Below are 121,076 nucleotides of genomic sequence, written 5' to 3'. Positions count from 1 at the left end.
TAACGTACAACTTTTCATGTGGGCTTTTTCTTTTGGCGGTACTGAGTTTGAATTCAGGACTTCATGCTTGCTAGGCAGGTGATCTACCACTTGAACAAATTTGCCAGCCTTTTACTCTGGTTATTTTGGAGATAAGGGGTCTTGCCTTTTGCCCAGGCTGGCCTGGACTTCTATCCTCTTATTTTAAGCTTTCCACTGCTGCTGGGATGACAGGTGCATGCTACCATGCCCTGCTTTTTCTCCATTGAGATGGGGTCTCACAGACTTTTTTTGACTGGGCTAGCCTGGAACTGTGTATCCCTAATGTCAGTCTCCCAAGTAGCTAGGATTGTAGTCAAGAGCCACCACACCTGGCTAGACTTTTTTGTTTTTTGTTTTTTTTTGTACTGGTTTTTGAACTCAGGCCTCGTGCTTGCTAGGCAGGCACCCTCCCACTTGAGCCACACTGCCAGTCCATTTAAGCTTTTAGTTATTTTTCATGTAGGGTCTCACATTTTTGCTCATGGTAGCTGGAATCACAGGCACATGCTACCACACTCAGATTATTGGTTGAGAAGTAGTCTCACTAAGTTCCTGCCCTGGCTGCCCTTGAATCGAGATCCTCCAGAGCTCTGCCTCTTGAGTAGCTGGAATTACAGGCATGAGCACCACACCCGGCTTGGACGTATGTTTTTAATGCTCTCAGGCACACGCAGGGGAGTGGAGATGCTGAGGTATAGGGTACCTCTATTTTAATATTTTGCAGAACTGTCAAAATGTTGTCCAAAGTAACTGCATCATTTTGTATTCCTTCCATACCGTATGAAGGTTCCGACCTCTCCACATCTCTGCCAACACTCACCTGTCGTCATGTTATCGTAGCAATTCTAGTAGGTATAAATGGTTGCACACAAATATTTACAGAAGCTTTATTTGTAATCTCCCCAAACTGGAAATAGCCCCAATGGACACTGGCTAGATAAATTATGGTACAATTAGTCAGTGAAATAATTTTCAACAATTAACAGGACTCCCACACAGACAAGCTTGGGTGAATCTCAGTCACTGTACTAAGTGAAAAAACCAGACATGAAGGCTGAGAGTGATTTCCACTTGGATGATGTTCAAAAAAGCCAAAGACACAGAGGTGGAGAACAAATAGATCCCTGGTTGCTAGAAGATGGGGCCCAGGGAGACAGGGAGGGATTTAGCACAAGTGGCAATGAGGGAATGTTTGTAAAGATTGTTTACTGGGCCAGGTATTGTAGTGCACACCTGTGATCCCAGCCACTTGGGAGGCAAGGTAGGAGGACTGTGCTCCAAGACTGGCCCAGACAAAGTTAACTCCAGACCCTACCTGAGGAACAAAAGGGCTGCAGGCGTGGCTCATGTGGGAGAGCGCCTTGCCTGACAAGTGTGAGGCTCTGAGTTCAGACCCCAGTACTGAGAAACAGACAAAATTGTTTAATTTAGAATATTTTACATTTACAGAAAAACTGCAGAGTTCAGAGTTTCCCTAGGCCACTCCCAGATCCCCCTGCTAATACCGGACGTCAGTGTGCTCCAGTGGCCCCAGCCGGCTGCCAGTACCTGTTTCAGCTTTCTCTCGGGTCCCACCAGGAACCCTGATGCTGGGCCACTTCGGCTCCTGAGGTGGCTCTCAGCTCGCCAGCGTTCCGACTTTGGTTGATTTTGACACGATGGCAGTGGAAGGAGCTGGTTGGCCTCTGTAGAAATGTCCTTTTTTGAGCTTCGTCTGCTGTTTTTCTCAGGCTTTGATGGGGTGACTGATGTCAGTGGGGAGACCCCAGAGGTGAAGTGGTGCCATCAGCCTGGGCAGATAGTCTGTGAGACCCTCACTTAAAAATACCTAACACAAAAAGGGCTGGTGGGGTGGCTCAAGTGGTAGAGCGTCTGCCTGACAAGTGTGAAGCCCTGAGTTCAAATCTCAGTATTGCCAAAAATTAAAAAAAAAAGTGAATTTAATTGTGTGCAAATTTACTTCAATAAACCAGCCTTTTAAAAATGGTAGAACAGGGAGAATCCACCATCGGCACGGGTTTAATTATTGATAGCGAGGCTGGAAAGTGAGGACTGGAAGAACACGCACATCTAATGGGCCATAATGGAGCCCTGCATCCCACAGCGTCTCCTCGCACGTTCAGGCCATTTGTAGAAATCGATTGTACGCTGGCTTAGAAAGCAGCTCCAAAAATCTCCAATACACAGGACTTCTGTCATCACAAGGCTGTGGAGTTAGAGGGAAACAACACCATCTCATCTTTGTGGTCCCATATACTTGGAAATTTGTCACAGCGTTAGGCAGATTGACTGAAGATCAGAAGAGCAAGATCAAAAGAAGATGGAGCCATTTGTGGCATTCTGATGTGGACAATGGAGGCATCAGGTCAGCAGGCAGGTGGGAGCGGTCCACACGCTGAGTGGGTAAAATTGGTTCTGTGTGTGGGGAAGATCACACCTTATAGCACACTCAAGAGTCAGTTCTAGACGGAGAAAGTACTTTGGTGTCAAAAGGATACTTTTGCTGGGCAAAGGTGATGCACAGTTGTAATTCCAGCAATTGGGAAGCTAAGGCAGGAGGTAGCCCTTGTCTCAAAAAAAAAAAAAATATATATATATATATATATACACACACACCTTAAACTCTGAAGAGAATATAGTTTAGTGTCCTTCTGACTGCAGATTAGGCAAACAATTCTTAAACAAAAAATGTGTTCACCACGATGAAAAGACTGATACGGTAAAAAAATAATTTCTGTTTCACAGGACACCCTAAAGCAAAAGAAAAGACAGCTTAGCTACTCAAGAGGCAGAGATCAGGAGGGTCGTGGTTCAAAGCCAGATGGGAGAAATAGTTCATGGTATGCTCTCTCAACCCAACACAAAAAAGGGCTAACATGCATGCCCAGCAAGCATGAGCCCTGAGTTCAAATCCCAGTACTGCCAAAAAAGACAAGCCAAATCCTGATTATACACATTGCATTACTATGTTCTTATACTATGATGAAGTCTCCAAGGCTGGGTAGCTTACAAAGAAGACAGATTTGTTTAGCTCTCAGTTTTGGAGGCATGGTGCTGACCTGAAAGTTGCAAGTTGTTCTGACCCTGCCACTGCCACAGTTCAGATCTCCAATGTCATTCTCACATCAACCACCAGGGGGCAGGACTGGCCACTTCTGCCTTCCTCCTGGTCTCAGCACCTAGTGATGGCTTGCAGACGTCAGTCAGGTGGGCATTTCCCCAAGGTCCTGGCTTGACCTCCCCTCTTCTGTCAAAGAAGAAAAGGGACCAGTGTGTCCATTTGCTTGCTGGGCTGTGTGTTCTTCTGACATCCACTGACTCCTTTGTCCCTTCACTCATCTGTCCATCAGTCATTCTTTTGTCTGTTCACCCATCTGTTATTCATTATCTTCCATCTGTTCATCTGCCCATCCATCCATCCTCCATCCACCCATGTATCCATTCGTGCATGCATCCGTACACTCATGCATTCATTCACCCATCCACCAATCCACCCAACCATCCATCCATGCTGCTTTCATCCCTCCATCTGTTTGTCTATCTGTCCATCCCAAAGTCTTCCCATCCATCTTTCTGTCATTATTTTAGTCACCTGTCCATCCATCCATCCATCCATCCATCCAAACACCTGTCCATCTTCTCTGTCTATCGCTCATGCAGTGAGCGTCTACATTGAGCTGGGCCTTTTCAGTCACAGGGAGCCTCACGAGGGAGGGGAGGAGACCCCGGAGTCCGAGGGACAAGAGGGTCAGATCGCAGAGCTCAGTACTAGGGAGATCATGACGGTCTTGACCCAGGGGCACTTCTGGTCCAAGTGCTGTTTCGAGAAGGTCCTTCTGGCAATGGGTGGGGACAGGTTGGAAGCGGTGCAGAGAGAAGCAGCTGCCCTTGCTTGACTCTGAGTGGAGGGAAGATGGTGGTGTGCCATCCCACCCAGGGTCCTGCTGATGGCAGGCGTGAGAGACAGCAGGTGGGAGTCATCGAGACCAATGCCTTGTGTCTCTGGGAGGGAGGTGACTCACCTGAAACTGAGAGGGGAGCCCAAGAGGGCAAGGTGAGCTGGTGAAATGAGTGGGTGGGTTTTATTTAACTCTTTACTTTTAAACATTAAAAAACCATGTTAGAGAATATACACAATAGTTTAAATGGATGGAATTGGAGAACATCATTCTGAGTGAGGTTAGCCTGGCTCAAAAGACCAAAAATCGTATGTTCTTCCTCATATGTGGACATTAGATCAAGGGCAAACACAACAAGGGGATTGGACTATGAGCACATGATAAAAGCGAGAGCACACAAGGGAGGGGTGAGGATAGGTAAGACACCTAAAAAACTAGCTAGCATTTGTTGCCCTTAACGCAGAGAAACTAAAGCAGATACCTTAAAGCAACTGAGGCCAATAGGAAAAGGGGACCAGGAACTAGAGAAAAGGTTAGATTAAAAAGAATTAACCTAGAAGGTAACACCCACGCACAGGAAATCAATGTGAGTCAATGCCCTGTATAGCTATCCTTATCTCAACCAGCAAAACCCCTTGTTCCTTCCTATTATTGCTTATACTCTCTCTACAACAAAATTAGAGATAAGGGCAAAATAGTTTCTGCTGGGTATTGAGGGGGGGAGCGGGAGGGGGTGGAGTGGGTGGTAAGGGAGGGGGTGGGGGCAGGGGGGAGAAATAAACCAAGCCTTGTATGCACATATGAATAATAAAAGAAAAATGAAAAAAAAAAAGGATCAAACAAATCCACGTTACCACCACCGAGGTGAAGACATTGCCACACCCAGCAGGCCCTGCCCTTCTTCCATCACATCCCCACCCTAGTGGACAGAGGGGAGAGGGAGTGTTACCCCAATCTTAGAAAAATCTTCCTCATTTTCAGTTATGTTTTTCCACCTGTGTCTGCATCCATAAACAATACAGTTTCAGTGTTGCCTGTTTGGGAAGTTTTCTGTGAACGAAATTCACATTCCCTCACTTAACATGATGCTTGTAAATTTCACCTGTTGTGTGTACAAGTAGTTAATTCATGTTCGTTGCTGTATGCTACTCCAGTAGCTGAGTATGCTGTGGTTTATTGATCCATTCTCTTTCTGATGGATGTTTGGTATGTGTGCTGGTTGGAGCTATAAGCGCTGGGGATTGAACCCAGGGCTTTGTGCTTGCTAGGCAAGTGTTCTGCTGAGCCACACCCCCAGCTCTACTCTGACAGTCTTATGTGAGGAGTGGTCACAGTGGTTTGCATTTCTCCAGGCTGTGTATTTGGGAGTGGTATTTCTGGGTCACAGGTCACGGAGGATGCCAGTTTCCTGAAGTGGCTGAATAAATTCACAGCCCCATCTGCCGTGGATGAGAGTTTTTTTTGCCCCACAGAGCCACGCTGGGTACTGCGGGGCCTTGGCAATCTGGTGATGCATGGTGGCACCTCCTTATTTTAGGCTGCGTTTCCATGGCATGCGTGTGTGGCCGGGTGGGTCTCCGAGTTGTTGAAGGGCCTGCTTGGCCCCTTTGCCTGCTTTCCAGGGGGAGTTTGTAGCAGACGCCACTGATGCCAGTGTCACTCTGCTTTCAGTCGTGGTGCAGTGGGCACACTTCCCAGCACTGGAGAGTCAGTCCTTCACGCGGTACCCAGAGTCCTCCACCATGAGGAGGAGCCTAGCATGGCGAGATGGCGGCAGGTGCAGAAGTGCCCTCCTGACTTCATGGAAACAGCCATGCGGCTCTCTGAGGTCTTGGGTGTCCTCGAGGAACCCAGCCCATTGCCTACCGCAGTGACCTTGCCCGTGCCCTTGTGGTGTGGTTTCCTGTGTCAGTCCCCTCCCCTGACTCCTGCTCCTGGTGGCACCTTCTGGATGCACTATCTGTGCCCAACACCTTGCTTTTCATGTTTTTCTTTCTGAGCTCTGCCTCCTGAGTAGATGGGATTACAGGCATGGACCATCATGCCTGGCTCCCACATTTTCTTTGGATGAACAGAAGTTCTTCAGTTTAATACATTCTGATTGGTTCAACTTTTATGTTACAATTAGTGCTTTTTGTGTTTGTTGAAGCAATCCTTCCCTGTTTCAAAATCTACATTACAGGAACTCGAGAGCTTTTTCAGACTTCACTTCTTAATTGACTTTGGTGACTGCTGTATGCTAGGATCAAATTCCATTTTTCCATAGGGATACCTGACTGTCCCTCCTCCATTTATTGAAAGATCAACTCTTTCGTGTTATTCATAAGTGCCACTCTGTCCCAAGCCAAGTGGCACATAAGTGGCCACTTGGAGAGTGCTCTGGAGAGTGCTCTGTCTGCTGTACTTCTGCATGTCTCACACTGCCTGTCCATTAAGTCTGAGAATTTTATCTGAATTTTTCATTTTTGTTAGACCTATTTCTGGTACTTGGTATATTTTGAAGTATTATAAACAGAGGTTTAGCTACTGGTGTCTAACAAATACCCCAAAACTCAGTGGCTCCAATAATATTGATTGTCTTCCAGTTCTGGGGAGTTGCCCTGGCTCAAGGTCTCTTAGAGGTTTCAGAGAAGTCCACAGCCTGGGCTGTGGTCTCATCTGAAGGCTGGACTTGTAGAGCTGCTGCACAGAGTTGCCTCGTGACATGCAGCTGGCTTCCCTCAAAGGAGTGATCCAAGAGCGAAAGAGAGAGAGCACCTAAGACGGAGGCTGCAGTCCTCATAACCTAACGTCACAAGTCACACTCCCAGCTCTCTGTCACACTCTATTAAATCCAGCTTGTATCTGGGGACAAAATTACACAAAAGCAGGGACACCAGGAGGTGGGGGCCCTTGGAGGCTGCCTTAGCAGCTGGTTGTTATAGTGATTCATTTTTAAAAATTTTCTACTTGTTATGGCTACTAGATAGCATTGCATAATGATGGGTTATTTACTTATTTATTTTTGAGGCAGGGTCTTGCCTCAGTCTCCCAAGTGCTGTGATTACAGGTATGCATCACCATGTCTGACTAATGACGCTGTTATTTTTTTCCCCATAGTGGGACTGGGGTTTGAACTCAGGGCTTCTCACTTGCAAACCAGGTGTCTACCACTTGAGCCACACCTCCAATCTATTTGTTCTGGTAATTTTGTAGATGGGGTCTCAAGAACTATTGAGCAAGTAGGTTAGGTGGTTAGCTAAAATTAGATAGTATAGCTAGGACAGAAGGGCCCCTGGAAAACGCCCTGTGACCTTAAAGGGCAGAAAGAAGGAAATGGAGGATGGACCAGAATGAGGACACCACAAGGACTAGTAGGAACTTCAAACCCCCTCTGTTTAAAGAGCATGACCGATCAGAGCATTGCGGGCACAGCCAACCAGAACGCTGCTCTCTGCACACCTAGTTAGCATGGCGCCTGAGCAACACTCAGGAACGGATAAACCAATTCGGGATCCCTCCCTGTCTCATGTGGGAACTTTGAGCTATGTCTTTTCTCTCTCTCTCTTTTTTTCTCTTCTTTTTTTTGTGGTACTGGGACTTGAACTCAGGGCCTACACCTTGAGCCACTCCACCAGCCCTTTTTTTGTGATTTTTTTTTCCAGATAGGGTCTCTAGAAGTATTTGGCCAGGCTGGCTTAGAACTGTGATCCTCCTGATCTCTGCCTTCTGAGTAGCTAGGATTACAGGCGTGAGCCACCAGCGCCCAGTTTGTCTTTTCTCTTAATAAACTTCTTGTCCAGTGTCAGAGGGCTGCATTCTTCACATTCATGAGACAAAGAATTTGGCCCAAATTGGGAACTCTCTGTCACTGAGCTAAAAGAGCTGTGACCTTGCCAGTGCAGCAGACCCTGATCTCACAAGAGGATTCTGGCTTCACTCTTTGCCTGAGCTGGCCTCGAACCATAGTCCTCCCGATCTCAGCCTCCCAGGTAGCTAGGATTACAGCATGAGCCACCAGCACCAAGCTAATAATGATATTTTCCTACTGATTTTGGAATCCAGCAGCCTTGGCAACCTCTCAGTGATGATAGTTTGCGTGTGGACGCTTCTGAACGTTTAAATGTGCTCGTCGCACTGTAAATGAATGATGAAGTGTATTTTACCTTTCCAGTCTTTGTGTGTTTTCTTCGTCTTCCTTTCCTTACTGACTGGCAAGGCCTACAGAACAATGTCTTAATAGCTGTGGTAATAGTGGGCTTCCTTATCTTGCTACTGATCTCAAAGGGAAAATTTTTGACAGTTTCACCTGAAACTGTAGGGCTTTGTTTTTTAATCAGATTTAGGAAGTTCCTTTCTATTTCTAGTTTGCTGAAGGTTTTTAAAAAATGTTTGAATGGGCTGAGTGTTGTAGTTCACATCTATAATCTCAACATTCTCAGGCAGCCTGGGCTATGGAGCAAGGTCCTGTCTCAAAAAATAACATCACGAATGGCTGTCGAACTTGAACAAGAATCTCTTTTGGATATATCTGATGATTATTAGAAGTTTCTACTTTTATCTCTTAGTGTTATGACTTACATTAATCTTTTCTTTCTTTTTTTTTTGGCAGTACTGGGATTTGAACTTGTGCTTTTCAGGAAAGCACTGTACCACTTGAGCCACACTCCCAGTTCTTTTTGCTTTTGTTACTTTTCAAATAGGGCTTTGCATTGATGCTCAGGCTGAGATCCTCCTGTTCATGCTTCACTCATAGCTGGGTTGACAGGCATACACCACCACACCCAATTTATTGATTGAGATGGGGTGTCTCAAACTTTTTTGGCCCAGTCTGGCCTCAAATCTTAATCCTCCGAATATTGACCTCCTGAGTGACTAGGGTTGCAACATGCATGGCCTCATTAATCTTTTTCTAGTGTTAAATCTTTCTTGCACTGGAGAAATTTAGCTGCTCACAACATTATCTTTTTGCATGTTACTGGATCTAATTTCTAGTATTTTATTTAGAATTTTTGTATCTGGGATTCTTTTTTTTTGTGGTGGTACTGGAGTTTGAACTCACAGCCTCACATTTACTAGGCAGGCACCCTACCACTTGGGCTACTTCACCAACCCTTTATTGTGAAGAAGTTTTTTTTGGGATAGGGTCTTCAGAACTCTTTGCTGGGGCTGGGTTTGAACTGTGATCCTCCTAATTGCTGCCTCCTGAGTAGCAAGAATTACAGGTGTGAGCCACTGGTGCCGGCTTGTATATGTGTTCTTGAGAGAGAGTAACCTACAATTTTTCTTGTTTCTTGCTGGGTTTTGATGTCAAGATGATGCCTCATCAAAGGAGTTGAGTCTTCTTAAGAGTTTGAGCTGACTTGGAATTATTATTTCTTCCCAGAAGGCCTATTAGAATTTGCCAAGTGAAGATACATGGTCTTGAGATTTCACCGTGGGAAGATTTCTGACTGCAGATGCAAGTTCTTTCAAGTACAGGTCTTTTCGGCATTTCAACTTAAGCCAGTTTAGGTAAGCAGGGCTTTTCTAGGAGTTTTATAAAATTTAAGCTTTGGCATAGAGTTATTCATCATACAATCTTTCCACTTGATTACCAGTTCTCTTTTCTAACTTGCGTGATGTTTTTCTACAGGTTTTGGTGTATACTGTGACTATTGTTTACTTCAAAATACTTTTACTTTTTAATTATGCCTTCTTTGACCCATCTGTTATAATCGCTCCAAATTCATGGTGACATCCAAGTCACTTATTTTTATTTATTTCTAGCTTGATTCCACGGTGCCAGAGGAACAGCACATGAATGATCTACCTCCCCTCAAATCTATTGAAGCTGGACATCGTGTGCACACCTGTAACCCCAGCATTGAGGCAAGAGTATTGTGAGTTCGAGGCCAGCCCAGGCTACACAGAGAGACCCTGACTCAAAACACCAAAAATGTTTCATTGAAATTTATTTTATGGAATATTTCTAAATGTTGTGGGAATGCTTAACTGCTTAACATCTGTTTTTTAAAATTATGTGCAGTGTTTACACATGCTTATTAAGTTAATTTGTTGACTTCTTCAGATCTTTTCTAGTATTTTCTCTCCTTTTTCTATGAACTTTAAAAAGGTGTCTTAAGATCTATTACATATATTGACATTCCAAGTAGTCTTATTAAGTTTTATGGATTGATTGATCTAGAATCACTGGGGGTTGAATGCAGGACTTTGGAGCTTGCTAGGCAGGCGCTCTACTGACTTGTTTCTCTTTTTAGTTTGTTTTTCAGATAGGGTCTCACTAACTTTGCCTGGGGCCTCAGACTGAGATCCTTCTACTCCCGCCTCCCCCATAGCTGGGATCACTAGCTTGTGCCACCATGCCTGGTTTGTTGGGTGAGATAAGATTTCACTAATTTTTTGCCCAGGCTGTCCTCAAACCAGGATCCTCCAACCTTTGCCTCCTGAATAGCTGGGATTACAGGGACATGGCACCACACCCGACCCTGTTTTATTTATTTTAAGCTTATATAATAGGTACACATTTAATATTATTATGTCTTCCTAATAAAATTAACTTTTATTATTGCCTTCACCTCTGGTAATTTTTCTCCTCAATGTCTGCAGTGTCTCTTAAGAATATAAATAATTGTATCTGCTTTCTTTTTTGCTGGTCCTTTTATCTTCTAATTTTAAACTTTTCTCTATCTTACTGTTTTAGATACATCTCTTTTTATAATCACAATGTCTTTGTAATTTTGCATTTTTTCCCATCCAATCTAAAATATTGTATCTTTTAACTGAAGAATTTAGTCCATTTATATTTAGTGTAAATGTGATCTTTACTTAATGCAAATATTTGGAATCAAATCTATTATTTTATTCTGTGTTACTTACTTTACTCATACTATTCTTTTTCTTTCCCTAGTTTAAAAAAAATTATCTCATGCATCTTGTCATTTGACTTTATTCCTTACTTGTTTGGAATGATATGCTCTGGGTTTCTCTATCGGAACCTTCTTCTCTAAGGGTCAGGTAATAACTATTTCAGCCTTTGTGGGCCTCAGTCTGTTACACATGTCTACTTGATTATTTGTGTTTATCTGAAAATGTAGTAAGACCTTGCTATGTAGACCATGCTAAACCAAAGCAATCTGGATTGGCCCCCTGGGCTGTGGTGTGTGGACCCCTCCAGACCTGATAGCATGTATGCGTAACTGAACAACACCTGCAACTAGCATGAATTGGCAAGCTTGATCTTGATGATGCTTTGGTATTGGACCAGATTGGTAGTACATACTTCTCACCCCAATTCATACATGTTGTATGGTATTTTCATTTTATTTTAAATATCACTAGACATTACTGCTTCACTTAATTTTTTTTGGAAGTACTAGGATTTGAATCCATGGCCTTTTGTTTGCTAGGCAGGCGTGCTACCACTTGAGCCAGGCCTCCAGCCCAGCACTGTGCTGTTTTATGCAGTCGGCGTGTGCCTTTGCCCATATGGTACCACCCTTTCTGCTCCCCATGCTTTTCTGATGCTTGGATCTTCCATCTAGACCATTCTCCTCCGTCTAGATCATTCTCCTCCTGCCCTGATGCTTCCTCTAAAAGTTCTGTTAGGAGCATTTGCTAATGATGAACTCTCTCAGTTTTTATTTGCCAGAAAGCATCTTTATTTTGTCTTTATTCTTGAAAGATAGTTTAGCTGACTCTAGAGTCTAGGTTTTAGCAGTTACCTGGTTTCCCCACATCAGAGGTGCTATCCTGCTGTCCTCTGGCTTCCGTCATTCCTGCTGGGAGTGATCTGCAAGTAAATTGTCCATTCTTCCTGGATGGTTTTAATGTTTCTCGTTCTTTTATCTTTCTGTTACACATCGATTTCTTTTTGTTTGTTCTACTTGGGACTTTTCAGGACAATTGAGCAAAAGGATATCTTACACCAATTGTGGAAAATATTCAAAATATTCCACTGTTGTCTGTTCAGTATTTCCTCTGACTCTCCCCCGCGTTTTTTGTTCTCTCTGGAGATTTCTGATTAAATAGATGTTACATTGCTCACTGACTGCCCATGCAATTGTTCCTGGGGTGGCAGTGGGCTGGGGGTGGGTGTTTGTGGCCACCACTTGTCAGCACTGGCTTCTTCCTCACCCCTGACATTCCAGGCCTGGCTCAGTGCTGGTTCACCCTTTCCCCGAGGGCATTCTGTCTGCACAGCAAGGGCTTGCCTTAGGACTCCCCTCCCTTGTCTGGTGTCTGACCTTGACTTCTGTCCTGCTCACCCTCCAAGCTCCCAGACCTAAGCCCATATGTGTGTATCCGCAGGTGGTTTCAGCGTTTGCTGACCTCTCGGGGGTCATGTTTTCTCCTCCAACAGCCTCTGCTTCTCCGTGCTCTGAGCAGCTCTTCAATACTAAAACACATTTCTGCGTTCAGTAGGAAAAGGAAGTCGGCCGTCACTGTGAAAGGAAGTCTTGGGACCAGTTTTAGATTCCCGGAGCTGGAGGCTCCAAGGGGACACTGGCGTCCAGTGACTACTTTGTATTGTGTTCCTTAAAGGAAAGGAGTCTCCTTATAGCACTGGTCTCCACCCATGTCCAGTCTTCAACTTGATGTCACTTCCCTGTCCCGTGGAGGATGGTGTGTCCTCTGGGATGGTGAGTGCACGAGTGAGCATGGACGTGGAAAGCCAGGGAAGGTGAGATGCCTTCCCTTCCTGGGGAGGCAGGCAGGTGGAGCCCGTCTCTCAGTGACCCCTCTGTGCCACCTCCTCCATGGCTTGTGCAATGAGGGGCAGGGTGAAGAACTTGATCTCAGAAGCCAGGCAGGTTGGGCAGGAATGGCAGCTGTCCTGCTTACTGGGACAGCTGTCCTGTGTGACCTGGGACTGCTCCACAGCTTAGGGTCTAGATCTGTGACATGGAGACGATTATAGTAGGAACTGGCTTAAAGAGCTGATGGGAGAACACGTGCGTTGTTGGCAGTATGTCTTTGAGAAAGTACGGGTTCTTAAACCTGTTTGTGAAAGAAAGTATGGGGGGCGGCGGCATGGTAGAGTTGTCTAGTAAGTGCAAGGTCCTGAGTTCAAACTCCTGTATCACCAGAAAAAAAAAACCCAGGTGATAAATATTGTCGCATACCCCTCTCACATCAGCTGGAACCATGAGCACAGTAGCACCACTGTCTTTGATGTTTTCAGCTACTGAGATCCCTTCATTTTATAGAACAGAAACCAAGACTCATGGGGCTGGTGGAGTGGCTTAAGTGGAGATGCCTCCCTAGCAGGTGTGAGGCCCTGAGTTCAAACCCCAGTATCAACAACAACAAAAAGAACAGAAACCAATACTCAGAGAGTGCAGGATTCAGCCCCTGGCTCCCTGACTGGGCAGCAGGATTCCAGGGTTCTAGTTCCACGATTCTGTCACCACGGAAGACATGTGTCCGTCACCTAGTCCGAATCAAGAAGAAAGACTGGCCTCTAGCTCCTCCTGACCCTTGGGGGGTTGAGTGTCGTGACCGAGCTCCAAGTCTGTGCTGGGAGACTGAGGTCATGGTTGCCGAAGAGGCCCAAGAACCTCGAAGGGCTGGGGTACTTGCAGTGGGCTGACAGGGAAACCCACAAAATCAAGGACCGGCAGCCTTAGCCTCTTCTGCGCCCATAGCACTTAGGTAGGTGTTACTTGGCATCTGGCTTGGATTGGTGATTTCTCACGGGGGGGGGGGTGGGAATTGACAAGTTCTGCTGAGACTGGTGAGAAATTGCTGCCCTGCTTGGGCTAAGTAGCCTCAGGCTGGTCGTCCAGGTCTCATCCATCCTGCGCCTCTAAACTGAGGCGGGATGCTAGGAGCTGTCCTCTAATTCCGGGCCTCATGCCTGGCCCTGCCCCTCTCTGGGCTCAGTCTCCTGCTCTGAAATGGAATGGGGGCAGAGCAGGCAAGTCACAAGGGTCCCACCTGCCCTGTCTGTTTGGTGAAGGTGTGATGGTTCCTCCCTGTGCATGGTGTCTGCTTGTTGTCACCCCAGGGGTGCGGGGCATAGGAGGTAGGAGTGGCAGCACTAAGTGTGAACTGTGAGACCAGAAGCCCAGTCACCTTGCTGCCTGACCCCTGTGGGACTGGAGAGAGCAGTGGTAGCCACCAGGCAGGGCTGACTCCATACCTGGAGGTCACCCACCCACAGGACTGGCACAGGCTCAGTGCTCTGCAATGTGAAAGTAACTCTCAGCCCACCAGCGCTCCCTTCCTGCCTCTGCCAGACTCCGGCTAGAACCGGTTCTCAGGCCTTTGAGGGCCTTGGTCTCCAGAGGAAGCCCCTATGGGGCCTGGGCTTCCACACACCCAGATCCTGCCCTGCTCCTAGGCCAACTTCTAAATTAATTATTTGATTAGGGCTCAGCCTACAGGCAGTGACTTTGCTCTCAGTAGCAAAACAAAGGCGTTAAGAGCAATTTCTAAATAAAACAGGTGACTGTCAGAGCTCCTTCTTTCAGTGGGGACTGACTTTATTAATCACTTGGTCATCAGGAAAAGGTTGAGTCTGTGGGTTTGCATCCTTCAGAATCCTAGGGACAATGAAAGGGAAATGGCTCTGACCCAGGAAGCGTGCACCCAGAACCTATCAGCTAAGGGACCATTTCCTGACACACACCCCCTTGCAAGAAGGCAAGGTGGACTCAGGTCTGCTCCCAAAGCTTTATGGGTGAAGCCTGCAGGCCTGCAGCCCCAGAGAGGCTGGCTCACCCCTGCAGCCCCTTTTCTGTCCCTCTGCCACCAGTTACAGATCCTTCTTCTGCTGCCCACTTCCCTTTGCCAGGTCTGTGGCTCCTCCCTGAGGCAACAGTGGCATGATTTTAGGTGGCACAGAAGGTTAATTTTGTGCTGGAATTGGAACCCAAGGTCTTGCACGTGGGTAGGTGCACTATCACTGAGCTCAGGAGGTTAATTTTTAATTTTAGTATTACAAATAGTCCCTCATTAATTATGACACCTGTACCGGGTCATTTAATGCAGGGAGATTGTGTTTTCTTTTATTTAGTTATTTACTTTTACATTTGGTGTTTTGAGTTCAGGGCCTTGCATTCTACCACTTAAGCCATGCCCCCCACCCCTTTTGCTGAACTTTTTGCTTTAGCTTATTCTTCAAATACAATCTCGAGCTTTTTTTTGCCTGAGGCTGGCATCAGACAGTCATCGTCTGTCTCCCACATAGCTGGGATTACAGGCATGAACCACCATACCCGGCTTGTTTTTATAACTTTGTTTTTGGCAGTACTGGCGTTTGAACTCAGGGCCTTGTGCTTACAAGACAGGTGCTCGACTGCTTGAGCCACGCCTCCAGCCCTCTTTGCTCCCGTTACTTTGGAGATAGGATCTTGCTTTTTTCCCAGGTTGGCCTGGACCACATGACCCTCCTATTTTAAACTTCCCACCATCACTGGGATTGACAGGCATGCACCACAATGCCCAGCTTCTCTTCTGTTGGGATGGGGTCTCATAAACTTTTTTGCCTAGGCTGTCCTGGAACTGTGACCTCCTGCTCTCAGCCTCCCAAGTGGCTAGGATTATAGGTGTGAGCCTCCTGAGCCCAGGTACCTCGCTTGTTTTTTGAGATAGGATCTTGCTAACTTTTTGCCCAAGTTGGCCTCAAACTAAAATCTCAAATATCCACCTCCTGTGTAGTTGGGATTATAGACTTGTGTTTTCTTTTAAAAGCAGTCATTTTAGGGGGAAAGGGCAATCATTTTGAATTAAATGTAAAAAGATCAATCAATTTAGAAGACAATACTAGGTTAATATTTGGCAGATTTGATTTCTGGACTTGAAAAATTTGCCTGCCTGAAGTTGGGGAGATGAGGGCTGGGGTCTCCCTGGGCCCAGAGTGGTGCCTGTGAGCCTCGGAAGACAATCACCTTCCTGAGGGAAAGTTGCCCTTCCTCCTCAGCCCCAGGCTCAAGCTGCAGCTACGTTATTTATTTCTCTGGAAAGTTGTTAGTGCTACCTACACATGGTTTAAAATAGAGTTGCTTGGGCTGAAGGGGAGGTGACACTGACTGCAGAGGGGCACAAAGGAACTTTCTGGAAAGATGGAAATGTACTATATCTTCATTGGGGTGTTTGTTACAGAAGTGTACACATTTGCCAAATTATCAACCTGGAAACCTGAACACAATGTGGACATTTTCTGATAGGCAAATACAGGGTGATTTGTAAATAAAATCAAATTCAGAGCCACAAATCTGTGTCTGTAGTTCTGAGTTCTTGCCCCTGTGCCCTGCCAGCTCTCATTTGGCTGTAATTTCAGCTGTTCCCAAAGCCAGTGTCTGCAGAGTTCTGTCACATGCCAGTCACAACCAAAGTGCATAATGGGCCACCCCAAGTCAGGGAGGAAAGGCGAGCTAGACAACAGATGGTGTTGGGACACTTGGTTCTCCATTTAGAAGCAAATGAAATTAAATCCCTACCTCACACCATGGACACATACACAGACCTTCCAGATGGATGGATTCAATGTTAAATAAAAACTATAAAATTATTGAAAGAAAATTTAAAAATAAATTCCAGTCATAAAAAGCCTTTTAAAGTAAGACATGAAAGCCAGAAGTCATAAGAGAATATTATATTTGATATGTATTAATATGAAACTCTTCTATGACCAATGACACACCAAGAATTTACCTAAATGTTATGCATTGAATGTGGGAAATGTTTGCTTCAGATCTATTAAAGAATGAAGATTTCTAATATGCAAATAAGTCCTATAAGTTGGGAAAATTATCAAAAGCACAACAAAATGGGCAAAGATATAAGTATTTGTGTCATAGGAGAAGAAATTAAAATGGAAGGTGAAGTTAGGAAAAACTGTTCATTTACAGTCATCATTCAAGACAGGAGATTAAAACAAAGACTCATCCGAGGCAAGAGTTAAAGAGTGCCTGGGTACAGGCAGTGGGACTTTCACACAGGACAGGCAGTACACCAGTAGAATCACTTTTCCTTTAAAAAGGACCCTGTTTTTGAGACAGGGTCTTGCTATGTAGCCCAAGTTAGCCTCAAACTCAAAATCCTCTGGTCTTCGGCTCCAGGGTGCTAGGATTACCAGTGTGCAACACCGCACCCAACATTATATATGTGTATATGTAGTGCTGGCGTTTGAACTCAGGGCTTCACCCTGGTGAGGCAGGTGTTCTACCGCTTAAGCCACACCTACAACCCTTGCTGCTCTGGTTATTTTGTAGATGGGGGTCTTGGCTTTTTGCCCAGGCTGGCCTGGAAACTCAATCCTCCTGATCTCAGCCTCCAAAGTATCTAGGATTATAGGGGTGAGCCACCAGCACCTGGTTAAAAATTTTAATTGCACAAAATCTGTGACCTAGCCATCTCTTTTAGGATCCCACCCATCAGAAATAGCCATATGTGCACCCAAAATGTATGTTAATTATTGCAAAATAATTGTACCAAAAACACAAGCTGTGTAACTTTCCTAAATAATTTTATATCCTGTGCAAAGCAACTCTTGCACCGATGAAAAGGAATGAAATAGCACTGTATGCACTGGCCTGGAGGGATTTCCATCACAGCTTAGCAAGAGAAAGGACGGCCAGATGCAAAAACTATGTGTAGCATACCAATTTTGTTTTGTAAAACAACTGTGTGTGAGTCACGGGATATATGATAACAAGGTCTCACAGTTACTGAGAGTTGCTGTACAGACCAGGAGCACGGAATCATTATTATTCCTATTCTACGGATGAGGAAGATGAGGCACAGAGTGGTTAAGTAATTTGCTCAAGGTGACACAGCTGGTAAATCACAGAGCAGGGATTTGACCCCTAATCACCTGGCCCCACAATCTGAGCATCTAACCTTTATGCAGCTTGGTAGATCCCAAAGATGTCTGTTCTCAGTGGTGACCTCTCAAATCAACACTGGAGAGCCAAATCACTTTTAAATAACTAAATTCTACACGCAGACATGTGAACACTCAGCTAGTAAACTAGGACTTAGGACAAAAGTTTTCCCCAGCGTCCCTCCTGCAGCAGCACCTCAGATAGTGTTCGTTCTTGTGGTGTTGACTTCCTCAGCAAAATAGATCACACGTTGCTCTGCTGTTTCTTGATTTATTAACTTTGAACGTTATCTATTGACTTTTGTAAGCTCTCAAAAAAAAAAAAAAGGAAAGTCGGTTTATCTTTCTCTCCTTCTTCCTGTTATGGGGTTCTTAATCAGAAGCTGTTGTGGTTCCGGCTCCAGCCTGGACTCTGGGCCCTGGCACCTTTGCAACCTTGTTGCCAAGACTATGGGTGCTGAGGTCCAAGCTCAAGGACTTGGTCCCTGATGGAGTCAGTCTGGAGGGAGGGTCCTGTCTGCATGCTCCAAGACCAGGCTCCGTCTGTGACCAGAACATACAGACGGTGTCTCGCCAATGATTCCAGGGCCCACCTGGGCGTGACCAGGGTCACCCCCAGCCCACGAGGAGCCCTCTCAGTTCAGCAGAGGCTCAGCATGCAGGGCGGGGCATGGCTGGCTGCCCACGCTGGGCTGAGGCCTCCTGCCGCTCAGAGGCAGGCCACAGTGTTTGCAGAGCAGCAGGCGTAGCCTCCTGGTTGGTATTGGGCCAGCCAAGGATTTTTATTCTCTACCTTGGGACAGGCCTAGACTTTGACCTTCAGGGCCCTCTGTACAACTGGCCTTCCTGATCACTACCTCTTAGCCTCCATGCCTCTAGGAGAAAGGCTGAGCTGTGGAGGCTGGCACCTGACACCTGACCCTTGTGAAGGAAGCCCCACCCTTCATTGCCAGCCCTTGGGTCACCTGCAGCGGCAGGGGGATGAGGGGGGGCACTTTAAATAAAGTAATCAGCCCCAGGCACCATCCTAACCAATTAAATCAGAGACTGTGGTAGAAGGCCTTGGTCTTGAAGGTGAGGAGTTCAGAGAGGACAGTGACTTGCCACACGTCACACAGCCCCTGGGGATGAGGACACAGTGATGTCTTGGTCTCTTCAGCCTGGAGAGAGGTAGTCTGGGGGCATGGGGAGGCAGACAGAAAAAAGAAAAAAGAAAAGAAAAATGCAAGATTGGGTTCAAACCTGGGGCCTATTGGGGTCACTGGCAGGGAAGGGATTTCATGTCCCTGTGAGGATCTAGATGGTATGATCCCCAACCCTGTAGCCCCATTTCCCTCAGATAGTGGGGTCCTCACACTTTGTTTTTGGTAGGAGGGGCCTGCTTGTGCTATGTCTGCACTCAGAGATGCGTTGACTTATGAAGTCACACATTCTTTGCCTCTCTGAACCTCAGTCTCCCCACCTGTAAAATGGGTATATGGACAGAAGGGGTGGGAGTGGGGCTTAAGGTTTTAAAAGGATAAACTATGGCTGTCTCAGTGCTAGAGCAGTTGCCTAGCATGCACAAGGCCCTGGGTTCTATCCCCAGGACCACAATAATAAGCAAATAATAAATAATAAACAATGAACCCCAAGGAAGAGTCCGGAAGGAGGCCTTGCTAGGTGGGCCATTATGTTGCTGTAACAAAGAATAATAATAACAGCAATAAACAAGAAGACATGGACTCCCCTCCAATGAAATGGTCCAGGTTGTTTGGGGGCTGGGGGCAGTGGCCACCACAGGTCATCAAGCATGAAGGCCCCATCCTCCTTCGTTCCTCCACTGCCAGAATGAGACCCTCATCCTGATCCATGGCCACCAGCACTGAGTCCTTGTTCTAATCAGAGGGGGTGGGGACAGGAAGAGGCGAACAATCCTCTCCCTTTTTTTTCCCTTTTGCAGTCCTGGGGTTTGAACTCAGGGCCTCACATTTGCTAGGCGGGCACTCTACCACTTGAGTCACGCCCAGCCCAGGAGCCGCTTTTGCTCAGGGTGCAACACTGTGGTTCAGAAGTTGCAGGCTTTGCTTCCAGCGGCTGCCTGTTGTCCAGAGCTCTGTGGTGTGGCCATCCCAGCTGCAAAGGGAGGAGCAAAAGATGCTTCCATTTTAGGGGGGCCATAGACAGCCAAAAATCAGAGGCTCGATTCCTATAAGGAGCAAGTAGATGTTGGGGAGCAGACCCTGCATCCGACCCTCTAGGGGAACAGTGGAGGCACTGGATGGGATCTGGCTTTGTTTGACCTCCAATGGGCTTCCAATCCTTGAACTCTTAACTTCTAACAATTAGGATTTTTTTCACATAAATATCACATTTCTAGCTTCTCTTGAGAAACTGAAGGATTGTGCCATACTGGGCCTCTATTCTGTACGTGACAGTCCGTGAGCCAAGCAGTGCCCTGCCATGGGGGGGCTGTGTCTCCAGTTTGTCCCAGGTGCTCCACTCCCTACTGCCTCCTCCCCACCCCTCCCCGCTGCTTTCACTAACTTTGCCACTGGCTCTGTGGGCACTGCAGACAAGGAAATTGAAGTCAGAGGAAAGGAGGGACTGGCCAAGGGCCAAGGTTGCCTAGAGGGCCTGGACAGAGGCGGGCTCAGTTTCCCTGCAAACACAGCTACAGCCATCTTCCACCACGCAGGTCACTGGGGATCAGCAAGGTGGTACCCGCTCAGCAGTAGGGATGGGGTGGGGGTGGGGGAACCAGTAAGCGCTGCAGTCTGGTGGACCTGGGTTCCAGTCCGCACTCTGCCACTGTCCAGGGCAAGGTGACATCAACTCTTTGAGCCTCTTTTTAATTTAAATTTAATTTAAATTTTTAATTTAAGTTTTTGGTGATCACACGGAACAACAGGGTCTGCCTCCCAGTCACATAAGGGTCCTCTGCACCTGACAGCAAGCACTGGACTGGACTTGAATTCTATGTCCTGGGCACCCTGGGTGCCTCACCGTGCACCAGAGGCACCATTGCTGGGACAGGATCGCGGGGGCAAGCGAGGAAGCGGAGGGCTTTTTTCCCACGCGATTAGGTAGGGCTGTGGCCACTCTTTCCGTGTAATGGGGCAGAGTTTCTTCCCCCTGGGGCTGTGGCAGCCCTGAGGTGCTAAGGCAGCTGTGAAGAGTATCTGTGTCAGGCTCCGAGGTGGGGCCCGAGCTGGGCCGTGCTGGGCTGCTCTGCAAACACAGAACTGTCTCTGACTGACTTAGGAATGGTGCTCACCTGCCTCCTACTTCCCCAGCCTTCAGCGGGGGTTTCCGTTCTGACATGGGATGACATACCAACCTCTCTGGCCAGCTGTTTAAGGATGCATCTCCCAGACTGGTATGTTTTGGACCCGTTGTGCAACCAGGCACAAGCCTGTTCTCACCTCCACCACAGCCCACATTTGGCTTAGGCTCTATTTATATAATCACTGTACCTAGAAACTTGTGGTTTTTGCTTTGTTTTGAGTTCATTAGAATAGCCACAGGGGAAATAATTCTAAAGTGGGAGGAAAGCGCCCACAGTCCTAGCCATTGGCTCTGTCTCCTGACCGCATTTGTCTAAGAGCTTGTGACAAGCTGGGCACAAATTTTCCACGGGGTGGAGGGGTCTCATCAAAGCTGTGCAACCGGCCCTTGGGGAAAGAAGAGGTGACTTGCCTCCTCACGTTCTCATGGTCAGTGTGGGGCAGAGCTGGGGCTTCAGTGCAGCTCTGGGGTCATGCCCTCCCTGTGTCTTGGGGTCCCCTCTCCTTGACCCCTACCTCATTACTTTCTGTGTGGAGCCTTGCTACGTAGCCAGTGGGTACCAGCTCTGTCTTTTCAGTGGGACACAGAACCCTGAGACAGTGAAGATGACACCTTGTGTCCTGCTTATTGTCACTGAATTTAGTATTAAAAACATTTTTTTTCTTTTTGCTTTTGGTACTAAGGATTGAACTCAGGGCCTAACACTTGCTAGGCAAATGCTCTATCACTTGAATCACACCCCCAGTCCTTTGGCATTTAGTTTGTTTTTCAGGTAAGGTCTCTGACTTTTGCCTGTCCCGGCACTCTGACTATGATCTTCCTACCTCTGCCTTCTGAGTAGCTGGGATTATAGGCATGTACTGCCATGCTTGACCCCCAGAATTTTCTTCTTGTCATAACTAAAAGATTATGAGATGGGGGTGACCAGCAGTCCCAGTTTGTCCAGGACTGAGAGGCTTCCTTAAGTGCAGAACTTTCCATGTTAAAGCATGGACACTCACAGGCAAAATGAAATGGTTGGTTACCCTAGAGGGACAGAGCTGGACTGTGGAGACTTCCTGACCTGTCCCCAGTCTAAGTCTGTGGGAAGTAGGCTGGGGACCCAGGACAGAGCTGAGAGGCAGCCAGGGCCAGGGGTGTGTTAGTCTGTTTGTACTGGCTCACAAGAACTGTTCATTAAGTGCTTAGCCCTTTTGTGAATCGGTTGTTAAATACAGCCACTCCTAAGCATTAAGTTACACACAAAAATTATATTTTACAAGGCAATAGTTACTCCAGATGAACCACTTGCTAGCTACCACATTGAACTATAATCTGTGGTCATGGATTGAATTGTACCCCAGCCCCTTGCCGCAGATCATATGTTCAAGTCCTACCCTTAAGTATCTGCGGAATGTGACCCATGCGGAGACGGTCTTTAACAGAGGTAACTGAGTTAATAGGAGGTTTGTGGAGTGAAGGGGCCTGAATCCAACATGACTGGTGTTCTTACAAAACAGCCAGACGTGTGCACAGACATGCACACAGGGAGACTGTCATGGGAAGACGAAGGCAGAGATCCAGTCAACGCTTCTACATGCCAAGGAATGCGGACCGCGGCAGCCACCTGCCAGAAGCTGGGAAGGGGGCCTGGGACGGGTTCTTTCTCACAGCGCTCAGAAGATCCAGCTCTGCTGCACCTTCACCTGAACTTCTGGCCTCCAGAATGATAAGCTAATACATTTCTACTGTTTAAGCCCCAGCCTGTGGTGCTCTGGTACAGCCTGTGGTGCTTTTTGTTGCAGCAGCCCTAGCTGACCAGTACACCTGTGTTCTGGAGGTGACTGACACTGACTGCATGGGTGCAGGAGAAATATGATCCAATGCCGAGCCACTGGGCGTCAATCCCCAGCTCTGCATTCAATGCAGTGGGAATATTTACACCACGTGAAATCTGCAAGTAAGAGTAATGAGGCTTTAATTTATTATTTTGTTGGTCATCTGGAGAGATCTGAGGAAGAGGGGAGAGCATGTTAATAAGGCATCTGATGCATGGGTCGTGTCTACAGTCAGCGCATCACGAATGGCAGCCCTGGGAAGAATGGTCTGACTCAGCCATGTAGGCCGGAGTGTCGCGTTCATCTTCACGTGCACGGAAACACCGGGATTCATACAGGAACAACACTCACAGGCCTGTGGTAACCCGAGGGGCAGAGGTGGCCAGCTCTGACCTGCTCAGAACGAAAGGGTCCAAGGCTTCAGAGGCTACTGATGGGTGCTCGCCTTCTAGCTGCTCTGTGCTCTGGGCCCCAGGCTGTTCGTCTGCACTCTCCCTTGGAATCCCCTCCATAGGATCATCATGAGGATTAAATGCACCACAGCGTGCGGTGTTAGGAGAGGGCCTGGCAGCCAGAGAAGTGCTCCAGAGAGTTGGATTTTCATTTTCTTTTTTAAACTCTGGTTTGAACTCAGAGCCCTGTGGTCAGGCATGTTACCACTTGAGCCACATTGCCACCTCTTTTTTGATTATTTTTTAGATAGGGTCTTGTGCTTTTTGCCCAGCTGGGCTCAGACCTCAACCCTCCTACTTCTGCCTCCCAACTAACTGGGATTACAGGCATGAGCCACCATACCCAGCTAGATGTGAGTATTCTTATAGTTAACGTGATGCAGGAACTTTGGGGGCTCTGAGACTCAGAGGCTGACTTCCACAGGGGAGGAGGGGATAACTTCGAGGGGGCATTGGAACTAAGCCATTGAGTGGGGCAGGTGGCATTTGTCTGGGCATAAGTGGGGGAAGGCGGTCAGGAGGGAGGAGAGACCCCTGGACTCTGTAGGAGCTCTGTGGGCTCAATGTGTGAAGCGAGGCCCCTTGGGGTTCTCCCAGATGTCTGGAACCAGAGTTCAGCCCCGTGCGAGATGCCCTGTTCTGGGCCCACAGCCTTGACATTTCGTTGTCACCTGCTTCCTGTGTTTAGGTGGCACACAGTGGGTGCTGCCTCCTGAAACTGCCCCAGCAGCCATGACTCAGGTACCTCGACCCTGACCCCACAGGATGCAGTCAACTCGAGACATGGGGCGGCCTGGGAGAGCCCCCCAGGCTGAAGAGCATCACGGAGCACTGAGGATGTGGCCTGGTGCCAGTGACTCACAGAGGCACAGGCACATTGCTTTTGGTTGCCCTTCATGTCCCTATCTGTAGAATGGGGACCCACACTGCTCAGAGCTGCTGAGATAGTCAAGTGAGCCTGGGGCCGGCGCAGTGTATTTCCTAGTGGTTCCTGTCCCCACCCCAAGTCTCCTCCTAAGATTCACTTGAAAACATTACAGGATGGACATTTCACAGATGAGGAAGGGCGAGACTCAGGGAAGGGCCCTGACTGCTTGACACCATGCTGCTGATGAGTGGCAGACCCAGGACAGGAACCAGGTCTCCTGACCCCAGAAGGTTGGACTTGAACATGACCAAGGTACAGAGTAGAGAATGACTCACCATGAACTTTTCAAGGACAGGCACTGCCATTGGCTGTCCCTCCATCTCCTTCTGCAAAGCACAGTAAGGCTGCTGGGGCTGTCCCCAGAGTGGTGGGCTGGCACATCCACAACCACCTTGGAGATCCCCATGCCAGAGTCATTGAAAGGGAGGAGAGAATTTCTGTTGCCCTGTTGGGAGGAGCTGAGGCCACCCTCATCTTACAGAAGGGTCACATGAGCACTGGAGGAGCTTCCTAAGACCTCTCTGCATTTGGTGGCAAACGTTCACTGGTTCCCAGTGAATCCTCACAATAACATGGATGGATGCTGCTAACATCCCAGGTTTATCACCGGAGGTAACAGGGCAGCAGATGGAGCTGGGGTCCCCAGGAAGTCTGTTCTGGGACCCCATACCTCTGCCACTTGGCACCAGTAGTTACTGGGCAAATATTAATTCAGTGGATGGATACAGGAGCTAGTGGAAACTTCCAAGTCAATGAACCTGTGAATACAAAGCCACTTCAGAGGTCATTTAGTCCCCCACAGGTGAGCACGTCCTTGGCTTCCCTCAGAGATGGGGAGATCTCAAGCCTAGGTTCTGTGGAAGTATGGGATGCAGAGTGGGAGGCCTTCTTGCCTTCCACACCCCCTATGCCCAGCCAGGGAAGGGGTCTGTGTGGGTTGAGCAGACCCTGGCCTAACCCAAGGTCCTGGGGACAGTGATGGAGTCCCAGGTGTGACTCATCCCACTCGTCTGTAAACCCACAGAGCCATTTCACTTAAGCCTCCATCCCAGGGGATGGCCTGGGGGGTCCCAAAGACCAAGACCCCAAATGCTCTGCTAGGTGTGCTGAAGAAATGTTCTGACTTGCTCTGCCTTCTGACGCCCAGCAGGGCAGCAACGGGTGTCCTCCTTTGCTAGAGCTCCTGAGGCTCAGAGACGTGAGGTGACTTCCCCAACCATACCCCATCTGTACTCACAGTGACAGAGGCCCCAGCCCCTGCTGCTCAAGTGACAGAGCTTGGGGTTACATTACATGCCAAGACCCTGAGGACAGATGGGGTGGGTGTGAGCGTGGGGGTCAACGCATTTCTGGGACTGTGGGGAACCCCAGGATTGGGAAGCCATATGTCTTCCTGCAGGTCTTTCTCTGACACTTGTCTCCTCCTGGTGCCACATCTCTGTTCAGCAGGGGATGCACACAGCTTCCAGCTGGGCAGAACAGGTGTGCATGTCCACAGTGCAGCACCCATGGAGTCCACAGCTGGGAACTTCCACGGGGAAGGTGGTGATCTGGAGAGCAGAAACCTCAGTGGAGCCTGGCAGAGCTGTGACTGGCAGACAGACTCCTCCCTCACCTTCTCAAGGATTGGAGCCCCCCGACTCCACTCCCCTAACACTTCAGCAGACCTGGATCTCCCTAGCTCTCACACTCACACTGTCCATCCATCCTTCCTTCTTTCAGGTCTCCTTTCTACCTTGGCTCCTTCAGCCACACAGCCTAGTAGCCTCCTTGTTCCTTAAACCCACCAACCACTCATCTACCTCAGGCCCTTTGCATATGCGGTTCCCCCAACTTGGAATGCTCTCACCCCAGGGATCCCAGAGAAAATCTAAACTGCCCCATGATCACTCTCACCTTTCTTTGCTTTATTTTGCCCCGCAGTTTTTATCATAGTTCTGGATAGATTTCATGTTTATTTGCTTAGTAATTTATTATGTTACCCTGTAGCTCTGATTAGAGATTTTTGTGTTTTGGGTTTTCAGCTGTCTCCCCTGTGCCTAGCACAGTGCCTGGCTCACAGTTGGCCATCAACAAACACATGGCTGTATCATCTGCTCATCCATCCTTCCATCCTCCATCGTATTACTTCTTCACCTGCCAGTCACCCAGCATTTCTCTGGCCCAGGCCCTGTGCTGAAGCTTGGGTTTTGTGATCTGGCAGGAAACACAGGTGAGGAGAGAAAGAATCCCAACACTAAGGGACAGGTCCTTGGTGGCTGTGGGAGACAGTGCGGTGCAAGAGGCAAGGGGACGTTCCCCACTTGCACCTGTGTACACAGCACCTTCACCGCCTCCTCAGGACCTGGCTGATACTCCACCCCTCGGCTGTGGGGTGGAGTCTGCCTGAACCTCCTCCTCTCCCCCTTGGCACCCAACCAGGATACCTGGGCCAGCTGCCGCCTGCCTCTCCAGGAAGCAGCTCCCACCTGGACCCCACCCTTTGCCTGCCCCATTTCCCCTTTGTGTCCTGCAGGAGGCTGGACATTGGAAGGACATTGGAAGTGACATATCTGGGCCTGCAGCTGGCTGTTAGCTGTGGCTGGTTTTTATTGCTGGCAGGCGGGTTTGGCCCAGGCTACAGGTGGGGTTCCAGCTCAGGGAGGAGCCAAGAGGAAGGGCCAGCAGATTGCAGGTGGGGGCTGTGCTCTCCCAACAGCACAGGAGGCCTGGGGCTCAGAGACAGACACAGGCGGGGCCTCACCTGGGCTGTTGCTTGCCTGTCCCAGCACGCAAGCTCACCAGGAGGAGGAGGAGGAAGGGAGGAGGCAGCACTGCTGGCCCCAGTCTGCAGAGGGGCCTGCCCAGACCTGGAGGTAAGAAACGGCTGTTGACTGCGGGACACAGGGGCAAGAAAGGGCAGTGGATGTGGCCAGCGTGGCCTACTTGACTTTGGCCGCCCCTCTGGCTCCATGCCTTGAGAATGTCTGTAGGCGTGCCTGGCCCTCGGTCTGTTCAGGATTCTGGGTGTCTCCAAGGGCAGGGGCTGAATTTGAGGTCCTGGATGCTTCCAGGGTGGGCTGCGCCTGCTCACTTGGTGGGCTTCCTGGCACTGGGACACTGGCAGGGTGTGAGGGGTGTCCCCTGTGCTCACAGGTGGAGGCTACAGACCATGGGCCAAGGATGAGCCTGGGCCCTGGCTCCTGGATAGCGAAGCTGGCAGCACACCCCTCCACCCTACAGCGCCCCAGGCCTGTTTCCTCCTGGCGTTATGTGGAGAACCATGGGGAACCGGTTTGGGAGCAGGTTAGCCCTGGATATTTGACTTTTGACAAGGAAGAGAAAGACGACAGAGAGCAGAGCCTGGGCCTGGGCGGAGAGGGGACCCTGCTTTTCCCCTGCTGTCATCCATGGTGGCTGAGGACACACCTGGATAGGCAGAAGGCCAAGTCTGCCTCAGCCTCTAGAGGGACCCACTTGTCCTTCTCTCTGGGCATGTGAGTGGGGGGACAGGGGCAGGTGTCTGAAAACACACCCTGCTATGCTAGAGCCATGACCCACCCCCTCAACCGCGTCTCCTTCCCCACACCCAACCGGATGGAGGTGGGTGGCCTCAGTTGGAGGGGCTGGCGCTGACACCTCTACCATCTTGGCCCCCTGGGGCATGTGGGCAGCAAAATAGACCCCCCACGTTCTCTCGTGAATGAGGCAGACCCCGCTAATAAGTGGCCGACATTGCTCCATTATGCGTCCCGAGCCATCTGCGCCCCTGCACTTAGGGGAGACCCCGGGGGGCCCCCAGCAGCTGGGCAGAGTCAATGTGGAAGGTGGGAGGCATTGGGGGTCTCCTGGGGTGGGGGTTAGTTACAGATTCAGCTTTTTACCAAAGCAGAAGAGGTGGCAGCCAGGTTTCTAGGCGAGGAAACTAAGGTGCTCTTGTCACTTCCCAGGTGAGTCTCCCTCAGCTACACCTGCACACATCTGTGCTGGACACCGGTCCAGCTGTGTGTGGAGGGATAGGGGTAGAGGCAGGTTCTTGGGGAGATCAAAGCTGAGATTCTAGACCCTGGAGACTCTGTGGCAGTGAGTGAGATGCATTTTGTTCCCCTCAAAATGGAATAAGTCCTGCCATCTGTGCGCACTGCTGTGCCACCTTGTGGGTAGTCACTAAACCTCTCTGGGCCTCATTTGCTTCTCTTGGCACAGATGTGACAGTGCCTCACTGCTTGATCAGAGGCAGCTGGCCCGAGTCTGGTGTCTGAGCAGCTGCCACCCAAACCTCACAGGCCAGCACCCAGGGAGGGGCACAACAGGAGAACACAACTGTGGTGACCTCAGTGGCAGCTGGGATGGCCTTGAGTGGGGGGATGCTCGTGACTCCAGGCCAGGTTTGGGCCCTGGAGCTAAAGAGGAGAGGCTCCTCAGAGAAGGACCTTTCTCCTGCTCCTTGGCCCTGAGGACAGCTGTGTATTAAAGAGAACTCAGTGAGAGGAGTATGCTAGAATCAAAGACAGGAGAGCAACAGGGGCTACTGTTGACCTTCTCAGAGAGCCTGAACAAAGGTTATTCTCCCCATTTTACATGTGGGAACACTGAGGTACAGAAAAGTTAAACCAGGACAGTTTGATGCAGGATCCATGGCCAGTGAGTGGTTGGGGGACTTTGGGGCAATGCTGGGAGGGACCCACATGGTTCTCCCATGGGCCAGACTGCGTCTGAGCAGGGCTCAGCACAGGGGTCCTTGGGAGCCATACTCGAGGAAGAGCTGCACTGTTGGCTCCAGAGGCAACAGTGACACCCTGACTGGGTGGAGTCACAGAAGAAACTCAGGCTTCTGGACACCCAACCCTGCACACTGAGACCCCAGGCTAGCTGGCATGTGACTGGGATGACAGGACTAGTCAGTGGCTGTCTTTGCCCTGGCCTCAGACTTCTGAAGGCTGAGAGGCAGGGGTGGGGCCAGAATAACCTTCCAGGCTTGTTCTGGCTGGATCCAGCCCTCCTGCCAAGTGCCCTTCGGGGGCTGTACGGGGGCTCAGACATTCCGTCATGCCATGATTACCTCTGTCTCAGGCAGTTGGGCACTCAGGCGTACCCACCTCCTGGGGAGGTCAGTAGAGTGGCCCTCAGAGGCCAGCCAGCCTGAACTTCTGGAAGGAATTGCTTTCTGGAACAGATCTCTTCTGACAAAGGGGAACAAGGTGACCATGGGGAGGAAGGTCTCTCTGCCCTCTGTCTACACCTGCCCAAGTCTACTTCCTGTTGGCATTGGAACTGGGAACAGGATGCTGAGGGGGGGAGGGACAGGCCTTAAAAGCAGATCCTGGCTCTAATCCTGTGTGACACTGGGCTGGTCTCCCTCCCTTTCTGAGCCCCAGTCTCCTCAGAGAAGAGCAAAGCCTTCTTAGCAGGGCTGTAGGAGAAAACAGATGTCCCTTGCCTGGTTCAGGACCAAGTGTGCACCACAGGGGGTTTAGCTCAGGGGTAGAGCATTTGACTGCAGAACCAAGTGTGCACTTAGGGGAGCGATTCTGGGGAAGAGGTGGACAGAGACAGTGCTGCAGCCAGGTGTGGAAACAGGGGCCCTGCTGGCATCAGAAGCGCCACTTTCCTGACCTCAACAGCCCCAGTGCTTGTGAAACCCGATACAGGTAGACATGGGAGGGACACCTGCCTGCCCCCAGGAGCCAAGCAAGGGAGACTGGCCATGAGCTCCAAATACGGTCTCAGGAAACACTTAGACCTGGGCGGGCTCCCCAGGCTGTTTGCCCGGGTATTCACTCCACCACCAGCGTCGGACCCCAAGCCCAGGCACGAAGCCCCACTAGACTCAGCCCCTGTTAACGGCTGAGAGCAACTCTCGCCTCTCCAGACGTGTCAGGCTCCCTGTGCATCCCCAGCTGGGTGGGGGAGGTGGGTCTGGGACACTGGGCACACAGCTGCCTTTGTGAGGGTGGCTGAGTCACATGGCACTGCCATCCCTGCTGGGCCCTGGGGGAACATGACCGGAGATGGTGTTATCATGGGGCTGCAGCACCGCCCCCCACGCCTGTGGCCAGGAGGCTTTCCCACGGGAATGAGCAGGAACGTGGCAGGAGCAGGGGACGCGGAGCATAGGTCTGGGTCTGAGGCTTTGGGAAAGTTGGCTCTTAGGCCTTAGTTTCCATCTCTGTCAAGTGGGTCTGCTCATCCCTGCTTTGGAGAGGAAACACCGGGTGGGACAATGTGGAGGCTGGGCCTTTGGCCCTTGTGTTGGCTTTACGATGATAATGGCATTGGCTGACATTGTGTCTAGGCATGGTGCTCAAGGATTTACAAGGCTGCAAGAGGAGAAGCTTGGCCTTGAACTCTTCTTGTCTGATAAAAACTCACCCTGGGCAGGTGATGGTTGCTCAGACCCCTTCACACAGTCGGGCATGGCTCTTCAGTGTCCTCCAGGCTGGCTCATGCCCGCTGTGCTTCGGTGGGTGTGTTACAGAGGGAATGAGGGCCTTTGGTCCCCTGCAGTCCCCCTCATGTCCTCCTGTGTACCCAGGCCGCACTCTCAGTAGTCAGTAAGGGTCACCCCTGACCCTTATCTCTGTCCTGAGGTCCACATGTTCCTGAAGATCTCCATCTCCTGGCAGCCCTACCTCTGTGGCCTTTGCAGGTGTCTCTGAACAGCCAGGTCCCGGCAAGGCCATCAGAGTGCTCGTTCTGTGCCCAGCCTGGGCTGTGAGCTTCACGCACGTGGCGTCCTTTATTAGCCCAGTAAGTGAGGATATGTTTGTTCTTGCTTGGCAGGGAGGCGTGTGAAGAGAGACACTTGTCCAGGTTGAATTAGGGTGGCAGCCTGTGGGCCTGGGCTCTCAGTAGCAGCGCTGTCCCCTGTCCTCTGTCCTTAAAATGAAGGGTCGCCTTTAGTTCTCTGCACTCCCCACTTCACCTCTGGCTCTGTCACCATCAGTAATGCCCATAACCTTTTCTGGGCCTGTGGACCGTCAGCCTCTCACTACTGAGCCAGAGCAAGGTGTTTTCAGTGGCCAGGGAGGCACTTCCAGTGGAAGCAGGGGGGACACAGGCCCCCACCCCCATATGGCATGCTGCCATGCTTCAGGGATGTCTCTCACATCTTCTCCCCTCCTGTCCCTACTTCCTAGGTGGGGTGGGGTCCTGGTTCTACTTGTGGTCTTTTGAACCAGAGCCTCTTCCCCTGCCCTCCCTCTGTCTCCACCTTCAAGGCCCCAGCAGGACCCCAGCCGCCTGTCCATACCCCACTCCACCCCACAGCACCAGGGTAATTCAAATCCCATGAGTCAAGCCTGGGGCGTCCCATGCTTTGCCAGAAATTGGAACTACCTGGGTATCTTGTTAAACTCCAGGTTCTGGTTCAGCAGGTCTGGGGCACACCTGAGCTCCAGGATTCCTATAAGTTCTTAGACTATACTGCAATCTGTGAGTGATCATCAGACTCCTCTCTTACCCAAACACCTTCTGTGGCTCCCCAGTGCCTTTGATTAGCCCCCCAGACTGCATGGATCTGCCCCTCTGTCTCTTAGCACATCCTACTTCCAAAAGTAGCTCCTTTGCTACCTCTTCACCCCTGTCAATGCTGTCCCCTCTACCTGGAGTGGTCATTGTTTATCGAGGTCCTGATTCCTTCCTTCAAGACCCAGCTCTGGGGCTGATACTCTTGGTTCAGGCCCTGGCTCCTGTTGCTGAAGGGCCTGGGCGACCTCCTCACCCTCTCTGTGCCTCAGGCCCCTTTTATAAAGTGAGGATGCTGGAGGCCCAGCCGTGTGTCCCGGGTGTGTGGCCTTGGCCGTGTGGCCGTGTGGTGCCTCAGACCATCTCGTCTCACTTAGTGGAGGCACCCGCCTAGCAGGGTTGCTACAGCGACACGCAAATGCTGCACAACGGGCATGGCCCCTTGCATGGCAACCTCCCGACACAGCAGATCACACCTCCTTTGTCATTCCATGGATCATTGGAGGGGTCCTGTGCGATGACAGCCGGCCCCAAGGTACCATAGGTGAGAGCCAAGCTCACCTCCCCAGCCAGATTCCAAACTGGGGCCTGTCCCCAGAGCCCGGTCCTGCCCAGCACATAACAGATCTCTGAAAAGCTGGATGGTGTCAAGCAGTAGGGCCTGACAAGTCCACTCCTGCCCTACATAGAGCAGTACCTGGCGTCAGGCTTTGGTGGCACCGTGCTCTCTCCATCTGGCCCCTGCTTTGCACTTGGTGGTAGTGGTAGTACGGGGAAGGCAGCTGCCCTGCCAGCCTGGCTCTTTGGGAATGGCAGCTACCAGTGAAGGACCAACATCATGGACACTGAGGTGGCAGCTTGTCTGAGGACATGGCATGTCAGGAACTCACCATCCTTTTCTGGATAACTGACTTCTATACCCTTACTCGCTGGCCCCTCTTGCCCTGGCAACAAGGCGGTGTCCACTACAACCCTGGGTAGGAACAGTAAGGCCCGACTTGGGCCAAATGCCCACAGCCTGGGCATCCGGATTGTTAGTGTGTACACAGCAGGGCTTTCTGGAAGCTCTAGCATCATGGACCCCTGCTCCTCATGGATGGCTTTATCACCTTCATCCCCCCTGAAGCTTTGATTTCTTTTGGGGGGCAGGTGAGGGACGCAGCTCACCTCTAGCAGCCCTACCATCCTGGCACTGCTCGCACATGGTACGGGCAGTTTTCTTATCCCTGTCTTCTAGTAAAATGTAGACCCCCGCCAGAGAGAGGGGGACCTAAATTTCCCCGAGCATCCTCCAGAGCCAGGCTGCACGCTGGAGGCCTGGGGAGGCCGGATTGATGAGTGGTTAGGAGCCAGGCCCCTGGGCTCCTGCACTAACCCCCACTGCCAGTGGTGTGACCTTGGCCAAGTTCACTTTCCTCTGTGAGCTTCGTTTCTCTTCATCACCACGGTCTTGGAGAATATTTATTGACGTCACTATGTCAGGTGGGCAACATGAGACGGTAGGAGGGAAGGGTCAGGATGTGCTAAATGGAATTGTCATTATTCTCATTACTGTTGGCACTGTTGTTGTCACTTGCCCTGGTTGTGAAATTCTCACAGCACATGTGACTTGGCTATATGGGTGAGGGGAGCCAGGAGTGTGCACTCCACAGGGCTCTGAAGCCCCCGCAACAGGCTGTACGTGGGCGGTGAACCCAGCAGTGGGAGGGAGTGACCAACAGAGTGACCAGAAGGGGGATGGTGGCATTGACCCATTTCCAAATTGCCATTTCTTGGGTTTTTAGAGCCTCAGTTCACCAGAGCCTCAGTGTCCCGTTTGACTCAGCAGAGAGGCTAAGGGAGGTCACTTCTAGAAGCCTGTGGGGTTCAGGATCTGGGACTTGAGTCTTGGAGTGTTGAAGCTGTGACGTGTGGGGGACCTCACTGTGCCTCCCTTGCCGGGAAGACCAAGGCTCAAGAGGATTTGAGGTCGGTTGTGCATGGCCCGGTGCCAGGCTGCCTGACACCCCCTTCCTCTTGGCCGCCTTCCGCTCTGCCGGTCAGCACCGGCTCCTGACTGCTGCCAAGGAGACTGGACTCTCCTTCAGGAAGGGGCAGTTGTCTTCTGGGCCATGGCGGAGGGAATGGGGGGGGCAGCATCCGAGTGGCCTGTTGCCATGGCAACTCTAGCCCCTGTGGGAACTTCGGGGAGAATGGCCCCCAGGGAATACACAGGTAGAGGGTGAGGCGGCAGCTACTCCAGCACGTGTTCATCCCTGAAGCCTGGCACCTGTATGCCAGGATGGTGGGGGTGAAGCTGAGGTCCCCCCCCTTGTCTGGCCTGAGTCATGGGCATCCCCAGGGTCACTGCTCACTGCCTCTGCTCCATCAGCCCTGCCTCCTCCCAGCCTCCCTCTGAGAAATCCATGACTCACATCTTCAGAGTTCGTTCACTGGGGAGGAGCCCAGCTGGGGCAGGAGGGGTGCTCCCCGCCACAAACACAGCCGGTCCCTCCCCCAGCTCCTCACTGGCTGCCGCCCTGCTCTGCGGCAGGAGAGGGGCTGCCGGGAGCCTCCCACGCGCTCTCCCCAGCCCACAAGTGGCTTGGCAGCTGGCAGGGACCAGCGCAGGCAGGTTAAGCCTCTGACACAGATCCTGAAAGGTGGTCCAGCTGCCTGGTCCTTCACAGGACCCTCTACCTGGCACCAGGTACTCCACAGCAAGTGGGAGGAGGGTTAGGGTGTGTGTGGGGGGGAGGCTGTTGAGCAGGGGTGGGGGCGTGGTGTAAGGGAGAATTGGAGGGGGTTCTTGGATCTTGCTAGGTTCTGGCTCAGATAAGCGTGGCTGTGGGGTGTCACTGGAATTGGGTGTGTATGAACAGGAGGTGCCTAGGAAGAGGAGTGGAATCTTTGAGTGCCACTGGTCACTTGGCAGCTGGGGAAACAGGCTCAGGGTGGTACAGTCTCTGGAGTCTGCTCTCTGGGCCTTGAGAGCACAGCTTCCGTTGCACAGGTTGGAGAATTGAGGCTCCAAGGGGGCAGGTGGCTTGCCCAAGGTCACATAGCAAGTTCAGGGACTGAGGGCCAGGCTCAGAGAGGAGAAAGATCTGTAAAGGGCTGGGCAAGTGCCCCAGAGGCAGCTTCCCTTGCCCCTGTCCTGGGAGCCAGGCTTGGGCCTATGTGACCAGGGGCAAGCCAGCTCTTTGTTGCCCAGGTGAGAGGGCATGGCCCCTGGCAGGGTCTGAGCAGGTGGTACCTGGGATAGGAGTCCTGGGAACCAGGCAGATAGTTGGGGAAGCCAGGCAGAGGGCTGCATAATTCCCATTGGTTGCCCACCAGACGTCAGGGGCCAGCTGCTTGGGACTGATAGGACTTTCTTCCCCTGTCCCTTGGGGTAGGAAGCATGGGTTCCTGTCCTCTTCACTCCCCAGTAGTAGGGGAGTAGTTCTGGGTCAGAGTCTCCACAGGGTTCATTTCACTGTGTGGGGCAGGGATAAGTTGAGGCACAGTCCCTTCTCATCGCCTTCCTACATGGAACAGCTGTGGCCTGGGGTATGTGGGATTGGCAGGAATTGCCCTGTGCCTCCTGCAGAAGGCAAGGAAGTTATTTATATGAACATTTATTGAGCACCTACTGTATGCTTGGTGCATGGCAGGAAGTGAGACAAATAAGATCTGTTGGAAGTTGTGGGTGGTTCAGCCCCCATCCTTCCCTGTGGGTCTCCTGGTGTCTGGAGCAGCTATAGTCAGTGGGCGTCACGGGCAGCTGACAGTTCCCCAGAGCCCAGGCCAGCACACCTTGCTGGGGTCTTCCCTACCCTGTCCAGAGAAGGCACTTGTTCTTGGAGCCAAACTTGACCACTCTTTGCTGCAGAGACTCCAGGGAGCTGAGATATAGCCCCACTTGGTCCTGGAATCACCAGTCACCTGGCCTGGCCTTTTCTCTGGGCCTCGGTTGCCCCTGGTGCTAAAATGTGTGTGTATTGGAGGGTAAGAGAGTTGTGCTTCTAGCTGCACTGCCTCTGTGGGCCTGGGGCTTGGTTCTAAGAGTGCTAGATGGGAGAACCTGGCTCCAGGCATGGTCTGTGCAAGGCAGCCAGGGCTGGGGTGCCCTGGGCTGGGGTATTGGCCCCGTGTGACCCCCCTATCCTGTCAGGTTCACAAAGAAGTCAGGGTGAGAAGGAAGCTAGCGAGCCAATGGAGGCCAGGAGGGGCAGGGAGGCTCTGGGGGCAGGCAAGAGGGGAGGAGGCCTTGGTGTATGAGGGGCATGGACAATGTTCCTGGAAGAGGAAGGGCATGAGTAGGTGACAACACTGGAAGCCTGGCATGGATCACTTGCGGAGACTTGGTGCTGTGATGAGGTGACTTGGGGCAGGGTAGCCAGCAGCCAGGCCAGGTGGGTGCCCAGATGCCACCAGCAGGATGGAGAGAGCAGGGAGCTTGTGCCATGGGCCTTGCTAGGCTGCCCAGCGCCCGGCTGCTGGGATAAGGCTCGGGCTTGGGAGAACTTCTGGCTGGGGGGAACAGGCAGAGGTAGCAGCCCAGCCTTGGAGAAGAGTGGGAGGGATCAGGGGAGAGAGGTGGCCAAGCTGGCAGGGGAGGGGGGCGTGTGTGCTGTAAGGATGGCCTTCCTACTGGACCCAGCATGACCAAGGCAAGAGGAGGGTGGGCAGGGACAGCCAGTGGACGTCACTTCTCCTGGGAAGCACCGTGTGTGGGTAGTGGGCACTTTGTGGTTTTAGGGATGGGGAGCCCTGAGTGGGATGTCAGAGGTAGAAGTGGGGAGGACAAGGAAATGTGACAACATAGCCCCCAACCCCAGTGCTGTCTCCTTTCCAACCTGAGCCAGGCTCCACACCCCCATCCTGTCCTCAGGGTGGCCCTCTGGACCCCGCCTTCTGACTCACAGCAGATGGGGGCATCATGTGAGCACAGCTAGCAGCCGAGGGTGACCAGCCTCCAGGGACCAGGCAGATGGCACGTGGGGGGCGGGGCAGGGCTGGCACAAAGGGGCCTCTCTCTCAGCGGGATGGGCGGGCCTCGGCTCCCAGCCTGCTTCTCCATCCCTTCGTGGGTAGCTCACTCCTGTTCTGGACTCTGGTCTTCCTTCACCACTTGGAGCTTCTAGGGCCCCGTGGGGAGCCCTGTAGGTTCTGGGGCAGTTGGGCAAAGGGTCACAAGTAGGGGAAGAGCTTGGGACACACATTCTGCCCCTTGACCACTACTGTCCGGCCTGGCATGAGGTGGGCTGAGATACCTTCCCAGACCATTCGTGCCCCACACACTCCAGGGTTCTCTTGATGGCTCAGCCTAGGCTAGAATAATCCTAGACCTTCTGCAGCCCCAGACTCTGCCAGATGCCAGGTTCATGCTTGGGCATGCTGTGCCCACTTTAGAGACCAGGACACTGTGGCAAGGTGGCTTCCTCAGTGAGAAACTCCCATCTTTGGGGATCCAGAGTTCTCATGGGCCGTACTCTGCTGACTCTTTCAAGGACCAGGTACTGAGCAAGGTGCCAGAGGGCGTGAGCCCTTGTCCTGACTCCCTTCTTGCCACTGCCAAGCCTCTGTTTCTCTAGAGTGACAGGACCTAGAGAGACAGCCAGGCAGCCTGCCCAGGGAAAACCTTGGCCCTGCTTCTCTCTGGTTGCATACACTTGGGTACAGTTTCCTCATCTGTAAGCTGTGACTACTATTCATATCTTCCACAGGAGTGAATGAGCATTAGGGAGACAACAAATGAAAGTGTTTGGGACAGTGCCTGGCCTGTGCAAATGTCAGCCTTTGGCAGTCTTTCTTTCCCACTGGGTAGATGGGCACATGGAGGCCAGACATAACTTGTAATAATGCAGAAACTTCTCTTCCTATCCTTGCCACCCTTGAGAGAGCTGGACAGCAGTGGGCCAGCTTCTGCCCACTGGCCTATGCTTCGGCAGGGAAGCCAGAGTGGCAGGCAGCAGGCTCCTGGGCTGGTGCCAGCTTAGGTAGCTGGTGGTACACTTGCCTGGCAGTTGCAGGCAGGCAGAGATAAGAGCTGAGCCTGGGGAGTTGGCAGAGTTTCTGGCAGCAACCAGGCCTTGCTGCATTAGTGGGAAAGATGGACTGTGGATGAAGGGCTCACTGTCTGGGAACCAGTCAGCGGTTTGTCCCCAGAAGGGTCAGTGATTCTGTGGCTGATGGCTCCAGCCTGGCTCCCTCCCCAGGCCCTGCCCATCTTCTCCCAGCAGCCGCTGGCGCTTGGACTCTCAGAGCCCATGGCGGAAAGTAGCTGCACGTGGGAGACTTTCATCCCACTGCCAAAGGCCCAGATTCCTGGAGCCTCAGTTTCCTCACCTGTAAATGGAGCTAATAAGGCCACCTGCTTGCAGCATTACAGCTGGAACTTAGGGTCACACATGGCGAATGTGCACTTAGTGAGATGGGTGGCCTCAAGTGTCTTCTCTAAGCCTTGCTCAGAGTTTTATCTGCAGGGTCATGGGTGGTTGAATTAGAACTAGGTTCAAGTCCTTGGCAAGTGACCTTGAGCAAGTGGCTTACTTTCTCAAAGCCTCTTTATATGTTGTGAAATAGGGATAAAGATGCTTAAATCCCTAATGTCTAAATGAGACCCTGGGAGGATTCACAAGACAGTCACCTGGATGAGAAGTCAACCCCATCCCCAGCTGTCCTGAACTTTGCTTCTCCATCTCCCAGCTCAACAGCCCCGTGGGACAGGCAGCACTGGTTGGGCTCTGTCCCAACTGGATGAACTTGGACAGGTATGTTAATTTCTTGCTGCCTCATTTTCATAATATTTTAAGTGAGGGTGAGGCCAGGCATGGTTGTGAACATCTGTAATCCCAGCACTTGGGAGGTAGAAGCAGGAGGATGGAGAGTTCAAGGCCAGCCAGAGCTACAAAGAGAAACCCTGCCTCAAAAAGCCAAAATAAAATAAGATGAGGATGGTACTAGCACCTTGAGAGATTAAGGGAGCCACTCAATTTTCAGTGCTGAGTACTGTGCAGGCCACACCATAAGTACTGATGTTATTGTCACTGTTCTGTGCTACCTAGACCTTATTCCAGCAACAACAAACCTAGGATGTCACTGGGAAAGGCTCCGATCTCCAAAGACTCCACCCATCTAAGGGGACTGGACCTGCCAGTCTGAGAAGGTGTCCAGCCTGTGGTTCCCTCCTGTTCCCCAAGATCTAAGGTCTTATTACTGGACCCAGGTCTGTTGCTTGCTGGAAGCTGCTACTCAGGAGACAGAACTGGTGGAAAGAAAATCACAGTTTTACTCAAAGACTGACACCCTGAGAATGGAGGGGCTGTCATCCTCAAAACTCCAGCTAGGGACCTCAGGCACAGGAAGGGCTTTTATAAGGAGATGTGTGGAGCAGGATCTTCATAAGCCAGGGTGTGTCGCCTTTTTTTTTTTTTGTGGTTGGAACTTGGCAATTGACCTTGACCTCCAAAGCTAGCTCCTGCAGTTCTTGAGACAGACATGACTTTCTATAAGTGAGATCTCATGGCAGGTCACACGTTATGTGTTAGTTGACGCACAGAACTGAAGAATAACAGGAGTGTGGCACATTCCGATGTTATCTGAAGGTAACCAGATGTTCAGGGTTCTGCAAATCTAAAGAAAGACTGTTTTCCAATTCTCTTCTTAATTATTTATGTGAGCTTCTCATTAGGATTTAGGAAGCTGGGCAAAGGGAGAGGATGTCACCTTGCAAAGGACAACTCCCAGAGAAGCGAGCCTGACCTGTTTGGCCACTGTCCCGTGCCTAAGCTGGGCTGGTGTACTGGTGTGGTCACTCACGCTGACATTTCTGTGTCTCTGGCTAAGTCTGGTCTTCAGGGTGTGACCCTGTGGTGGGGGACAACTGCCCAGACCCACCTGCCTCGATGGTGACAGATGCCAGGGGTGAACTTCAGAGGCCGACGTGGGCAGCTGAGTCATGCTGGGCCCTGTGCCCTGCCGACTGGCCCTCTATTGTGTCACTGTCTGGGCCAAATGGGCAGGAGGGTAACTCATTTCCCCATCTCCCCCGACCCTGTGCCTCCACTTCGCTGCCTGCAGAGACCATGGTTCACTGACTGTCCAAGGTCCCTGAGCAGTCAGGGCCCTGGAGACCTGAACCCCGGTTTCTGCCTCTGGGTGACATGCCCCTGGTACCATACCTGGCTGCTCCACTGCCCCAGGGTGTTGTGAGGAGACCTACGGAGGGGACATAGGAACCGTGAGGCTCTTCTTCAGCTCCTTCCAGCCCTTGGCTTGTCCAGTCCCCGTGTCCCCCATAGTCTTTCTAGCAGCATGGAGTGTTGTGGGTACCTCCACCCCGAGGCACTGTCCACAGTCTTGTGGGTCACCTCATGAGCATCCCTATAAATTCCACCCAACTCCAGCCTTGGGAGAGTCTATCAGCGTGAGTCACAAGTCGCTAGAGAGCTGGGCTCAGTGGCAGAGGACAGCTTGACAAGGGGGGCCTGATGTGTACAGGAAGGGGTGGGACACCCGTGGGACACCCACCCACAGTCACAGAGCCTCTTGCTCTCCCTTATCCGACAGGCCCGTGGTACTTCTCCTCCCCCACGCCTGCTGTGATGCCACCTCGCTGTGGGCAGTGGGCGGGCTGGAAAGAGCTACTCATCCCCTGGCCTGTGGCTTCCACTGCCACACCCTCCATGGGTTCTTCTGCCTTCTGTGCACACGGGACCGATGGCAGCTCCTTGTCTGCCTGGGCCCTGGTCCCTGAACTGGGGGCAGGGAGTTTTGCATGGCAGGGAAGAACAACCAGTGCCTCCCTGGGGAGACTCTGCAGCAGGTTTTAACCACAAACAGGTGTCCGCGTCTGTCCCCCTGCTTGGGTTTGGGGAATGGGAGTCGGCAGCTGCAGTAACTGTGGCTGGGAGGATGGCAGAGAGGATGGCAGGAAGGTGGTGTGGAACCTGCACCTTGGCTGTGAGACCTTAGGACCATGCGGCAACCTCTCTGGGTCTCCACAGCCATCGCTGCAGAGTGGAAGTGTGGCTGACTCTCTGTGCCATGGAGCTGCTTGGGCAGGAGTGGGTGGCACACGGGAAAGGGAGGTGGCACAGGTGAAGAAAGTGCAAGGCTGGAATAGGATCCAGTTTTACAAGCTCTGTGTACCTGGGCAAGCAGCCTCTCCTCTTCTTCCTGAGCCTCAGTGTCCTGAGCTGCAAGGTAGCAGAGACCTCCCCCCAGGTGGCTGTAGAGTGGCATGCCTGCCCTGCCCTCTCCCCTTCTCCAGTCCCCCAGGATGGTTCTCAGGATACCCGTGGCCCAAGTTCCTAGAACCCAGGGCTCTCAGGACCCCCAGCTTTTGCCCCTGTGTGGAGAGAGAACCTGGGCTTTGGTGCTCAATGCAGCTGGGATGGCTGCATTCCATCTGCATCTAACCCAGACACCTTCCAAGTGTGTCTGTGGCCCCATGGATGAGGAAAAGCTGGCTGTTGCAGGACTTCTCAGAACCTTCATCGGATGGACGTGTGTGGAAGGGGAGTGAGTCTGCAGCCTCTGGTCCCCTCCCGGCTCTCAGGCTGGGCACAGTCTTGGGAGCCTGTCTTTGGTAGCATCCGGCAGAGGCTGGGGGTGATACTTCTAGTATCCTGTGGGAAGATCCTTCGGAACCTGCCTGACCTGGCATAGAGCCCCAGCTCTGTCAAGTTCACCCACTCGTTCTACTAGCAGCACTGGGCAGCACCTGTGGACCAGGCTCTGTGCCAATACTGAAGTCAGAGGTGGTGAGCAAGACAGACAGCAAACACTGAGAAATAAGTAGCAAGGAAATGAAACCCAGATCCCTGGGTTTCTGTCTTATTATTAAACATAATAAGACAGGTGACAGAAAGGTTATAGAGGGTAATTTTGAAGTCATTGAAGGTGACTCAGAGGAGAAGACATTTAAGTTAAGGCCTGAGAAGGGGCCAGTTGGAGGAGAGCACATGCAAAGGTCCTGAGGTATGTCAGGGAAGAGGCGGCTGGAGGTGGTGAATGCAAGGAAGGATGGATGGCAGAAGTGGAGCAGTGTGGGACACTGGTTGTAGACAGTCACCTGCTCTCTGAGTCTCGGGTGTGAGAAAACATAAGCAGCTCTATTTCCATGTCCCTTCCCTCTGGTGAGGAGCATTCCGGAAGCTAAGTGAGAAAGTGGATGGTCCAGCTCTGGCTTAACAGTTAGGGAATTTTCATTATTACAAGTGTGAGGGAAGGTGGGGACTGTGGGGGAGACTGGGAGCGCTGTGCCCGTGATTCTCTGGGCGTAACCGAGTAAGTGAATGCCAAGTGTGTGCCCTCCCCATGTACCCAGAACCACAGTCCCTGCCAGCAACTTTGAGGTGCAGGCTCCTTTGATCCAACAGTGGCTGCTTTCCCGGCCCAATGGGCCCTGGAACCCTTTCTGGCGGCGGGCAGAGTCCCCGAGGACAGTGGCTCCCTTCTTTGCTTTCTCTTCCTCTTCCTCCAGGCTGAAAATAGGGTCTGAATGGCCCCGGCTCTGGCGGCAGCGAGACAATAGCAGCCTCCTGGCCCCGGTCCATTGGCTGGCGGGGAGGCAGAGCCCAAGTGTCCAGGCCTGAGCCCCCCAGCTGCTTTCCCATGGCCTGCGCCAGTGCCTCCCCCAGCCACGTGAGCCCCAGTGGGCTCCCACTCGAGCTCTGGGAAGGGGCTCCCTGCTCCTGGCTGAAGCCTGGGGTCCTCCTCACCCCTGGGCAGCCCCACCATTGCCTGATCTGCTGTGAGCTGGAACCCTTGAGGGACCCCCACCCCAGTTTTCCTCTGTGTCCTGAATGGAATGCATGTGTTTGGTGTCTTGTCCCTTGACACGATGCAGGTGAAGGGACTTCTTAGAGCTGAAAGGGCCATACCCTCTTGGGAGGAAGTGAGTCCCCATCTGGAGGTGATGGATACAGTGTGGATTGCACTGTGGAGGGGAGTCAAGGTCAAGATCAGATGGAGGTTTGGGCTGATGTTTCCTGTCTCATAGGAGTCTTCTGTCTGAATGCTGCATCCTGCCCTTCTGGGCACTAGGTGGCCTTGAGCAAGTTGCATCACCATCCCTGAGCCTCAGTTTCCCCATCACAGATGGGTCAACAGGGCTTACCTCACAGAGCAGTGAAGATGGGCCTCCAAATTGCCCAGTGTAGTACCAGACACAAAGTGAAGTTTTCAGAAGCCAGGACTCTGTCCTACTCCCTTCCCAGACTGGAAAAGAGGGTACGAACTTCCTGATTCCCAGGGAGCTCTGCAAGAAAACCAGGAGGAGCCCCCAGCCTGGGCTAGCTCAGAAACGGGATTCTTGGTTAAACCATGGCAACCTAGGAAGGCTTCCTGGAGGCAGCAGACTCCAAGAAGTTTTGGGGAGAGCATAGGGTACATTCTGTGTTCATGACTGCCCAAGGCAGTGATTGCAGGGTGTCCAGACCAGCTTGAGGTCACAGTCACAGGCTGGCAGCCTCCAGGACCAACCCCAGCTTCTAATAGGCATAGTTTTGTCCCAGTAATACTCCCCTGCCCACTGCATTCTAATAAAGATTTGGTTTTATTTATTTTTGGCAGTACTGGGATTTTAACTCAGGGTTCGCACTCTCCAAGAAGATGCTCTGCCATTTGAGCCATGTCCGTAGCCCTTTTCTTTTGGTTTTAGTTATTTTTCAGCTAGTGTCTCAAGTTTTTGCCAGGGACCAGCATCAGATGGAGATTCTACATAGTTGGAGGATGCTCTACCACAGCTGATGTGTTTGTTGAGATGGGGTCTCCATAACTTTTCACCCATTCTGACCTCCAACTGCAATCCTCCTGTCTCTTCCTCTTGAGTAGCTGGGATTATAGATACAGCTACTGTAGCCAGCAAAAGATTTATTTATTTATTTTTTGGTTTTTAGGCCAAACCTCCAGCTGATTTTGCTCTGGTTATTTTGGAAATGGGGATCTTCTGAACTATTTGCTGGCCTCAAACTGCAATCCTCTCGATCCCAGCCTCCTAAGTAGCTAGGATTGCAGTCATGAGCACGGGCACCTGGCCAAAGATTTGGTTTTAAAGTCAGTGTTGACACACTGGATGATTTCATATGAAAATCTGGAGCTCTGTTTCTTCTGAAAACGTGGACGCTCTGGCTCTCTGAAGTCACCTCAAGACAGCAGGTGTCCCCATAACCTGCTGGCATAAGCCCGATCTTCCTCATTGTCCTCCTTCAATTCCTGCCCGCCCTTGCCATGTCTGCATGGAAGGACCTGGGCACGGGACAAATTAGGGAGCCGTTGCTCCGTTGGGTTGGAGCCCAGCAGTGACGTAGTAGCTTCCGCAGCTGCCAACGGTTGCCAGGGGAACGGTTGCCAGGGGCTGCTGTCACCTGCGCCCCTTCCCCCTTCCCTCTCAGGCGCTGGGGCCCCCGGGCTTCTCAGCCCATCTTCCCGAGCTGCCCCCTTTGTTTGAGGCTGCTCTGAGCGGGCTGCTGTGGGGTTCCAGATTCCATGTGCCCTCTGCCCCAAGAACTTGTGGGTCACGTCCCCTATCCGTCCTCTATCCTGCCAGCAGCCTGCTAGCAAGGAGAGGCTCAGTCCCTGGGCTCCTTGTGTTCTGTGGCCGTGGAGGAGGGTTCCAGGTAGGCTTCTCTCCTGTCCCCTGCCCCCTCCCCTCTGCTTTTCCTCGTTCTCTTTCTCCCCCTCCTTCCCCTTCCCCTCCGGCCCCCTTCCTTCCTCTTCAACCCCCTTCCCTCTTTCTTCATTCTCTCTCATCCTCTCTCCCCTCACCCCATCCCCCTTCTCCCCAGCACTGACAATGTAGCTAATGTGTGTGTGTGGGGGGTGAGGTGGCGACAGGGACCCTGGGGGAGTCATAGCTGGTCCTGTAAGGGGACTTGGTCAATCAAACAGCAGCAGCCCCCATAACTACAAGGAAGTGGTTGGGGGCTCCATGCACTCCCTCCGCCAAACCCCGGCTGGAGAGCATTTCTGGTCCCCGGAGCTGCAGCCTGTGGTCAGAGATAAGCCTGCAAGAAGGGGAGGCGGAGGTGTCCAGAGCCCAGGGGGACTGGAAGGGCCTGGGCCAGCGGGAAGAGTCAGAAAGTGCGGCTGTGAGTTCCCACAGCCGCCTGGCCTGGGCCCTTGTGGGAGGCGTCCAGCTTAGCCCCAGGAAGCATCTTTTACTGTGACTTGTACAGAGAAGCCCTCTCTAACGGGTAAGTTCTCAGAAACAGCCTTCAAAGTCAGAACGTGGGTTCTGGAGACAGCCCTGGACAGGCAGCTTGACCTCTGGGGGCCTCATTGTCATTTGTTTAGTGGGCATAATGAACCTTGTCTCATAGGTTTTTAAAGAGGATTAAGGCCAGGCATGGTGGCTCATGCCTGTAATTCTAGCTACTCAGGAGTGGAAATTAGGAAGATCGAGGTTCTAGATGGAGACCAGCTTGGACAAAAAGTTAGTGATACCCCATCTCTGCCAATAAGCCACTGTGATGGCTTGTGCCTGTCATCTAGCTACTTAGAAGGCTGAAGGTAAGATCATGGTATGGGATCCGTCCTGGGCAGAAATGTGAGATCCTGCCTGAAAAATAACTAAAGCAAAAAAAAAAAAAAAAAAAAAAAATGGGGCATGGCTCCAGTGGTAGAGCACCTGCCAGGCCCTGAGTTCAAACCCAGTACCACCAAAAAAAATAAGAATTGAAAAATAAAGAAACAAAGAGGATTGACTGTGTTAATAAAGATGGTGGCACATGCCTGTATGTAGCACTTGGGAAGTTGAGGAGGGTGACTGAGAGTTCAATGCCAGCCCGGGCTACATAGGGAGACCCTGTCTCAAAAACCAAGCAAACAGACAAAGTGTCACTATCTGTAAGGAGCTTGGAATCCTGTCCTGTGTTTTCAAGGCACTGCATCGATGCTCACTGAATTATTGCAGGTGCAGCGTGACTGGGGACTGGGGATGCTGATCCGTGCCTCCACCTCCCTTCCCTTGGGCACAGCCTTAGTGGGGAGGGTGCCTGGCTTTGTGTCCTGTTTGCCTAGAGCCAGGCCTCTGAGACGTGGAGGAGGAGAAGAGAAAGGGAGGCTTGGTGGCTGACCTTGGGAACACCATAGATAAGCACTTTGCCCAGCCTGGGGGAGATAAGCTGAGCTGCAGCCCCCAGAAAACCAGCAGGGAGGCAGCTGGGCTGGCCTTGTGGACCCGGCCTTGGGCAGCACGGGAACACAGATGGCAAAGGAGGAACTTCAGCCAGATGGCAGAGGTCCTACTGCAGTTGGAGGGGGAGGAACGTCTGGCCGAGACAGTGGAGGCCCAACAGCCAGCTTAGAGGTAAACTCTACCCTCATCCAGAGGCACCTGAAGCCTGTCTGTCGCCCCAGAGGCCCTGAGGGGACAGAGAAGGCAGACAGGGGATAGGAATCATAGTGTCCCCTTGACAGAGAAGGAAACTGAAGCCCAGAGAGAGGCAGGCTGGCTTAAAGGTTCCAGGCCAGGTGGCCGCAGAGCTTGTCTGGGCCTTGTGCTAGTGACTGCTCTGGGAGGGGGCTCTTCCTGGGCAGCTGTGAGCCTGGTATCCAGGAGGCCAGCCACAACAGCTCCTTGGATGGGACAAAGGCCCGGAGACTTGGTCATGTGCCTTTGCCTGGCTTAGGGTGCCCAGGAGCACATAGAGGACCAGGGCTGGCACCAGAGTTGCAGGGGTGCCTGTGAAAACCCCAGTGCCTGAGTTCCGCCTCAGAGTGGGTTAATTCTGGGGTGGCCAGGTCTGGGGCCTCTGGGCTGGGTGTCTCCATCCTTCCCCTTTCTTCCTCCCATTCTGAGCCTCCCCAGTCACCTCCCAAATTCCAAGAGGCCTTGAGCCTCTGCTCCTCAAAGCACTGTGTCCTTGTGTCTTCAAGTCTTAGCTGCCGCAGGCTAGGCCACGGGCCTGTGGCCATGGCTGACTTTAATGAATAGCCCACCTGAGGACAGGACAGACAGTGATGTTTCCCAGAGCTGGTGTTGTACTGAAGGGAGGTGGGATGGGCCTAAAGGTACCAAGCTCACAGGGGACCTCTTGTCTGCAAGTGTCAGAGATGGTGATGAGTGACCCTGGGGAGAACTGCAGTCTTAATAAGTCCTATAGCCCATCTTGAGCTGGCTAATGGCCTTGGGGACAGCTTAGAGAGGAGGGGAGGAGGGCTGGCAGCCCTTTATCCATGCAGAGTCAAGATATCTGAGAACTTTTCTCGTGTTGATGATAGGCATCCATGCTGAAAAGGCCCCAATGTCCATCACATTGGGCTGGGAAAGGGTGCAACCAAACTTTGTGTGACTCCTTCTTGCAGGACTTATCAGAGCCTTTGCTGTGCTAAGCACAAGAGAAAGTAGATCCAGAAGTATTTCTTTAATTGGGGGATTAGTGGTAATTTCCCTCCAGTAAAGATGGGGAGACTAAGTCCCAGCAGAGGGAAGGGACCTAGTAGATCACAGTGGCTGAACCTGTAAGGTCTGAGGTAAGGTGGACTTGGTTGAGCATGGCTTGGCCACTTCTTGCTGTGTGATTGTGGGCATGGCATAGTCTTTCTGCACTTCCACTTCCTTATCTTGCTTCAGACATCACGAGGAGGACATAACTGACGGGTTATCATGGGGATTGAACCAGCCGTGCATGGACAGTACTCTGCAGGGTGCTGGCGAGTGCTTTCTGAGGAAGCCCTGAGCACCCCCCGCCTTGGATTCTGTTGTCTTTTCCACTGTGCTGGGTTTTAGCTCCCTTTGAGCCCCATCTGCTACCCGCTGGCCACAATGGGTTCTCCCAGGATGCACAAGCCTGCGGTCCAGGACACTGGGATCCCCACAGTGTGTCCCAGGCTGGCATCACAAGGAGGAAGTGATGGTTCCAAGAGCTTAGAGTGGGGACAGCCAGGCCAGGCCTGTCCCTGGTTGATGACTGACCACTGGCCTCTATAGGGCTTTCTAGGTGCCCCACTTCTCCCCTTCCTTGGGCATGTAGCGGCAGTCATGGGCCAGGGGTGTAGCTGGGCCAGAAGGTGCAGGCAGGTGAGACTCGTGCTGGCTGGGTGCCCTGCAGCGGGCTGGCACAAGGATGGGGGTGAGGCCTGGGCCCCTGCCAGTCTCCTGGAGGAGGGTGCTAGCTTAATTTTTATTCGTTAGTGCAGAGACATTCCTGAAGCCTGAACTCATGTGCTCCCAGTGACCCCGAAACACCATTCTTGGTTGGGGGGCAGGCTTGCGGGGGCCACCCAGTTGTGGTTGGAGGCAGAGGGAGGAGAGAGGGCTTCGGCACTTGAAGCTGTGTGCCCAGGGTCCAGCGCTCTGCTGAGCACTTGGCTGGGCGAGGTGCTGCCCTGGTCCCGCCTGGTGGGCCTGTTGGAATGGTGGCATTTCTGAGTACCGTTTACTCTGATAACCAAGTCTGGAAACCACTGGAGGGAGAGGGGAGGGTCCGTCCAGACCTCCACCCCAAGAAGCACCTGCTGGAGCCTGCTCCACACTGGCCCACCCTACCCTGGCCCTCTGAAGAGCTGGCCTGCCCCTACCCCGGCCCTTCCCGCTCCCGCACCTGCAGAGTGCATGGGTGTGCACACACTCCTGCATGCTTACACTGTGGGGGTCCCGTCCCTCTGCCCTCCCCCGCCACCACCCCGCCACATCCTCCTTCCGGAGGCCCTCTGCCTGGCACTCCTGCTGTGTAGTCAGTAGCAGGAGAAGCTGCTCACTGAGCTGGGACCTCCTCTGCCTCCCCAGCGAGGCTCTTTGGAGGGGGAGGCCCTGGTGGCGAGACCAGGCTCATGCCCAGAGGCCAGCTCCGGGGTTCCCTGATGCCTCCCTTCTCAGCTCTTGCAGGCCATCCTGTAGGACACCCTTCAGTGGCTAGCACCCTGCTAAATGCTTCAGGAACCACATGCTCTTGCTCTTGCCCTTGCTGTGGGGCGGGAACAGGCACACTGGAAGGTAGGCCGCCAGGTCCCTCCCTGACCCCATCTAAGGCCACTGGTTTCTCTCCCCAGCTGGCGAACACTGGTTCCCAACTGCGGCCTGTCAGCCAATGGTGTGTTGGCTAAAGCCAGACTCAGGTCCTGAGCACACCCCTAGACTACGCCAGAATTTAGGCATTGGGCATGTTCCCTGGGGCGGGGTCCTGACCCATGGGGACACCTAGTGACAGAGGGGCCCGTGGTGTTGAGTGTGGCATGGGGCTGAAGCTCAGGCATCGTGGAAGGAGCTCAGGCTCTGGAGTGGTGCACACTTTTAGGGGTGGCCCGGGACCACAGTGGGCATCGAGGGATGGAGCAGGAAGGAGCAGGAACCGGTCCTGCTGGACCTGTGAGCGGCACCGCCCGCCCGGGAAGGGTTAACCAGAGCCGGCCAAATCCCCTCCACGTCCACCTCCATCCTGGAGGAAATGCGTTTTGCAGGCGCTGGCTGAGCCAGCCATGACTTGGTGACTCTCATCTCCACACAGGATGGCAGAGGAAGTGACTCAGGCCATGGGGGAGAAAGTGAGCCCTGGGTCCCCTGCCCATGGTGCAGTCCCTTCCCTGGGCACCAGCCTAGGGTGGGAATGGGTCTCTCTGCCCAGACAAGCCCTGGCCACCCTTCACCCTGTGCCTTACTGGGCCCTTGGGGACCTCTAGTGGGGTCCCCATTGTGTCAGGCAGGATCAGCTTGTTCTGTTCTTTGTGTGTTTACGGAAGGCTGAGGTCAGGGGCAGCCGCTCCTCCGGAAGGGGAGCTGGGGGGGACATCCTGGGGGGCTCGGCCCAGCCCCCTTTCCAGCCTGGAATTTTCTGTGTGCCTGTGGTCTCTGCTGCTCCCCATTTGTCTCTCTTCTTTGAGGCTGATCCCCCAAAACAGGGCGTGTTTCCCTCAGGAACCTTTACCAAGGTCAGCCAGGCCCGGACGGGAGACACTGTCACATGTAACCTTGAAACAGACAGTCTTTCCTGCCTCAGTTTCCCCCCCTGTGAGATGGTGAAGCCTAGGGCCATTGTAGGCTGCTGCTGTAATTGTTGGGGTGCTCTTCACCCCCTTCTCAGCAACTCCCCAGGCTCCAGCCCAGTGCTGTGGCCTTGTGCTTGGTTCTAAGATGCGTGATGGCGGATGCAGGCCAGTTCTGCTGTTCCTCACTGCCAGAGGTGGGTCCCCTCCCCGTGGAGCTCACATTGGGCTTCTGGTTCTGGGGTTCATTCTTCTGATTACAGGCCCCCCTCCGGCTAGCCAGGGGGACTCAGCCTTAGAAGGCCCTGGGAGGTGCTGGGGGCCCGTCAGGAACACTGCCCTACCCCTCGGGGTCTGCAGACACTCAGGGTGCCCGCAAAGAGGGAAATTTTCTGGGTGGAGGCCCCGCCTTCCTGCCAGGCCTCCGGAAGGGAGGCTCATTCTCCAGGAATTTCCCCTTGAGGTTCTCTGGAGGCTGAGCTGGCCACCTGCAGAGGACAGGGAGGCATGGAATGAGAAGATGGTTGGGGGGGGGGTAGAGCCTGTGACAGGCCAGGGGCTGGGGAGGGTCAGAAAGCACTCAGAGCCTGTCTGACCTTGGTAGCACCCGCCATTCGCAGGCCTTGCTTGACTCCCACAGTGACCCTTGAGATGGGCTTGCTTTTCATTCCTCTCTATAGGTGAAGAAAATGACGCCCAGAGACGGTGAGTTACTAGCCCAAGGACACACAGCTACTAAGTGTGGGAGCTGGGATTTGAACCCGGGCAGCCTGGCTCCAGAGTCCATGCCACTAAGAGTGGGTTAATTCTGCTGACAGGCAGAGCTGTCTCCTTGAGTGCCAGGGTGTGGCAGGGGTGGTGGGCGCTGGGTTTGTGTTTGAGTGCCTCCTCTGGCACCCCATGGTGGCCCAGCTTTGCTCCTGCCCTCCCACGATGAGGTGCTCACACCCAGCTCTGCCTCTCTTGCTCTCAAAGGCTGACCCTGGACGGTTGGTGTAAGGCAGAGGCTGTCTTGTCTTTTCTGGCTCAGTGAAGGTCAGGGTGTCTGAGTTATAGCCAGCTTCACTTCTGCTTTCTGTGTGGCTTCATGAAGTCACTGACCCTCTCTGGGCTTTGCATCCAAATATAAAATGGGGAATTTGGACCAGATTTTCCAAGTCATCTGTGACAGGTGGAGAGTAAAGGACTCAGGAAGGGGCTGCCTGGAAGAAGTGACATTGGATTGAGGGTTAGAAGTGGGTAGCGACGGGGACTGGCAGAAAGGAAAAGGAAAGAGGGGCCTATGACTTCCTGCCGCTGGCCTGAGGTGCTGGGAGGCAGTTCAACTCCAATGCCTGCGGAGGTCGCAGAGTGAAACCTTAATCACACTGTAGGAAACAGCAGCTCTTCCCCAAAACGCTTTCACATCCTCCGCAATAGGCCAGGCAGGATGAAGAGCCTGTCCACCAGTGATAAGACCACGAGGCCTGAGAAGTTGGAACTTGGTTCCCTGTGTTGGGACCTAGGGGACTTGCTCAGAGGGGCCAAGGTGGCTGGAGGGAGGCCTGGGCCAGAAAGCAGACAGTGAGATCCTGCCTGGGTCCCCTCTGCCTTCAATGCTGCCGTCAAAGATCAGTTCAAAAGGCACCTCTTCCTGGATGCCCACCTTGATTTCTTCCAAACTTGGGTTCCTTGCTTGTCCTGGGGTTTCCAGGCTACCCTTTGCCTTGTTTGTGGCAGATGACTGCAACTATCACCACGATGAGACATAGCTCCCCACAGGATGAGGTTGGCTGTCCTGGTTTGGTCACTGGACCAGCCCATAGTTACGAGGGCCAAACCACCTAGCATCTCTCTGTGGCACCAGGCATGACAGTCCTGCTCAGGCAGGGGAAACATCTGGGTTTGGGAGCACTGTCCTGCAAGACATTTAACCCTTGGGCCTCGACTTCCCAGTCTGTGAAATAGACTGACAGTGGTACCCTCCTCCAAGGGATAGAGTGAGAGTTCATGCAGGTGTGACGTGGAGAGGGCAGGTAGACAGCAGGTGCTCAGCTAGAAGCAGCGAGGTCAGAAGTGCCACTCAGCCAGGGTGAGAGTGGACAGAGCTGGGCCTCCATCACAGCCACGCCCCTCTGTTCCTCAACTGCCCAGGGCCCTGGTGACTGGCTCCCCTTGGTGGTCATGATGGGGATTGCACTTCCCTCTGGCTCCTGTAGAGGGCGCTGTCCCCAGAGGTGACCAGGAGATCCTGGGCTGACCAGAGGGAGGTCTACAGAGAGAAGAGCAGTGGGGACCAAAGGCGTCCACACCAACCCTGAAGGAGGAGGTGTCCTCGGACTGGGTTGCAGGGATGACTGGGAGAGCCCCATTTTCCTATGTGTCTGCCAGAACTGGCAAGGGCAAGGCAGTAGATTCTAGACAAGGTCTCCCATCACTTTGGGGCAGAGGGGCTAAGGCTGTCACTCAGCCTAGCTCTGGATGGCCTTGGCTGTCTGTGCTCAGCCTCTGGCCTCTATGGGAGGCCCGTGAGCATCTGCACGCTGCCTCCTGCCTCACAGCCATCTGCAAGCTGCCCCAGCCACCCCATGGTCCAGGCTCTAACTAACCCACATGGTCTCTTCCAGGTGGTGACGTCTCTGGGTGACTTCTGGGGACTACGATGGCTGTCTGGGTGCTGCTGCAGACAGCGCTGTTCCTACTGACTCTGCTCTTCCGGACTCAAGGTAGCCTTTCCAGGGTGCCCTGGGGCTGTCGTGACTTTTGTTAAATGTCCCCATGTCTGGGGCAGATATGGGTCTGCACAGCTTAGCTGGTGAAGGACACCTTGGAGAAAAGAAAAAAGCACCTCTTCCTCCTCGCAGAGGACAGCACAAAATAGGTTTCAGCCCAGCTCATCTGTACGGTGAGCATTCTCGGACAGTGCACAGCCTATGCAACAGTCTATGGCAGTCCTGGCCTTGTTAAATACTTTATTGCTATAAAAATATTTCTCTTTGAAGTCATTTTGTCTCCCTATTTTGAAACCAATAATTTTTGAGCAGTACAGACACACGTTTTTGTAGATCCTTTGAAGTGTAGGTCCTTAGAACATGTGTGAGTCCCAGGCTCTGAGTGCATGACTTCTCAGCCAAGGTCACGCTCCCTCCCATGTCCCTGGCTGATCTGCAACCTCTGCCTCCCCAGGTGCCCACAGTGGTGGCTCCAGGGAAGACTTCCGCTTCTGCGGCCAGCGGAATCAGACACAGAGGAGCTTCCTCCACTACGAGCAGACACCTGAGCTGCACATCTCCATCAGGAACTCCGAGGAGGCCCTCACGATCCATGCCCCCTTCCAAGCAGCCCCCGAGGCCTCCCGGTCGTTTCCTGAGCCCAGGGGCCTCTACCACTTCTGCCTCTACTGGAACCGCCATGCCAGGAAGTTCCATCTGCGCTATGGCAAGAACGACTTCCTGCTGAGTGGCCAGGCGGATGGCCTCCTCTGCTTCCGGCACCAGGAGGAGAGCCAGGCTCAGGGACCCCCACTGCTCGCCACCTCTGTCAGCTCCTGGTGGAACCCCCAGAACACCAGCCTGCCTAGGGCTGCTGGCTTCACCTTCTCCTTCCACAGTAAGGAGCTTCCAGGGGGCAGAGGAGTGGTGCAGAGGGAGGATGCAGCAGTCCCGAACCTGGGCTCTGCTCATGGGCAGTAGGGAGCCATTGAAGGTATTGCAGAAGGGGAGGAGTGGGAGCCAGTTTCCGGAAGCACTGTGGGAAGGCAGAGGACCCATGTAGAGGCTGCAAGTTCAGGCGGAGGCAGGTCCAGGTGGAGGCTGGACAGGTGAGCAGGGAGATTGGAGCTGGGGAGGAACACCCGTGCAGGTGGTTCAGCCTGTTAGAACCTGGGGTCTTCCAGATGGAAAGCACCTCCATGATCAGGACAGAGATGGCCTGCCTGGGGCCTGGGGGTGTCACACACACACACGCACGCATGCACGCATGCACGCACGCAGAGGTCAGGGATGCAGAGGGGATCGAGGGGCTGTGGCCACTACCTTTACCTGGCTCGGGCCATTAGCCACGTGGACTCCCCAGTGCCGTGTTTGTTGTTGGGTTAAAGGCAGAGGCATAGAGTCCTGACAGCCATGTTTCTGTCAGTCCATGTGACGTGGGGGTCGGGAATGACCAAGTGGGCTGTTTTTGGCCATCCCATGAGGTGGGTATCTCTGTGGCCACACTGAGGACCTGGGGAGGGAAGGCCAGCGCTGGGCACTGTGTCAAGAATGACTGAGCACCGAGGGCCTGTGGTCCCAGCTGCTGGGGAGGCAGAGGTAGGAGGACTGAAGTCCGAGGACGGCTCCAGGCAAAAACACAAGACTCTAGCAAAAACAAACTAAAGCAAAAAGGGCTGGGGGTGTGGTTCAAATGGTACAGCGCCTGCCTAGCAAGCACCAGGCCCCGAGTTCAAACTCTAATACCACGAAAAAAGTTTTTTAAAAAAAGACAAGAAATTGACCAAGCCCTGCTCCTGGTATGAGAAGGTCCAGCGTCTATTGAAAATGGAGGTGGAGGCAACATAAATTCTAGGAATTCAGTACTACTCCCATGTGACCAGAGGGGAAACTGAGGTACAAAGAGGCTACTCACACTGGGGGAGACAGGGTTCGAATCCAGCAGTTGAGAGGTGGGGCAGGGGATGAAGGGGGTAGTGGGAGAGCTAGCAGGTCAAAGATCAGGAAGGTGGGGGTGGGGGAGCTGATACTGGGGTCTGGGGGTCTCTAGAGGCTGTGTCCTGTGCCTGGAGTGATGTACGAGGTGGCTGCTGTGTCCCATTAGTGCAGAATTGGGTGGGGAGGAGGGGCCAGAGGCTGAGGCTTTCTGGGGTCTCACATTCCGGCAGCTCTTCCCTGAGGTGGGGGTTTCCGAGAGCCCTTGATGACGTCAGTAGGTCCCAGCCCATGGGATGGGGGGGAGGGACTGGAAGGTTGAGGTGGACTTGGGCCTCAGGGCAGAAGCTTGGTTTGTTCTGTGAGGAGTTTTTAAAAATACGAGCCAGGGTGTTCATTCCATCTAAAAACCTCCTGCTACTCAGGAGGCCAAGATCAGGAGGATCGTGGTTTGAAGCCAGCCTGGACAAAATAGTTTGCAAGACCTTATCTTGAAAAACCCCATCACAAAAATAGGGCTGGAGGAGTGGCTCAAGGTGAAGGCCCTGAGTTCAAACCATAGTACTGCAAAAACAAACAAACAAACAAAAAACCTAAAAGCCTTCCCCATCTGATCCCCCACCCAGCTCCCATCCAGTTCCCAGAGACACCATAGACTGCCCAGGCAGAAGGGTCTGGAGTCAGGGAGTCTGGTGGGCATATGGTCCCCATAGTACAGCCAGAGGCTACGGGCAGGGTGCTGGGCAGGACTGCCCACCCGCCTAGCAGGGTGACGCTGTGGGAGGACCCATGAGACAGAGCTGGCCGATGGCCTGGGGTCTGCCTCAGTCTGACCTTGGATTCTCAGCTCCTCTTCTGTAAAGTGGGCTACAAGCATGAAGTCTTATAAGGATCTCCTTCAGTGTGTGCTGGAGGTGGCCCATTGGTCTTGGCCTCAGGTGGTTTGTCACCCCTCTGCAGACCCCTCACAGGCCTCCCACAATGCCTCCGCCTCAGTGGACATGTGTGAGCTGAAGAAGACCTTGCAGCACCTCAGCCAGCTCCTACAGCAGCCCGGCAAGACCTCCCGGCGGCCCTCGACCACCCTGGTCAGCCAGTGAGTGTGGGCCTGGGGGTGGGGGTCTGGGGTGGGTGTCTCAGAGCAGATTGCCTCAGGCAGGGCAGGGAGCTACAGCTGGAGGCCATGAGCCATTTTCCCTGGGCATCAGAGACAGACACCAACCTCTCCTGGTGGCCACCAGCCTCCTCTCCACTAAGAAAAAGTAGTGGTGTCCAGGCTGAGTCTCAGGACATTCCACCCCAGCCACATTGTCCCTCCCCACTTTGTCCCCTGCCCCTTCTCCCTTTGTCCCTGCCTCTTTCTTGGGCACCTGCCTGAGGCCCTCCTTCCTGCCTCGTCTCCTACAGTCACCCACTGCCTTCTCTCTGCCAGGCAGCTGCAGAGTCTTGAGTCGAAACTGGCCTCTGTGAGCTTCCCAGGGGACATGGCGTCATTTGAGGAGGACAGGGTCAATGCCACTGTGTGGAAACTGCGGCCCACAGCTGCTCTCCAGGACCTGCACATCCACTCCCGGCAGGAGGTGGAGTCGCTAAGGCCAGGCTGGGGCGGGAAGTAGATGTGGGCTGGGCTGGGTGGGAGGTGGAGACCATCCCTGGGGTCTCCCAGGAAGGTCCTGGGCCCAGGGACAGCCTTTAATCAGTGGCCACCTCATAGCCCATAGGCAGAGCTGGCAGTTGGAGTCCCAGGCCACAGGACACCATAGGGGGGTGGTCTCTTGGGCCAGTTTGTCCTGGGCCCTAGGTGACAACCACTAGCCTCCCCAGCCATGGCTGGTGCCTAGGAAGGGAAGGTGAGGACAGAAGGACTGGCATGAGTCAGGCCTCCTGGAGAGGGGGCTCAGAGTGGCAACCTGCAGGAAGGGTGTGGTGCAGGGCGGATTTGGGGTCTGTGCTGCCCCGGGCCTTAAAGGGACCCTGGTGTGCAGGAGGCGCAGAGCGAGGTCCAGGAATATTCGGTGCTGCTGCCTCGCGCCCTCTTCCAGCAGACCAAAGGCCGGCGTGGTGAGGCTGCGAAGAGACTCCTCATGGTGGACTTCAGCAGCCAAGCCCTGTTCCAGGTACGGGGCCCTCACTCCCCTCGTGTTTCCATCCTCTCGCTCCCAGCCTGTCCTCGTAATGTCAGAAATTGGACTGCTGTATGCAGTCTCCTGGGAGAAGGCTAAGTGGTGGATGCTCTCACTACAGTGTGAACGACTACATGCACGAGCATTGGTTACAGAGAGAGAATTGGGCTCTCAGTGCAATATGCTAGGAGAGGCAGTAGTCTAGAGAGACTACGGGATTTTCTGGACCTTTCTTCTCAGCCTCTTCCCCAACCCTATACATCTAGGACAGGAATTCCAGCCAGGTCTTGGGCGAGAAGGTCTTGGGGATCGTTGTGCAGAACACCAAAGTCACCAACCTGCCAGAGCCAGTGGTGCTCACCTTCCAGCACCAGCCCCAGCCGGTGAGTGTGAGCGGTGAACTGGGGGGGGTGGGGCCCTGCTGGACCAGGTCCTTGTCCCCACTAGCTCACCCTCAGTCCATCTCGCCTGTCCTTAATGAAAAAGTTGTTGGGCTGAAGGCCCCAGCCAGGCAGGTCTGGGTTGGAACCGGGACTCATGCTCCTCCTCTCCGGCCCCCACAGAAGAACGTGACCCTCCAGTGCGTATTCTGGGTTGAAGACCCGACATGTGAGTGAGGAGGGGCTTCTGGGTGGGCGAGTGTCTGGAGAAGTGGAGTTCTGGGGGGCAGGGGGCATGGGGCATCCTGGGGCGGCTTCCTGGAGACACTGGCTTGGAAGAGGGAGGGACTAGGGATCTCCGGGTGGAGAAAAGGCTGGCAAGAATGACCCCGTTGTGCACTGGGGGGTCCAGCAGGGTCCTGGGGGATAGGGCTGATGAGAATCCATGCTGTCCCTCTCAGTGAGAACCCCAGGGAGCTGGAGCAGCGCTGGGTGTGAGACCCTCCGGAGAGAAACGCAGACGTCCTGCCTCTGTAGCCACCTGACCTATTTTGCAGTTCTGATGGTGGGTGTCCTCCTCCCTGTAGCCACACACAGACTGAGTTTGTCGTGTGCCAGGCGGTTGCTTATCAACTCACTCATTAACTCACTTACTAAAACCCTCAAGGTAGCTCCTGTTGTCCCATGTTAAAGATCAGGAAACTGAGGCTCAGTGAGGCCAAGCAAGGTACCAAAGTCACACAGCTAGTTCAGGAAGGAGCTGCTCTGTAACAAACACTCTTGCTCCTTATTTCCAAATTTCTGCATGAGATAAAAATGCAGATTCCTGATCCTAACCTCTGGGAAGGCCCAGAGACGGTTTCTAATGCCTCCCTTACTGGAGGCAGAAGTCCGGCATGGAGGCCCCTATCGTGGGCTCCAGTATCTCCTAGAACTCTGAGGCTTCCTGTTCCAAATGCATGCTCCCAGAATCCCCTGGGCATAGGAAGCTCACTCTGTCCTGGGAAACCTGTCCCCATGTGGAATGTCATAGAAACATACAGATACTCATGATGGGGTCATAAGGTGAACATAAGTCAAAACTGCACTGAGCTGGGTGTGGTGGCTCAAGCCTGCAGTCCCAGCACTTGGGAGGCTGAGGCAGGTGGATTGCAAGATCCAGGCCAACCTGGGCTACACAGTGAGACCCTGTCTCAAAACAACAACAAAAAAGCCCAGGGTGTCAGTGGAGGCCCCTGGGGGAGTGGAACAGAGCTGAGGCTTGCTGTTGAGCATTGTGTGGTAGTCAGTGGCCAGGAAAAGACCCAAGTTCAAATGCCAAGTGCAGCTTCTACTGTGTGTGTGCCTGTGGCTGTTGCATGATTGTAAAGTGGGAAAATCCTAAGAAAAGCCAGTGTCAGGGGGACCCCCGTGTAATTCAGGCTGCACCAGAGCTGGGGTTCTCTGTGCCTCATGCACATGGTGGTGTAAGGACATCACAGACCCCTCCAGAAAAATGTGCTCAGTGGGATGGCTTCTGGGCCCTGAGCCCAACAGGGCACACAGGTCTCTCTCCAGGGACACCCCTGTGTGGAGGTGACACACTGAAGCTACCTTGCTCCCGCCCAGGTGTCCTCTGCAGAGGTGAGCATGGAGCACAAGCACTATCTCACCCTCCTGACCTATGTGGGCTGTGTCATTTCTGCCCTCGCCTGCATCTCCACCATCACCGCCTACCTCTGCTCCAGGTAGGCTGGGCTGATTTGGGCCATTCCACCCTGCAGGCTGGGATCCCACAGGTGGATGTGGAGGCCTGCCTGATCCTGAAATGTGGGTGCAGTTGAGGGAGAGTGGGGGTGCTATCTGTTGACCCTGGGGCCCCATTTCATCCTCACATTTACAAACGTGAGTTAACTGGACCGTTGGCATAGCAATCAGTATTTCTGCAGACAGGAAATGCAGATGGAAGAGCACCAGGTGTGCGTGATAGTGTAATGGCACGGTGGGGGTGTAGCAATGGGCGTGGCAATAGGTACCTGTCCCCTGTGCCATGTTCCACTCTAAGTGCTTTACCCCACAACCACCCCATGAAGTCAGCTCAGAGAGGGTAGCTGACTTGCCTGAGGCCACACAGCAAGGAAGTGGCAAAGGTTGTCAGATGGTCAGTGGCCTAGATTGTAGTCCACATGCAGTCAGGCCCGGGGTCCGTGTGGGTAAAGGAGAGACACCCTGGTTCTAGGGATCCCCTGGGTGTTCCCTGTGGCCTAGACTAGAAGCAGGGCAGGGTAGAGCTGGGGACAAGTGTGTGCATGCCATGTGTGCTTGCAGCTGTGCGTGTGGTGGTGGTGACGAGGACGGACAGGTGATGGGCTTGGTGGGCGGGACATGTAACTGATTACAGAGGCACCCAATGACACTGCACAGGGGGTGTTAGGAAGTGACCTTCACCTGGCCCTGGGAGGGGCACCAGCCTCCCACTTCACAAGGACAGAACCAGCCCAAGGTGGTGGCATGAGTTGCGGGCAGGGCAGACTTGGGCCTGTGTTTTGCACCCTCTAGCGCCCCTTAGAATCTTGGCGGGGGTTGGGGGAACACGCTGACCTACAAACCTCTGCAGACAGACAGCTGCACCCACACTCACGGCCACGCAGCAGAAGCAGACATAGAGCGTGGGTGGTGTGGTTTCTCAGATGGCAAACTCCAGCCCCTCCTCCCCAGCTTGGGGACTCTGTCATAGTGGCCCATCTGTCTTCCTCTCTCTGGCTAAGGCTGTTGCTGGATGTGCCTGTGTGGCCTGAGCTGGGGTGGGGAGGCTGGGCACATGACAGGTGCACATGACATGAGGGTGGCCTGGCCGCAGCCACAGGAGTGGGATATTGAGTGTGCAGTGTGTGTGTGTGTGTGTGGCCTAGGAAGACTTCCTGGAGGAGGCGAGAGAGGAGAGTGGAGGATAGAGAAGGAGGAGGGAGGGGAAGAGAGGGGGAGTTGTTGCCACTGCTGCTGGCTCCTCTCTGCCTCCCTGCACTGGCTCACAGTGCCCGCCTGCCTGTGGTCAGCAGGAGGAAGCCCCGGGACTACACCATCAAAGTGCACATCAACCTGCTGGTGGCCGTCTTCCTGCTGGATATGAGCTTCATCCTCAGTGAGCCGGTGGCACTGATGGGCTCGGAAGCCGCCTGCCGTGCCAGCGCCATCTTCCTCCACTTCTCCCTGCTCGCCTGCCTGTCCTGGATGGGCCTCGAGGGCTACAACCTGTACCGCCTTGTCGTTGAGGTCTTCGGCACCTATGTGCCTGGCTACCTGCTCAAGCTGAGCATTGTGGGCTGGGGTGAGTGGGTGGGGAGAGGGGACCCCAGAGCCACTTCTCTCCCTCAGCTTCTGAAAGACCACACCTCTCCCTGACTTCCCTCACTGCTTCCTCCATCCACGTATCCTCAGGGATCCTTCACCTGGGCTGGGTCACTGTCCACTCTGGGAAGATAAAGGGGCGAGCCCGCCCCCAAGGCCCACTTTCAAATGCTCCTTGTGCTCCGAGAGGATTCTGCAGGCAGGCAGGGGTGCCACGCAGGCTGTGCAGGTTGTGTCCTCCTTAAGGACACTCAGCATGGAAAAGAGTAAGGTCGGAGTCAATCCTGTCCACTCTCCTAACCCACCTAGGCCACTGTGGCCCTGCCTGGGGATCCCTCTGGCAGGGTCTCTGTGACTTTGACATTTTGTTCCTAGCCAATGACAGCTCACCTCACCTGTGGCCCAGACCAGTCATGTCAGAGCTGCGCCCAGGGGCTCACGCCATGAGCTATTTTGGACATTGCACAGACCCTAGCCTCTAAGTCCCCCCAACCCTAGCTCACTGCTCTTCCTGTGACCCTCACTGGTCCTCCTCTTCGTGGACCCCCCCCAGTACCTTGAGCTGGCTGTGTCAGGCCCCCCGTGGGAGGTGGGGCCCCTCCAGGGAGCCTTCAGTCTCCACATGATGGACAAGGTCAAGGCCAGTGCAGACATCCTCTTGGCCAGAACTTACTGTCCCCTTGAACTCCCTCCCCACCATGTCTTCTCTGCATGTCCATCTGCTGTGATGTCCAGCCCCTCCACAGGGATCTTCAGGTCCCCAGGATAGCGAGGGGCCAGGGCAGGGCTGTGGGAGATCCTCTTTCTATGAGAAGGAGTGGAGAAGGGGTGGGTCAAGCTGGGTGGGGGGGTCTTCCCCTGGTGGAGCTAGGTAGACTCTGGGAGCCTTGGCCTGAGAGGGGGTCTTCCTGTCTGAGGGTGGCCACACAGGCTAGGCCATGGAGGGTGGAGACAAAGCACCTGTGTCCCTGTCCTCAGGCTTTCCCATCTTCCTGGTGACTCTGGTGGCACTGGTGGATGTGAACAACTATGGCCCCATCATCCTAGCGGTCCACAGGACTCCAGAGCGTGTCATCTACCCTTCCATGTGAGTGGCTGTGAGGTGGGGGCAGGAGTGTGGACCTCAGGGTGCTGGGACAGGGAGCTAGGTGCCCAGGCCAGGCCCTCAGCTGCTTGGCCAGAGCTAAGGGACATGGCAAAAAAAGACCTGAATCTGCCCCTCACTTGGTAGGTCCCTGTGCACAGGTCCTGGCTTTCTTTGAGACTGTTTCCCCATTTGTGGAGATGCATGGGTTGCAGTAGATCAGAGGCCAAGGCCCACAGTGTGGCCAATGCCAACTTACCCTGGCCTGTGGAGTCCAACAGCCAGGTTTTCTTGAGCTCCAGGCTGGGGAGGGATGTTTCCATTGGCTCAATGGTTTTGAAAATTTCAGCCCTTTGCATCAAACCTGGTTATTTTTGCCTCACCCTGGCACTATTGATATCATTATTGACCTCATGTTTTTCTTTAAATCATCTGACTGGTTAACTTAAGTGTGTTTTTAAAAAACTAATATCAACACCAGAAATGGAAAACAAGCAGCGCTTACCACAGACAGTGAGCAATCATGAAAACAAACGTGGTGACAGCAGGGGACATGCTGCTGCAACCTGGCCACACCTGAGCCCTCACACCCTCCCCCAGGTGCTGGATCCGTGACTCCCTGGTCAGCTACATCACCAACCTTGGCCTCTTCAGCCTGGTGTTTCTGTTCAACCTGGCCATGCTGGGTACCATGGTGGTGCAGGTCCTGCGGCTGCGCCCACATAACCAGAAGTGGCCCCACGTGCTGACCCTGCTGGGCCTCAGCCTGGTGCTGGGCCTGCCCTGGGCCTTGGTCTTCTTCTCCTTTGCTTCTGGCACCTTCCAGCTCGTTGTCCTCTACCTCTTCAGCATCATCACATCCTTCCAAGGTAGGCATGGAAAAGAGCCCATGCCTGGCCGGCCAGGTTTCCCTTCTTGTGGGGAGTGGATTATGAGAAGCCTGTGAGAACCTGACATAAGCACAGTTGTGCTCAATAGCACAACTATAATAGCAGGTTGAGTTTGGCTCAGCCCCAGCTGCAGAAGGGGGCAAAGGCAAACTGTAGCACAGCTGCTTTTCCTAAGTTGTTTACGTTCAGAGAAGTAGGAGTGCAGGTTTCCCTTGTTACAATGTCACACCCTTCCCTGAGAACTGTTGTTCCACCTCCTTGTTTAACACTGGACATAAAAGACTCCCTGAAGGAGGACATGGGGGTTTTTTGATGGGGGTTGATTGATTGGTGGGCTGCTGCATTATGCTAGAGATTAGAGGAAACATGGGACAATGCAAGTCTGAGGGCCAAGACTCTGAGAGATTATGCTAAAGAAAAGCTAAAGAAAACATAGGATGGTGCGAGTCTAAGGAAAGAGACTAAGGAACAGAAAAGAAGAAAGGCTTCAGAAGCAAGGTTTTAAAGAATGAGAAAAGAAGCAAAGTAAAAGAGGAGTTATAGAGAAAAGAGGCAATGAGGCTGCTGTGTGTCTCCATCCGAGTGCCCAGCACACCTGGCCCCAACTTTCTGTGTGTCTGTCTTCTATTGTTTGTCCTTTCTGCCTCTCCAGTTGCCCCCAGTTATGTCAGGAGAACAAGAGCTTGTGGGAAAGCTCTCCAGGCTTTCTCTGAGCCTCAGTCTTCCCATTTCAAAAAATGGGGATATCCAGGCCAAGGTCGACAAGTCTTTATTGATCACATCCTCTGTGCAGGCTCCGTGCTGAGCCCTGGGGCTGCATTTTGAGCCACTAGTTCAGTCTTCATGGTGGCAAGTGAGCATGCTGTCATCCAAGATGATCTCAGAGAGTAGGGACATCTGAGTAGTCATTGTCACATACAGTGCCTGGGCTGGGGGGATTCTTTAGGAAGGATGCCCTGGGGCCTCTCTGTACAGGAGGTATTTGAGGGCAGCAGGTAGATACAGCTATGAGAAGATCTAGTCTGTGTGGTGCATGGACCAGCAATATCAGTGCGTTAGGGACCTGCTGGAGCACAGAACGTGGTCCGCTCGGAGGTGCTGATCTGATCTGTATCTTAACAAGACGCCCAGGGCATGCAGATCACAGATGAAGGAGCCCTGGTCTAGGAAAGGAGCTTCAGGCAGAGGGAGAGGCAAGAGCAAAGGCCCTGAGGTTGGAACCACTTGTATGTCAGGAGGGTGGTGAGGAGGAGCATGGTTAACGGGTAGACTTTAGAGGTAGAGGGGAGGATCACTGGGGGACCTGATCTGAGGCCAATAGGGTCCTACCTGCATCCCCACACCCAGGGCCCCGACTCAGACATGCATGTGCATGTGAGCGCACACACCTCCATTCTGAGCCATGATAACTAGAGGCATGTCCAGACTGGAAATCACACAGGGTTGCGAGGCCAGCTTCCCACACGGGGTCATGGTGGGATGGGAGTTGGAGCCAGGGGAGAAGCTACCAAATTCCACTTGCTCAGAGTCTTCTCACCTGTGAGAGGAAGGGGGCTCTGAGGATTACGAGTGATGCCCACATATTCACATGCACGCTTACTGACACTTAATAAGTCCCACTACTGCGTATTGGCCGCTTAAAGTGGCGGCTTCAGGATCTGAGCATGGTTGGGCTCCTGGTGGGCAGAGCTGAGGCAGGTGACTGGGAGGGGAGGGGGGCCTGGTAGCCTGCCTGCCTGCTTGCCCCATGCCCTGCTCACCTATGCACCTCACCTTGCTGCTTGCAGGGTTCCTCATCTTCCTCTGGTACTGGTCCATGCGGCTGCAGGCCCAGGGCGGCCCTTGCCCTCTGAAGAACAGTTCGGACAGCGCCAGGCTCCCCATCAGCTCCGGCAGCACCTCGTCCAGTCGTGCCTAGGCTGCTGGCACAGCCTCGCTGTGTGAGGGCGCAGAGACGCCACCCTCCTTCACCACCTGTGCCCACCCCGCCACTGGGCCCAGCTCTTGCTGGGCAGTAGCAGACTTGATGGATGGGGCTGTTACCATGGTAGCCAGATACCAGCCTAGCCTCGAGGACCACTTGGTTCCCAGGTCCAGCTCCCAAGGGCTCAGGAGTACACTGCCATGCTGGCTTGTGGGGCTGTCCCCACAGCTCTCCCAGCCTGGGGATGAGGCCTTGTCTTTCCTGACCACCCCGAGCCCAGTCTTTGTTGCTGGGCATTGGGACCCTCAGGCCCTTGGACCTTGGTGGCCTGGCATATCCTTAGCCCTGTGCCCAGGACCTAGCTGCCCAGGATATAACTGCTCTGTCCCTGTGGTCACCATGGAGTGCTCTGCAGCCCCTGTTCTTTTACCTGAGGCTGGCAGCACAGGCAGATGGGGCTGGGCAGTGCCAGAGCCAGAGGCCTGCAGGAGGTGAGGACCCAGAGCACAGCAGCTCACCTACCTCCAAGCCCAGCAAACCTGCTGCCCCCAGACATCCCTTCCCTGCTCCTGTTCGAGTTGTCCCTGCGCTCCACCCACAGCAGGCCCCAGTTCCAATGCTGTCATTGTGGTAGTGGTTCCCAGTAGCTTCCTGGTGCTTGGCTGTAAACTTTCATCCATTGCACAGGTCTTGGCCTATCCCTGCCACGGGCGTAGTGCAGAAGCCTGGGCTGGACCAGGTCCAGCTGTCCATCTGGGCCTCTCTCTGAGCTGTCTTGTCCTTGTTCACATGTTGGAGGGGTCTTCTGTGACCAGAACTGTGGGATGTGGCAGTCTGTCCTTATTTCATCCCAGCACTGAAAAACAGAAACTTCCTCCTCTGCCGAAACTGGAGCCAACATTTGCCTAAGGGGCCGTTTCAAATGCCTACAGATAGCCCTGGGGACACTTAGCTAGTGAACTCTGTCCAGAAAACACAGATCATTTGCCAGCCTGTGCAGTGGTGGTGACACAGATGATCAGACCTTCTAGTTCTCCCCATGAACTCTCAGACAAGCTCTTAGGACTATAGGCACAGGGTCGGAGAGCCTGGCTGGGAATCTAGGAAGCTTTCCTGCAGGAGGCAGCATTTGATCTTGATCTCAGCCTTCAAGATGGGGAGGATGTTTCTTTTTAAGCAACAATTAATTCTTTTTTTGTTTGTTTGTTTTGAGACAGGGTCTCACCACGCAGCCTAGGCTGAGCTTGAACTCTTGATCTTCCCGCCTCAGCCTCCCGAGTGCTGGGATTGCAGGCATGCACCACCATCCCTACCATCCTTTTGTCTTTTGATATTAAAAGTACATGTTTGTTGTAGAGGATCTGGAAACTGTAGAAGATTGTCAAGGAGAAAAATAAAAATTGGCTGTTGTCACCTAACAAACCAGTGCAAACATATTGGAGTGTTTCCTTCTGACTTTTCCTGTGTATCTATTTAAACGCACCCTGGGTGCCTCAGGGCCAATCAGAAAATGGGGAAGAAATGGGAAAAAATAAACTTCTGGAACCCTTATCAACCAGGCAAACAGGAGGAGGAATGACAAGCTGCTGTTGTGTGTGAGGTGTGATCTGTGGTTGAATGCTGAGGGGGGCAGCTGCTAGTCAGCTCCAGCTGGGTACAGCTTACAGGAAGAAATCCAGATTGGGGTGTAAAATTCACTGATTTAAAAATTTTGGAAAATCTCCAAATTTCTCTGGCTAAAGAAATCACAATTGAGGTCTGAATTCAGCCCTGCCTGGTCACGTGGTGACCTGTTTGAAGCAGGTAAGCTGCAAGAATGAAATGACTGGATTTTTCTCCCAGCTCTGCCTTTAGCCTTGTTCCACCAAATCTCTCATCACTATCCTGTGACACAGGTTAGGCAGCTTTTTTAGGTTCTGTCCCCTCACCCATACTCAGATCATACTTGATCATTGCTGTTTGTATTCAGGTATTAAAATTCCACTGCAGAGCAAGCATGATAGTGCATGGCTATAATCCCAGTACTTGGGAGGTAGAGGCAGGAAAATCATGAGTTGTCAAACAACAAAAAACTTAATCAAATTCAGTGGAATTTTGTAGTCAGAGCCCAGGCCCAGGTCCACCTGACACTTTCTTCCCTCTGCTCTCTTCTTCCTGGTTGCCCCCGGGGAGCCTGGCAGGGAAAGGGGACAGGGGTTCGGGGTGAGGGGAAGCCCGCCTTGGCACCCCTGGGGTTGACTGGCAATGCCCACAGCAGGGCACAAATATGGGATCTTTGAGGACCTGCAGGGGCTCAGCATGTGAAAGCCCCTGTGCCCTGCCACTCTCCCAAGCCCTGCTCCTTCTGGCAGCCTCTACTCCTACCTTTCTCCAGATGTGGGGTTCTTATGCTCCTACTCCGAGGACAGAGCTAAACTTTCCTATCCCTCCCCTCCACCCCACAGTGTCCTGAGTAGGGAAGCAGGCTCAGAGCCAGCCTGTCCTTCCAGGCCTCTCCTCTCAGGGTCTCAGAGCCCCAATGCCGGGTGAAGCACCCCTTCCCCATCCTCAGCCCTCTACCCCAGGCAGAATCCCTTCACACAAATTCTCTCTCTAAACATCCCTCTCTTAAACATCTGCTGACTCAGGCAGTGGGAAATAGTCTTGGGTTGGGTCCATCTTCCTAATAGGCCTTGCATAGGTACCTGACAGCTGGGTGGGCTCCTTTGACTTGGGGTTCTTCCTGGACTGCCGGGCAATAGGTGACAAGGGCAGCACAGGGTGAGGGGTGTTTCTGGAAACATTCCCTGGCAGGGAATGATTGGGGTAGCCAGGGGTGATTGCTTTCCGCATCTGACTAGAGGGTTTGAAGTCTTGCCCGCCTAGAGCCACTGGGACAAGCTGGGGGTAGAAGGTAGCAGAAGGGGAAACTGAAATTCTGTAGGCCCTGGGATTTAGGAGTTGTGGTCTCGAGGTCTTCCAGAGAAGGGCTGTAGGTGAGGTGGCCTTCCTGGCCTTGTCCGACCCTCTCCTGCCACCCCCCAGGTGTAGATGGGAAGACCTTCTTCACAGGCTGGCATCCATGAGCCTCCTGATGCCAGGGCAGGGCTCCAGGGTGGGTCTAGCACGTCAACACCCACCATCTCACCTCATCCTTGTCCTTGTTCTCATTCTGCCCCCGGCTGGGAGGGCGGCCTGTAGATTGACCAGGGGAGGGCTGGCTGGAGGAAGGTCAGGCCCAATGGTTCCCATCAGAGGAAGTCTTGGGGCTCAGGAACTCCTGGGTTCTGACCTGTTGCTCCGTGCCTCCCATAGCCCGTGAGTGACATTCCTGGCTCGCCTCCCTCAGACCCAGAGGGCCCAGTAGGGGACCATGGAGGGGAAGGGCAAATAGAGGCCATCTCGGGCTTGATGGACCCCAAGGTAGAGCAGGACTAATTTAGGCCCTGTAGGCTTGACGGAGGATGATGGTGACAGACCAGGCACCTTCTGGCAGGATGCTCATTGTCTTTCGATCTCCAAGTGGCCGTGGGCCCACACCAAGGGCCTGGCCTCATCCATGGCCGCCCACCCCTTCCCTCATACCAAAGCCTGTGTGTGTCTGTTGCCCCCACTTCCTGCCTGGGCCAGTAGTGACTAGCTGGAGGATGGTGACAACAGTTTCACAGTACTGATTAACAACAAATGATAGTGGAAACAATGCCCCTCCCCTACCAGGCAACCCCACACACAGCATCTCATGAGTCTGTCCCACGCCTCATGAGAGGCCACAAGCGACAGACAGTTCACCCAGGGTCACCCAGCCAGGAAGTGACCAAGACGGATAGCAACCCAGGCCTGACCACTTCCCAGGCCTGTGCTCCTGTCCCCACACCATCTGTCTCCCTGTCTTTCCTGTTATCCATCTGTTGGGGTGGGTGGGTGCCTTGCAGTCCAGGGGTCAGCTCCTTTCTCTTCCCAGGCCCCTAGGCAGGCTTGCCTTCTAGCCTTGTTCAAACTAAGGGCACCACCCATGGCTTTGACCTCATTCCTATGGCCAGGCTCTGGGCCTGGCTACTTCAGGTCTCATCAAATCCTCACACAGCCCAGGGAAGGGGCCAGGCTGTTGGTGCTTACACAAGCTTGGAAGAGGAGGTGTTGACTGGGTGTGCCTCCTCCAAAGCCTAGGCTAGCCACTAGTCCCCAGGGCTGCTCTGAGGCAGAGGCCCTGTGGACACCAAGTCCCAGCCCTCCAGTGCCCACCCAGCAGGACAGAGCTATGGGAGCTCATCCCCCGGTGGGTAGGCAAGGCTCAGTGCACCGCCCAGTTCCCCATACCTGCCTTTCACAACCCAACCGATGGCGCCATTAAGCAGGAAGGATGAGAAAGAGGCCACAGGAAGCAGTGGTGGGGCGTGCAGACAGAAGACAGAGCAACTGGACAGAACCTGGGACCAGGGGACCAGATAGCCACAGGGCTCCACAGGCCACAGATGGCGATGCCCAGGGGGCTGGGGACCCTGTTCCTTCTGCTGCTGGCCTCAGGTGAGTGTTGGCTCCTCACCCCTCCTGCTGAGCCTGGGAGACCCTGTGCTGCAGAGGGACCTGGGCAGGGTGGGTTGAGAGCCAGGGATGGGGACAGGGGCAGGAGATCAGGAGTTGGGATGTCTGGAATGTGTTCTCTAAGGAGTCCAGCATGGCGCCTCAGCACCCCGTCTAGCCTTGATCTTCTGGGCCACTCCAGGTTTCCTTTTTCTCTCCATTGTGCCCATAGCTGGGGAAGCCAGGGGCGGCTCCCGCACATCCTGATTGTGGCTACCCGTGGGGTGGGTGGGTTGGGTGAGCTATTCAGCTGGCCTCTGGGCTCTGGGGAAGGGGTTGGGGGCCTCTGGAAGCTGAGGCCAGGCCAGGTTTGCACTTGGTCCACCCGTACACCCCACCCCTCGTGGGGTCCCTGTCCCTGTCTCAGGGATGGCCCCTTCGTCCACAGTGACAGGAGCCAGGCCTGGACTACTCCTGCCTTCTACCCTCTGGTCTCACATACAGGCCTAACCTTGCCCTTGCCACCCTCTGTCCCAGAACAGATGGCCACCACCCCTGGCCTACCTGGCCAGCTCTGTGCCTTTCTTGGCTGCTGGGTGGTGGTTCTGTGGTCCCCTCAGGATGGGCAAGGTGCTCCTATATCCGTGCCTATGGCTCCTCCTGTCTGCTGTACTGTCAGTGAGGGGCCTGCGTCCATCTCCCTGCATCTGTCTATATATGGTAACAGGACTTTGGCTACATGGATCAACCTCTGTGGGCTTCCAAGAGCACTCTTCTCTTCAGATGTTGGGCAGAGTTCAGTGTCTGGCTCAAAATGGTGAAAAATGGCAATGCTGTCCTCATGGTTTGGGGAGACCATGAGGGTGGAGCTGGCCGTCACCTATCAGACAGCCCTCATGGATTGATGGACTTAGTGATGGAGACTGACCATTACGGATCTCAGTGGGCACCTTCAGGACTCTGAGACTTCACAACAGTTGTCACTTGCTAGTTGGGCCTTCAAGGCTCCTCCGTTGGTGAGGTGGATGCTCTGGGTTGGGTGAAGCACCAGTCGTTTGATGGATGTAGGGAGCTTGGCAGGTTTCTATTGGGAGGTGACACCGCCCTGTGGACATGTATGGGGTTGTTGCCATTTGTCCATTTGCCATTCTTCACTCATAACACACTGTGGGCCAGGCCCTGTGCTGGTGCCTTATGGCCCCTGACCCCCAAAGGCTCAGTCTACAGAGTGACAGGAGTATTGCATGCTGGGGGCAAGGTGGGGGCTATGTATTTATGATTGATCAGGGCGCAGATGCACAGAGGTGCTAAGATGCAGGCAGCTCCGTACCAGGACCTCTCCAGGCCACAAGGACAGCACTGCCAGACATTGAACCCTGCCCCTCACTTAGTCAGCTCTCAGGACACTGAACCTTGGCTGCAGGAGAGAAGGGGGCCCCTGGTGAGAGGAAGGGAAGGGCTGAGGAGCAGAGGAGAGGGGGTAAAGGGGCAGATATCCACTCTGCCCTGCTCAGCCCCTGACCTCCAGCCCACGCCTCACCTGCTACACCCTCCCCGATGTACCGGAGGAGACAGCTGGGGACACAGATGTGGACTAGGTCAGGGTTATCTCACAGGCTGGGGGTCTCCTTGTCTGGGCCAAATGCTTCCAACATCTTAAAAAATAATCAGGAGAAAGATGTGTAACCATCTTTGTGCTGGGTCCTTACCAAGAGCCGTACATGGGTGATCCGTAGCTCACAGCAGGACAGGATGGGAGCTCTTCCTCACCACCCTGGTGCCACCTGTCCCTACCTCTAGGGCAGACAGCCAAGCAACAAGGAGACTGGCACCTCCTCTCCAGCTCATAATTTCCACCTGGCCCCTCCCTCTTCCCTCTGTCTTTTTTTTTTTTCTTCCTCCTCCTTCAATCATTTATCTAAAATGATGTGAACATGGACCTGCTCATCTAGCACCCGCGTTTTCTTATCATACCATGCGTCATAAACAAGCTAATGGAAATTCAAGGCTCCTTTATAGGCTTACTTCAACATCATTGTCATGTACAGATCTGATTATTATAAAATCCACTCTGATAGCTTATTTTCTTAGCCTCTGTCTGCACTAACTTTGTTCTGCCATTACCTCTGCTGTGATTTTCTCTTATTTGATTTTCTCAGCAGTACTGGAGGTTGAGTTCTGCTATGCAGGTGCTCTGCACTTCAGCCTCTCTGCCAGTCCTGTGCATTTTACTTTTTGTCCTAATGATTAAAAATGAGCTATTTTCTTTGAATTGAAAGCACTGTTATGCCTGATTTAAAAAAAATCAAACACCGGAGAAGGGAATTAAAAGTAGAAAGCAAATCCCCCTTGCCCGCCTGGCTCCCAGGGTGCTACCCACCCCCAGAGTGGCTCTGTTCGCAGTGACTGGTGGGCCAGCCTGAACGGTGGACGTGCAGTGTCCAGTCCCTTCCCACCCCTGAGAGCGTGAAGGGTATGAAGGAGCAGTTCTTAGGAAAAGATGTCAAAGTGTCCAGCAAAGACACTCAGAGACATTCCTTACATCAAATGTGACTCCATTTGGCTTTCAGACTGACAAAAATGTGAAGTGTGGCACTTCACCCGCTTGTAAGCACGCGGGTTCACGGTCACTCTCGCTGCTTTCGGTGCGGTGTATATAGGCACACGTTTGATTTTTTCTTGGCAGTACTAGAAGTTGAATGCAGAGCCCCGAGCTTGCAGGGCAGGCACTCTACCACTTGAGGCATGCCCCAGACCTTTTGCTTTACTTTGTTTTTCAGATCGGGTCTTACGCTTTTGCCCAGGCTGGCCTCAGACTGTAATCTTACCGTCTCCTCTTCCTGAGTAGCTAGGACTACAGGAGTACACCAATGTGCCCCACCGGGTATACCTTTTTTGAAAGGAAATTCAATAATGCTTAGCAATGCTTATTTATGTATTTATTTTTGGTGTTAAGGATGGAACCCAGGGACTCACACCTGCTATATATGCTCTCTATCTTTTTCTTTTTTGTAGTGCTGATGATCCACTCAGGGTCTTACACATGCTAGGCAAATGCTCTGCCAGTAAGCTATACTGCCGAATATACCCGGCAACTTAAAATATATATACACACATTAGCTCTAATTTGCTAATGAGAAGGTTGAGCCTCAGAGAGTTGAAGCAGCCTGCCTAAGGACACACAGCTAGGACCCAAAGCTTCCACTCCATGCCCTGTGTCCCTGTGCAAGGGACCTGAACTTGAGTGACAAAAGCTGTTGTCTAGCACGGGGGCAGCTTCCAGCTAACTGGTGCCCTTGCTTGAGTCATTACAGACCATGGTTTGCTGCCTTCTATACCTACCTCAGAAGGTAACTGCGACAGTTGCATTGTGGCTGTGGATGCTGACGCAAAACAGGACAGAATTCATGCAAGAGTTACACTGTCAGGCTGCAGTCACAAGGGCTTTGGAGAGTTTGATATGGAACAGCTGCAGAAAGCCAGGCGGACTCCCTGGAAGGAGGTGGAAAAGGAATAATAGCATTAAAATAAGAAACCTTTTGCTGAGCACTGACATAACCTACAGAATCATGTGCCATGCTTTCCCTAAGTCACGCCACCAGCTCTGTGAGGAGGGGTGCCTCCTTTCACCCAGGAAACCGAGGCTCAGGGAGGATGGATTCCCGCTCACGTGTGGATGGAGGCAACTGGGATCCAGGTCCCCTCCCCCCATACTTGCTGTTCCTCCCACTCTGCCCATTCACACCCTGCATCCTGCCTTAGGTGAGGGGAAATCCCTCGAAATGCCCAGAGATGTCTGCCTGCTCTCCGGCGGGTACCAGTATGACGACCCCTACTACGTGACAGACATTGCAAACTGCTTCGCCAAGTGCAGGCAGCAGGGAAACCACTCCTGCAACGTCGGACGCTTGCAGAGGTGAGGGGTCCTCTGGAAAGGGGAGGGAATCTGGGGCTCCCACATGGGGTGAGATTATTAGGAAGAGAGGGAGCCATCTGCCCATGGCCCCAGAAAATGCTCTTGCTCTCTTCCCCTTCCACCTTATTTCACTCCCCGCCTCCCCCGCCCCCCCCAACACACACACGCACACACACACACACACGTTCTCCTGACCCAAAGCCGTACCCCTGGCAATCAGGGGCCTTTCTGGCCTAAGGGACACAGGTGAGCCTACTATCTCTGCCCTTGGAGAGACAGTCATGGACCCAAACAATGATTACTGCAGAGTGTGATTGGACAGAAGGGTGACAAAGTGCCAGGTTAGTCCACAGGAAAGAATTCTGCCAAGGCTTCACCAAGGAGGCAACCCATGGAAGGGCTTTGACGAATACATAGGAGTTTTCCAGTTGGATGCAGGCAATGGAGGGTGATAGAGCCTCAGAACTTCAGCGTGTGGGAGGAGAATTATAATGCTTGGAACTGTGAGAGGACAAATTCCTGGGACGGAGGTAACAATGACAAGTGGAGACAGATGGGGGACAGGGCTAGAAATATAAGCAGGTACTAAGGGAAGGGCGGTATACATTGACCAATGGAAGGGGAAGCAGGGAAATTACGTATTTGAAGGCCAGGAGGAATGTAATCAACTTTGCACTTTAGAAAGATTGCTCTGGCATTCGGGAGGGACACGGGTGGCGATGAGGAGGACCGGTCATGGGGTGGGACAAAATAGCCAATGCTATTGAGAGCAGCTGAACTGACACCAGCAGCCATAGTCAGCTCTGGACAGACGGATGGACGGGGGAGCTAGGATCAAGAGGCTGATCTGATGTCAGGGGAGAGGAGGACTCAGGATAGGGCATCTTCAAGTCTGCCCCAAATATCTGCCTTTCACCCCCACCCTTGCTCCTGATCAAAGCGGCCCCGTACTCCTGGGATGCTCACACCATTGATACGCAGTAAGTATTTGCTGAAGGAGTGAATGACAACCCTGTGCGCCCGGCATTGCTGTTAGGACAGAGATCTGATTGAACTGCGTTCTTTGGGTGGCCTGAAAATGCTCTGGCCCCACCTGTGGTGGCTCCAGGCTCCTTAGCACCTGAAGCTGCACCGGGGCTTCTCTGCGTGCCTTACAGTGGGGACTAGTGTCCTGGGACCAGAAGACACGGGTTCTGTTCCCAGCTCTGTCCCTTCCCAGCATGTCGGGTGCCTGGACTTTTTTTTTTTTTCAGTACTGGGACTTGAGCTCAGGGCCTGTGATTTGATCCATTCCACCAGCCCTTTTTTTTGTGAAGGGTTTTGTTGAGATAGGGTCTCACAAACTATTTGCCCCGGGCTGGCTTTCAACCACAATCCTCCTGATCAGCTAAGATTACAGGCGTGAGCCATCGGCACCTGCCTTTATCCTTTTTATCTGGCTAACAACCCTATGAGGTAGGTCCTATTGTTAGCCATTTTCAGATGAGAGAAGTAAGGCTTCCCAAGATTAAATAACCTGCCCAGATTTACACACTGGTGAGTAGCGAAATCCAACACAAGCCAAGCCTAGAAGGGGAGACACATATATAATCCAAACTGGACTAGACTGCCAGGGCTCAAGAGCTGTGTCCGGCTTTGGACAGGTTCTCTTTCAATTTGCCCATCTGTAAAATGGGACCAAAGTCAGTCACACTCAGCCATACAATGAGGGTAAGAGTTAAGTACGTAATTCAGACCTCTGCCTGTTACCACCGCCCGTCATCAGCACTGTCATTTTGTTTCTACTCGAGAGCCCTTGCTCTTGACCTCTGTCAGTGCTTCCTTTTAGGGTTGCTGTAGAGGGAATGAGATAAAACACATATGAGTCCTTAGTAGGGCTGGGGTGTATCTCAGTGGTAGAGTGCTTGCCAAGCATGTGCAAGGCCCTGGGTTTGATCCCCAGCACCTCAATAAATAAATAAATAAATAAATAAGTCATTAGTAAGTAGTAGTAGTTTGACAACTTCCAGTTATAAAAGTCATACAAATTGACCATAAAATACTTGGAACATAGCTATGGAAAGAAAAATGAAAAAATTTTCTTGCTCTCACCATCAACAGACAGCTTCATTTTAGTGGCTTCTTTTTAGCCTCTATGTCACATATAACTCAACTCTTTATCCACTCAGTGTTGTTGATGGCTTGTACAAACAGTGTTGCTCTCATTTTCTTTTCTTTCTTTTTTTTTTTTAAGCAGTACTGGGTTCTGGGTTTTGAACTCAGGGCCTCATGCTTGTTAGGCAAGCACTCTAGCACCTGGTCACTCCACCAGTCCTTTTGTTTATTTTTCAGATAGGGTCTCCCACTTTTGCTTGGGTTAGCCTTGAACCATCCATGATTCTCCCAGTCTCTTCCTCTTTTGGATTACAAGCGTGAGCCACTGTGCCTGGTCTGCTGTGAATACTGTGAATATTCTCATCACGTATTTGGTGCATACTTTTGGTGGGGGGGCAGTATTGCGTTTTGGACTCCAGGCTTCGTGCTTGCCAGGGAGGCACTTCTACCGCTTGAGCCACGCTGCCAGCCCCACATACATATTCTGCAAGGCCTGTTCCTAGGCGTGGAATTGGTGAGCCTTAGGACAGACAGTCCATGATTGACCTCAGTAGAAACTGCCCAGCGTTTTGCCAAAGTGGTTGGATCAAGTTTCACTCTCATGAGCAGGTTATAATGAGGTATTTCCAATTGCCTCACAGCCTCTGTCAGCACTCAGTATTGTCTGCTTTCCCCTTTAGTCATTCTGGCAGGTTTGTAGAGTTTCTCACAATGATTTTAATTACATAGTCCTCATGACTCTGAAGTTTCACACCTTTCATATGTTTATTTGTCATCTTGATATTCTCTGTGAAATGCCCTCTTAACCCTTTTGCTCATTGTTCTATGAAATTGTTTGAATTTTTATTAGTGATTTCTGGGGGCTCTTTATATGCTCCGGATATGTGTCTTTGCAAATAGATACATTGTGAATATATTCTTCCTCACCATGGGTTTCCTGTTCATTTCTTGTGCTGTCTTTTGACTAAGGATGAAAGTTCTTAATTTTGGTGTAGACCATTGATCAGGTTTTTGTTTTTATCTTTGATAGTACTAAGGTTTGAATGGAAGGCTTCATGCTTGCTAGCCAGGTGCTGAATCACTTGAGCCACACCACCAGTCCTTTCTTGCATTGGTATTTTTGAGATAGGGTCTCGCTGTATGCCCAAGCTGGCCTGGACCTGATCCTCCTATTTGTGCTTCCCCATGTACGTGGGATGGCAGGCACTTGCCACTGTGCCCAGTCATTGATTGACATAGAGTCTCCGACTTTTTGCTTGGGTGGACCTCAAGCTGCAGTCCTCCCGACCTCCGCCTCCCAAGTAGCTCAGAGTACAGGTGTGACCCACCATGCCTGGCCTTGATCAGATTTTTGCTGTGTGTTGTTTGAGAGTATTTTTCCTACCCCAAGGATGTGAAGATGTTCTTCTGTTTCCTTCTGAAAGCTTTCTTGCTTTCTCTCTCACTTTTATATCCACGTCCCCTAAAAGAAAGCAACAGACTGTGGTGCCTCTACTCTGCTTCTCAGAGGCTGTCAGTTTAGCTCATTGCTCTCACACCATGTGTTTTCAGAATTCTAAAATTGTACAGAGGAGAAATTGGCTGTGTACTTAAGGCCCTTCAAGTGCCTGATTCTGTTTCTTCTCCCCCACCCCCAACAACCACAGAGACCACAGATGCCCTGCTGGGGCTTTGCAGATGTCCTGCATCTGTCTGAGGCCAACACCTCCTCATCCCCAGCCACAGGGAACCACCAATCTGCTTTCTATGCTATCAAGTTGTCTGTTCTGGCCATTTTATGGAATGGCCTTTTGAGTCTGGCTTCCTTCACTTAGCCTGTTGTTGAGGCTCATTCATGCTGTGACAAGCAGGCTACTTTTTGTGATCAGAAGTGACTTTCATCCAGGCGAAACAAATCCTTCATCTTTCCGCAAATGTCCCCAGGAAAAAAGTGACTGCAGATTTCCATCTCTCACTCTGCAGAATGGCAGTCCCTAGTCCTCCCTGTCCTTACAACCCTCTGATATCTGTAAGCAAATTATTTTTGTACGATATCTAGCTTCACTAGAAAGATCAAATAGAAATATTGATCTATCACAAATGACTTATCCCTACCTGGAAGTAGCAGTCCAAAGTCTTAATTTTTACCAAAAAAAAAAAAAAAAAGTGCGGCCTGATGAAATTTATATACACACCCTTTAATCACTACCCACATAATGCTAAAAAATATTTCTAGCCTCACAGACAGCCCCTCTTGCTCCTTTCCAAAAATAACACCCCATCATGCTGACCCTGGCGTGATGGTTAATCTAGACTATCAACCAGGCTGGATTGAGAGACACCCAGGAGATCAGTAAAGCACACCTCTGGGGGGGTCTGTGCAGGCGTTTCCAGTGAGGATTAGAGCAGGAGGGCTCTGACTTAATTGGTGGATTAATCCCTTGGTGGATTCCAATTCTGAATAGGCAATTGAAGTGGTGGAATGTGGAAAGTGGGCCTGGTTAGAAGAAGTGGGTCACCAGAGGGCGTGTCCTTTGAAAGGACACCTTTTGTCCCTGGTCCCTTCCTGTTACTAGGCTTCCTGCTTCCTGGCTGCCACGAGGTGATCATTCTCCACCACTGTGCTCACCACCGTGAAGTGCTATGTAACGACGGCCCAGAAATAATGGAGCTGCCAACCAGGGACTGAAACCTCTGAAACCATGAGTCAAAACAAACCTTTCCTCCTTTTAAATGGTTTCTCTCAGATATTTGTCACAGTGACCAAAAAATCTGACTAACATACATGGTGACTACAGTCTCCTCATGGTAACCACTATTTTACCAATCAAATATTTAATTAGTTTTACCTGTTCTTGAGCCACACATGAATTAGTGCATACTCTTGTGTCTGTCTCTTCCTCTCATCAATATGCTCGTGATATTCATCTTTTTTTGTCTGTAGCAACAGTTTGTAATTGTGATAGCTGTATAGTATTCCACAACATGAATATATCACTATTTACCATCTCCTGTACTGTGGGTGGGATTTTCAGTTTTCTCTGGGCTATGCTAATTATGAATAAAGCTGCCATGAACACTTCTGCATGTATTTTCATGGACCTATACACTCATTTCTCTTGAGTCAATACCTAGGAGTGGAATTTCTCTCACAGATAGGTATATAATTTGATTTAGGTAAGTACCACCGAATTTTCCATGGTGGGAATATCAATTCATACTCCATACATTCTCATACATGAGAATTCCAGCTTCCCACTTCCTTGTGATACTTGGTATTATCAGTCTTGAAATTTTGGCCCCTGGTAAGTTTATAGTTGTATTTCACTTATTTTTGCTAATTTTGATATCCTTATTGGGGTACAACTTATATATCAACCAATCTATGCATTGCTTGAATACAGTTCGGTAGTTTTTAATATGCTTACGCAGTGTGTGAAGCCATTCTTACAATCATTGTAGAGCACATCCACCCTTCTCAAAGTAACCACAGGTCTGTTTGCATCAATTCCTGCTCCCACACTCAGCCACAACCAACCACTGGCCAGCTTCTTCCTCCACAGGTCTGCCTTTTCCAAACCCTTTCCATAAAGAGAGCCATACAACGTGAGTATTTGAGTCTAGTGTCCTTCATCTAATGGGTTTCATTCCCATTTTAGCAGGTAACATTCCATTGTACATACTACATGATGTTTATTCATGACCAGTTGGTGGACATCTGAATTGGGTCAGGTACTTGGTTATTGCAAGCAATGCTATGAACATTTGAATCAAGTCCCTGTGGACATGTGTTTTCATTTCTTTGGGGTAGATATGTGGGAATGAAATGCTGGGCTATCTCCTAGGTCTATGTCTGGCTTCATGAAAGCCTGTCAGATGATATTTCAGAATGGCTGGATCATTTAATTGCTCATCAAGAATGTAAGAAGGCTCTAGTCTCAACACAGCCTTGCAATATTGTCAGTCTTTTTAGTTACAGCCATTCTGGTGAGTATGTAGGGATATGGCTCTGTGATTTTAATTTGCATTTCATGAATAAGTAATGAAGCTGGGCATCTTTGCACATGCTTATTAGCCATTCATAGATTTTCTGCAGGGAAATGACTATTTTTAATCTTTCCCTCTTTTTTTTTTGGTGGCACTGGGGCTTGAACTCAGGGCCTCATGCTTGCAAAACAGATGCTGTACTGCTTGAGCCATGCCTCCAGTCCTTCGTTCTTCTTATTCAGAATTTTTCTTATGGAGTATTGAGTCCTCTGTCAGATGTATGATTTGCAAGTATTTTCTACTAGTGTATGTCTTATTTTTCATATTCTTCATGATGTCTTTTGTAGATAAAAAGCACTTAATTTTGATAAAGTCCAATTTAAATTAGTGTGTGTATTTAATATCATGTCAAAGAAATGTTTACCTAGGTCAAGTTTACATAGATTTTTTTCTCCTAAAATTTCCTCTACAAGTGTATTATTTTAGCTCTTATACATAATTAGGTTATCTGCCAAGAATTAATTTTTGTTCACAGTATGAGGCAAATATCTACTTTTATATTATTGTTACTGTCACTATTTTGCATTTGGATATCCTGTTGTTTCATGTTTGTTGAAAGGACTATCCTTTGTCTGTTAAATTGCCTTGGGGGGAAGTGGGGGAGGAGACCAAAAGGAAACTCCCTAACAAGACAGTAAACCAGGAACAAAACCTCATCCCTGGGGGGAACTGCAGGGATTGAAGCCACAAGAAAGACTTGAAAGGACAGGTGATATCACTCTGTTTATCACACTTGGATGACAGAGCGCTTACAGAATGAACATGATAACGAAGTTAATCCAGGCTCAGTTCAGTGCAGATGGACAGGTCTCTCCGCAAACTAACACGGTCTCTGGCAAGGGGTGAGCAGGGCTAGTGCTTTTCCTCCATTCCAATTTTCAAGTAAACAGTTCACTTTTATCTGATAGAGTCAACAATATCCTGCCACAGTGTTTCCTTGGGACTTTAATTAATTCTTTTCCCTCTGTCCAAATACAGTTCACAGAAATCTTATTCATCCTGACATTCTACAAAGCATCCCTCTAGCCCACTCTAGTCACAACACCATGCTGATTGGATCCAGTGAGTAGAAAATAGCAAATACTTAAGACGCTTTAGGAAGACATGTGAGACAGGTGTGGTGTCGCACACCAGTCATCCCAGCACTGGCAGAGGATCAGATCACAAGTTCAAGGACAGCCTGGGCTACATAGTAAAAGCCTGTCTCAAAAAAATAAAAAAAAAAAAAGGTGGGTGCCAAGGCAACAAAAATTATAAGAATTCACTGTGCCTGAGGATCAGATCAAGATCTTTTTTCAGGAAAGTAAATTGGGTTGTTTTACAAAGCCAAGGAATTTTTGTTTTTGTTTTTGTTTTAGAGACAGGGTCTCATTTTGTAGCCCAGTCTGAACTGGCTATGTATCCTAGGCTGTTGCAGAGGCCACCTGCCTCTGCCTCCCAAGTGCTGGGATTATAGGCACAATTCACCATGCCAAGTGGGATTATTTTAAAAGTGCATGCAGTGGGAAAAAAATATGCATTTAATTTACTATTTATTATCTTATTTGGCAAAATAAGAATCACAATACTTCTTCATCTAAAAGCTAAGGTGGATTGGTGTAGCTCAGTCAATGGATTTTGACAATCCCTTCCCCCCCATTTCTGGCTGGGTGGGGTGGTTTTCTTATTCTTTGTCTACCTGAGAGCATATTTGCATATATTTGCATGGCTTTCTCTTTCTATTGTACAATATATTTTCTGTAGTCTCTTTAGGGATTTCTTTTTTTTTCCTTGATAACTGTGACTGTTCGAATATGGCAAGTGGGGATGATTTGTAGCTCAGTGAGAGAGCACTTGCTTAGCACGCACAAGGCCCTGGGTTCCATCATCAGCATAGCAGAAAGAGAAAAAAAAGATGGCAAAATAAAAGGCTTCCTTTTGTCTCCTTTCCAGTGGTGTTGGTCTGGGTATATCTCCTTTCTCTCTCACCACTACTGCAACCCTCACCTGTTCAAAATTGCTTGGAAAGTTTGGGCAGTTCTTAGGACCCCAGGCCTAGGGAAAGAAACCCAGGGGTGCAGTAAAGTTTCAGCACCACGGAGAGCGCCACCAGTTCTCCTCAGCCACCCAGGAGGAAGGATGGCAATGATGAATGTATCTCTGACACTCTCTCTGTTCCCAAACAGCTCAGTTTTTAAAAGCTATATTCCTAGTATCCAGTTAGCACTCAACAAATACTCTGATGCATTCTGAGAGATATCTTCAAATAAGATATGCAAAGCCAACATGCACACGTAAAGATGAATGCAAATCGAAACACAATGCAGTACCGCTCCACCCATAAGGATGGCTACAATAAAAACAAAACAAATCATTTGTCTGCAGGACGGGGAGGGAGCTGCACTCACACACTGCTGGGGTTGATGGGAAATGGTGCAGCGGTTATGGAAACAGCTTGTCAGCTCATCAAGAAGTTAAACACCCAACTACCTGACCACCTAGCAATTCTCTTCCTAGGTGTATTCCCAAAAGAATTTAAAACAAGTCTTCAAGCCTGGATGTGAATTTTCATAGCAGCAGTATCCGCAATAGCCAAAAAAGAAAAAGGGCTGAATGCCCATCAAGGGAGGAATGCATAACCAAAATGCGGTATGCCCATCTAATGAAATAGCGTTCATCCATAAAAGGAATGGAATAATGATCCGTGCTTCATAGATAAACCTTGAAAACATTGTGCTAAGTGAAAGAAGTCAGACACAAAGGAATCATATGATTCCATGTGTATGAAATATTCAGAAAAGGCAAATTTATACAGATATAAAGCAGATTGCCGGTTTCCAGTGGCTGGAAGAGGGCGTTGGTGCTTAATAAGTATGGGGTTGTCTTTGAGATCTTGAAAATGTTCTGTAACTAGATAGTGGTGATGGCAGCACAGCATCCTGAATGCTCTTAATGCTACTAAGTGTGACATTTTTAAATGGTTAAAAGGTACATTGTTAGTTACATGTATTTACTATAGAGAGGATGAACACATAAAATGCTCAGAGGGACCACTAGCTGCAATTCCTCAGAACCAGCTGGTTGTTCCCAATTCACCCTTGTTCTTCCACAGTGGCCCCAGGGTCTTTGATATTCTGGGTCAGCTGTCCCCCCAAGAGCTGAGGAGTGGGTAACTCACCCTGATACCTGGGCCCCTTGCAGGTACTGGCTAGCCTATGAGCGCTACCTGGCAGAGAGGAATTCCTCAGACAGTGTAGATTTGCCTTATGTGAAGGTTTTGGTTCAGAACGTCAGCCCCAACATCACAGAAGACCTGCTCTTCTCTCTGCAGCCCCCTCAGGTGAGGACTCCTCCCATGCCTCTTGTCTAGTTCATACCTATCATCCTTGGAAAGTCAGGTCCTGAGAAAGTCATCCAAGCTTTACCCTCTGGTCCCATTCAACAGAGCTCTGCTCTAGTTAACAGTGCCAGTGAGTTGCTGGGTGAGTGCTCTCTGGTTTTCCAGGGTGCTGGGAGAAGTGTGGGAGGTCACTGAATTGGGAGTCAGAAGACCTGTTCTTTGGTCCTGTCCTGTCCAGTAGATGTCCTCCAGGAATTTCCTCCCCCTCTCTGGACCCAAAGATGTAACAGGCACTCTCGGGCACCTCCAAATCTAAAATACCCACAAGTTCTTCTCCCAGGAAATGCATCTGAAGCCAGGGACAGGCACATATGACAATGGAGAGTCTGAGTGACAGGGCTCTGATTTACACTGGCCCAGATTCAAACCCAGCTCTGCCCCTGACCAGCCATTTTGGTCATGAGCAAGTTATTTTTTTGTTGGTGCTAGAGTTTGAACTCAGGCCCTCACACTTTCTAAGTAGGCACTCTTCCACTCAAGCCACACCCCCAGCCCTTTTTTGTTTTCAGTTAGTTTCAGATGGGATTTCATGCTTTTTGTCCAGCTGGGCCTCAGACCTATACCTCTCTCAGAGCTGGAATCACAGACACGCAGAACCATGCCTGGCTCATTTGTTGAGATGGGGTCTAGATAACTTTTTTCCCAGGTTAGCCTCGGAGATCAGAGTCCTCCTGATCTCTGTCTCTTGAGTATCTGGGATTACAGGCATGAGCCACTGCACCTAGGAGCAAATTACTTTTATGAGCCTCAGTCTCAGTTTCCCCATCTATAAAGTGATGAAGGTATTGTCTACTTTTAAGATGATCAAGAGCAGCAAGTGAGGTAACACTCAGGGAATTCTTGACATAATGATGGCTCAGAGACAGTCCCCAGGGGTGGAGGGGCAAGCGACCAGGCAGCCAGGGGAGCTGCTTATCATTGGGGAAGTTGTCCCATGTCTGGAGAGGGGGAAATGCAAGTCAGAGAGGGCATTCCTTGACCCTGTATTATACCACCCAAGCAGCTAAGCCCCCTGCATAGGGTACACCATGGCCCCAGAAACCACCATGTGTCCTTTCGCTAAGGAGGATTAGGGCCTTCAGCTTTGGTTCTCAGCGCACTGTTTCAGTGTGTGTGGGATGCTTCTGAGTCCAGGACCAGTCAGGAGCAGACTACAACCCCAGGGGCACCAGGGAGCTCTGAGAATGAACAAAACATGCTTATAAACACCACTAAAATGTATTGGAAAATTTTGAATATTTTTAGGTTTTTTTTTTTTTAATTGTTTTGGGCAGAAAGGATTTCGCAGTCAGTGTGAATTCATGTGTCTGTCATCTCTGCCCTTATTGTCCCCTTCCTGAACGTCCTTTCTGATGACCTCATTCTTTCTATTTACTTCCATATCAGATGCTAGACACATCATTGTCAAGCTCTGTGTAAACACAGGGCCTTCAGACTCTGGCCCAAAGCCCACCACAGTGACCTCCCCACACTTGCAAATGGAGCTTGCCTGGGTGGCCCCACAGTGACTCCACGTGGTTAGTTAGCACTGTTCTCTATAATGGGAAAACTAGGACTCCCCAGGGGGCAGATACTTGTTTAGGGGCTCATAGCCTGGGAGGAGCAGAGCCTGGCCTGAGCCTCAGTGTCCTGACTCTCTGAGTTGACGATTCTCAGATGCTGCCCCTCACCCAGTGTGCCTCAATTTCCCTCCCACCTGGGGTGGTGGCAGGAGTCACTTTGGAATCCTCTGGGTGAGATGACAGTCATGGGGTCTGTGGTTGCAGATTTCAAGCCAGGTGGGGAAGGATAAGGACAAGCCTCCCGTCAGAGTCCGACTTCCCAAGAGCCTTTTCGCGGCCCAGCCACACAACAGGTCTGAAGTCCGGTTAGTCTTAACTGTTCTGGACATCAGTGCGGGGAATGTCTTCAAGGTGAGAGGCCTCCTGGGGACACAGGGAAGCAGCCAACTTCAGTGCTGGGTCTTCCAGGGTTGCAAGTCCCAGTCTGTCCTCACTGGAAACTTTGGGATCCGTGGGAAGGGGGAAGAGCGAGCCCCTGAGAGAATCTCTAATGCAGACAAGTCATCCCAGAACCATGGTCATCCCAGTCCACATCTCTAGAGTGAGTGGAGTGCAGACTCACTCTAGCACCCCCACTCCAGTGCCCCTCACTTGTATACAGGGCCCAAGTGAGTTTGTGTGGCCTTGTACGTGTACAAACATGCATACTGTTTTTCATTCCTGGGCACACATAATTGCAGGTGCTCAGGTGTGGTCATGTACACATAAGCAAGTATCTTTACTTCAGCAAATGTGTACCAGGTGTGTGCACCAGGAGATACCTATCCACTTGAATGCAGGTATGTGCACCCCTGGGTATGTGTGCACTCACACACCTGGAGACACCCACAGCCCCCATTTCTTGGCTGATCTCAGCCTGTGACCTCCACTTAAGAGAGCAGAAGAGCTCTGGAGGCCAGCCCTGGAGAGCTGTCAGGTGCATGACTTGTACTCAGGTGGCCTGAAGCATAGAGCCCAGCCCAGTCCAAGCAGGAGATGACGGGGAGCAGCATGAAGGTTTCCCGCATCCCCCTGGTCTCCTGGCCTTGGACTCTGCCCTCCAGGCAATGGCCAAAGGTCCTGGAGCTTCCAGGAAAGCCAGCTAGGGTGGGCTGGGACAGCACCTCCTGCAGCCTGGCCTCCCCTAATCTCCCCTCACAGGGCCCCCGGCTCCTCCTGAACGATGACAGCAGCATAGTGAACAACCACGTGGTGGGCTTGAGTGTGGGCCAAACACCCATCACTGGGCTGTCAGAGCCTCTGGAGATCTCCTTCTCCCACCAGCGTCAGCCCCCTGTGAGTCCCCCACCCAGGTCTGGCAGTCATTGTGGGGCATAGGGACTCTGAGCAGACATGCATGGGACCCTGTACTCCTTTCCCTTCCATTCACCCAGGAGAAGCCATTAGGGCCATGCACACACTGGGCCCAGATACACATGTGCACAAGCGTTCCCCAGCCCCCCAAACTCCAACATATGCTCGCAGGGGTGCACTGGAGGACCTGGCACACCCACCTGCATGCACACAACAGTCCACAGTCCATGCCTGCTCATTTAATGCTCCCTGAAGACACATGAGCAGACATGCAAACCTTCCTGCCCACAGCCCCGCGCCATCTCTGCACGCCTTGCATGCTGGTCCAGGCAAATCAAAGGATGTGGTCAGTTTTCCATGCAAACCACCTAATGCGCACATGGGCTACGCCCTCAGGAGCATGCTGTCCTTGCCTCCCGCCCACTTCCTCTCTTGACCCCTACTCTCTGGTTTCAGAACATGATCCTCACCTGTGTATTCTGGGATGTGACTAAAGGTAGGGCCTGGAGGACCCTCTCTGGGGGGTGAGTAGAAGGGTGGGTATGGACTCCTGTAGGGGCAGGGCTGGCTCTGCCTGCAGGACCCCTTCCTCTGTGTTCTCCTCCTCTCTCCACTCCTCTCCTCAATGACTGACAGGAGACTGGGCTTCTGAGGGCTGCTCCACCAAGCTCTGGACCAAGGGGACCATCTGCCACTGTGACCACCTGACCTTCTTTGCCCTGCTGCTGGTAATAACCCACTTCACCCTGGTCTTAGTGATCCTGTTGTGGGGAGCAGTTGCTGGGTGGGGTCAGGGCCTTTGGGGTGCACGGATCTAGCCTCCCATTGACGTGGTCCCTGTTTGGGGTCATTCACAGAGGCCAGTCTTGGACCTGGCTACTGTGCAGGTCCTCACGCACATCTCCCAGGCGGGTTGTGGAGTCTCCATGATCTTCCTGGCCTTCACCATGACTCTCTATGTTTTCCTGAGGTGGGTGATCCTGTCTCTACCCTGCAGCTCCCTCCTGCCCTCGGGCAGAGTGGAAAGCAGCCTGGTTATGCCTCCTCATACTCGTATCCTGTTCACTCCTTAGTCTCCTTACAACAAAGGGGCTGGCGATGGAAGTGTATCAAGGCTATTTCAGTTGCAAGTGGCAGAAACTCAACCAGAACAGGGTCTGTGAGATTTAGGTAGTTGAGAAGCCGAAGGTGTAAGACTTTCAGGCAGGGTTAGATCAGGGCTCAAGCAAGGCCTCCAGGGCTTGGTCTCCTCTGCCTCCCACAGCTTTCTCCCCTTCGTCAGTCACTCTAGACAGCTACTTCAGGTTCCTAAAGATGCTCCACAGCTCCTCAGATGCTTAGGCAGAAGCCAAACCCTAGAATTGAGGTCTTTTTTTGAAAAAAAAAAAGGTATTTTTCAAATAATTATAGGCTAACTAGAAATTGCAAAAAATAATAATTTGAGGTCCCTTCCCTCAGCTTCCCCCAATGGTGATCTCATACATAACTATAGTCCAGTGTCAAAGCCAGGAAGTTTGCAGTGGCACAGGACCACCAACTAGAATACAGAACCCTTCAGTTTCATGGTTTTAAGCACACGCTCACACACATGTGTGTGCATGTATGTTCGTGTGTGTGAAGAAGTGGGAATTTGCAAGGCCCAGACTGAAATGAAAGCATATAGCCCTTGTTCAAAAATCATTCCCAATGTCATCATGGTGACAGCAAAGCATTAACCAAGTGTGGAACTCTCGTGAGCCCAGGACCCTGCAGACACCACACCGTGAGACTGGCTCCCTGTGTGTGTACACGAACGCGTGTGTGCAGTGGGCTGTGGTCAGGGATAGAATGCACTGATTGGCCAGGCTTGGTCACGTGCCTGCTCTTGGCTTTCAGCTGACAAAGGACCAGCCCCTGCCTCCCTCCCACACCTCATGGCTGAGTGTGGAGCAAGGTGTTCTTCAGAAACACCTGGAACTGTTTCCAGAGGGGTTGTGGGTTCAGGACAGGCATGAAGAGCAGACAGTACTGTCACCTTGCTCTCCTGGGCCCAGGCCCTAGCTGAGGGCACCGTCTCCCCCACAAGGACCTGCCAATTTAAAGGAGCTTGTGGGAGCAGCTGCACCCTAGCCTTCTCCATCCCCTACTCCTGGAACACAAGCTCATCCTGACCAACCTGAAGCAGCCCTTAGGTCTCCTGTCCCGCAGGCCAGAGGTCCCCACTGCCCTCTCATGTGTCTCTGTGCCTCCGTCCCTGTGGCCCTGAGCTGCAGCCCCTGTGAGCCCCCCACTCCATCACAGGCCGACCTTGGTATGTCAGTGGTGCCTCCCCACCCCCACCCCTCCAAACCCCGGCCTAGGAAACTATCCCTATCCCTATCCCCAACGAGCTGAGCAGGACTTGCTAGCTGGCTGCATTGCTGGACCCTGTGAGCGAGGCTTGGAGTGCTGTCAAGGGTGGGGCCTGGAGTCTCAGGGGAGATGGACATCGTCCCTTCTCCCCGCTCCAGGCAGCCATGGATGCTTATCCCTTGAGTGGCAGCCCTTTTGGATCTGATTTGCTAGGAATTCAGAGTGGGGGATCTGCTGAGAAGGAACGTGGGGTGAGGAATCTGAGCCCAGGTCCTGTGATTCTGGGAAAGTCCCTGTCCCTCTCTGAGCCTCTCTCTCTACTGCATCCTAGGAGGCTCATCCATCCATCTGTGTGTCCATCCACTCACCCAACCGATAAGCCAGGGCCCCTGCTACCCCCCATGCGAGGACCAGCGTCCATAGCGCGGAAGGGGTGTGGTGGGGGAGGGTGGCGCATTCCACTGTGCCCCTGGGAGATGCCTACACCAGCCTGAGCTGGGGACATTCAGGGTGGCTTCCCCAGAAGGGCACATCCAGGGAGGGTTCAAAGGCAGAGCAGGAGTCAGATAGGCCAAGAAGGGAAAGGCGCTGAGAGCAGAGAGAAGAGCACGGCCAGGTCTGAGAAGTGTGAGAAACCAAAACACACTCAGGGAGTCACAAGTCGTGTTTTTGTCTAAGGAATCACGTCAAGGGACAAGGCTGGTGGAGGTTGGGGCGTGGGAGGGAGCCTGGGCTTGATGTGACAGTGCATCCACAATGGCTGCTAGCAGGGTGGGAGCTGGCCATGGGCTGAGAGCCATCACTGTCAGGGTGGAACCCAGATGGTGAGGTGGACGGGCCTAGGCGGCCCATGGGAACTACAGCCTCTCCCTGGCCCTTCTGGCCCCAGGCTGTCCTTGCAGAGGTTCAAGTCGGAAGATGCACCCAAGATCCACATGTCTCTGAGCGGCAGCCTGTTCTTCCTGAACCTGCTCTTCTTGATCAATGTGGGGAGTGGTTCCAAGGGGCCCACTGCTTCCTGCTGGACCCGGGCCACAGCCTTCCACTACTTCCTTCTCTGTACCTTCACCTGGATGGGCCTGGAAGCCTTCCACCTCTACCTGCTCACCATCCGGGTCTTCAACACCTACTTCCGGCACTACTTCCTGAAGCTCAGCCTTCTGGGATGGGGTGGGTGCTGCTGGGGTGGGTGGAGGAGAGGCTGGAGGGGGCAGGGAGGGCAACGGCTTGGGGATGGAGGAGGACACAATGCCTTGGATAAGTTCAGGGCTTGGGGATGGGCAGCTGGAAGGGGTCAGAGAAGCTTGTGTCAAGGGACCCCTGGCAATGCCACATGTCCTTCCCTCATGCCCAGGCCTGCCTGCCCTCATGGTCATTGGCACTGGGAGTGCCAACAGCTATGGCCTTTACACCATCCGTGACCAGGAGAACCGCACGTCGCTGGAGTTGTGAGTGGGGGCTGTGGGAGAGCCGGGAACAGGTGCTGTCAGGACCCTGGCTGGAGCAGGGGAAGAAGTGAGAGTTCTAGGAAGAGAACTAAGTATGTTAAGGCCAAGAGGATCCTCAGAACGAACTTTCTTGTAGCCTAGAGGGTAAACTGAGGCCTGGAGAGCACAAGTGAAATGGGAAAGGGGACCTGGACAGGGAGAGAAAGAACTGTATCTGGATGCCTTGCTCTAATTGGGCCACCACTAGCCCCTTGGGAGAAGTAGAAAATGTGGCCCCTTCCCCATGGCCAGGGATCACCATAGCAAATGGAAGCCACGATGGATTTTATTTCCACCTGCCTCCTTATCCAGGTGCTCTTGTGCAGGACACCACCTGCCCCACAATTCAGAACAGCTCTGGGTGTAGCCAGGCTCTGCTCCTGACTGCTGTGGGTGTTACTTTGGGCAAGCCTGTCCTCTGTAGGGGCCTCAGTCTCCCCATCTGTATAATGGGGAAGCAGATGTGTGTGCCCTTTCAGGCCACCTGCTCTGCAGTGCCGGGAGCAGTAGAGGATGGGCTGAGCCTCCAGGCAACCAACCGGTGACCTCCTGGGGTGCCTGCCCCTGGGCCATGGCCCTGTACAAGGTGGGGCTGGTGGAGCCTTGGGCCTGACCCCAGGGCTTCAAATGCAGAGTCCACAGAGACCAAATAGGTCACAGAAGTGCATGTGATGGCCAGGAGGGGACTGCAGCAGACTGGGAGTCACTTTCTATCCAAGGGGCTGCCAATCATGGTCTAATCAGCTCCAATGGGGCTGTCAGGTGTGTAGATTTATAATGAGCAAAAGCCTGGATGTTTATGCCAAACCTCTGGGTGTTTTTTTTTCCGGGGCGGGGAGGGGGCGGCGGAGAACTGGTGTTTGAACTTAGGCACTTGGGCTTGTTGCCACTTGAACTACCCCCACCCCAGCCTGCCAAACCTTCTGATTTAAAGGGTTATAACTAATTCTGGGTTTTTGCAACATGGGGCAATGTAACAGCTTTGGGGTTGATTTGACTTTTTTGCACCACTAGGGACACCAGTCTGGACGGGTGGATGACCCCTTGCCCAGGAGGATGGGGGATGGGTGGGTGGAAAGGGGCAGAGAGAGACATCGTCTTGATCAGTAAAGGTCAGCCAAGGAGACTTCTGGGGCTTGCTGGTCAGGGTTTACTTCCCTCAGTCACAGCAGCCATTCACCTCCTCTAGGTGCTGGTTCCAGAAAGAACCTGCCCTTTACGTCACTGTCCATGGCTACTTCCTCATCACCTTCCTCTTTGAAGCCGTGGTGTTGATCATAGTGACCTGGAAGGTCTTCACTTTGTCCAGTGTCACAGCAGGCAAGGAGCGACGGCAGAACTGGAAGTCAGTCCTCACCGTGCTGGGCCTCTCAAGCCTGGTGGGAGTGACCTGGGGGCTAGCCATTCTCACGCCCCTGGGTCTGTCCACAGTCTATATCTTCACCCTCTTCAACTCCCTGCAAGGTGAGGCCCTGGGGCCAGGGAGGTCACAGGCATTGTCTGCACTCAGAAGTAATGGGAGGTGGAGGAGAGGGCAATTTGCAGGAAATAGGATTCCAGTCAGGTGAGCTCAAATCAAAAGCACTAATTTTAAATATTCAGGCCTCTCTTAGGACCCAGGGCAGCAAGAATAGAGCTGGTGCCAGGATCAGGAAAAACCATCCAAAGCAAAGCAGATATTGCCCCCGTCTTTTGTTCTGGAGCTGTGTTTTTTCTCATCCAGCCTTTGTGGAGATTACTGAACTCTTCCCTCTCCACTTGCTCATTACTACCAATGGCCAAAAATGGCTACCCAATATGGCCACCTCAACTCTATGTGACCTGTCAGGTGATCATCTCTGGCCCAATCAGAGGGCAACATCTGTCCATGTCATATGGATCGAGACTCTATGGAGTTGTCTGGGTAGGAAGGACATGATTGCTTTGTCTGCTACTTTCTCTAGCTGGGTTCTTCCTATGAGGCCCTAGCAAAGGAGGAGGAACCCAGGGTGTGTGTTACAATTTCCTTCCCACACCTGCCTTCTGCAGCTCGAACTCTTTATTTTACTCATACACACAGCTCAAGAGAACATCATGCCTGACTGTGAGGGAAACAGGCACAAAGGGAGTGATAGGACCCATTTTGTCCAGGGGAGTTTCTAGGAATCCTGGGGTCCCAGATGCAGGACTGGATTCCCGTGAGATTGTGTGGCATTGTAGTTGGGGTCCAGGCAGACCTGGGTTCAAGTCTTAGCTCCATCATTCCAGCAAGTCACTCAATGCCTTGATAACCCATTCACCTCTAAGTTAGGACAATCCTGGTATTTAGCAGGGTTCACAGTGAATAACTGTGATCATGCATGTGAGGTGCCCAGTAGGTCTTCAATATATAAAAATGTTACCAATTCTAGGCTGGGGAAGTTCACAGCACACCAGGCTCAGGTACTCACCTCAGTTGACCAAACGGTGAAGCAGTGCATGGAGGAAAGGAATTTATTCCCTACAGTCATAGTAGGAAGGTGAAGGGCATTCCTCAGCCCTGTTTTCTGGGTATTAACAAGAGCTTCAGGATTCTATAGGGAATGAAAAGAAGCCAGGTCAAGAAGCAGGCATAGTCAGGTAGTCTTAGCCAAGATGTGGCCTGATTGATGGTTATCTCAGGATGGGTCTACAGAGACTTGTCTGCAGTAAGAAAGTTGCTGTTGCCTGTGGGTAGAATTGACACTTGCCACAAGATACTTATCTATCAGACTTGTCATTCCTGGAATCCAAGGTGACTGAAGGAGAGAATGGCTCAGGGAAAGGCAAAGTCAGAAAGGCAAAGTCAGGATGCTGGTCTAGTGGTCTAGAATGTTGCAAAAGCTGGTGGTGGATTGTCTGTTGCTTATGATGTCAGCCTTGAGAGGAAAGGGTTACCAGTTTTAGAGGAATGCTCCTTAAATGATGAACAAGTCTGCTTGCAGAGCAGAGGAGGAATCTGATGTGGTTTAAGGTAGCAAAGGAGACAGATGTAAAATGCTGCTTTTAGTCACCCATCAGATATCTGCAAGGCCCAACCAAGTGAAGAGTCAGCAAGAGCAGTTTCTAAGCTCCTGTCATAGGCACTAGGTCACTAACATAGCAATAAAAATGATAACTGTTGAGCCACCTGGAGGCTGTCCACCAGCTGAAGAATCATAAATTCATGGTTGAAAAATTCCAGGGTTTAGGACTGGGGAGAAATGCATCTTGAAATTATAGACTACATAAATTCTTGCCTACATTACATTAACATGTAAGTCTGCATACCTCACTCTGAGTTTGAGTTATTGGTATTTTTATCTTCCACACACAACAGAGCCCTTGATATACTTTAACTGCCTATTGAACTTTTATCAATGTTCATTGTATAGGGCAAAGTTTGTACTTCTCCTTCCATTTCTGTACTTACTCTCATTTCTTCTTGTTGAAGTACATCCTAGAGTAATCCTTTATAAATGGGTAGTAGGGGACCCACCATGGTGGTGATGGTTGTTTTGTGCCTGAAAATGCATTTATTTTCTTCTTTTCTATGATAGATGTATGTTGGTATTTTATTTCAAGCTCCAGATTTCTATTTGGTTCTTTTGAGGGAGTAAGTTTAATTTTCACCTGATTTTTTCATAAGTGCTTGAATGTCTCAGTCCCTAGCAGCCTGCCCAGGCTCACAGAGGCCCTCTCCTCATGACAGGTGTCTTCATCTTCTGCTGGTTCACCATCCTGTACTTCCCACGTCAGAGCACTGAGTCCTCATCCTCTGGCACTGCCCGCCTGGACCAGGCCCACTTGGCACTTCATGAATAGGAGGCAGCAGCCCTGACCTCTCAGCTCTGGTTGCTATGTGACCTTGGGCAGCTCCCTGTCTCCCTCTGTGCCTCAGTTGCCTTCTCTATACAATGAAACTGGGGAGGGAGAAGATGGGGACCAGGCTGGACCATATGGCTTCAAAGGTCCCAGCCAGATTATGCCTTTGGGTCCAAGAGGCCACAAATACAGGTTTGTAGGAAGTTAAAGTTCCTGTAATTCTGGACCAGCAAAGAGCATCACCTTCATCCCATCCTGCTCTCTTCGTTCTCTGCCATCAGCCACCTCTGGTCTCAGCAAGGACCTGAGCACAAAGAGGGGGGTCTTTTTAGCATAACTTTTTGGCACAACTCCTTGAAGGATTCCCCCAGTCTCTCTCCCTCCTACCCCAGCACTGACCCTCACAACCCCATCCTCTGGCCACCTGTCCCCCTGTGGGATATTCAGGAGACCATTGTCCCCTGAGTCACTGAGAGTATTGTGGTCTGAAGGTTCGCTTTGGGAATGGGTTGATCTCCCATTTAGTCTGCCCTGATCCTTGTCTGTCCCACCAGCACCTATCCTCACAGAAGGGACCCACTATTCAGGAGCTGCCAGCCCTCCAGGTGCCTGGGGACACTGAATTTCAGAGAATGTGTGTGCTACCTGGATCAGGGCCCCCTCTTCCCACCTGACTACCAGGTGGGTGGCCCAACCTCTGATCTGCTGTCATTGTAGGGGCAGAAGCAGGAGCCCAGGGCTCCACACAACTGTTTGTTCAGTGTGGGGACCAGGTAGCGAATGGAGGATGGGTGAGCACACCCTAAAATCTGAACCCCGACAAGAAGGGCCTGGACAGCCTCCCTCACATTTCAGCCCAGCCCAGCACAGGGCCTGGCCCATGTCAAGTCAAATATTGGCACAAAGATTTCAATAAATATTTGTTGACTGAATGAATGGATGCATGAGTTTGGCACGAGCCTGGAAGGACCCTCCACCAAGGGGGGCACCTCAAGCAGGACCCAGGTTGGGCGGGTCCCTTCCAGTACCTGGGCTTCCACCTCCCAGCCATGGGCAGGTGTCCTCAGTAGGAAGCAAAAGAAGCAGAAATAATAAGATCGAGGTAGAGACTCACGGATGGAGAGGAAGACTCAAGGCACAGGCTGACACATGGACAGGCAGCTGCAGAGACAGCAGCCTGGACAGCATTGCCTCTCCCCAGGACCACCCCCCCCATAAGTTCATGCCCACCGTCTCCAGGGTGCTTTGTGGACTCTACAGGTGGGCAGTTACTGTCATTATCAGACGCTCCTCCTGTGGCCACCCTACCCTGTGGACTATCAGCCCACCTCCACAGCAGTTGGTTGCTGATGTCCCATGGAGGGGCTCTGGTCTCTCTCCTTCCCACTAGCAAACAGAGCAATCAGGGATAGGAAGGCTGTTGGCACCGTGTGCAAGCTGCCGGGTTCCCATGAAGGGAAATCTTGTGGTGTAGACATTGTCAGTACAGCCACAGTCTGTTTTTGTGGACAAACGTGGGGCCTTTGGGGGCTTATCTTTGTAGACATCTGTGTCTCAGGCTGAAGGTCCCAGCTTCCTTACCCCAAAGTCTCCAAGTCGGTGACCTGAGTAACCATGTGCTGTCTCTGGCAGGCCTGGATTTATATCCTGGCTCTGCTCCTCAGGAGCTGTGTGACCCAGGCCTGTCATCTCACCTCTCAGAGTCTCAAATTCCCCCTCCATAACATGGAGGTCATAAAGTCCTTGCCTCATCCTGAGAACATTAAGTGATATGACAAAAATGTGCCTGGAGTCACTCAGGAGTGACTTGACTGCCCTTGTCCCTGCCCACCCTGACTTTTAGAGCAACCAGCCAAAGGTGTTAGGACATAGAAATGGGGTCCCAGAGAGGTCCCTGCCCAACCAAAGCCCTTTCTCGGACTGGGCTGAAGCCAGGACTGGGCTTTCCTCGTTGCCAGCCCTTTCTCCCAGAATATTCCCTGGGTTTAAGAATTATCAGGCCAAGGAAAAAACATGTCACCTTGTCCCTTCCCTGAGTCTCCAGGGAACCCTGGGACTAGCTTGCCTAGACAGGTTCAACCCACATCCCTGGTGGCTGGGTTTCCTAGTGCAGGTGAGAAGGTGTGGCCAACACTGGATGGGGCGGGGAGGCTGCTTCTTTTCTGAGGGCTCTCCCCCAAGGCCAGGCAGGGGCTGATGGGTACCTCATGGCCTGAGGTCCCTGAAAACGTGGCTCCCAGAGCACCAAAAGGCCAAGGGAGATCTTGATACACCACAAAGCCACAGCTGACAGACAGCTTCCTCAGTCATTGCTGGCAGCAACAGCAAGCTGGGAAGGGACCTTGTCACCATTGTGAGCACAGCCTTGAGGTTGACTGCCTGCTCCACAGCTGCCTTGGGCCAGTTCCCCACCTCCTGCCCTGGAAGGTGGGAGAACAGTGGCAGCCCCAGGCTGGGAAATAGTGAGATGCTGGCTTCGGCACTACCCATGCCTGGCCCCTTGCTGGTTGGAATGTGACTAAGCCATTGCTTTGCCAGTGGTCATCCTGGGCTGCAGGGGACGTGATCCACCATGGTGGGTTGCCTGGTTCTCTGTTCTGCCCAAGTTTCTTCGTGCCCAGTATCTTTTCATTACAATTTCACAAACATACAGGAAATAGACTGACTTGCTTTATGTTCTCAATTCAGGTGATTTGACATTAGAAGATATGAAATTCTTCACAAATTTATCAATTCATTGCAATTCCAATAATGATTCTGACATAATTTTTCCTCTAAAAATTTAAGTAAAATGTACATGGAGGTATGTGAGCTTCAAATTGCTAAGTGAACCTTAACAAAAGAGGGAAGACTTTACTTCCAGCTGTAAGGACATTACAAGGCCAAAGTGGTATACCCACATGGAGACTGCAGGAACAAGAAGAAGGCCAGTGGCAGACCCATGTTCCCCTGGGGGACACAAACCACGACAAAGGTGACACCCCCAAGAAGGGAAAGGTTGTCTGCTGATGGTGGAAAGCTGGGGACAGAAATGAAAAAAGGTACCTACTAATCCTTCACACAGGGGTGGGCTCCAGGTGAATTAAAAGTCTAAGTGAGAAGGCAAAACTGTAAAGTTAATGAAGGACAATATTTTTGTGACTGAAGGGCAAGGAAGAACTTGCAAACAAAAATTCACAAGCACCAGACATTAGACCCCACACCAACAAACTTAGTGACATAAGAAGTGAGGCCACTGAAGAGAATGGGCGAAGGTAACTGCACCATCTGAAACCCAAGAGTCACTTCAAACCAAGGCCCCTCCCTAATGGGAAACGGGCTGAGGTCTTCACCCATCTCGGAGGAGGAAACGTGGAACAAGGTAGCATGGAACACACACTGACAATCCCACTAAAATGACAATGAGTTCTCACTGTGTCCCTACTGAACTAGCAGACATAAGAAGATAGGTCCTGCCAACTAAAAGGGACAGGACCCCCCCCCCCAACTTCCCTCTTATTTTGGGAGGCAGGGAGGGTCAAGCCTGCCTTACCTGATGCATTTATCATGGAGGCCATGGTTTGGATGGGGTTTGGGGTTAGTGCCCTCCAAGGCTTCCCATCAGGAGGTATGAAGAGGATGGAAGCTTCCCACTGTGGCATCAAAGGTGAGGTCTTGGGGAATTGATTAGGATTGAATAATATCATGGGGTGGACTCCCCGTGGTTGAATTTTGGTGGCTTTTTAAGAGGGAGACTGACCAGTACCACAGACAGGAAGTGTGACGCCCCTTGCCACTTTGGGACTACAACCAGATGTGGGCCCTGCATCTTCAGAGCTGTAAGCAAAATCCCCAACTTGTTTCTTTTTTACAAAGCTGTCCAGTAGCGAATACCTTGTTACAGCGACACAGTACAGACAAAGGAACTCCCGCACAGGAGTAAGGCAATGCTCTACCCAGGCACGCCTCGAACGGGGACTGGGGCTCTGGAGTTCATATGAGAGTTTTAGGAATTTGGCTTCTTCAGTGTTGGGACTAGATTCTACAAGCTGATCAACAAGTTTGATCTTTCAGTGTCTCAGGCAACAACAAAATAATTTTATCAGTGCCTGGGAATGTTCTAGGCTCCTTGCTGGATTCAAGACTTTAGGGAAAAACATGAAGTTGGTAGGTCAGAAGGAAGTCAGGGTATTCTGTGTTTTTCAACCAGGACAAAGCAGAACTTGGGGGGATCTGGGAGGCCCTGCACTGCTATCTGTCACTGGAAGGAGGAAGGGAAGTGAGTCTGAATCCACACAGCAGCATGACTGGATCTTAAAAACAGATCTCTGTGAAAATAAAAGCAGCAAAAGGATTGAGACTCAGTATCATTTGCAGATATCATAGAGCTTGCAGAACGATAATACACATCAGAATGGTTGCCTCTAGGAGGTGGGATAGAGAGAGAAGGCAGGAAATGAATCTGCAAAGGAATGAGATGGTGCACAGGATAAAAGGGAACAAAGCCATCTTCCATTCCTGCAGCCCAACACATCCCGTGCTCTCTGCTACCCTCTCCCCTCCTGCCTTTGCCCCACCTCCCCGCCAGGTAATCACTGGCTTCTGTGTACACAAATGGATGTCCACACACCATCTCATGAGCTTCTGCCCTCCCCCACATCTAATTTAGCCAGTGCTTGGATCTGAACCTCTCCCAAAGGCCCAGGTGTTAAGGCTTGGTCCCCGGCCCTGGCTCTACTGGGAGGTGGTGGACTCTTTAAGAGTGGGCCGAGAAGGAGATCTTAGGTGAGTGGAGGCATGTCCTTGAGGGGGATTGAAGGGCCCTGGGTTCTTCCTCTCTCTCATTCCCAGTCATGGGGTAAACAAGCTTTCTTTGCCAGGAGCACTGTGACAAACTGTGCTACCCACAGGCCCAAAAGCAACAGGGCCAACAGATTCAGATGAAAACCTCCAAACCGTGAGCCAAAATAAGCCATCCCCCCTTTAAGTTGATTACCTCAAAAATTTTGTTACAGCAACAGAAGCTGACTGATACAATCTTCACTCTCTATTTTTATGGCTGCATAATATTCCAACTAGTAAGAAAAAAATCACTATTATTGAGAATCAAGGCAATTCTTAAATTTTTACCAATAATAGCAGCTATACACCCTTGTCAGGATGCTAACACTCCCAGTATCACACGTGCCCACTTTGTGACTTTCAGGGGCCCCTTTCTCCAAAAACAAAGTAAAAATGATATTTTATGATTGTACTAGTACAAAAATGATTAGAAGCCAGGGTGAATTCATATACTCATTGTTATTCTGTTCATTTTGTCTTCTGATGTGTGTGTGTGTGTGTGTTGCTGGGAACGGAACCTAAGGTCTTTGCCCATACTAGGCAGGTACAGTACCACTAAACTACATCCCCGGTTCTCTTCTGAATCTTTATTTATTTATTTAATTTCGGCAGCACTGGGGTTTGAGTTTAGGGCCTCGTACTTACTAGGTAGGCATTCTACCTTCACTCTACCAGCCCTTTTTTGTGATGGGTTTTATCGAGATAGGGTCTCAAAACTATTTGCCTGGGACTGGCTTTAAACCACAATCCTCCTGATTTATGCCTCCTAAATAAACAGGACTACAGGATTACACCACATTACTGGTGCCTGGCTCGCTTCTGAATTTTAAAAGAAACTCCTCAGGCTGCTAACTTATGGGCCTGTAAGGCTATCTACACACTCAGAGGCCCAGCCAAGCCTAGGATGCAGGGCTTAGCCCGGCAGCCTGACTCTGTCCCCACGGCATGCGGTCATCCCAGGACCCATGCTGCAGAGGCAGTGTGACAGCTGTTTAATCATTGGCTTCCTGAGAGAAAAATCCCTGGTCTGTGGCCTTTGCCAATTTCTGAGGTGCTAATCAGCCCCTGGCCTGTTTTAAGCTATCGTGCGGACACCGCCAAAGCGAATTGGGAAGATGGCAAAGAAGCTCTATGAAGTATTTCCATTGTATGGCAACTTCCAGTACATGGGTGACAGTAAAATACAGTCAAATAATACTTTTGCTTTTAATATAATTCCTATCTCGGAGGGTTGTATCATTTAAGTTTTAATAATGCCATGTTTGATGGCAGGCTCACAAAAATTCCTGAAATGTTAGCAATTGGCCCTCTCACACTGGCACTTCTCTGTTCCAGCACATGGTGCCTCCTCCCTCCAGGGCAATCACAGGAGACTACATTTCCCAGAAGCCTCCTCTCCCAAGACTAGCCCTTAGCTGTTACCATGGAGATGACAAACAGCTAGTAAGGCTGTCCCTGGAGGGTAAGGAGGGAGCAGGGGACTGGGGATGGCTGGACCCTGCCTAGCAGGGGAGGAGGAAGTGGGGGGGATTTCTGCCTGGGATCGCCAGGTCTGGCCTTTCTGGGAAACTTTTTGGGGTGTGTGTATTTAGCCCCTTCCCCCTGGGAAGGGGCTGGGAGTAGGGTTGAGGCCTCAGTCCTGGACTATGTGGCTGAAGAGGCAGTCTGCGTAGGGAATACGGAGTTGCAGGTCTGGCCCAGGTCCACCTCTGAGACCATGTTCTGTGACCTTGGGCTTAGTGCCTGCCCCAGTTGTGACTCCTGCTGCCCACTGGCAATGTGACTTTCTCTCCACCCTGTTTCTTTTCTTGTTCACCACTGCCCCACCCCCACCTGCCCTTCTAAGACTCCTCCATTTCATTAAGCTCTGAAACACATGGGTTTCAGAGCTTAAATAAGAGTTCCAGTCCCAGATCTGCCACTTACTAGCTGTGACCTCAGGCAATTCACTTACCCCTCTTGGCTGTGGTGTTCTCCCTGAGGTATAGGTCTCATAGAGCATCTGCCTCATAGAGTCGCTCAGGATAAAGGCCAGCTGGCAGTAGGCATTCAGCAAACTGCAAGTGCCTTAGAGTATTTGTTACTGCTCTCCCGTTTCACCCTCTGTGCCCAAGAGGTGGACAAATGGATCCGATGACTGGGCCATGTTTCTTGGCTGGAGGATTGTAACTAGGGCCTACTGGACAGGAGGTCTCAGCTAGGGAGAGGCTGGTCCACCTAGGACCCAGGCAGACCAAACACCAGCAACAGCAGCATTCTGCCCCTCCTGAGTCCTACAGCCCAGAATGTCAGACTAGACAGAAATTCATGCCCCCTCTCATAATGCAGAAGGGGACATTGAGGCCTGAAAGGGGCAGGGAGTGGTCCAAGGGCCCAGCAGGAGTTATTGGCAGAGTCAACAGGGAAAACAGATTTCCCCTGAAGGTGGAATCAGTCCTGGCAGCCACTGACTCATCTCCCCAAGAAAGCCCCTCCAGGGGACATTAGAAAACAGCTGATGGGGAGGCAGATTGGCAGCCTCTAGGCCACCTTTGATAATGACAATAACTTCCCACCTGTAGAGTCCACAAAGCACCATGGAGATGGTGGGCATGAACGTGTGAAGAGAGGCCCTGGGGAGGGGGCAATGCTGTCCAGGCTGCTGTCTCTGCAGCTGCCTGTCCATGTGTCAGCCTGTGCCTTGAGTCTTCCTCTCCATCCGTGAGTCTCTACCTCGATCTTATTATTTCTGCTTCTTTTGCTTCCTACTGAGGACACCTGCCCATGGCTGGGAGGTGGAAGCCCAGGTACTGGAAGGACCCGCCCAACCTGGGTCCTGCTTGAGGTGCCTCCCTTGGTGGAGGGTCCTTCCAGGCTGGTGCCAAACTCATGCATCCATTCATTCAGTCAACAAATATTTATTGAAATCTTTGTGCCAATATTTGACTTGACATGGGCCAGGCCCTGTGCTGGGCTGGGCTGAAATGTGAGGGAGGCTGTCCAGGTCCTCCTCTTAGGGGTTCAGACTCTGGGGGGCATTATCACCGTCTCCCCCTCACCCCTTGGCCCCACACTGGCCAAACAGTTGTGTGGAGCCCTGGACTACTGCTTCTGCCCCTCACAATGACAGCAGATCAGAAATTAGACCATCTATCTGTCAGTCAGGTAGGGAGAGGGGGGCCTTTATGCTTTAGTTATTTTTCAGATCCAGTCTCACACTTTTTGCCCAGGTCAACCTTAGGCCGTGATCCTCTTGATCATCTGCTGAGTAGCTGGGATGATAGGCTTAAGTCACTGCACCTAGCCTTGGTCCAGCTTTATTTATTTATTTTTTTGCTGTGCTGGGGATGGAGCCTCATGCTTACTAGGCAAGTCCCCAACCACTTAGCCACATCTTCAACCTCCTGGTCCCTTTTGCCCTCTGAGTCCCACCTCTCCTCCTGAGGGTGATGACAAGTCTGGGAACCCCTACACTTTTCTGCTCACTACCCCACTCACACACCACCACTTCCAGAGAGCTTGGCAGGTTTTTCTTCTTTCTGTACCTTCGCCTGTTTGCTGTGAGAAAGCTCTTAGATGTGAGTGGTGGAAAGACCTGAGTTGTGAGGCAGGGGACAGCTGGGATGACCTGGAATGGGGACCCAAGCAGAGGCTGAGTTGTCATACACATTGAAAGATTCAAGGTGGCACTTGGGCCATTGCAGTGTCAGTGGGAGCCCTAGCTCCCCTATCCTTCCACTGTGCTCTCCTTGGCAGGTGGCCTTGGTCCTCGCAATTGAGTCCCTCACTATGAGGTGCTGGCTGCCCCACCTCTCCTTCCTATCATGTTCCAGTCAGGAAGGCAGAGAGGACCAAGGTTCTGAGCTGGCTGTGCTCAGCCTGCTAAGAATCTGCCCAGAACAGCTTCTCGCTTCCCACTGGCCAGAGCTGGGTGACAGGTCCACGCTCCCTGCAGGAGAATGTGGGAAACTGGACATTGCAAACCAGGCACACTGCTGCCTCCTATAAAACTGGAACTCTGCCATACAGAGGGGGGACTGGTTCTTCGGGTAGGTGGCCAGCAGACCACCGTAACGGGGCTTTGCTCTGAGACTGGAGGGTAGGCCTTCCTTGAGCCCACGAGTCCTCGAGGTGTCTCAGTACGACTCATAGAATGATGACTGTCCTCTGGACTGTGTCACCCCACTTCTTGTGCCTCAGTGGCAGTCCTTCCCTTGTACTCTGTGCCTCAATTTCCAGTTTATTGAGATGAGATATTCTCCTTCATCTTTAGGGGTCATATTCTGTGTTACCTTACTATTATGAATACTTGTTAAATCAAATCACTTGCTGGACTTTAAACTCTACCTAAATAGAAATGTCACCATATGCAGCAATTCTCAGGGCATTAACTATCAGAATAAATGTAATAACCCCAAAGCCACATTAGTAACTTTGGGCTGCTTGCTCCTGCCTTGACTGTGACTGACAACCTGAGCCACCTTGTCTCTGTTCTAGGGGACATTGGTCAGGGTTGGAAGGTGTTACCTATGGACTTGCACCAGAGGACACTTTCTCCCTGATTAAGGGACGTTTAAGAGGGAATCCCTTCTGCCATGTGTCTTTCAGGCACGACCAGGTGGTCTCCTTCCTGAACTGACAGCAGCCATTCTGAGCGCATCAACCCTTCCTTGCAGAAACGTCTGTCCCTAGACAGAGACGCCAGGATGGAGGTCCTGAAGGAGAAAGTGGAGGAGGAGGAGGCCGCAGAGCGGGAGGAGGCAGAGGAGCGTGCTAAGATGGAGAAAACGATGAGGCCCGCGGAGGTGCGGGAGGAAGCCAGCCTGACGCAGGAGATGCTCAGAGACCTGGGGAAGGATCTGTCGGAGATTGAGGTCCCCATCCCAGAAGAGCCCCCGTGAGTGCTGGGATGGGGCTTCCCGCTCAGCAGCCCTGACTCTGGCGGAAGGCTAGGCACAAGAAGAGCCTGGCAGAATGGTGGCACCTGGGCTGGAAGTGGGGACCAGAACACAGGGGGGAGACAGTTAAGAGTGAGGGCTCTAGACCAGGGACTGTGTGGTTCAGAGTCGCCCTTCTGCCCCTCCCCTGGCTGTGTGACCAGGCTGTGACTTTGTCCGTATACCTGTTGAAAAATGCAGGTGCTAATAGTGAAACCTGCCCCGCAAACAGTTGTGAGCAGTACGTGAGGATGGGGTACAGCCAAAGGCAGCTCAGGAGGATGGAGGTTCCCTGGGTGTTCCACGACCGCACTTGAACTGACGCCATCCCTGCTGTGGCACAGGATTTTAACTAAGGACATCATTGACATCTCCTCCCTGCCACCTTCCTACAAAACCAACTCGCTCAAAGAGGAGCACCTGCTGCAGGTGGCGGACAACTTCTCCCGTCAGTACAGCCACCTGTGCCCGGACCGCGTGCCTCTCTTCTTGTACCCACTGAATGAGTGCGACGTGCCGGTAAGGCGGGGTCCTGGGGGCGGGGCCGCGCGCCGCGGCGAGAGGGGGGAGGCGGTCCTCCAAGGCCTCCTGGCCAATCACAGGCTTCCTGTGTAGCAGGCTCCGCGGACTCTGGAGGAGCTGATGGCGGAAAGGTCTGGGGTTAGACCAAGGGAAACAAGGCATCGCGATTTGAATGGGAGCAGATTTCTAAATGCGGGCAGCTAGCACAAATGTTAGAAAGCACCGTGTGGGCTCCATAAAGCAAGCCTGCGGGGCTCTGTCAGCCTAGGGGCTGCTGGTTTTCAACCTTTAGGATTAATTCCAATGCTACTCCATCTATAGATGGGGAAACTGAGGCCCAGAGAGACTCAGGGAGGAGCCAGAAAGGTGACTGGAAAGAAGGAAACCAGTCTCAGGTCCCAGGGCCCGTCCTGATTCACTTTGTCTTGTGTCTCTGTCCTTCCCTGGGTGGGACCCTCGTCTGGGACTGGAGACCGTGCTGGCAGTGAGGTGCTGGCACCCAGAAGCCCTGTAGGCTCACACTTGAGAGGAGATCTGGTCTCCTCCTTCCGCTTTGACTTTCAGGGTCACCTCAGGTGCTCTCTTGGCCTCTCTGAACCTCAGGCTCCCGCTTTGTGCCTGGGGCTTGGGGGATTGCCTTAGATTCTCCCAGCCCAGACCAGATTAAGCTTGTCCTTCCTGTCCTGGTTGCCGTGATGTGATGGGTGTCTCTGGCCCTGCCCCTCCAGTGATGACTGCCATGCTCCAGACCTGGGCATTGCTTTTCCAGCAAGGGGCTGCTCTGCCCCAGCCCTGAGAGCCCGGCTTCCTGCATGTGCTCTGGCCCCCAGCGTCTCCTTGTGGATTCCAGGCACAGGGTTGCACAGGTCCCATCTGTGCCTGGCTCTCATCTCTCCCTTGCAGAAGTTTGTGAGCACCACCGTCCGGCCCACGCTGATGCCCTACCCTGACCTCTACAACTGGGACAGCTGTGCCCAGTTTGTCTCTGACTTCCTCACCATGGTGCCTCTGCCTGACCCCCTCAAGCCGGTAAGGACTACTTGTGGACTGCGTCTGTAGACTCAGTAGGTCTGAGATGGGAAGCCAGGCAGAGTCTGAGGGAAAGAGCCCAGTCAGACTCAGGCCACAGCTCTTTAGAGATTCCTAGGGGGAAACAGGCCCAGAGAGAGATAGCTACTTGCCTAAGGGCACACAGGAAGCCTGCTCTCCTGGCTCTGCTTCTTTCTGCCTCAGTCTCCCTTTCATGACTTCAGGAGATGCAGCAAGGTGTGGGGAGCAGTGCATCTTTGGGCTTTTGGGGGGGTATGGGATTTGAACTCAGGGCCTCACACTAGCTAGGCAGGCATTCTACCACTTGAGCCATGACCCCAGCTGGTTTTGCTGTTTTTCGCTTTAGTTATTTTTCAGATAGGGTCTTGCTTTTTGCCCACAATCCTCCTACTTATGCCTCCTATGTAGCTGGGATTACAGATGTGAACTGCCACAACCATCTTGTTTGTTGAGACGGGGGTCTCAATAACTTTTTGTCTGTGGTGATCCTATCTTCACTTCCTGAATAGCTGAGATTATAGGCATGAGCCTCCTCTCCAACCCCCATCCTTGGGCTTCTCATTGAGAACAACAGAGGGAGGCAGGAAGAAAGGGTAGCTTGGAGGACTGGTAAAGGGAAGTGAAAAAGGATGGGGGATGGGGAGGAGAAGATTGAAGGAAAACAATAAAATTACAGATCACAGGGCATTAGACCAGAAGCTTTTACAGTCCAGAAGTCCTATCCCAAGTCCACGAGCCTTTTAAAATAACAGGCACGTGTGGATTGCATGAGGTCTGGCCAAGGATTGAAAGCCCTGCTGGGGCGCAGCCTACTTCTTGTCCTCCCCATTCCCCTCCCCCAAGTGGGCTGCAAGTGGTAGGAGGGCAGTGAGGGCTGGAGGGCTTGCCCTGCTGACAGCCTGCCCGCTGGGGCAGCCCTCGCACCTGTACTCCTCCACCACGGTGCTCAGGTACCAGAAGGGGAACTGCTTCGACTTCAGCACGCTGCTGTGTTCCATGCTCATTGGCTCGGGCTATGACGCCTACTGCGTCAACGGCTATGGCTCACTGAAGCTGTGCCACATGGACCTGACGCGGGAGGTGTGCCCACTCACCATGAAGGCCAAGGAGGTACTGCCTGGCGCGTGCTGCCCCTGGCAGTGCAAGGGGTGTGGTTCTGGGTGCTGTCAGCCGTCCTTAAAGGCAAGGGACCCTGCTCTGGCCACGTGGCCACAGCCCCATCACCAAGCAGCCCCTTGGTGACCCCAGAGTCCCTATATTTCACAACACAGTGATTTCTCTTCCTGAGCACCATATACAACTCAGTGCTCTGCATTGGCTGCCTTGCCCACTTGTCATAACTTGGTTTAAGTCACTGTCCTCCCACTGAATGCCACATAGCCTCTACCTAAGTCAAACTCTTCCACACATATCCTATACATTGGATATAAGTCCATCCAGCCATTTGCATGTGAGGAAATAAGGGACAAGTGAGCAAGCACAAGATTCTCTGTTCTCCCCCACCCAAGTGAAAAAGACCCAATTTAATAGCACAGAAAAAACAGTCAACATCCCCCCACTGGGCAGTGGTCAAGTCTAGCACGTGTTGATTGACAGCTTTGTAATGACCAGTACTGCTGCAAACACAGGAAACTCTTAATGCTCTCTGGGAAGAGCACTGTGGGAAAAGCAGCTCTTTATGTGTGGGAAATTGTCCACACTTCAGATAGAAAGACAGAATTCCAGGGCTCTGGAGTCAGAGCCAAGTCTTCAAAGGTGTCTGTGGCTCAGGATGGCGATTTAGGGGCCCAAGGCACCCGGCACCTGGAAATAACCCCACAGCTGTCCCTCGCAATTGCTCCCCATCCCAACCCTGCCCTTCTAGCTCAGATCCTGTTAGTCCCATGCTGGACAGTTGGCACCTCCTGTGGCATTTTCTTGTCCTCACTTCTCAGCACGGGTCCTAGTGGTCTTATCCTGCTTGCAGAGAAGCTGAGATCCAGAGAGGAGAGAGGATGCACCAAGGTCCCAAAGCTGCAGGCTGAAGGAGCAGTGTGACCCCCAGATTCCAGAGCCAGCTGGGTGGGGCTCAGCCCTGTGTCTGTGAAGAGGGCAGGCAGGGCGGCTGACCCTTCCTCTCTTCTTGGGTGACAGTTGGTCAAGAAGGAGGAAAAGGCACCACTTAAGAAATATGCCATCAAACCACCCAGGGACCTGACCAGCAGGTTTGAGCGTGAACAGGAAAGCAAGAGGCAGGCGGATCTGAAAGCCCAGGAGGAGAAGCGACTCCGGGAGGAGGAGGAGCGCATTTTGGTGGGTTCTTGCTGGCTGCGCTTCCACTCCCACACACAGTGGAGAGACTGTGGGGCCAACAGGATGGTCACAGTCTCCCCCACCCCAGGGTGAGATAAGGAGGCTATAGTGTTCCTTTCTTTGGATTTAGCAACACACATGGCCAGTGAACTCCCAATCCCTAGCACCCACCACAGTCCATCTGTGACGACAGGTCTTGTATTGATTGAAACATGGACTCAGAGGTGGGGCGATGGGCCCACAGCTCCCTGGCTGTACCCAAGCCCCAGGAAGGAGGAGGTCCTCCTGGGGTCCCTCTGCCCCCTAGCTGGCTGATGATCACCCCACCTTCTCCCTGCAGGAGGCAGAGAAGGGGAAACCTGACCCCCTGCATGGCTTGCGGGTGCACTCCTGGGTCCTGGTGCTATCTGGGAAGCGTGAAGTGCCCGAGAGCTTCTTCATTGACCCGTTCACAGGCCTCAGTTACAGCACTCAGAACGACCACTTCCTAGGCATTGAGAGCCTCTGGAACCACAAGAACTACTGGATCAACATGCAGGACTGCTGGAACTGCTGCAAGGTGCAGGAGGAGGGTCTAGGGAGGGGGACAAGGGATGGTGGCTCTGGAGTTGGGGGCAGCCTTGAGCATCCCCCGTAGCTCCAACCCCATAGCCCACATCCTTGTGGAAGGCAAATGTCTCCATCCTTTTAAAATGGGGACTGATGGTTGTGAGGATGAATTTGTTACAACTCTGCATTGAAATATAGCACGCGTGCAGAAACCTGTACACATCCTAAGCAGACTGCTCAAAGAGTTTCCAAAAAAGAGCATGCCCCAGTTCCCTGCACCCAGAGTGAGACAATGACCATTGCTTGTCCCCAGAAATGCCCCTTCAGGCGTCTAGCTCCTAGCTTCCTGCAAATATGGCCATGCTTTTTAACTTACGTGACTGGCACTGACACACGCGCATACACAGAGAGGCGCACAACCTTAAGTGTACATCTTACTGCATTGTCACTGACTCCTTTCCCCTCCCGACATAGCCAGGACCAGTGCCTCAGAAGCCCCCTCCCACCCGATCCTGGCCACTCGCCCCTCTCCACTTGCCAGAGTTAACCCCTATCTGGACTTCTAAGGACACCAGTTAGTTTTGCTGGGTTTGGACCTTGTATGTAAGCAATCATACCATTTGTATTCTTTATGTCTGCGTTTCTCCATTGTGAAGTTTGTGGAATTCATCCGTATTTTGAGCGTAGCTATGGTTTGTTCATTGTGTGTTAATTTTCCTCGCTTGTGTGTACCAGAACTTGCTTTTCCACTCTTCATTACGCATTTAGATAGGTCCCAGTGTGGGGCTATTTTGGCAGGTGCTACTCTGAGCGCTTTTCTGCATGTAGTTCAGTAAACACAGATACTCATTTCTGTTGGGTGCATATGTAGGAGAGGCACGTGTTCCATTTTAGCAGATTCTGTCCATTTTCCAAAATAATTGCCTCAATTTATACTCCCACCATCGGTGTAGGAGAGTTCTGGAAGGTACCTCCTCTCCCGGATATTGTCTTTTTCATCTTAGCTATGGTTTTGCATTGTGGTTTCATTTTAATATACATTTTAACTATTCTAGTAGATAGCGTAATGGTTTTGCATTATGGTTCATTTTTTAATTGGCCAGGCATGGTGGCGCATGCCTGTAATCCCAGTACTCAGGAAGCGCATGCAGGAGGATTATTGCTAGTTCCAGGACAGCCTGGGCTACATAAATAAATTAATACAATCAACTTTTGCATACTGACATCATATCCAATGAGCTTTTAACCTACTTTTTAATTCTAAAACTTACTGTGTAAAGACTTTGGGATTTTCTACAAACAGAGCCACAGCCAAATAACAGTTTTGTTTCTTCCTTTCTCATCTTTTTGGGGTGTGTTTTTATAGAATCAATGTGTCTTTTTTAGATGTTTGCTAGAATTCACAAGTGAAGCCGTCCAAGTCTGGAATTGTCTCTGTGGAGGGTTTTAAACTACAAACTCAGTTTCATCAATACATATAAAGTATTTAGGTCATTTGTTCTTGAGTGAACTTTGGTGGTTTCTGTGTTTTAAGAAATGTGTCTCTTTCACTTACATTTTCAAGTGCATTGCCATGAAAATGGTCATAATAGGTCTGATCTTCTACCTTTTAGAATCTGTAATGATGATACCTCTCATTCTCTATTTATTTAAATTATAAAATGGACTTGCTGTGCAGTTTCCAAATTGCACACAATGCATCTCAGTTGTACGCACTCTCTGCAGTCCTCTTATCCCTCCTCTGCCCCCCCCCCCCGCTTTTTTAGTGGTACTGGAGTTTGAACTCTGTGCCTCATGCTTGCTAGGCAGGTGCTCTCACACCAGAGTCATTCCACCAGCCTTTTTTTGGTGTGTGTTGGGTATTTTCCAGATAGTGTCTCATAAACTATGCCTGGGCTGGCTTAGAACCGAGGTCTCCTGATCTCTGACTCCTGAGTAGCTAGGATTACAGGAGTGTACCCGACTGCCCCCCTTTTTATTTACAGTTTGGACTTAGGGCCTCATGCTTGCTTAGCAGGCATTCTTGCACTTGATGCACCCCTGCCCTTTTGCTTTATTTCTTCAGATAGGGTCTAGCACTTTTGCCTGAGCCAGCCTCAGACTGTGATCTTCCTACCTCCACCTCCCATTTAGCTGAGATTACAGGCATGAACCACCATTCCTGCTGGGATTTCTTCATAGGGAAACTGGATGATGGGATGAGCGTGTCAGCCCCCCATGGGACCTCAGTTTCCCTGTTTAGATGAGGAGTGTGGGTCAGACTCTCAGAGGCCACTTAGAGCTGACATTCTGCCCAGGCCCCTGCTAGCCTCAGGGGGCAGCTGTTTCCTGTCACCACACAGCTGGTGCTGGCGTGGGGGCCATAGGGCGCACTCATCCAATCCTCTCGCCATAGGACTTGGTCTTTGACCTGGGAGACCCTGTGAGATGGGAGTTCATGCTGCAGGGGACAGACAAGCCTTACTTGTCCTTGACTGAGGAAGAAGATGAAGGACTGAACGATGATGATGATGTGGAAGAACTGGTGAGTCTTGGTAGTCTATGGGGCAGGGAATATGGGGGAAGGTTTTGCACCTTGTCTTGCTTCAGGCAAGCTGACAAATGTCCCCAAGAGTGTGTGTGTGGTGCAGGGTGGCCAGGGGAGACCCAGGTGGACTAATTATAGATTCTTCAAAGGCTGGACCGTTAGTGTTGGGGATTTAGCTCAATGGAAGAGCGCTTGCCTGGCAAATACAGGGCTCTGAGTTCGGTCCCCCACACCAGAAAAAAAAAAGGCCAGATCATGCCCTCTTTTTACAGATGGGCAAACTGAAGAGGCCCAGACCTGCCCAGGACCCCTCCATGGGCTCAGGCTAGGACTTGAATTCAGGACCTTTTCCCCTTTGCCCTGTTCAGGGGTCATCCTATTCCTTTAGAGAGCATGCCCTGTGGAGTGGGATCTTAAATCCCTCTCCGAAAGCCCTTGGGGAGCCCCGAGGACTGGTCATTCTTCAGGTCCATCCTGAGCAGCCACTGTGATTTCCCTGTCCCCCCACCTTACACACACACTGCAGGCTTTTCTTGTCTGTCCTGTCAGGTCTTCTAAAGGCCATTGGCCCAGGGTTCTCCCAAGTTATTGGCCTGGACTGTCTGATCTTCTAGCCAGGGGCCTTCCAGGCAGGTCTGCATGAGGTCCTATGGGGAGGTCAGGTGAGCGGTGGCCCCAGGCATTGGCTGTGTGACCTCAGACGGGAACTTCAGTTTCCTCACCCGTATGTAAAATATGAGAGGGGCCCCAGTTGTATTTGTCACAACAGAAAGAGGCACATTAGTCACTTAGGACACCATAACAAAATCCCACAGGTCAGGGGCTTAAACGACAGAAGTGTCCTGCCTCACGCATCTGGAAGCTGGAGGTCCAAGATCAAGGTGTCAGCAGGGTTGGTTTCTTCTGAGGCCTCTCTCCTGGGTTTGATGGTGGTCAGTGCCCTATGTCTTACCTGGTCTTTTCTGTATGAATCTGTGTCCCAGTTTCCTCTTCTTGTGAGGACACCCGTTGTTTTGGTATCATTTAAGCTACATTATCTCTTTAAAGACCTTGTCTCCAAACACAGCTATGTTCTGAGGTACTGGGTTTAGGAGTTCAGCATAGGAATTCTGGAGGGACACAGAGCAATTCCCATGGGAACACACAGCACTCATGTGACCGCACAAGTACCAGGCCCCTGTGGCAGGTGCTGAATCTGAGCTCACTCATTTAAATCTCCACCCCTCAGTGAGGTGGGGAACCCATTGTTAGGCTCACTCCTGACTGCTGTCCTCTTACAGAGGGGATAACCTATGTATACAGGCTGAAGTCACTCACTTAAGACACAGCTAGTAAGTGACACCGCTGGAGTCTGAACCTAAACAGTGGCGCCATGCCTCAGCGGAGACTCTGTTCTGCATCCTGAGCTGCCTGAGAACAGGGTGTACCGCAGTGCCGCATCTGCTCAGGAATCCTTCAGTTCTATGCCACCTCATTGCTGATCACAGGTGCCCCCTGCTGGCCCTGGGTGGCATCAGCTGCTGTCCAGGGTGCTCAGCCTGAAGGAACCATCCCTGGTCCGTGGTGCCGTTCCAGTCCAGGAGCCCTGTTCCATCCCTGGGTCAGGAACCCCTGTTCCTGCCAAGATTGACAGATGGTGTCCTTAACAGTCAGCACCCAACATGGTCCCCTAGGAAAAATCAGAGCCTCCAACCACAGCCCCCTCACTCAGAAATTTTGACCAAGGCATATTGCTGGCAGTTGACCTATTGTGTCCCCAAAAGAAGACACAAATGATGAGCAGGTGTCAGAGGTTAAGTAGTGTTTGTAATAGAAAGGTTACACACAGGAAAATCCTATCTGTGTTGCTGTGGCTGCCTAGTTGAGGGGCTGTTTGTGTAGACCAGGCCTCATTCACAGATGGGGAAAGGAAGGGCCAAGAGCAGAAATGATATCAGCCAGGCAGTGTCTTCATGTTTATCATATCATTTAGTCCTCCTAAGAGGCCCAAATGACAGCTAAGGAAACTGAGGCTCAGAGTGGATAAAGGATATGCCCAGGCCCCCTAGCTGGTAGTGAATAGAGATGGAGAGTCAGCTATGCCTGACTCCAGGAGCAATTTTCTGGTGAAGAGCCAAGGGCCATGGCTGCTGGAGTCTTGGCTATTAAGGGAGGGTGGGGCTGCTGTCCTAACCAGGCAGGTGGGTGGGGGGGTGACTCACTGGCAGAGCCAACTCCTCCTTCCTTTCCTCCTCTCCTTCCACCTCCTCTTCCCTATCCTGGGCTGTGCTCCAGACCTCTGGCTCTCCAGTGAAGCTGATGGATCCCCTCCCCCCTTGGCTTGGCTGTGAGGGGAGGCACAGAGGCTTTGCTGTGACCTCTACTATGAGGCCCTGGCCAGCACCACCCTCTCTCCCTACAGGGCAAGGAGGATGAGGACAAGAGCTTTGACATGCCGGCCTCATGGGTGATGGAGATCCACATCTCCCCAGAAGGTCTCTGCCCATAGGATCACAGGTCTACTGTCTTTTCCACAGCCAGCCCCGGGCCTCCTGGGAGGTCTGTGGCAACAGACTGGTCCTCTCCACCCTTTCTGATACCGCCACAGCTCTTTACCCAGGGCCTGACACCTCTGGCACACATGAGAGGCTCAGTGAACATCAAGACCACTAAGGACTGAGACATGGCCTGTTCCCCTCCCACAGAGCCACCTGTCTGGATGAGGCCATGGCAGTGTATATAGCACATGGTGCAGGGTATGTCAGGACCTGGGAGGGGCAGGCAGAGGAGGCAGAAGAGTCAGTAGCCAGCCATGTGCTCCCTGTCCATATCTTCTGGCTGTTGAGGTGCCTTTAGGGGAGAGTCTAGGCCTTCAAAGAGGACACAGGCCATTCCAGCAGGTGGCAGTACTAGGTATAAGTGTTGTGAGAATCCATGACAATAGCACACAACCAAACCTGTAAAGGGACTAGGTTGGGGCAGAACAGGGTTCCCAAGTAGGAGCCACTGGAGCTAAGTCTTGAAGGATTGGGAGGGAGTCCAGAAAGGCAGAATGGGGAGGGGAAGTTGTTCCTGACAGAGAAACCTGCCCAGGAAAAGGCCTGGCAGTGAGAGGGTAGTGTGGCTGTGTGCAGACTCCATTCTTGGGGTGGGTCTGTGCTTCTGCCTGTCCTGGCAGTGCCAGGGGTTGGAGCCAGTGCTGTTGACCATTCTGTGAGTGCCTGGAGCAGACTCAGGGCCTACAGGGGCTTAGCAGGCAGTGCAGCAGACAGCGGATGGATGAGTGGCCCAGTGGAGTTGGCCCTTCTCCCACAGTCTGGAAGGAAAGACCCCAGCCCACTCTGCATCCACAGCATTCGAGACCCGCTGCCCAAATGGGAAGAAGGTGATACAGTACAAGAGGGCCCAGCTGGAGAAGTGGGCCCCGTACCTCAACAACAACGGCCTCATGTGCCGCCTCACCACCTACCAGGACCTGGAGTGTAAGAGGGCAGCTCCAGCTGTGGGGCCAGGGAGAGCTATGGGACCTTGGGCAGCTCGCTCCTGTTCCCCCGTGCTGGGAATGGTAGGTGTGTGGGCATCACTGGCCTGGCTGCAGGAAGCATCCTTTACCGCTGCCCCCCCTCCCCACCCAGGTACCAAGATTCTGGAGATAAAGGAGTGGTACCAGAACCGGGAGGACATGCTGGAGCTGAAGCACATAAACAAGACCACAGGCCTGAATGTCGACTACTTCAAGCCAGGCCACTCCCAGGCTCTGCGCAGTGCGTGGACCCCATAGCTGGGTCAGCCAGGTGTTTGGAGGGGGGGCAGGAAGGCTTATGTCATAGAAAGGCCTCTATGCCAGGTGGCACATTCTGGAGGAATAGGTGTCGACAGGGTTCTTGGATGGCTATCAACAGACCCTGTCCTGCCTAAGCATGCCAGGTATGCGGGTGGCTGGGGAAGCTCAGAGAACCCAAGGGCTTAGGACCACCATTCTTCCAAGGAAGTTAAAGTGAGGGCCATGTGCTGTCCTGAGACAGCATTGCACAGGAATCCCACCAAAGGGTCATGCAGTGTAAACCACATTTAACGGGGCTAAGGATGCCAAGCATTAAAGCCAGCTAACACCCCCTCGAGGGCAATGTGGAAGGCAGTGTGCCCGCGGTATGCACACAGCCTGGAGCCCACGAGTTTGGGAAGAGAGGGAAGAACGTATTTAGGAGAGAATCAACAACCCTGACCAAGATGTTGGCCAGTATACCTCATTTGGTAGATGAAAATTTAAAAATACAACAAAGTCAATAAGGAGCCATGTTATACCAGATGTGAACAGGTGTGGGAAGCGGTAGACAGCTGTTTCTTGTCCCTGTTGGTAGGCCACCAAGTGGTTTGACTTCTCTAGAGGAAAATTGGGCAGAATATATTAATTATACTTGGGCTGGGGTATAGCTCATGTTAGAATATGGGCTTAGCTTGCATGAGATCCCTAGGTTCAATCCACAGCATAATAATAATAATAATAGCCTTAAAATATTTATACTTTTTTGATCCAGCAATTCCACTGCTGAGAATTTGTTCTTAGCAAATAGTGGGCAAGAACAAAAAATGTGGGCTGGCAGAGTGGCTCAAGTGATAGAGCACCTGCCTCGCAAGAATGAGGCCCTGATTCAAATGCAGTATTGCCAAAAATAAAAATAAAATAATAAATGTGCTAGACACTGGTGGCTCATGCCTGTAATCCTAGCTATTTGAGAAACTGATATTGGGAGGATCTCAGTTTAAAGCCAGCCCCAGCAAATAGTTCCTGAGACCCCATCTCCAAAATAACCAAGACAGAATGGATTGAAGGTGTAGCTCAAGTGGTAGAGTGCCTGTTTTGCAAGCATGAAGCCCTGAGTTCAAACCCCGGTCCAGAGAGAAAGAAAACAAAAAATGGAAAATACACAATGCAGATGTTCATCCTGGTGTTGTTTATAATAACAAAATTGGATACAGGCTAAATATGCAGCAATGAGGGACTGATTCCATAGCTAGCATTCATCTGCAATATCTACCTGCCTTCTCCCCAGTCTGTGGTCAGGTTCCCAGGCCTACAGTCACAGCTCCTGGTTCTCACCCAGCTGTCTTCCCCCCAGTGCACTCATACAAGTCCATGCAGCCTGAGATGGACCGCATCATGGAGTTCTACGAAATGGCCCGTGTGGATGGCCTCGTAAAGCGGGAGGAGACGCCCAAGACTATGACAGAATACTATCAAGGACGCTCGGACTTCCTCTCCTACCGCCACATCAACTTTGGAGACAGGGTCAAGAAGCCTGCTCCATACAATACAGAGTCAAACCCACGGCCCATGGTGGTAAGAGCTGGCTGGGTCTGAGAACAGGCTGCCTGTCTTCTCTGGCAGACAGAGGTCACCCTGGGAGGGGGAGAGCCCTGGCTCTATGGTAGCATCAAGGCCAGTAACGTTGCCAGGGCACCAACGATGAGCCAAGCGTTTTACCAAGTGCATGATCCCTGGGCTTGCTCATTCAGACTGTGCCCCTAACCACTGGACCAAAAAGGTGTTATTTCCTGTTGTTATGAACAAATACACACTGATGCCTAAGTATCTGGAAAAGCAAAAGGTGTGGTGCACACCTGTAAGCCCAGCTACTTGAGAGGTGGAGATAGGAGGATCACAGTTCAAGACAAGCCCAGGGAAAAGGTAGCAAGACCCTGTCTCAAAAGCAAAAAATAAAAAAAAAGGGCTGGGGGAGTAGCTCAAGTGGTAGAGTGCTTGCTGAGCATGTACCAGGCCCTGGATTCAATCCCCAGTACTAAAAACAAACAAACCCCCCCCCATGAAATAGAAAGACATCTCAAAATGACATCTCTCAAATATTACTGTGGATTAATTGCTTTGGTCTCAAAAGTCTTTTCCAGTTAATTGAGATCTGAGGGGAGGGTGGGGCTTAGAGTCCCTGTGTTACCCACTGGACATTAAGCCATGTTTTGATAATGACTGTATTTTCTCTCTGTCTGTGGCTGAGAGAGTTCTCAGGCTACTCAATTACAGCAGTGGTGTGATTTCTTCTGACTGCAGGACCGTAGGGAGGGCACCTAGACACATCAGGAGCAGGACATGGAAATGCCTTTCTGGCTCCATTTTCTGGATCACACTGTGCTGCTGAGAGCAACTCTGTGACTCTGTCTTTCTCCTGTTGTGACCTGTGAGTGGCACTGGGGTGGTGGGCTGAACTCAGGTCATCACAGAGGCTTGAAATGTGGAGGCACTTCCTAAAAATTGTGCTACAATTATTGTGCAAAGAAATTATGGGATGAAGAAGAATGTCAAAGCCTGTGGATTGGTGGATTGGCATGGACCCCCTTTTTGTACTTGGTGGCCGCTGGAGTACGTCCATCTGAGGAGACATTTGTGAAGAATGCTGCTGCACTGGATACTTCTGCAGGTGTCTGACGATCCCTCCACTACAGTAGTCCTGTGCTCTCCACTGCAACTGCAGGAGAGCCCCTGAGCCCCCATCAATGAGTGGGAACTCCAGTCCCCTCACTGAAGGGAAAAAAAGGTAATTGGTACCACAACAAGAACTATACAAGGGGTAACATATCCAGCATACCCCTCTCTGAGAAACACTGCTGGAGCTCCAGGAGAAAAGAACTCAACACCCCAACTACAGGAGCACAAGGAAATAAAACCCTAACCCAAAACAACTCCAGTTGCATAAATCTCAGTGCAGAATGAAATAGCAAGGCAACCACTCTCATCAAAAGCAATTCCACCACTAAGGATCCAAACACCTGTGCAGAGGAAGAACTATCAAATAATGAATTCCAAAAAAAAAATAGTAAAAATGATTAATGACCTCAAAGAAGAAACACAAAAGTTAGTATTTGACCTCAAAGAGAACATGAATAAACAATTAAATGAGTTCACAGAGAATACAAACAAATGAATGAAATTAAGAAGACATGAAAGAGGAAATCAGTAAGATAAGGAAATCTTGAAAAATAATCAATTTGAAATAACTCAATATCCCAAATAAAAAATCTCAATTGAAAACTTGGTGAACAGAGTGGAACAAGTTGAATATAGAGTATCAGGAACTGAAGACAAAGTAGAGGAATTAGACCAAACAATAAAAGATCATGAAAGAATGCTAAGAAAATACAAATGGAACATGCAAGATATCTGGGACACCATGAAAAGACCAAACCTATGAATCATGGGTGTAGAAGAAGGAAAGGAGATACAAATTAAAGACATTGAAAATCTATTCAATAGAATAATAGCAGAAAACTTCTCTAACCTCAAGAAAGAGAGAGTTACCCAGGTGCAGGAGGCTTAGAGAACACCAAACTGTCAGGACCAAAAAAGAAATACCCCTAGACACATCATAATCAAAACACTCAGCACACAGAACAAAGAATTCTGAAATCTGCAAAAGAGAAAAGACAAGTCATATATAAAAGCAAACCCATTAGAATAATAGCAGATTTCTCAACTCAAACTGTAAACACAAGAAGGTCATGGAAAGACATAATTCAGGCCCTGAAAGAAAGCACCTGTCAACCTATACTAATCTATCCAACAAAACTATCCTTTCTAATTGAAGGGGAAATTAAAACCTTCCACAAGAGGAAAAACTAAAGGAATTTGCGACCACCAAGCCAGCACTATAGAAGATACTTAAAGGACTTTTACATATAGAAAAAGAAACGAGAGTGAGACAGAAAGACTCAAGAAAGAATAAACCCTTTTGAGCAAGCAGACCAGTAAACAAAGAATATGTAAGACTAAACAACAGGGGACAAGAATAACTGGGAACAACAAGCACCTCTTAATATTAACACTGAATGTAAATGGCCTCAATGCCCCAATCAAAAGACATAGAATAGCAAACTGGGTTAAAAAACAAGACCCAACCATATGTTGCTTACAAGAGACTCATCTCACTGAAAAAAATAAACACTGGCTTAGAGTCAAAGGGTAGAAAAAACATTTTCCAAGCAAATGGACCCCCAAAACAGCAGGAGTAGCCATATTCATATCTGACGAAGTAAACTTCAGACTAAAATCAATCAGAAGAGACAATAAAGGTCACTTCATGTTAATGAAAGGAACAACTCATCAAGAGGAAATATCAATCTTTAACATATATGCTCCAAGCGCAGGGGCACTCTAACAAGCCGGTGGCTCATGGCTGTAATCCTAGCTACTCAGGAAGAAGAGATCAGGAGGATTGAGGTTTGAAACCAGCCCAGGCAAATAGTTCACAAGACCCTATCTTGAAAACACCCATCACAAAAATAGGGCTAGTGGAGTGGCTCAAGGTGAAGGACCTGAGTTCAAGCCCCAGTACTGCAAAAAAAAAGCAAAAAACTCTAATGGCATGGCCCTAGGAGCACAGACAGATGCTAACACAGTGATAGTGGGAGAATGGAATACCCCACTGTCACCAATAGATATGTCATCCAGACAAAATGTCAACAAAGAAACTTCAGAGCTACTCCACACATTAGACCAAACAGACATAGTTGAGATCTACAGAATAGTTCACCCAACAATTAGGCAATACACATTCTTTTCTGCAGTTCATGGAGCTTTCTTCAAAATAGATCATATTTTAGGACACAAAGCCAGTCTCAACAAATTCAAGAAAATCGAAATAATCCTCTGTATCATATCAGACCACAATGGAATAAAACCAGACCTCAACAATGAAAGAAACCCCAGAAAATATTCAAACACACGGAGACTGAACAATGCACTGCTGAAAAACCAGTAGGTAACTGAAGTAATAAAGGAAGAAATCAAAATGTTCCTAGAATCCAATGAAAATGAAAATACAACCTACCAGAATCTGTGGGGCCCAGCAAAGGTCGTGCTAAGGGGAATGTTTATAGCTCTAAGTGCCTACATCAAAAAACAGAGACCTCTCAAATAAACAATCTCATTATGTACCTTAAGCTCCTAGAAAAACAAGAACAAACTAAACCCAAACCCGCAGATGGAGAGAAATAATAAAGATCAGGGCCGAGATCAATGAGATCAAAACCAAACTAAACAAAGAATCAATGAAACAAAAAGTTCTTTGAAAAGATTAACAAGATCAACAAACTTAGCCAACATGACAAAATGGAGGTGGGAGAAGACCCAAATTAATAAGATCAGAGATGAAAAAGGGGACATAACCACAAATGACAACAAAATCCAGAGAATCATTAGAGAGTACTTTGAAAATTTATATTCAAGTAAACTGGAAAATCTAGATGAAATGGATAAATTCCTAGATACAGATAACCAACCAAAATTGGATCAAGAAGATATTGCCTTAATAGTCCTATTACAGGCAATGAGGTTGAAGCAGTAATGAAGAAGAAGAACAAGGAAGAGCCCAGGACCTGATGACTTCACAGCTGAATTTTACCAAACTTTTAAAGAAGAACTAACACCAGTACTTCTCAAACTTTCCCAGAAGTAGCAAGGGAAGGAACACTACCAGACTCTTCTATGAAGCCAGCATTACACTTATTCCAAAACCCAATATAGGCACAACCCGAAAAGAGAATTATAGACATCTTTAATGAATATAGATGCAAAGATTCTCAACAAAATACTGGCAAACAGAATTCAACAACACAACAAAAAGATCATCGCCACGACCAAGTCAGTTTCATTCCAGGGATGCAAGGATGGCTCAACATATGTAAATCCATAAACGTAACACAGCATATAAACAGAAGCAAGGACAAAACCACACAGTGCTCCCAATAGCCACAGAAAAAGCCTTTGATGAAATCCAACACCCTTTCATGATAAAAGCTCTGAAGAAACTAGGAATAGAAAGAATGTTCCTCGACACAGTAAAGGCTCTATATGACAAACCTACAGCCAACATCATACTAAATGGAGAACAACTGAAATCATTCCTGTTCAAGTCAGGAATGAAACAGGGCTGTCTGCTTTCTTTATTTCTATTCAATATAGTTTTTTGAATTCCTAACCAGAACAATAAGACAAGAGGAAGAAATAAAAGGGATTCAAATAGGGAAGGAAGAAGTCAAACTATCTCTATTTGCAGATGACATGATCCTATACCTAAGAGACCCCAAAAACTCTACCAAAAAATTACTAGAAATCACAAACTCTTTCAGCAAAATAGCAGGATACAAAATTAACATACAGAAATCAGTAGCTTTTCTATATAACAATGAACAGACTGAGGAAGAAATCAGGAAACAATCCCACTTACAATAGCTTCAAAAACAATAAAGTACCTCGGAATAAATTTAATGAAACAAACCAAAGACCTTTTAATGAAAACTATAAACCACTGAAGAGAGAAATCAAAGAAGACATCAAAAGATGGAAAGACCTTCCATGCTCGTGGATCAGTAGAATCAACATTGTGAAAATGGCTATCCTACCAAAAGCCATCTACATGTTCAGTGCAATCCCTATCAAAGTTCCAGTGACATTCTGCACAGAAGTAGAAAAATCACAAAATACATATGGAAATACAAAAGACCTCTAATAGTCAAAGCAATTCTGAGCAAAAAATCCAATGCTGGAGGCATCACAATACCCACTTCAAACTATACTACAGAGCCATAGCAATAAAAACAGCATGGTATTGACACAAAACAGACAGGAAGACCAATGGATCAGAATATTAAATCCAGACATAAACCCACTGGTCTGATCTTCAACAAAGGAGCCTAAAACACACGATGGAGAAAAGACAGCCTCTTCAACAAATGCTGCTGGGAAAACTGGATATCCACATGTAGACTGAATCTAGATCCCTGTCTTTCACCCTGTACCAAAATCAACTCAAAGTGTATCAAAGACCTTAATATAAGGCCTGAAACTTTGACACAACTCCAGGAGCAGTAGGAAATACATTGGAACAGATATAGGGAACGACTTCCTAAACAGAACTCAAAATGCTCAGCATCTAAAAGAAACAATGAACAAATGGGACTGCATCAAACTAAAGAGCTTCTGCACAGCAAAGGAAACAGTCACCAGACTCAAGAGACAGCCCACAGAATGGGAGAAAAATCTTTGCTGGATACTCATCCAATCAGGGACTAATATCCAGATTCTACAGGGAATTCAAAAAATTCAAAGAATCACCCCAGTGAAGAAATGGGCACATGAATTAAACAGGGAATTCTCGAAGAGGTACAAATGGCCAGTACATACATGAAGAAGTGTTCAACTTCCCTGGTTATAAAAGAGATGTAAATCAAAACAACACTTAGATTTCATCTCACCCCAGTTAGAATGGGCATAACCAAGGGTAGTAACAACAACAAATGCTGGTGAGGATGTGGCAAAACAGGAACCCTTATACACTGCTGGTGGGAATGCAAATTAGTACAACCACTACAGAAAGCAGTATGGAGATTCCTCAAAAAACTAGAGATTGAACTGCCATCTCTCCAGTGATACTGCTCCTGGGCATCTACCCAAAAGAACGTAAAACAGGATATAGTAGAGACACCTGTACACCGATGTTTATTGCAGCACTGTTCACAATAGCCAAGCTCTAGAAACAACCCTGATGCCCTACAACTGATGAATGCATCATGAAATTGTGGTACACATACACAATTGAGTATTACTCAGCCACAAGGAATAATGACATGGGGTTTGAAGGTAAATGGATGCAATTGGAGGATATCATGTAAGGGAAGTAGGCCAGGATCAGAAACACAAAAGACCATGCTTTCTCTCAAACATGGAAGACAGATCCAAAGATAAACATATACACAAAAACAAGCATGGTCATATACCAACTCAGATATAGAACATGTTTGTAGTAGTGTAACTACTCTATGGAACTTGGAAAGAGAGAGAGGAAAAGAGAATGATGGAGCATCAGTAATATCACATAACATAAGATGTGAAGGTAGAGGATATAAGGATGTGTACTGAAAGCTGTTGAAATATGGGAGTGGGAGGTAAAGGGGTAAGGGAGAGTATTTGAAAGGGTTGAACAGACCAAAGTAAAGCACACCCACAGTGGGCATGCATTGAGGCACCCCTTTGAACATCAACTTAAATATTACTAACGAAAATCAGGACTGTAAAGCAGGCACAAATGTGTGGAGCGGTACACTAATGGAAGAGGGGAGAGTGAAAAGGAGAT

The 121,076-nt window shown here is 51.3% G+C and overlaps 3 protein-coding genes across 14 annotated transcripts in view; all 3 read left to right on the top strand.

Moving 5' to 3' along the window:
* Window positions 1-26,684: 26,684 nt before the first annotated feature.
* Adgrg1 (adhesion G protein-coupled receptor G1) lies at window positions 26,685-65,310 on the top strand. Of its 11 annotated transcripts, none has more exons than XM_074055936.1 (15): window positions 26,685-27,049; window positions 38,190-38,377; window positions 52,142-52,240; window positions 52,701-53,123; window positions 55,121-55,256; window positions 55,593-55,740; window positions 56,146-56,277; window positions 56,550-56,666; window positions 56,847-56,892; window positions 57,125-57,228; window positions 58,272-58,390; window positions 59,699-59,970; window positions 60,969-61,077; window positions 61,675-61,943; window positions 63,752-65,310. In XM_074055936.1, exons 3-15 carry the CDS (start codon window positions 52,177-52,179, stop codon window positions 63,880-63,882), a joined length of 2,070 nt encoding a protein of 689 aa, XP_073912037.1. In that variant the 5' UTR covers window positions 26,685-27,049; window positions 38,190-38,377; window positions 52,142-52,176; the 3' UTR covers window positions 63,883-65,310. The 11 variants fall into 11 exon arrangements, with proteins under 11 accessions (XP_073912037.1, XP_073912038.1, XP_073912041.1 ...); XM_074055940.1 differs by lacking the exon at window positions 26,685-27,049 and adding an exon at window positions 34,101-34,329 and having other exon boundaries at window positions 59,702-59,970; XM_020164637.2 differs by lacking the exon at window positions 26,685-27,049 and adding an exon at window positions 34,102-34,329 and having other exon boundaries at window positions 38,313-38,377.
* Window positions 65,311-67,832: 2,522 nt separating this feature from the next.
* Adgrg3 (adhesion G protein-coupled receptor G3) lies at window positions 67,833-93,171 on the top strand. The gene is made up of 12 exons (XM_020164567.2): window positions 67,833-68,391; window positions 72,151-72,304; window positions 81,605-81,743; window positions 83,570-83,716; window positions 84,506-84,640; window positions 85,115-85,154; window positions 85,295-85,386; window positions 85,516-85,628; window positions 87,879-88,159; window positions 88,344-88,437; window positions 89,666-89,940; window positions 92,165-93,171. Exons 1-12 carry the CDS (start codon window positions 68,340-68,342, stop codon window positions 92,275-92,277), a joined length of 1,635 nt encoding a protein of 544 aa, XP_020020156.2. The 5' UTR covers window positions 67,833-68,339; the 3' UTR covers window positions 92,278-93,171.
* Window positions 93,172-101,783: 8,612 nt separating this feature from the next.
* The window catches only part of Drc7 (dynein regulatory complex subunit 7), a 24,053-nt gene continuing 4,760 nt past the window's right edge, over window positions 101,784-121,076 (top strand). The window contains exons 1-11 of one of the 2 annotated variants that reach the window (XM_020164568.2): window positions 101,784-101,974; window positions 102,359-102,533; window positions 103,440-103,565; window positions 104,502-104,696; window positions 105,720-105,878; window positions 106,219-106,437; window positions 108,823-108,951; window positions 111,356-111,428; window positions 112,287-112,415; window positions 112,569-112,697; window positions 114,054-114,274. In XM_020164568.2, coding sequence (XP_020020157.2) covers window positions 101,784-101,974; window positions 102,359-102,533; window positions 103,440-103,565; window positions 104,502-104,696; window positions 105,720-105,878; window positions 106,219-106,437; window positions 108,823-108,951; window positions 111,356-111,428; window positions 112,287-112,415; window positions 112,569-112,697; window positions 114,054-114,274 — 1,746 coding nt within the window. The remainder of the gene's footprint in view (window positions 101,975-102,358; window positions 102,534-103,439; window positions 103,566-104,501; window positions 104,697-105,719; window positions 105,879-106,218; window positions 106,438-108,822; window positions 108,952-111,355; window positions 111,429-112,286; window positions 112,416-112,568; window positions 112,698-114,053; window positions 114,275-121,076) is intronic. The other variant, XM_074055370.1, reaches the window with a different exon arrangement.

The sequence above is a fragment of the Castor canadensis genome, chromosome 15, assembly GCF_047511655.1.
Source record: "Castor canadensis chromosome 15, mCasCan1.hap1v2, whole genome shotgun sequence".
Classification (NCBI taxonomy): domain Eukaryota; kingdom Metazoa; phylum Chordata; class Mammalia; order Rodentia; family Castoridae; genus Castor; species Castor canadensis.
The sequence above is the reverse complement of the archived record's forward strand: the minus strand, read 5'-3'. Positions and strand labels throughout refer to the sequence as shown.

Coding starts and splice junctions, on each gene's coding strand:
- Adgrg1 (XM_074055937.1), top strand. CDS start 52,177: ATGGCTGTCTGGGTGCTGCTGCAGACAGCGCTGTTCCTACTGACTCTG. Junction 53,124..55,120: donor CTTCACCTTCTCCTTCCACA/GTAAGGAGCTTC, acceptor ACCCCTCTGCAG/ACCCCTCACAGGCCTCCCAC. Junction 56,893..57,124: donor CTGGGTTGAAGACCCGACAT/GTGAGTGAGGAG, acceptor TGTCCCTCTCAG/TGAGAACCCCAGGGAGCTGG.
- Adgrg3 (XM_020164567.2), top strand. CDS start 68,340: ATGGCGATGCCCAGGGGGCTGGGGACCCTGTTCCTTCTGCTGCTGGCC. Junction 88,438..89,665: donor AACCGCACGTCGCTGGAGTT/GTGAGTGGGGGC, acceptor CACCTCCTCTAG/GTGCTGGTTCCAGAAAGAAC. Junction 89,941..92,164: donor CCTCTTCAACTCCCTGCAAG/GTGAGGCCCTGG, acceptor TCCTCATGACAG/GTGTCTTCATCTTCTGCTGG.